General features: G+C 41.6%; 3 protein-coding genes across 4 annotated transcripts in view; 2 read left to right on the top strand and 1 right to left on the bottom strand.

The window, feature by feature from the left end:
- Nucleotides 1–38140: 38140 nt before the first annotated feature.
- On the top strand, nt 38141–53952 carry LOC142138921 (acidic mammalian chitinase-like). Its single transcript, XM_075196035.1, has 9 exons — nt 38141–38261; nt 38746–38802; nt 40218–40383; nt 41204–41328; nt 41550–41673; nt 42186–42371; nt 44340–44456; nt 52558–52687; nt 53657–53952. The coding sequence occupies exons 1-9, from the start codon at nt 38185–38187 to the stop codon at nt 53950–53952; spliced, it is 1278 nt and encodes a 425-aa protein (XP_075052136.1). The 5' UTR covers nt 38141–38184.
- A 30984-nt stretch (nt 53953–84936) lies between these two features.
- Nucleotides 84937–97986, top strand: LOC142140362 (acidic mammalian chitinase-like). The gene is given in 10 exon segments (XM_075198138.1): nt 84937–85028; nt 87115–87171; nt 87256–87421; nt 88789–88913; nt 89116–89239; nt 89704–89889; nt 92777–92871; nt 92873–92897; nt 96298–96421; nt 97733–97986. Coding segments are annotated over 10 exon segments (1233 nt in total). The 5' UTR covers nt 84937–84951.
- Nucleotides 97987–134294: 36308 nt separating this feature from the next.
- LOC142140363 (ciliary microtubule-associated protein 3-like) overlaps nt 134295–144179 on the bottom strand; it is a 14829-nt gene continuing 4944 nt past the window's right edge. For both annotated transcript variants that reach the window (XM_075198141.1, XM_075198140.1), the window contains 4 exons: nt 139522–139620; nt 137901–138037; nt 136651–136768; nt 134295–134381 (listed from right to left, as the gene is read on the bottom strand). In XM_075198141.1, coding sequence (XP_075054242.1) covers nt 134313–134381; nt 136651–136768; nt 137901–138037; nt 139522–139620 — 423 coding nt within the window. In that variant the 3' untranslated portion in view covers nt 134295–134312. The remainder of the gene's footprint in view (nt 134382–136650; nt 136769–137900; nt 138038–139521; nt 139621–144179) is intronic.

The following is a 144179-nucleotide window of genomic DNA, read 5'->3' on the forward strand; positions in this document are numbered from 1 at the left end:
CTAGACTTTCCAAATTTCATGTACCTATCCCTTTTTCCCAAACAGGACCCAAACACTCCAGGATACACAAAAGCAGCAACTGAGCGTAAGACATGAGCAGCAGCAGCAGATAGCAAAACCTGCAAGAACAGGTAGGAGAGAACAGGACATTCTACAACTGTCCTTATTCTGGTGATGCAGTCCCAATTTTGGTTGACTGTCCTGCTCAGTCAGGACTTTTTCCCCCCTGCAGGGACAGTTGGGAGGTATGTCCCACTTCACACGGCTCTGCTTATGAAGGGGGGGGGGGGGGCTGCATGCACATAACAGTAGTGAACACAGCATTGCCGTGTATTTGAAGGGGATTGGAAGAGTAGGAGAGAAGCCTAGCGTGTCTAAAATTATAGCCACACCCCCATGCATGCTGGTCACGCCCACTGGCGATGTGGCGTTCAAACCCCCCTCCTCAAATCCTGCGTTTGCCCCTGGTACTAGCCATATTCCTTCTGCATTAACTCGCATAGCTGCAGCTATAGAGCAATCCAATGTCAGCATGATTCAAATGACTGGTGCTGTGGAGGCCTTACACACCACAGTAAAGGAGGTCAATGCCAACGTGAATCGTATGGCTGTTCAAATTCACCAGGACATAACGGTATGGTTACCTTTGCCAGTCTCCTCTACTGAAACCAGTTTGGCTAGTACGCCAGTACGCTCCATGCAAAATGCACCGCCAAGGAGAGGTGCTCGCACCAAAGGGGGTGAGGAAGAGGAGAGAGTGTCACCCGAACCTCTGATGTACCTGTCAAAAGCGTAGGTAGCCTAATGTGTGTGGTTTTACCCAACAACCTGTAAAATATTTGGTTCTGATTTTTGTAAATGTTCTTATTTTCTCAGTTCTGAAAAATGTTGCACTATTTACAGTTTATTATGCTTCTGTTATGTGTATCCTGCGCACATCAGAAATTGAGAGTGTACATTGTGGGGCATGTTTATGCAAAATTCATTGAGCTTAGGTACCACAATAAATGTTGTTTAATTTAAATCCAAAAAATCTGTCTGTCCTACCTGTAAAACACTATTATACTGCTACCTGTAAAACAATATTATACTGCGTGCAAAAAAGTTAGCACATTTGGTACTTACGCATTGCCACTTGTCTGACACTTAACACTAAATATTAAAGGTTGCACATGAGCAGAACTCACTACCCTGTGCTCAGAAAAAGCAAATAAATATGGATTAATTTTACACATTACACCTAAACCAGAATTTGTAAAAAAACCCTTTTCAAATAAAAAAAAAAACCTTTAACTTATGTTCACACTGGCAAAATAGCAGAAACTGTATGCCAGTGGATTCCAAACTTTTTCAGTCTAAGGCACTCTTAGGGTCTCCAAAATTTTTTCAAGGCACCACTAAGCCAAAATAATTACCAAGTAGTCCCCTGCCTTGCTTACCACTGGCCCTGGCTGATGCAACCCATGTGAGATCTCCAAGGCACCCCAGGGAGCTTAGGTGCACAGTTTGGGAACCACTGTTAGGTCAATCTCGCCATTCACAACCACCTCTTTTATTTTGGTCGTTTGAATGGCGTTTTTCCAGCGGTTTGTCAAACCTCTCCGTAGTAAATCCGGCTGTTTGTATGTTCAACATTGATAAAATCGGGATTTCGGATTGTAAAGTGGTGGTTTTGTAAAATGTCTTTTCTGGCCGTTTTGAAGGCGGTTTGGGCTTCAAAACCACCAGCAAACTAGCCGAAAAGCGGCAAGTTGACCAAACCTACTAATTCTACCCACTGTACACTTAACCACAGATGTGGACACGCGGAACTGGGCAAACTAAAGATTATATGATTGTGACAGCCCACTGGGTTGGTGATTCGCTTTCACCAGCAGGGACAGCAGCAGCATGTACCAATAAACATCATATTTTTCAGAGGCAGGCTACTCTGTGTATCATCTGCTTCACTAAGAGGCATATTATTATTATTATTATTATTATTATTATTATTATTATTATTATTATTATTATCGTAGATTTGTAAGGCACCACAGTGCTCCACAGCGCCGTACAGTAGGGAACACAAGGGCATACGTAAAGCAAGAACAGACAAGGCAGACAAAATGAATGGAGACATGAAAACATATGGTATACAGGAACGTGCTCATTAGAGCGCTTACATTCTAAAGGGAATAGGGCACAGCTGATAGTTGTGAGGGTGCATTAGTGTGAATAGTGTTATCGAGGATAAGGTCACCTCTAAAAAAGGGATGGGTTTTCAAAGAGCATCTAAAGGTTTGAAGAATGTGGGAAAGTCTGATTGAGCGTGGTAGGGAATTCCATAAGTGGGGAGCAGCACGAGAGAAGTCTTGAAGGCGGGAGTGAGAAGGTGGTTATCAGAGACGAGACAAGGCACAGGTCAGAGGTAATACCGCTGACAACCTGTTTGAAAAACTAAGGTATGTCATTGCAGCATGGCTTATCCTGCTTGGACTCTCCTGAGGATATGTGATTTCAGATAATGCCACCAATATTGTTAGAGCATTACAGCGGGGGGAATTCCATCACATTCTCTGTTTTGCTCACACAATCAACTTGGTGGTACAGAATTTTTTAAATAATGACAATGACATGCAGGAGATGCTGTCTGTGTCCCGAAATATTTAGGGTAATTTTTGGAATTCTGCAACAGGATGTAGGAAAATGCAACAGCTGCAAGAAGATTAGGATTTAGGTGGAATGTACTTTAGTCCAGCACAGTGGAGAATACTTTCCGTGTTGTGCAAGGTGGTGAAACCACTCGAAGTAATCACCTGTGAATAGAGTGCAGACACTGTTAGCTTGAGTCAAGTGATTCCCCTAATAAAACTTTTTGTAAAAGCAGCAAGACAAATTGAAGGAGGAAATGAAACAAAGCAATTCCACTAATTATGTTGGACTTGTAGATTAAGTACTTTTTCGCTTTGCCAGGATCCAAGAGTTATCAACAGCTTGAAATCGGATCATTACATTTTGGCAACTGTGCTTGATCCTAGGTTTTAAAGCTATGTCTTCTCTTTATTTCAAACTGACCCAGATGTGAAGAGATGCAATGAGCTCCTGGTCAGCAAACTGCCCGCTCAATTGGTACATGACACAATGACGTCTCCTCCTTCAGTTTCTCTGGAAATTGCTGCTAGGAAAAAACTTAGCTTTCCCAAGACACCCAGTGGTGATGCAGATGAGTCTGCACAACATTTAGACATTTGGGGCTAGATTTACTAAGCTGCAGGTTTGAAAAAGTGGGGATGTTGCCTATAGCAACCAATCAGATTCTAGCTTTCATTTATTTAGTACCTTCTACATAATGAAAGCTAGAATCTGATTGGTTGCTATAGGCAACATCCCCACTTTTCCAAACCCGCAGCTTAGTAAATCTAGCCCCTGGTGTGGTCTAAAAAAATTACCCAAAAATCATGACAGCTCTTCTATAAAATGAACTACAAATTCCATGAAGAAGGCCATTACCAGCAATTACATTAAAGTACACAGACTTCTGTGTTTGTGTATTCCAGCGGGGATGAATTAGTATTGTTTGACGATGATGTACACACTGATGAGGGTGAATATGATGACAGTGTAGATTGCAGGTGCTGAGATCTAGCTGAGAGAAAGGAGCTTGCTGATACTTCTGTGCTTGGTAATATTTTAGGTAGAATGGCATGTTGGCAATTTTATGTTTTTCTAAAGTAAATTTTCACCTTTATTAGAGAGGTGTTTTTCTTTAAAAAAGTACAAACGCTCTCCTCTTTGTGTGTTACCTATATAACACAGTACAATGTGACTGCAGATTTAGAAGACCAAGCCTGCCAGCTCTATTATTTCTATTTCAGCAATGACAATTAGCAATGGAGCAATGGAGCTCTCCTGAATGTCACTGGAGACTTTGAAGAACACTGCTGCCCCTCTTCTTTCTTTTCTACCTATGACGCCACCCAACTGCACTAGAGACTACCCCTTCTGTGTCCCTCTGTGAAATGGCTCTGTATCGCCGTGGAGGGCGGTACTTATAGAATCCAAGACTCGCGAGATCCGACGACGTAACAATGCCGGTTTGCCTCTTTTTGAATTCTGAGGGCTCGCAAAAGTACCGAGCCACTTGGTACCCAGATCTGCTAAGTTCGGGTGTTCCGAGCCTGAGCATCTCTAGTTTTACTATTTAGAACTACCTTTGCTATTCCAAATTGATTCGATTTTCTTTCCATTCATATTATTTGCACTTAGTGTTAAAGTAATAGGAAAACACTAATTTAAGCAACAAAGTGTAACTGTGATGCCACCTAAAAGACAAATGTCTGCTGCGGGAGTAACTGCACAGCATGAAACAGCAAAAGGAGGAAGGGCGGAGCGGGATAAATCCCAACGACAAACTATGACTGATGACCAAACAGAACGCGAACGTGATCGTCATTGCTATGCAAATATGACTCCTCAGCAAATTGCCCATCACAGAGAAAATAATCGAAGAGTGAACAGGACAGATGTAATATCACGTCAATGCCTACAAAGTCAGCGAACAAGATGCCTCGCCATTCTTGATGTCGCTAACTCTGATTAAACAAATATTAATTCTTATAACTGGGTTCGCATAAACAGTATTTGTGAATTTGCCAAGCTACGCATTTTGCGGCTGAGCAGCCATCTGACAAACTATTCAATATATGCTCCCACAAGGGTAAAGGAAATTGGATGCAATAAGGCTTTAGAATTTGCGTCTATGGGGGCCAGTTGTTGATTCCATATTCATGGGATAAATGATAAGAGAAATTTAACCATTACCAAAAAACGGTCCAACATGATCTTATTCTTATTTTTTTCCAACATTTTGACAGGCTTTTAACTAGTTACTGTATAAAAACCCTATTATTACTAAGAGGGATAATGCAGAGTTAGAAATATAGAGTGTTCAGGGCTGGTTTTACACTAAGGAATTTTTTTTGACAACATAAGATCAATTAATAGGGCTTTAGAATTTGCGTCTATGGGTGCTGGTAGTTGATTCCACATTTGTGGGATAAATGATGCACAGAATTTAACTGTTACCAAAAAGGGTCCAACATGATCTTACTCTTATTTTTTTCCAGCATTTTGACGGGCTTTTAACTAGTTACTATATAAAAACACTATTATTGCTGAGAGGGTTAGAAATATAGGGCTGATTCATTAAGGAAAATAAAGCAAAGAAAATTAGTAACTTTGCATCTTGGCAAAACCATGTTGTATTGGAGGGGTATGTACATTTAAAATGTAATGGCAGATTTATAGTTGGGGTAGGTGTGGTTTATGGTATAAATTTATTTAAAGGAAATAGCTCAGGGTGCTTATTTATATCATTGCAATGTACTGATTTTACTATATTGTGTGTCACTTTGTATAGACAATGCATTAATTTCTGAGGTATTGATTTCTGATGCAATAAGCATTTGTTGAGGAAGTCTGTTGTGTAGCTTCGAGAGGAAGTCCTCATTAAGGTTAATTAAGTCTACTCATGTGAGTAACCAACATGTCCTTTTTAGTCTAAATGCACCACAGGAGGTCGTTACTATTCTTCCTGAGTGAATTCCAGTCTGTTAAAACCTGTCTGAACATTGTAAACAGCATGTGAAGTAAGATATCACAGATAAGTGTACATTTTGTAAAGTGTAAATTGCATTTAAAATCTAAGTTTAAAGAACATCTCACATCCTGATTTTAATCTCTGAATGAAATATTTGAGACTTCTTGGAACCGTCAGATAGCGGCGTTACCCCCAGCTGACACGTGTGTCAGAATTTGTATAAAAATCTGTTTGAGCATGTAAGGTATCATTCCATCTGTACCTTTCTGGATATCACTAGTACCTTCAACTAGTGACTGTAACTGTCCTTATTAGGACACTTGAGCTAATAAACGTAATTTTGGTTCAAGAACCTGCTTTGATGACTACTTACCCTGCTCTAAATTCCTGTGACCTATAGATTAGACACAAATCTATTCCATTCTGCGGTTGTTCTGAGATGGACCCACTATTCCAGTACGAAAAATGTTTCCGCTACCTGCAGCTCTGACCAGTGGGATAGGCCAGGGGGGACTCATCCACAGCAACCCTGATCTGAAGGTAAGACGTCAGTTATACCAGCCCAGGTGTACAAGCAAGGGGGTACCCTAGAAGCGAGAGTTACCCAGAAGGAAGCGCTTATAGGTATCGGTGTAGGAGGTTTGTGTATTTGAGTGTATTTGGATAAAGAGATGGGATGGTGGCAAAGTAAGCTCAGCTTGTCCCCAGCAACAACAGACAGGATGGCATAGGCGAGCCTTCCTGTCATAGATTTCTGGTGGCAAGCGGTGGGATAATCCGAGGCGGCCTTTCGTGCACCAGCCAAGAGAGCTGAGTATTCAGGAGAGGAATAACTGCAGCCAGGGGAACGCATAGGATGTCTAAGTACAGTGCAATGTCCAAGACAGACCTCGAGATACTGTGCCAAGCAAAGAAGATAGAAATTCCTAACACAGCGACAAAGAGCGAAATTAAATGGTAGCTAAGGGCCTGGAGTGAGCAGCACAGGTCAGCAGATGAGGAAGATGACTGCGACAGTGACCAGGAGGAGACGTTAACTCCAAACCTAAAGGTACCTGCAGTAACATCCCAGAACACAGCAACTGTTCCCAACGACAGTCACCTCCCGCAGAGTGAGCCAGTGGCGCAAGTTCAACATCGTGATGAGGGTAACTTTTCTGTACTAATGCAGCAGCTGAAGTCCCTGGGAGACAAAGCAACTGAGGTGGAGCTGTTGCTTATTATGCAGTTGTGGGGCAATCAGTGGACACCGCCTCCTGCAGCGGCCCATGAACAGTCATCTGCTGCACCCAGATTAGGCTCTCTCCACTTTACCAAATTTGATGACAATGTTGGAGATATTGATGGATATTTGCAGGTGTTTGAAATGTTCTGTAGTCTCCATGACTTGCTCAATCAGGAGCAGGTAAAATATTTGGTTCCCACACTACAAGGTCGTGCAGTGGAAGGCTATTGCGACGTGGTCCCAGAGGACTGTGCAGACTGCGATGTTGTTAAAAGGCCCCCCCTTAAATGCTATGTTATTGTCCCAGACACCTACTGGCAGAAGATTCTGGACTTTGCTAAAAGCACTCACATCAACCATGAGGCATTTGCCAACCAGTTGCTGCAGTTAGCAATAAGATGGATAAATGGATCTGATGTCAAGTCCTGGGATGAATTGATGGGTTTAATTTGCAGAGAGCAGTTTCACGACAGATGCGCACTGGAGGTGAAGGAGTGGGTAGTGTACTGTAACTCAGCAACCCTGGAAAAAGCAGCCCAGTTGGCGGATCAGTATGTGGCAGTGAGACCGCACTGGCAGAAGCGCCAGGTTAACAGCCAAACCTAAAGGACTGTACAATCAGGGGGACATCCCTCTTTTACTCACCCCCAAAAGCAAGTACCTAACACTTTGTGTACCGTTCACCAGCCACTGCTCGACCCTGTCCCTGGGAGATATCAGAGACCATCGGAGACCAGGCTAGAGAAGAAGTGCTACATCTGTGGGAAAACTAGTCAAATAAGGATGGACTGTCCCACTGCTCCAGCACCCCAGACTCGTGCTACTAATCCGATTACTGGGGCCCGGCTAACTTGCTTAACTGGCAAAGATGTTTCCACCCCTGTCAGTCCAATGAAGTGTGGCGTGATTGAAGGTGACTTGGAGAGTCATCTGTGTGTCCAAATGACCACCCAAGAAACATGTGGAGGAATCTGCAGCCGGTCTAAGTGGGACCCCTGCAGGTGAAGGACTGAGAGATTCAGGGGCCTCAATTACTGTTGTGAGTCCCCATCTTATTGATTCTGCTGCAGTATTGCAGTGTCACACTGCCAAGGTTGCGACGGCAGATGGGCTGGAGACGGAAGTGCCTGTAGCAAGGGTGCATCTGGACTATGGAGATGGCCGGGAGTTGCGAGATGTTGCCATTATGGATGGCCTCCCAACCAATGTGATCTTGGGCAACAGTGTTGGGGGAGGAATTTTGACCACATTTCTCAACTCTATTACCCAGAGCCAAGCTGCCAGACTACAGTCTTCAGGATCTATACCTGCACAACCCAGGATAGAGGAAAAGACTCCACCTGCTATTTTTTCTGGAACCAGCCAGCCAATTGCCCTATTAAAAGGCTATATGCCCTAGCAATGCAGAGGATGTTTTTCCCCTGCCAACCTAATCTTGTGGGGGTGCCCGGTGATGCTCCTGTCCCTGGCAGTATGCCAGCTCCGGCGGTGAGTATAGCTGACCACAGTGACCTCCCTTTGACTGACCCACTTTGACTGACCCAAGTAACCCCAACAGAGACCCCCCTGCAGAGTGTACTGGTTTAGATGATAGTGAGGGCCGCAGGGAAGAGTTCAGGGCAGCTCAGTTCTCGGAACCCTCGCTGGAAGGCATGAGGTGCCAGACTGGCAACGGCCTTCCAGGGATGGAGCTGGGGAGTGTAACCTGTTGTAAAGGGTTATTGTACCATGTAGCTAGGAAGGTAGATGACGATAGACCAGTTCAGGAACAAGTTCAACTGGTGGTCCCACAGAGTTTTCGCGCGCAACTGATGTGTCACGGGCACTAGGAGTCTTGCCCATGATTTCACCAGTTGACTATGCTTACCAGAGAGGCGGAGTTTGCACAGCGGTCCTCTGGCAGCAGGGTGAATAGTGGAACGTATATAACAGCAGATGGAGAGAGGATGCCAATGGAAATGATGATAGTCAGTGACTTGCAGCTATACTGGTAAATGAGTCAGTGACTTGCAGCCATATTGGTAGATGAGTCAGCGACTTGCATCTATAGTGGAAAGGCAGGTTTGAACCACGGAGACCAGGTTGGACGTGAGCAGGTGAAGGAAGGTAACAGGAGAGTCAGTGGTCTGCGTACAGCAAGTTGTACCACTGCTATGGTCAGAAGACTTGTCCAGGTGCAGGTAGGTAGCGGGGAAGTCAGTGGTCTGCGTACAGCAAGTTGTACCACTGCTATGGTGAGAAGACTTGTCCAGGTGCAGGTAGGTAGCGGGGAAGTCAGTGGTCTGCGTACAGCAAGTTGTACCACTGCTATGGTGAGAAGACTTGTCCAGGTGCGGGTAGGTAGCGGGGAAGTCAGTGGTCTGCGTACAGCAAGTTGTACCACTGCTAGTAAGTGAGGAGTAGTTCAGGTGCGGATGAGTGGAAGCATGCAAAGAGTCAATAACGGTATGAAGACACTGAGAGCACAGAGGAACTTGTTCCAAACAGATATGCAGCGTTTACAGTTAATAGTCTATAACGGTATGTATACCGCTGCTGAGTAGAGAGGCTTGCACAGAGCGGATATGCGGAATAATAACTGATAGTCAATCACAAGTATGCATATCACTGCTGAGTAGAGAAGCTTGTTCCAAACAGATATGCAGCGTAACAACAAATAGTCTATAGCGGGTATGGATACCGCTGCTGAGTAAAGAGGCTTGTCCTAAGCGGATATGCAAGGTAACAGTTGATAGTCAATAACAAGTAAGCATACCGCTGATGAGTAGAGAAGCTTGTTCACGAGAATATGCAGGCACAGCAGGGACGCTGTAGCGGGTATGGGAACCACAGGTGAGCAGAGCAGGGAATCAGAAGCCAGCTGAGGACATGAGCAGGAGACAGGAGTCTGTAGCGGGTATGAGAACCGCTGATGAGCGGAGCAGGTAATCCAGAAGCCAGCTGAGGACACGAGCAGGATACAGGAATCAGTAGCGGGTATGGAAACCACCGATGAGTAGCACAGGTAATCAGCAGGGAGCTGAAGACACTAGCAGGACACAGGAGATACCTTCAGAGACTCACAGGGAATGAGACTCAAGATCAGGCAACGAGGTAATGAGCACAGGTGCCTTAAATAGGGAGAGGTGCCTGATCCACCAATGAGATTAAAAGCAAAGGTCATAAGTTCTTGGATGCTGCGCATGCGCAGTGCATCAAGATGGCGGACGGCCGCGGTTCAGGACAGGCTCCGGCAGGAAGGCTAGGGAACCACGCACCAGCGCAGAGGCACTCACGGTCCGGTGAGTGACATGATGTCAGTTGCCCATGAAATCACTATGGCTTGATGTCAGCGAAGAGACCGAACACTGAAGCGCCTGACACAGTACTTTTTCTGGTCTGGAATATCGGATGACGTCTGGGCATACAGTAAGTCTTGCAATGTGTGTCAGTGGCTTGGGCACCCTAGTGCTCGTGCTCTCCTCAGGTCCTTGCCAATAGTTGGGGGACCTTTCTAGCGAGTGGCTGTGGACATTGTAAGTCCGCTGCCTGTGCCCAGTAGATCAGGGAAGAGGTACATCCTCACCGTGGTGGACAACACTACACGGTATCCAGAGGCTGCTACCTTTTCTGCTATCACTGCAAAAAAGGTAGCAGATGTGTTTTTAGGAGTAACTGATCACGGGACACAGTTCATGAGTGAACTGGTCCAGTGTCTCTGGGCAAAGTGCAGAGTGAGGCAACTCCGTACTGCCCCCTATCATACCCAGACCAATGGACTGTGCAAGCTGTTCAATGGCACTCTGAAGCACATGCTATGGGCATTTCTAACTTCGGAGGGGGAGACTGGGAATGCTACCTGCCACACCTCCAGTTTGCTTATTGGGAAGTACCGCAGGAGTCTGCTGGTTTCTCTCCCTTTGGCTGCAGATTCCGTGGACCTGTTGACCTAATCCAGGAGTCTTGGGAAGGGGAGCTACCCACCCACGATGTCTCTGTGGTGGAGTATGTGTTAAGCTCAGAGATTGGTTAGAGAATCTCATGGGGCTTGGTCAGGCTAACTTAGCGGAAGTGCAGACCAAGCACAAGATGTGGTATAAACAGGGCGCACATGCCAGAGTATTTGAGGTAGGGCAGAAGGTACTTGTTTTGATGCCCGCCTGTATTCCCTAGGTCGATTGAGTCCACACAAAAAAATAATGTGCCCGGGTGTACCCAGTCCCATTTTGATAGCACAAGGCCTATTCCCACACGACTGGCCACTAGGTGTGAGGTAAAAATAATTACTTTATAGTAGTAAAGCCCCAGCATGCCCAGGCAGCCTTTACATGGTAGACATGCTGGTGCTTGTGGTACTATGAATACCAACATACCCATGGCTGCCAGAGCATGTTCTTGCGGAACCCCAAGTACTAGCATGCCCTGGCACCCAGGCCCGCTGGGACTGGTAGTGCACAAAGAAAAAATGTTAAACTGCATAGTGTTCATGTCCCTCTTTTCATGCACCCAACCTCCTTCTAATGTTTATCTTATCACTTTATTCATATTATAAATACCCACACAGACACCAGTTTAAATTTGGCAACAGATCACCGTTTTATTTTGGTATTAAATGTATATATAAAAAAGGTGGCGACAAGAGCAGGGCAGTCATCAAAAGTATTTGCAAAGCCAAACAGTGGAAGGTCAGACCATTACACCACTTGTACCAGGATATAATCCTTTACGATTGGGTTGGGTTCCTTATTCTGATGACAAAAAGGCCAACATAGGATCCCCCGACAGGATGACACCAAAGGTGTAATGGACGACAGAGTGGTAATACTGACAGCTTGAAAAACAGACTTCCAAGAATTCAGATGAATGAAGATTTTGACAGCCTCCAATGGTGTCACTTTCGAGGACCACAGACTGATTTGCGATGCTAAGCTACGAATTTAAGGAGGCGCTGGCTGTACAATGTGCTTTACAAAGCCTAGAACATTGCACAACCAGCACCTCCTTAAATTAGCAGCTTAACATCGCAAATCAGTCTGTAGCCCTTGAAAGTGACATCATTGGAGGCTTTCAGGATCTTCGTTCGTCTGAATTCTTGGATGTCTGTTTTTCAAGCCGTCATTATTACCACTCTGTCATCCATTACACCTTCGGTGTCATCCTGTTGGGTATCTGCTGTCTGCGTTTTCGTTCCCGGGATCATGACCACCACCGTTACGATTGGCCAGTGTTAATTCTGGCTACAGAGTGACTACACTCCATCTGGTCTTGACAATGACATGCCCACACAAAGCAGGTCAAGGGGTCCTCCATACAAAAGAACCAAGAGTCAGTTTACTTCAAAGGGGGCAGTGAGCTCTGGCCAATCAGTGGTAGCATGATATTCTTACTAGAGGCTCACTGCGATGGTCTCCTAGCAACCACTGTGATCCTTAAAAGGACTCACAACCCGTCACCAAGTGACCTCACTACATCCCCCACTCTCCAATAAATCTGTTCTGTGAAGAACCATAGCCCTTCGTCCGTCATTTGAACACCATCTGGCATAAACAGGTGTACCTGCTCCACCGTTATTTAAGAGTGGTCAATGACTATACCCCTTAGTGTTCAGTTGACTTTCCCCAAGGTTCTGTTGATCTTCCTGAGCAGGGTACGCATAATGGGGGAAAGTATGACAGGTCTCCATGAGAGTCAGGGACTAATGTTGGACTAGCACAATTTACCTGCTGGTCACCATGTCTGAATGGTCCGTAAAACCTCCCTAATGGAGATCAGTAATTCTAATGACTTGCCCTTGCCTATGTCCTTAATTCCAAGGTGTAAAACTATTATGTTTGGGGAACTATTGACAGCCACCTCCCATGACAAGAAAGGCATAAGGGATGACATCCTAACCCCTCCTCCCCACCCACCGGATTTCCATGAGTTATGAGAAAGAGGACCAATATTGGGCTAACAAGTGCCTGGACACCCAGTACAAATACGAGGGGTCCATTACCCAAGTCCGGATCTTCTTGCCGGGGTAACCTAGGATGAAGCACATAATGTCCCGTTAGGAAATATCTCTCCATTAAAAGCAACTGCTACCACACTTTATGCCACACAATAAGTAGACCCCAACACAGCAGTGGGCCTCATACCGTAAATAATCAGGACTCTGCCAGAGCAGTGGGCCGCACCATATAAACAGGAACCCACAGATCGGTGGGTTGTACACCAATAAGCAGGCCCCTACCGGAGCAGTGAGCTTCACACATCACAAGCAGGCCCCTGCCATAGCAGTTGTCAGACTTCAAAAGATAACGCTGTCAGACTCTGGGATATATCAGAATCACCAACTGATATTAGTGCTACTGAACAAGGAGGTGCAGAGTCTATCGTATCCCTGGTGTTCACGAGGGACCCCGCAAAGGAGGTTTGGACTTGGCTGCAAGGGATACACAGGTCGCGGTCCTCCAAGAAAGCTACCAGTGTGGTGGCAGAGAAGAGTCAGACGATCCGGGTCAAGCCAATCAGGAGGAGACGTACCAAGGAGAACCCAAAGAGAAGTCAGACAAGCCGAGGTCACCACTAATAAACGGAATATCATAATAAAGGAGAATGGTCAGAGGAAGCTGAGGTCGCAACAATAGGAAGAATATCACAATCCAAATTGAGATTGAAGGCAACTCGTTACAAGGAATAAAGTGAGCCATTTTGGAGAACCTATCTACCACGACTTAAATGGTGTTGAAGCTATGACTTCGGGGTAGCACGGTGATAAAATCAATGGTAACACTGGATCAGGGAGAATCAGGAGTAGGAAGAGGAAGGAGAAGAGAAGGTGGTAATAGTTTTCAAATCCGATGAACCACTGGGTAGCTTTAAGACCACACGGTTGAGGCCAGTTGAGAATGGATTCCACCTTCTTAGGGTCCATGTGAAGAGCGGTTCCAAGGTAGCAAAGAAAGGGTACTTTATGACGATCAAAAAGACATTTGTCTAGTTTGCAATATAAAGCGTGGGAACGGAGATGAGAAAGGACCAATCTAACATGATTGCGATGAGAGAGAAGGTCAGGGGGAAAAAATTAGGATATCGTTGAGATAGATAATCACTGATTTATAAAGTAGATCTCAGAAGATTTAATTTACAAATTCTTGGAACATAGCAGGAGCATTACAAAGTCCGAAGGTCATCACTAAGTACTCTTAGTGTCCATCACGAGTATTAAAAGCGGTTTTCTACTCTTCGCCTTTACGAATCTGCACCAAGTTGTAGACTCCTCTGAGATCCAATTTGGTAAAAATTCGAACTCCACGGATGCAATCAAACAACTCCAAGATGAGAGGAGGAGGGTAGTGGTTTCTATCCATTATAGCATTCAGGCGGCGGTAGTCAATGCAAGGTCTTGAGAAGCTATCCTTCTTTCTAACAAAGAAGAAATGAGCCCCCGCAAGGGAAGAAGATTTTCGAATAAATCCCCTCTGAAGGTTCTCAGAGGTGTACTGGGACATAGCTTGCATCTCTGGTAGTGTCAAGGGGTAGACTCTGCCCTTGGGTATAGTTTTTCCAGGAACTAGTTCAATAGGGCAGTCCCAGGGTCAATGTGGAGGAAGTTTCTCATAAGCAGATGTACTGAATACATCAAAAAAATCCAGGTATGGTTCAGTAAGAGCCACTTGAGAGGAGAGAGAGATAGACAGGACAATTGAGCCACAGGACAAGGAATTTTCGGGAGACAATGTTGAAAGAAAGAGGTACCCCAAATAATAACCTGAGCCCAGTGCCAATCAAATTGAGGAGAATGCGTCCTTAGCCATGGTAGCCCCAGAATGATGGAATTCACAGATTGCGGAATAATCAGGAACTTGATCCACTCTATCACACCTGAGGATCTGTCTGCACTTGGATTGAGTTGTTTCTCTGGAGTTGGACTGGTGACTATGTGGAAAAAGCTGATAATGTCCCTCTGCATGTAGTAAAAGGACTGCTGCCGATGATGATTACACTAGCTGAGGAGATCAAACAGGAACTGGATTGCTGGAGCCGGGCTGCAAACAGAATGCTGTAACCAGAATGCTAAAAGAGGATTGCTGTAACCGGACTGGAACCGGAATGCTGTGACTGGATATCTGTAACCGGAATGATGGAAGAGGATAGCTGTAACTGGAATGCTGTAGCCAGAATGCTGGAAGAGGATTGCTGTGATCGGAATGAAACCAGAATGCTGGAATGGAACCAGAGTGGATGGAATCAGAGTGCTGGAATCGACTGAAGCCAGAATGCAGACTGTATTGTCAGAGCTGGATTAGTAGCAAGACTGTAGCAAGATAGATAGCAAGACTGCAAACTACTGGGAACCAGGTTGGCGTCTGAAATACAAGGTTGCACTGGCAACAGGTAAGGGCTCCAGGAAGTTCTTTTATAGTTGTTGCTGATTCCTGATTAGAGACTGCAGTCAGCTGGGCAAAAGCAGCACTCTGAGTTGCTGAGATGGGTCAGGTGACTATTTCCAAGATGGCAGCTGGTTTTGGAGGAAATCTGAAATCTGAAATAGAGGCTGTTATTACCTGATTGGCTGAGATGAATCCTGTGACCGAATCCACGATGGCCACACCCATTCTCTGATTCTGAAGGGATCTCTGGAGTGGAGACAGACTGGACAGCATCTTACAGAGAGGACTGAAACCAGGAGAGCCTGAGGACCGCAGGGTCAACTTGGAAAGGCAGCGAAGAGGTAAGTGACAGAACCTGAGAGCCTGGTGTGTGACACACTCATAGTGAAGAGCTCCTACCTGCAACCGGACCGGGCTAGTGATACAGGAGATGGAACCGTTGGTGATGCAATTACCATACACTGCAGTTAGTACCAGGGGTTGCAGCAAAGAATGGAACGATAACTGGAGTTTAAACACAAGAGTGGCTGATATGAAGTTCCCTACAGATCTAGAATCCACAAAGGCAGAACATGCATAGGGACCATCCAAAGAGTGGAGCGTTATTAGCATCAGAAAATGGGAAATTCTATTAGAGCAGGGGGTGTGGGAACTGGATCCTAGGACGATCCCCCTTTCTTCTCCTAGCAGGTGGTGTTTCCCAACCTTTTGGTGCAAGGAGACAGCAGGTTGCCGGCCTCCCCACAGTAAAGACAAAGGTGATTCTTTATGCGGCACTCACGTTTATCCCGGAAAAGATGGGAGCGTCCAATCTGTATAGGTTTTTCAACTGAAGAAGCAGGAGACTGAAAGCAGGGAGCCAGGCGGGAGGGAAAACGTCAAGCTTGGTCCTTCTCCAAAGAACGTTCCATATGGCGAATATCCACCTTGATGCTAAGCGAGATGAGGTCATCCAGATTGGATGGTAGGTCTTGAGAGGCTAAATCATCCTTAATTTGATCAGATAGTCCTTGCCAGAAGGTACCTTGCATATGATATGACTTTTTGTTCTAGAAAAGTATATAGAATTTCATTCATAACCAACATTTCCTTCAATATTCTCAGCTGAGAAAATAGTCCTTTGGTAGCTTTTCAGCTCCAGCTTGTATCCCTTTCTGATAATCTCTAGAACCCATTAATCCATAGTGGTGTTTCCCCAGGTTCTGATCTATTTTGTTAGCGTGCCTTCTACATTTATGTCTTCCGAGTGTCAGACATATTTGCCATTATGTAAAAGGTCTGAAAGACCATATAAAGTTTTTATGTACTATGGGTCTGATTCATTAAGGAACGTAACTACTGATACGCCATATTTTGGATAAAATCATCCTGTACATGCTTCCTCAGCAACCCAGATACTCATTCAAACCCGAGGGACTGCTATGAAACATACGGTGCCCTTTTCCTCAGCGACTGGGATTCTCCTACTCACCTGTCTTCGGTCGTCCAGGTCCGCTGGCACTCTGTCGCTACGCAGGCCTCCGCCCGCGGCCCGAGCCCTGGCTGTAAAGTCGACCCTGTCCTGGGGCTCAGGACTTTAGGTGCCTTTCCGGACGGATGGAGGGGTTCTGTACTCCCCTGGAGTACTGGAGTAGAGTAGTGTCCCCTACACTACTCCGGGACCTAGCGTCCTATTAGCCCTGGGCTGAACGCCCACTACCTACTATAAGGGCCTACTGCCCCGCTAACCATCAGGGACCTTCTGTCCCTCTAACCACGAGGACCCAATGTCCTTGTACACTACAGGGCAGCCGCCCTGCTACGCTCCCCTCACCCAGAGGCCTGTGCCTCTCTACACTGAAGGACCTTGTGCCATGTTACGCTCAAAGGGCCTTGTGCCCTCCTAACTTTCAGGGCCTTGCGCCCTCCTTTGTATCCAGGGCCTTGCGCCCTCCAAAGTCTCTAGGGCCTTGTGCCCTCCTAAGTCTCCAGGGCCTTGTGCCCTACTACTACTGACTACGGGGCCTTGTGCCCCCTAGGCCTCTACCTATGGGGCCTAGTACCACTCCTAACTAACTATGGGGTCTTGTTCCCCCTCTAAACTAACTATGGGGTCTTGTTTCCAACAAACACCTACAGTGGCCACCCCTAACTGTGCCACAGGCCTAGTGTCTGATAGGTTCCCTGGCTTGACCTAAGTGAGGACAATATACTTACCTGCTCCACGCAGGAAACTCTGCTTGCCACACCATTTTTGGGTTTTCCAGACCCTCCAGCCGCCCGCGCCTCTTCTCTTTGGCGCTCTCCCTGCAGTCTTCATGGTAGGGGCACTCTTAGCCCTTACAAGGGCTCCCCGCCGATGTTCACCGCGCCAATGCTCTCTCCAGCATCTTTGCATGGTAGGGTAGCTCACAGCCCTTACAAGGGCTCCCTGCCACTTCCAACGGCGTCTGCAGTTCTGGACGTCCCTTGGCATCCTCTTCTGTCTCCTCCGTCGGCGAACTCCCAAGATGGTGGCACCTGGCGACTTATAAAGCCGCGGGCTCGCCGACGTCATTGCCCATCTCCGCAAGCTCTGTTTGGCTCATGGCAGCGCCAAAAGTTTAAATGGCCGGAGGTGAGACAGGATTGGGAGCTCCAGGAAACAAACGAGAATACTCACTGCTGGAACGCCGGCCGGATGAGTAGTTTCCTCCTTCTTCTTTCTTTGCCCTCTTCTCAGGCACAGCCATTGCTGCGCCACTCTTCACAAGACCTCACAGCACTGAACATGACAGCTGCTTACAACAACGGCTTGTGTGCCCGCAGCTGAATTATCACAGGGCCCTTATTTTTTTTTTACTGATGAGGCTGCTCTGTGCTCAGGGTGCTGGATTTCTGCACAGCAGAGTCCACGTGATGCACTGATTTGCTGCTCTGATACCTGCTTTGACCTCCATATAGGCAGCATCTCCTTTGCCAATTTCCTGACATACGAGTGAGTACCCGCCATCTTGCCTTCTTCCTCTCATCCCACTATATAAGGCAACAGGTACTGAAATATATCTGCACAATGGATGTTCTTAAGCTCATATTCGGAGACCGAACCCTACACACTCACATATATTGTACTGACTGTATATATGGTTAACCAGATATATTCATATTAGAATGGCTGCAAAGCCAATGATGGCTGCTTAGTTAGTGTGTATAGCTAAGTGTGTATAGATACAAGTGTGAAACAAAAAATTTATACAGCATAATTCGGAGTTATACCGGAGTTGCACAGGAGGAAACAGGAGAAGAACATTATGCCTATTAACTCAGCTGCACAAGGACAACTGTCAGTATTCACCTGAAACTCCATATTCTACCTCTGATGTTTTCAACTCTCCCTGGCTACAAGCTACATGCAACATGAGGACTGTTTTGGACTCTGATCTCATTTTCCTCTCATCTCATGAAAGTTTGTTTTATTTATCAGTTTGTTTTTAATGCAAAATCCACTCTGTTTAATCAGACTGCTGTACTACTTGCTCAACCACTCCCTACCCATGCTACAGTTATTTCAGTCCCCTATCTCACCACTGTACTTCAATTCTATTTAAGCTTTGTCTCCCATCACAAGTAGGAAGAAATTATACTGTCTTACAACGACTCTCCCCTCTCATGACTCTGCAAAATCACAGCTATTCAATTACCTGCTTTTTATTACTCTCCATTCAACACTTCCACCCACTTACCCACATGGCTCCCCACATCATTATTTTATACTATCCAGACATCCAGGAATACACTACATTTGCTGCAGCATAGCTCTGCACTACTTATTTGATTACACTGGACATTGCAATTAGGCAATTCCTTTAATTCCTCATTTTTGCTATTTGACTAATAGTCCCAATGCTTGCCAAAATATTTTTCTTTATCTCTTTTCATGGCATTATCTTTAGGACTATATCATCCCTCACCCATCCTGCAACACACACCTCTGTCCACATTGCCCCTTCATTACTTCACTCACTTCTAGTGAACACTCATGAACTCTTTTGCTATTTAAATTCGATAACTTTAACAGCCTCACCCTGCCTCCAGAAACTAAAAGGACACACATCTTACAATCATCTTTCCTACCTTTCTTCTTCCCTGCTTCTGTTAGCTGGTGATATATCACCTAATCCAGGTCCCCCTCACTTCTCCCACACATATATATCAGAACACTACAGAAATCTGGCAAACCTCAAACATATAACCTGTCTCCCTCTCTTCCAAAGTCCTTTAAATGTGCCTTTTGGAATGCACGCTCTGTTTGTAACAAACTTACCTCCGTACATGATCTCTTCCTCTCATACAACCTCAACCTTCTAGAAATAACAGAAACATGGCTTACGCATTCAGACACTGCCTCACCTGCAGCCCTTTCACATGGTGGTCTCCATTTCACCCACACCCCCAGATCAGGTGGCAGACAAGGAGTTGGACTACTTCTCTCCCCACAGTGCACATTCACAGTTCTACCAAGTGTCCCATCACTCACATTCACATCTTTTGAAGTACATGCTGTTAGGATTTTTAACCCATTCTCTATGCGTGTTGCTGTCATCTATCGCCCCCCCTGGTCCACATCAACAATTTCTTGAACACTTCTCTGCATGGCTCCCTCACTTCTTATCTACTGATATCCCCACCATCATCATGGGTGATTTCAACATCCCTATTTCTAATCCACGTTCCAATGCTGCTTCCAAACTACTCTCTCTAACCTCCTCACTTGACCTCTCCCAGTGGATTGAATCCTCTACTCATCAGGATGGCCACTGTCTTGATCTTGTTTTCTCTAGACTATGCTCAGTTTCTGATTTCCTTAACACTCCTTTCCCCCTCTCAGATCATCACCTTATTAGCTACTCACTCACCCCCAGTTCTTTACCCTCCCTAGTGTCAAACTCTTCCAAGCCTCCTCATACCCGCAGGAATATCAACACTATTGATTTTCAACAGTTTTCCACCTCTCTCCAACACCTTCTCTCCCCAATTTCTACATTCTCCTCCCCTGATCGGGCAGTACCCCATTTTCATTAAACCCTAGCAACTGCCCTGGATCAAGTGGCTCCAACGACACTACATACCTCGAGTAGAATTCGTTGCCAACCGTGGCACACTAAAGTAACACGAACTATAGAAAAACTTTCTCGTAAAGCAGAACGTCACTGGCGTAAATCTTGTGCCTTTAATGATTTCATCACATATACTGATATCTACCACTCCTACAGAAATGCTCTGGACACTGCTAAACAATCATACTACCAATCTCTCATGTATGCTCAGGCTTCTAACCCCAAACGCCTCTTTAACACATTTAACTCTCTTCTGAATCCTCCTGCCCCAAATCCTCCTACTAACATCAGTGCCCAGGATCTTGCTTCCTATTTCAAGGACAAAATTGATAATATCAGGCTTGAAATGGTATCTCCCTTGACAAGCAATCTGCTCAATTCCTTTGTAGCACCCTCTGAAACTCTCTCTTCATTTGATCCCACAAATGAAGAGGAAGTTTCTACTCCCTTCTCATCTTCCTACTCTACCTCCTGTTCTCTTGATCCCATTCCCTCACAAATTGGTATGTCCCTGTCTCCTGTGCTCATTCCCCCTCTAACTAAAATCTGTAATCTATCTCTTTCTACTGGTATTTTTCCATCACTATTCAAGCATGCAGTGATTACTCCTATTTTAAAAAAAAACAGAATTCTGACCCTAACTCTCTCATAAATTACCGTCCCATCTCCCAGCTCCCATGCCCCTCCAAGCTTCTCAAGAGAATTGCCTACACAAGCCTCATACACTTTCTTACAGCAAACAACCTATTGGATCCTCTTCAGTCAGGCTTTCGCTCTCAACACTCCACAGAGACTGCGCTGACCAAAGTTGTCAATGATTTGATCACAGCAAAAAATAATAACCAATACTCTCTTCTAATTCTCCTGGATCTCTCTGCTGCATTTGACACTGTTGACCACTCTCTCCTCATACAAACGCTACAATCCCTAGGTCTTGAAGGCACTGTCCTATCCTGGTTCTCATCCTACCTATCTAATCGCTCTTTTAGTGTTAATTTCTCTGGATCCACCTCTGCTCCGCTTCCTTTTTCAGTTGGAGTTCCACAAGGCTCAGTCCTAGGTCCTCTGCTATTCTCTATCTACACCACTTCTCTTGGAAAACTAATAAGCTCCTTTGGATTTCAGTATCATCTCTATGCGGATGATACACAAATGTATCTATCCTCTCCTGATCTTTCACCATCTGTGTTGTCTCGCGTTACTGACTGTCTTTCTGCCATTTCATCTTGGATGTCTTCTCGCCAACTCAAACTCAATCTTTCAAAAACTGAATTAATAATATTCCCACCCAAAAACAGAAACTTCCTGCCTGACATTTCTATTTCTGTCGATAACATGACCATAAATCCCACCCCGCAAGCTCGTTGCCTAGGTGTAATCCTTGATTCACAACTGTCGTTTATTCCCCACATCAACTCTATATCTAAATCATGTTACATACACCTAAAGAATATTTCCAGAATACGCACATATCTGACACAAGACACCGCAAAAACATTAATTCATGCACTCATCATCTCCCGCATCGACTATTGCAATTCCCTCCTTACTGGTCTTCCCAAAGTCAGACTTGAGCCCCTACAATCTATTTTGCACGCAGCGGCTAGACTGATTTTCCTTACAAACCATTATTCCTCTGCTGAGCCACTTTGTCAGTCTCTACATTGGCTGCCTGTATTTCAACGAATCCAATATAAAATTCTTCTACTAACATACAAGGCCATCAACAAAAATGCACCGACATACATTTCCTCACTTGTCTCGAAATTTCTCCCTACTCGACACCTTTGTTCTGCACAAGATCTACGTCTCTCCTCCACTCTCATCACATCCTCCCATTCTCGGTTACTGGATTTTTCCTGGGCTGCACCTACTTTGTGGAATTCCCTCCCACGCACAGTAAGACTTTCCTCTAGTCTTCAAACCTTCAAGCGTTCACTGAAAACCCACCTCTTCAGACAAGGTTATGATATTCCTCAAGCATCATCTGAATTTCCCTAGATTACCCTATTGCCATCCTCTACACTGCTAACGCAAGACAACAACCTTCTGACCAACATTGCAACACACACAGCCCACTCAGTACTTTTACCTTTGCAGTCTGGCTGGTCCATTGTGCAATATGAGGTAGCACATGCCGTTGTGTTTCTAACTCCCATTGTCCTATAGATTGTAAGCTTTCGAGCAGGGTTCTCTTACCTCTCTGTCTGTATGTATTACCCAGTATTATCTTATTAATGTTTGTTCCCAATTGTAAAGCGCTACGGAATTTGCTGGCGCTATATAAATAAATGTTGATGTTGATGATGAACTTTAATACAGGGTTTACTCTGCAAAACTTATCTGACAACTTATATCTACAAACGGACAGACTTTCTGTTGTATTCCTAAATGGTGGGCTTTGCGTATATTAAACTTTCTCAGTGACATTTATCCCAGTCATTCGGGACAGTTTTTTCAAATTTTCTCATAATCTAACTCTGCAATCACCTTCATTTCTATTTTTAGCTCATTTTGAGGTGATATTAGTGATGTTGCTGCCACATAGTGTAATCTCTGATTATTGCAACAGAAAAATGTTTTTTGCTTTGTAATCAAACATGTCTTTTACTAACGCATACTTTCTAATGTTGCCCCTCTAAGAAAAACACGCTAATTACAGAAGTTCCTTGATGCTCAGAATTCAATCTGATATGACATCACCCACGTTGATCTTTTTGACTTATCGGAACATTGTCTTCCAATATATATAAGTAATCTTTATGACAATATAAGGATTCAAGCTTTGTATAGTGCCATTGATGTTCTTTGTTGATATTCTGACATGCCATAAATGACAACAAATATGGAGAAATTTATCAATTCCCAACCGCCTGGCAATAAACAATTTGTAAAGGGAGACCGAACGAAAAGAGATATGTCTGTTGTTACCATTGAGAAACCTCATCCTGATGAACAAGTGGATCGCACCCAATCAATTGGTGCCTCAGTGTCTTCTATTTTGTACCAAGACGTGGTCAAAGCCATAAAGGAAACAACAGAACCTATGTTCCAGGAACAGGCTTTTAAATTTATTGTAGCAATTCAAGATTTGAAAAATCAGTTATTACAAACCTCTCATCAAGTACATTTGAATGAACAAAGGGTCAGTGAAAATTTACAGGAAATTGTGCAGTTCAAACAGTATTCAGGGATGTCAGACAAAACGCAAAAACAGTTTTAGAATAGGTTTGACAACATAGAAAACAGGTCAAACCAGAACAAGCCTCAAAAACGGTAAAAGGTTAATCTCTCAACCATTTTTTTTAACACCATTCCAAATCTACTGCAAATGCCAACTGATAGCACAGCAATTATTATTGAACAAACACACAGGCTGGGCCCGTCTTGGGCTACTTACTCAGAAACCTAGAACTGTGATATTCAGATGCCTGAATTATGCTCAAAAATTTGATTTTTGGACAGCCTCCAAGAAAACTGACAGTGTTATTTGGGAATCACACCGTTTACGTCTATTTCAAGACTATTCGGCTGAGGTAACGAAAGCCCTATGTGATTTCTCTCTGATTTGCACTGAATTAGTCAAGGCAAAATAATTTTTTTTACTTTATCCAGCTCGGTTAAGGCTCTTCCACGATACTGACTTCAAGGACTTTCTATTGGCCGAGGATGCATCTAAATACCTGAGGGAGAAGGAGGCAGCGAGACTAAATATACCTTTACAAGTTGCACTGTGGCTTAGTGGTTAGCACTTCTGCCTCACAGCACTGGGGTTAAGAGTACAATTCCCAACCATGGCCTTATCTGAGTGGAGTTTGTATGTTCTCCATATGTTTGCATGGGTTTCCTCCGGGTGCTCCAGTTTCCTCCTGCACTCCAAAACATACTGGTAGGTTATTTGACTTCTATTAAATTGCCCTTAGTTTCTCTCGGTTTGTGTGAGTGTATGTTAGGGGATTTAGATTGTAAGTTCCAATGGGGCAGGGACTGATGTGAATAAGTTCTCTGTACAGCGCTGCGGAATTAGTGGCGCTATATAAATAAATAGGTGATGATGAAGATTGAACGCCAAGACCTATGGTCCTCTGGAGTGGGAGTGAAGATTAATGATATTTTTCTCAGTAGACTACATGCAGGAGACGCAGTTTACCCACTCTACATGAACTGTTATCTATTGTATTTTGCCATGACCGTCTATTGTCTCCTTTTCCTTGCTTTCTTCTTTCCTCCCATTCTATCTACTCATACTCCGCCCCTACTACCCTCTCTTCCCATCTCTTCCCCTCTCCCTTTTCTTAAAGCACATTGACCAGCTTCTTCTTCAAGATGGATACCCCCACCAGCGAGCCAGATGGAAGATTTGTACACCAACACCTAGGCTTGAGGAGTCAGGTCTAATTCTTATTGTGTTATTGTTCGCAATATTAGCTCAATATGGTGCCACCAGAGTTTAAGTAAACCTTAAGGGCAATAGAATTGACAATAGGCACTAACATTTTATATTTAATTTAGATTACATGTTTTATATAACATTCCTACAGACCCCTGTGACAAAAATCAATGTGTTTGTCATTTTTCCAGGGGACCTCACCAGACTTTGTGTATTGTAACCCACACTGTAGTGTTGTTAGACAGTCCGGAATTTTTCTTGACTGACCATGTTTATGACCATGGTGCTCCTGGTTGGAAATGTTTGCAAGTTTTTTCTGTGTTTATTGTTTACCTGAGACAAGATTGAAATATTGCTTGAAACCAACAGTTAAATGGCACTTCCTGAATTTGGATAATTTGGCGAGGGGGAGGGGTAAACTTTTAGGCCCAAACATGGGGTTACAATCCCTTGCACACGCCATCTTGTTTGTTGGATACCAATGTATTTTTTAAACCTCTCATCGTGGAATGTAGGGGGTATTAAGTCCTGTCACTCACCGGACTGTGAGTGCTTCTTCCCGTACATTTAGGAACCGTGGCCGTCCTCCATCCTGAGGGTCTGCGCATGCGCAGCCCTTTCAAACCCTTCAGTACCTGTCCCTTTAACTTAATTGGCAGATCAGGCAACACTCCCTATATTAAGCACCTGTGGTCAATACCACGTTGCCTGATCTTGGAGTCTCATTCCCCATGAGCCTCTGAAGGTGTTCCTGTGTTTCCTCGTGTATTCAGCGCTGCTGATTCCTGTGGTTTCCAAACCACTTCTACCCCTGTGGTTTCCAGACCACTTCTACTCCTGTGGTTTCCTAACCACTTCAACCCTCCTGTGTATCATCGTGACTGTTAGCTGATTCCTATCCGCTGCCTCCGTGCACTACAGTCTTCAAGCCACTTCAACTCTGCTATGTATCATCGTGACTGTTAGCTGATTCCTATCCGCTGCCTCCGTGCACTACAGTCTTCAATCTACTTCAACTCACCTGTGTGCCATCATGACTGTTAGCTGATTCCTATCCGCTGCCTCCGTGCACTACAGTCTTCAATCTACTTCAACTCGCCTGTGTTTCATCGTGACTGTTTGGCTGATTCCTATCCGCTGCCTCCGTGCGCTTTAGTCTTCAGCTCATCTCATCTCTCCCGTGTTTCCTCGAGACTGCTACAACTGATTCCTATCCGCTACTCTCCGTGCTCAACAGTTCCAGCTCAGCTCTGCTCTCCCGTGTTTCATCGTTGCTGCACCTGCTGGTTGCTATCCGCTACCTCCGTGTATCTGCAGAGTCCTGCTGCTGCTACTCCTCAGTTCTACTCGTCCTACAACAGCTGACCCGCTCTCCGTGCTTCTCCGTGTTCCCGCTGGTCTCTACTCGCCAGTCTGCATCGGATCTGCGCCTCACTGTTTTCATCTCATCTAGATCATCGCTACTCTTCAGGGTCCTCCAGGAGTCCAGTTCTACATACTACTGCTTCCTGAGTATTTGTTCCCCTGCTGGTCTACCTACCTGTGCGCTGCACCTACTTGATTACCGCTTCACCCCTCCAGGGACTTCGGTCCTGCCGGCCTCCAGCCGTTCAGGTATCTCTGCACTCCTGTCTGACAGCCTGCTTCTGAACCACGGTATGCATACTTCTCATTGACTGTGCTGGTGTATTGCATATCTTGCTGGACTGAGTTTGTTCTCCTCTGGAGTTTACTATCCGCTGAGACTATTGCCATCATTGACTGTGTTATCTTGTGCCGGATTACCTCATGTGACTTTCTATTATTGCAGTGCTGTTCAGTCATTAATATATTGTGCATGCTATTGTGGATCAAGTTTAAGGTGCCCGTGTATCCCCTGTATTGCAGTCTCTCCCCGTGCTCCTCCTCACATACATATTCAGTGGTACAACTTGCTAGAGGCAGACCACTGATCCCTGTTTCCTGTGTCACCTGTTCCAGTATCCTCTCACATAGCAGTGGTACAACTTGCTAACGCAGACCACTGACTCCCCGGATACCTCCACTTGGATTCCATTCCTTCACTCAGACAGCGGTACAACTTGCTATCCGCAGACCGCTGACTCTCATCACCTCCTCGTTTCTGTTGGACATTCCTCCTCACTATAGCAGTGGTACAACTTGCTACCGCAGACCACTGACTACCTTCACGTGTCCTTTGTCCATACAGTTCCTCGTGTATTTCTACATCCATATTACCAGTGCTGCTAGTCATAGACTTTCCTGAGCATCTCCATCATCTGTGATTTCCTGTTCCGTGATCACCCTGCTACCAGAGTACCATATTACCATCTATACTGCTCTGGTAAGCCTATCACCTGGTGATCCCTGGGTAAAGACTCCTAGTGCCCGTGACAAGTCCCCTGTTAAGAGCAAAAAAATTCACACTTATCTGACTAGGATAAAGGCCTACAGGTTATGGGTTATGCCTCTTATAACTCAAAATCTTGGGGAGTAGCTGTGCTGATAAAGAAAAATCATCAGGTTTCTATTTACTCACAGGTTAAAGACCCTGAGGGTAGATTTCTTATTTTGGATGTTTTGGTCAATGACCATAGACTGGTGCAATTTATATGTTCCCAATGTCTATAACAAGAGGTTTTTTTTAGAATATAATTAATCATTCATATGCAAGCAGAGACTTGCATATAAGTGGTAATTTTAATATAGTTGTTTCACTAATTTTGGAAAGGGGGGGAACATCGGCGCAGGTGGGAAGCTGCACCAAACAAGGCATACAATATATAACAGATCATCTTCATTTGCTAGATATTTGGAGGACCAGAAATCTCACAACATAAGAATACACTTATCTTTCAGCAGCACATGGTACACTCTCAAGCCTTGCTTATTTCCTTATCTCCTCTTCCATGCTCCTAAAATAGATTCTGTAGGTATTGAGCTAATGAGCCTATCGGATCACTCACAGATCTGGTTCAAGCTTAGAAATCAAATTGTAACAGGAAAACATATACAATGACAATTTCCTACCAGACTTGCCAATTCACTGAAATTCAGTAACATGCTAATTGCAGCCTGACATGAGTTCTAAGTCAAAAACCAGCAGAACCAGGATGCTCCCCAACTGTTTTGGCAGAGAGCCTAAGTCTACTTCAGGGACATATTATCTCCTACACTCAAAAACATAATAAAGACTAATCTTAATCTTACTTAACTGCACATACCCAACTGATGTCTGCATTCCAAGAGTTGAAAACCAATCCCTCTCCTATAACCAGAAAACTTTATAGAGAGCAGAAAATTAATTTTGACAATATTGTGGCCCTTACACTCGCAATTCTAAGTACAAGTTTTATAAATTTGCCAACAAATCAGAATACCTACTCTCTAATTTGCTGCAGGGAGATAGAGCTCTGAATGTTATCCCAGCTCTGCGAGATGGAAGTGGATCACTTGTATTTGATGGTAAAGGGAATACTGAACTTCTATGGTCATTCTATACTGATCTTTATGCCCAAGACACCCCACACCCTCCCAATAAACAAAAAATTTGGGGATTTCAGAACAACAGGCTGCCTCACTTATGTCCCCCTTTACACTAGTGGAAGTAAAGCAAGTAATCAAATGTTTAAACCCCATGAAAGCTCCCGGCCCAGAGGGAATATCTGGTGAATTCTATAAGATCTTGTAGGATGTGATCTGTGAATGTCTGAGAAAAAAATTTCAATGACACACTAACAAAGAATCTTTTCCCACTACATTTTAACTCAGCATTGATTAAATTACTACCTAAACCAGGACGAGATATAGAAAAACCATCTTCTTTTCGTCCTATATCATTGCTAAATGTAGATTATAAAATCATCACGAAATTGTTAGCGGAGCGCTTAAAAACACTGTTGCCACATATTATTCACCCTTATCTAACAGGATTCATCTGAGGCAGACATTCAGTGACAAACGTTTGCAAGGTTCTGGCAGTGATACATCATCTACGGTCCTCGTGAAACTCAGATTCGGCTATTCATTTATCGTTAGACGCTGAAAAAGCTTTTGACTTAGACACCTGGGACCACCTATTTGAATCGTTGTGCTGGTTTGGGTTCTCTGATGATTTTGTATGTACATTGCAAACACTGTACAAACAATCACAACCACAAATTGTAACTAATGGCTATCTCTCTGATAAGTTTAGTATACATAGGGGGGGACACCAGGACTGTCCTTTGTCACCATTATTATTTCCCATTGTTTTAGAACCCCTGGTGATTGCACTAAGGTCGAACTCTACCTACCGGAGAATTAACATTAACAACATAGAAAGTAAAGTAACTTTATTTGCAGATGATATGGTGCTACTAATCTCGGACCCTGAATGATCCATAGCTTCTATATTAGATATGATTACATCATTTGGATCTTTTGCAAGATACAAAATCAATGTAGACAAATCAGAGGCCTTGCTTCTTACGGACTGTACGCCTTCTCCCAGACTCCACAGCATACTATCCCAATTTAAGGTAATAAAAGATAAACTCAAATATCTGGGTATCTTTTGTACCCACCAAACTACAAAATTTATATAAATTTAACTATACAACTATAATTGATGCTATATCATCCAAAATAAATATCTGTAAGGACCTTAATCTTCCCATGCTTGGCAGAAATGCAGTTATCAATCAAATCTGTAATGTTTCCAAAGCTTACCTACCCACTCCCTCTCAGTCACTCAAAAGCCGACATTGCTAGATGTGTCAAGATGTTTACTAAGTTTCTCTGGAATAAATGTATATCTCGAATTGCAAAATCAATGTTACACCTAGATCGGAAGAGGGGAGGCATAGGCTTCCCTGATGTTGCAGCTTTTGCACACTCTATTTTGCTATGCTTCAGGCTGGTTACTACAACAGACCCACTATGTTATCTTCGATTTGGACCATACCCCCCGGCCTCTCTGTTGCATATGCCTCCCCACCTGAGCTAGACAACAATATCCTATTTCACGATACATTTTATGCATGGCACACAATTAATAAAACAATGAAACGATCCTCTATGGTCACCATGTATACTACTATATAGGGTAACCCTCTCTTCGAACATGGATTGTCTAATACCCACTATCGGGAGTGGAAATGTAAGGGAATCTCTTCTATTAGAGACGTAGTTGACCCTGGCGTGTCTTTACAATCTTTTCAACAACTCTCTCAAACTCTCTCAAGCACATTCCTTAGATAATAAACAATTTTATATTTATCTACAGGTTAGACATTTTGCCAATATATGATACATAACAAATCTAAATGGCCGGAGCCAGACACTATGGATAGTTTACTGTATTTCCTGAAAAATAATAAGTTCAGAATCAGATACCTATATCAAGACCTCCTATACTCGAATAATGATATGCTCTGAGGTCATACGCTTAACTACTGGTGTCATGACATTCCTTCGATTTCCAATCTTGGGGTCTGATTCATTAAGGTTCTTAAATGAAGAGGATTCTCATTTCAGTCTCCTGGACAAAACCATGTTACAGTGGAAGGGGTGCAAATAAGTGTTCTGTTTTACACATAAGTTAACTACTGACTGTTTTTTCATGTAACACACAAATATCAACTTTAAATTTCAGTGTACAAATAAGCTATCGAATATTTGTGTGTTACATGAAAAAACAGGCAGTATTTAACTTATGTGTAAAACAGAACACTTATTTGCACCCCTTCCATTGTAACATGGTTTTGTCCAGGAGACTGAAATGAGTATCCTCTTCATTTGAGATCCTTAATGAATCAGGCCCCTGGTGTCTTACTAACCTATCATGATAAAATATTAAAATGTCTGACCTCAGCAAATTTACAAGAAGTACACATCAAAATGATTAACCGTGCCCATATTTCACAAGTACAAACTGAACATTTTGTATGTAATAAACAGGTTACTTGACTAAAATATTGACATTCCTCAGCCACCTTGTACCATAACTTTTGGGAATGCCGGAAAATTACACTATTCTGGAATAAGATTTTGGCCTTTCTGAACTCAATATTTGGGACCGCTCTGTGTGGGGACCCCACTCTAATTCTGTTATGTAACTATGATGTCTGGAAGGATAAATTTCCTTCTACTAATATCATTCCAATTTTAACAGTGATACTCACTGTTGCTAAGAAGGTAATATTATGTAAGTGGATCTCTTTCCCCCTCCCTTCTTTACAGAAGTGAAGGCAGAATTGTTGCAGCTCCTTTTCTTTGATAGATGGGTGGCATTTCCAGATGTCGAGAAGGGAGTTCAAAAACTTTACCCCAAATGGGGTCCCTAAATAGTCTTTACTATGTTACTATAAACAAGCACGCAATCTATAAATTAAATGGGACAAATTTAGTGGAATCTAATGTAACCCCCTGCCACTGTGTGTAGTGTTGAGGTGCACAGATTAGGCAGTGCACCTCCTTCACAGCCCTGGCTAAGCTCCTGGCATGGAAGTAGATGACCAGGGGTCCCCACACATGCAGATTATTTTTACACAGTCTCTGTGAAGATGTTCGGACACAGGTGATGTAACTGGGTGGTACAGTGCAATCAGATATCTCAATAATTCGGGCGCCAGACCATCTCTATATTGCGAAATAAACTTGGTATTTACTCTCCTTCTTCACTCTAGCACATTCTTAAACAGTTGCAGTGATAAATATGTAAAGTTCCTACATACACCTCTTTTCTCCTCCTGCACAGTTCTTAAGGGCTACATGGACAGAATATTAATGGGACAGTCACATCCAAAATGGTGACTCTCTAGCTCACCCTCATCTCTCTCTCACAGCAGTGTTCACTCACCCTTCCTCTATGGTGGTAATATCTCTCTCCGTGTTCTGCCGGAACTTGATGTTGCTAAGCAACATTCCCAGTGTGTCTCCTCTGGGTCTTAGTGCTAGTCCACCCACTCAGTCACTTGGTGGTGTGAGCAACAACACCAGATGGGGTGTTAGAATAAAATGGAAAAGGATTTGGGAGTTCTTGTAGACAGTAGACCTAGCTATAGTGCGCACTGTCAAGCAGCAGCTGTAAGTTCCAATAAAGTATAGGCATGCATAAAAAGGCATAAATGCAAAGGATGAAGTATAATTTTGCTACTATATAAATCATTCTACCTCATCTTGAATATGGAGTACAGTTCTGGGCACCACTCCATGAAAAAGATATTTTGGAACTAGAAAGGGTTCAGAAATGGGCGACAAAATTGATAAAGGGTATGGAGTCATTAAGTTCTGAAAATGGTTAGCCAGTTTAGGCATGTTTACTTTAGAAAAAAAGGTGTCTAAGAGGGGATATGATTACTATGTACAAATACATTAAGGGCCAATGCAGAGAACTTTCATGGGAACTATTTACGCCAAGGACTGTACATAGGACACCCAGTCACCCCCAAAGGTTAGAAGAGAGGAGGTTTCATAACAGCAAATTCTTTACAGTTCTTTACAGTAAGGGCGGTCAAGATATGGATTCACTGAATTCACAGCCATGCAAGGTTGTGATGGCAGATTCAATTTATATGTTTAAGAAAGGGTTAGACAAATTTTTACCTGAAAACAGTATCAAGGGTTATGCCCGTTAATTAAAATGAAGGAGAGTAGTGGATTCAGGGAGAAATAGGACTACAATATTGGGTCAGGGGGGATTTTTCCCGAATGAACCAGATTGGTGGTTGCTTTATCTGAATCAATTTCAAATATAAGAGAGGGATTGCAGAAGATCCAAATAGGTTGAACTTGATGGACTGATGTCTTTTTTCCACCTCATGAACTTTGTTACTATGTTACCAGAAACTCAGCAAATGATATTCTCAGTGTTTGTAGAAAACTGGGGGCGGATGTTTGATACACGTTATGACTCAAGCACTTTCATTATAATAGGTTGTGTACCCCGCATGAGTTGCAGTAAGTGGAACACCCTCCCCCCCTCAAAAAACGCACAATACATTTGTTTTGCGTGCCTTAATGAATCAGGCCCTTTGTGTCTGCCATTCATGGACATAGCTATAACACTCTCGCCACTGCTACAGCTGAGGCCATAGACCTTGCAGAAAAAAATCGAATTGCATCCATAAATGCTTCACAATAAACTCAGAAGCTATTGTATATGCCGAACTATTTTAATTAGTTCGCTTTTCTTGATTCCATCTTGAATGCATTTTTGCAATTCATTGCCCCAAACTCTTAAAGCTCTAAATGTCACAGCTGTGGCTACTGCTGGTCTTAACGCTGCACCTGCCACCATATGCACTCTTCTTGCTCCCAGCTCTATTCACCTATCCAGACCATCCCTGAATGTATTTGTATCTACTAAATGTATGGTTGACTGTTTTGATATTCTGACTACTGCCACATGTGTCTTAAATAAAAAGTTTTGTCTCCTCTATTTGAAAAGAGTACATGCAGCTCACTTTTGTGTTATTCGAAATTCTTTTGTTAAGTTGAGTCCATTCCTCCATAATTACTCCCGACACTATTTTGTTTAGAGGGAAAACTATGACTTTCCTTCTTGATTCTTGAAAAACTAAATCTTGAGGGTGTTCTCTCTCTTTCACATGCTCAATATCCAATACTTTATAGATAGACTTTATATACCTTACAGATAGACTTTAATTACATTATATATTATCTGACTGAATTAAAATTACACTCATCGGTTACAGACTCTGCCTCCTGATCAGAAGCTTCTGGGACTTTTGTTTGCAGTATAGGATTCTCTCCTGATTCAGAACCTCACTAAATACAGATTTTGTTTCTTTTGGTATAATTTGTTTTAAATCATCTTTTGTGACAAATGTGTCAGCTAGAGCAACTTTCATGCATTTTAATAGCTCTGCCATATGAGCAGGAGACTGTTGTTGCTCACTCTTAATACAATTAGAGCAGCATTTAGCAGTGTATCCCTCAGGTATTACTTTATCCCATATATGGCCATTTAAAACTTTTGTATTTAGTATTTCAGTATAAGTAATAAAATGAATCTGACTAAATAGAAATAAAATATAATAAGTTGCCCCAGGGCTTACCTTTCCTTCATTTATGTGGCTATCAATGCGCTTTATGCGAAATAGTAGTCTCTGAAATTATGACCATTTCTTTACCTCAGAGGAGCTTTCCTGGGTTAAGAGCGTTTGTTATTATGTGTGACATCACGCGTGTGCGCTCTCACAATCTGTATAGTACAGTGTAGTACTGTAATGGCTGCAAGAGCCCGCAATATCATTAGCGCTGCTCTTTTGGTGAGGTCGGCCTGTACTCCCTAAGGTACAGCCACTGGGGACCTCAGGAGAGTTAATGTCTCTTCTGACACCTCCTGGTACGTAAAAAAAATTCAGGGAAGCCCAGGAGTCTATAAACTCTTTGACTCTACACCAAAAGGGTAGGAAAGAAGACACAAGAAGAGGGACACACCTTCCTGATATACCTTACATGGGGGTCCTATTTTTACAGGGGCTCCTTGAAAGTGTTTATGACGTCATGAGTTACTATTATTATTAATATTATTATTATTATTATTATTATTTATGCTTTACTTTTAGGTAAAAGTGTCGTACAGAATACAAACAGTAGACCATACAGGATAAAACAGTACAGAACAATAAGTGAATATTGCCAAGCCTCCAAGAGCTCCAAGTACAGCTAGTACAGTGGGGTTGGAGCAGAAGGATAGGTATAGATACAGGAGGGAGGAGGGCCCTGCTCGTAAGAGCTTACATCCTAAAGGGAGGGCAAACAGACAGCAGGCACAATTGGGACTCAGTGGAGGAGATCTAGCGCAAGAGGAGCGAGAAAGGGGACTGGGAAAGAGAGAGGGGAGGAGGTCAAACATGGAGAGATGGTTAGGTAGGTGGCTGGTAGGCTTTGAGGAACAGATTCATTTTAAGTGCACTTTTCAAGGTGCACAGATCAGAGGACAGTTGGATAGTAAGTGGTAGGTCGTTCCAATGGACGGGGGCAGCCCGGGAGAAATCTTGATTCTGGAGTGGGATGAAGTGATCAGAGTGGAGGAGAGAAGCGACTGTCATTGGCCAATCACAGGGAAAGAGAGGGAGTGTGAATTGAGAGGAGGTTGGAGGTATATGGCGCAGTGGAGTGGGAGAGGGCCTTGTAGGTGAGGGTGAGGAGCTTGAAATGGATTCTGTAGGGGAAGGGGAGCCAGTGTAAGGCAAGGCAGAGAGGAGAGGCAGAAGAAGAGTGGTGTGAAAGCAGCCACGTTGAGTAGAGAAAGAAGGGGGAGGGGGCGGGGTGAGTGCGGTGGAGGCTGGTGAGAAGGTTACAGTAATCAAGATGGGAAATGATGAGTGTATGGATAGTTGTTTTGGTGGCATCCTGGAATAGGAAGTGTCAGAAGTTGAATGTCATCAGCGCAAAGGTGATACTGGAGACCGAAGGAAGTGATGAGATCACCCTTGGAGGTAGTGTACAGCAAAAATAATAGAGGGTAAAGAACATAGCCCTGAGGGACTCCTACAGTCATGGTGCCTGACACAGGGTGGCTTAATGCTCTTCACCAGCTGTTAATTAAATGTATTTGATTAACCTTTCATGGTGTATTTGGCTCCTTTATTTTCTACTGTAACAAAATTGTTCTTGTTCCCCTGGTAAAAGTCCATTGACACTGAAACGTTCTTTTGGAAATAGATGTAGCAATTATCACTTTCTGTATTAAAATCATACATATCTAAGATGCTGGTGCTGGTCTGTTCTTCAGTCAAGATATAGGTGAGCCTGCATACGTTTTATTTTTGAACTCTGCACAGAGCTGGTTTTATGTTTTGGTGCTACCTATCTTGGATGTGTATGTGTGTGTCTGTGTATATATATATACATATATATATATATATATATATATGTACATATATATATATATATATATATATATATATATTTATGTATATATATATATATATATATATATATATACACATATATATATATATATATATATATATATATATATATATATATATATATATATATTGGTCGAAGTGGAAATTTGGAAGTGATGGTATGGTGTAAGTGAATGGAATTTGATAGTTTTACAAGTTGGAGGAGTATACAGTATCTATAAATGGATATATTATGAATTTGATGTTTGCCTATAATGTTGTTAAGGGGAGTGGGCTTATTGGTTGGCCCTAGGAAAAGGTGGGACTGTATAGTTATATTTGGGATCTGGCCTCTACAGTGGTCCTGAAGGATTCCTGTCCCATGGAGCGGATTATTATACCCTGATTATCGTTGTCACCAAGAGAGTTGCAGATGGCCAGTTAGTTGGTCACAACATACATGCCATTTGGTATTTGGTCATCAGGCAGGGGATCTTTGGCTTTTGGTTGCCTGGTGTGCATGCCCCTTAATATTAAGGTGTTGGAAATGTAAATAAAGACTATGGCCGTTTATTCTCCACCTCTTGGTGTGTCATTTATTATAAGTTAACATATTATTGATAATTTTTGGGACAGAGAGGCAGATCCCTGTCTAAGGTCATAACAACCCAACAGTTTATATAACATCAGATGATTTTCCTTATTTTATAATTTAATATTTATTGAAAGAAGGAAGAATAAAAACTTGACTGCCTTGTAATTCATGTGCCAAAAGCTAAATCCCGAAAATCTCAAATACTCACTAAATTATTGTAAAATAAAACACATATATTTGAATAGTTCTCATAACAATTCCCTCTTTTTATCATGCAACAATGTCTTTATATTACAAAAAAATTCTATGCACACTGCAAACGTTAGGCTGGTCTTCTTTCTCACTTGCATCTATTAACTTTACTTGCATCTATCATTTATAATATTCACGTTGAGGTGCATGTTCATTTTCTGCAGTGACAGACCTGGGGGTAAATGTATGAACCTCCGGATTCTTCAACTCCGGCGAGTTCAGCGTCTTCAGCGCTTAAATTTAAAGCGGCGCTGCCTTGTAAAGGGAAGTCTCCCTTTACAAGGCAGCGCCGCTTTAAATTTAAGCGCTGAAGACACTGAACTCGCGGAGTTGAAGAATCCTGAGGTTCATACATTTACCCCCTGATGTGTTTTATCCTGGTGTCAGTCCAGTATATTATGTAGCATGTAGAATTACGTTTTGGTGTGCTCGTATATCCTCCTGCCATGGCCTTTACAATGTCAGTCACAGCTATCAGCCATCACAGTACCTGAATCTTGGTCAGTAATCCCAGGCTCCCAGCTGCTTTTGTTTTTCTGCTGAGTTTCCATATGGCTGTGTTTCCATATATTTAAAATCTGTGAGTAAAGGTTTACCTGCTGCTCTCACCTGTGAAGCTCCCACACTGATACCAGCCATTTCTTCTCTATATAAAGGTAGCATTGATCAGCTATCAGTGCTGAGACAGACAGAGTCATGAGGAAGATGCTGCTTTGGGCGGGTAAGAGACACAAATATTATTATATGGTTTTTTTTTGGTGTTTCCATATTTTCAAACTGTTTTTGTTGCTACATGGACTATGCTTGTACTTTATGTACAGGATGTACAATAAAATGTCTTACTATTTTATGTGTTGTTTTTTTTAATCTTCTTGCGATTTCTCTCTCACACAGGTCTATTCCTGCTGCTTAATGTACAGCTGGGTAAGGACATGACCTAATTAATATGTACTATATGTCTGCTAAGGAGATGAAAAACAAATTATAGGTAGAAAGAAAACATGTGCTAAAAAAAAGAAACAAAATAATTTGGAAAATGTAAGGAGGTGTTACGGGATAGAATCAGGAATGTGGAGGAGCAGGCAGGAGAATTATAAAGCAGATGTAATAACAAATGTTGTAGTTGTTGCTTGTATAAGGTGATGCTAAAATATACACATCATTTGCGTTTACTTTTTGCTATTCAGTCCATCATAAAACGTTTTTCAAAATCAGTGAAGTGACATGAAGCAGACATGTTTTTATAGTGAATAGATATAAATTGACAAAGACAGGGGTGCTTAATATTATGGAATATATATCATTTTGGGGCACCATAGTTATGCTAGTGATATAAACTATCTGTAATTACCAACTGCCCAGAACTAGGAACTAGCACTGTGTTTGTAGTTTTTGATGACCTTGAGCCAACAGCTACTAGAGTGCCTGTATCCACCAACTGCCTAATGTCATGAATAGCATTATAGTTGTAGTCATTAAATGCCTGGAACCAGCAACTAGCAAAGTGACTGCATACATGAACATGTATCCCCACCAACAGATATGATTGCTATTCTGCTACTTAATGTATCAAAATTATCCCACACCTTTTACAGCGTATTTTAATTTAGAAAGGGTCACCTTTACCTTCTGTTTCATTGTATGTAATTTGTTTGTGTCATGTTAGGGGCTGCAAAATATGTTGATGTCGTATAAATAAACATAATAATATTCTGCTTTCTTCAGGTTCTACCTACAAGCTGGTTTGTTACTACACAAACTGGTCCCAGTACCGGCCCGAGCCTGCAAAGTACATCCCAGGGAATATTGACCCGCAGCTCTGCACACATCTTATATATTCCTTCGCCACCATGAATGAGCACAAGATTGCACCTTATGAGTGGAACGATGATGTCCTCTATAAGCAGTTTAATGATCTTAAGCAAAGGTTAGTATAACAAACTTGTCCAGAGCATTTCTAGTGTCATACTCACAACTTGTTAGTTTTACTGAATCAACATTGATTGTTTGTGAGATCTGTGTGCATAGATAAAACAGATATTTAATTGAATAAGCCCTTATTTTCTACATTTCTATGTGCCATCAATGCAGCATATAGATAATATTATCTATGTGCTGCATTTGTTTGAATCCTACATTGCATTCTACTTGATTTGCTGGTTCTATTTATGTGTTATAGCTGCTCTAGTCATCTCACAGTGAATGATTCTCATTTCTATATTATGCGGCTTTATCGATCTCCATTATGTTACCTGTGCCGCAAGTCATGACTATTGTGGCTATGTACAAGGCTATGACTGTATGATTTGCTATGTTAGTTTCACCTAATGTACTTTCACCTAATTTATTATCCCTTTTACGTCACAAAAACAGGTTGTTTTTTTACTAGTCCTGTCTTGTTCTATGTTTAGGAATTCAAGGTTGGTGACATTATTGGCACTCGGTGGTTGGAACTTTGGGACACAGAAGTAAGTATCATTATATATATGCATCAGGGGCAAGTACAATATTTGTAGAGAGGGGATTCTATATCACACCGCCAGTATGAACAGCAGGCATGAGGGCGTAGCTATAATTTTAGACAGTGCTTGGCTGCTCCGAAACTCTTCCTATCCCCATCATATACACGAGCAATGCTGCATGCATTGTTAGGTGCACGCAGCTCACCCTTTTCAATCAGAGCCGTGTGAAGCAGGACATACCTCCCAACTGTCTCTACAGTCAGGACAAAGTCCTGACTGAGTGTGTCAGTACAGTTGGCAGACTGTCCTGTTCTCTTCTTCCTGTTCTTGCTGCTTTCAATACTTTTTGCCGGTGGTCGTGCCCTTCACTCAGTTACTGCTAGTTTGGATACTGGAATGTTGGGTCCCTGTTTGGAAAAAGGACAGGTACATGATATATAAATACCCTCCCCCAAAGCAGCCCAATATTAAATCAAAAGCACCCACGTTTTATAATTAGGCATCCCAGCAACCAACCCGGACAGTAAATTAATGTCATTCACCTTTAATAAAAAGATCCATTTCCCCCCAAACAACCTCAACATTAAATTAATAGCATTTTACATTTAATAAATAAACCTATTTTCATCAAAACATTAAATAATTAGCATTCACTTTTAAGAAATAGCTTTCCTTCTCCCCAAATTCAGCCACATATATAATTAATAGCACCCAAACCACCCCAACATGAAATTAATTATACCATCAATCCTACCCTTAATAGGTCTGCCATAACCCCACTATTAAATTAAATATCCCCAACCTTCACCACACCAATAATAAAAAGCTTCCACTCTCAACATAGTATGAAATTAATATTTCACACCCCATCCACATCGCATAAATTATCCCCCCTACACTTACATTAAAATCCCTTTTCCTCCCTCCCCCACATTTATATTAAAATCTACTCCAATCCTATGTTTACAAAGGAACTATTGTACTTATACATTAAATCCTCCCACTTACATTAAAAGCGCATGAGAAGCCAAGCCACACACAGACACACACATACACACACACACACACACAAACACACACACACAGACACACATACACGCGCACTTACCCTCTTCATCTAGTGCTGTGCCTCGTGTCCTCCTGCTGCAAACATGAGACATGCAGGCAGTGGGAGAGAAAGGGACGGGGACACACAGCAGGAGAGAGAGGGCTGTGAACAGTGCAGACAGAAAGGATCTGCACACAAGCTGCAAAGTACCTGTTCTTAGTGGTAGGGTCCAGCCACCTCAAGCATACAGTACCCCAGGCTGGAAGCGGGGTTTCCAGGCACTAGAAACCCCCCCCCCCTGGTTTCCCTGTGTACAAAAGTGTAAATAAGTAAACTGTTATTTCGCTGAGACCCTCTATTTTCTTATCTTTAGGTTCACAGCTATGGTTGCCACTGCTGCTAACCGTAACATTTTCATTACATCTGTGATTGCACATCTCCGTCAATATAACTTTGATGGCATTGACCTCGACATTGAGTACCCAGGATCTCGAGGTAGCCCCCCTGAGGACAAGCAAAGGTTTACCATACTAATAGAGGTGGGCTGCTATATTCTATTACTAGAACTCTACAAGATCTGCTGGCTCATAAGAAGTCATTATTTTCCTCAGGGATAGCATATGGGAGCATCTGATATACAGAACCATGTAGAGTAACACAGGTCTATCTTATCTAATGCCAGTTACTGCAGTATGTACATGAGAGGGAGGACTTGGACTCAGCTGGATTAGTAAAGTGGTGTAGTATAACAACACTTCTCACCGTAATACAAGATATTTAGGGAAAGTGTTTCATGTAGAACAGGCTGAGCCTCTCACCATTCTCCACTGATTCTCTATGCTCAACATCTCTCTGTGTCCATTACTGTTTTCTAATAGAAGGCACCATGCAAATGTGTCTTGTGGAGGAATATATATTAAAACATGTTAACAGCATGTTATTAAAAAATCTGAATATATATTCAACTCTAATTATATATAAAATAGATGGGCAGCACGGTGGCTCAGTGGTTAGCACTTCTGCGTCACAGCACTGGGGTCATGAGATGGATGCTCATTGTGGCTTTCTGTGATTTAAAATGTTGCAAAATTGCAACTGCACTGACAAAAACAGGTATCAATTGTTTAACGTGTTTATAATATTTACGTTTCAAAGCTTGTTTGGGTATAATATACTGACGCTGCAGCCCTATGAGGGAGTTATGTGTTCTCATTACCACTTTTAATAATGTAATATTATAAGCAAAACAGGAATAGTTATTTTGTCAGTAACCTGTCTGTAAACATGTGAGTTCTGCATAGGCTAATATAAGCCTAGTTCATTGTGTGTAACCTATTCCTTTAATCTTGTTTCTCTCAGGAAATGCTTGATGCATTTAATAGAGAAGCATCATCCACGGGTCGTCCACGGCTCCTGATCACAGCAGCAGTGTCTGCAGGAAAAGGAACCATTGATGCTGGATATGAGGTAGCGAAGATCGGAAGGTGAGTTAGAGAGAGGAAATCATTGGGGAGAACATTAAGCTTAATACAGAGTTACTTACAATCAACAAGTATTACAAATCTGTGTTTGGAAATGTGCATTGTCAGTGACTGTCCTGTCATGTGTCATTTCTGTGGTTTTCATTATGTTACAGGATCATAAGACAAGTCTATCTATTCTTGATTTAAAATTTAAAGTTCTGTCTCACCATGTTTCTCCATAGACTCCTGGATTTTATCAGTGTGATGACTTATGATTTCCATGGTGGGTGGGACGCTCTGTCTGGACACAACAGCCCCCTGTGCCGAGGTTCCACCGACGTGGGAGATTTAATATACTTTAACACTGTAAGCAAACCAGACCACTTTCGTTAAGATTATTCTGTTATTACATCAAATCATAATGATACAACATTTGTTTGGAATTCAATAAAGTAGAAAAAATTACTTTATTAATACACAATACAAGTGTAAAGTGATATACGGATACTCTGCTACAGCTTTTTTACCTACTTCATCAAGGCAAGCCCCCTTGGATTACCTATTATCACATGAACATCATTATTCTATATTTAGATGTCTGTCTTTATCTTTCTGGCATTGTGTATTGTTTACTTATATTGATAAAATGACCAAGTCTGAATGAAAAACCATAGTAACCAATCAGATATTTGCTTTTATTGTCTAACTTGCACTAGACAAATAAAAGCTCATTGTAATGATTTAAGTGCCTATTTACATGAGTTATGTTAGTAAATATCTCTCACTCTCCCTAAAGAACTAATGCATAGGTCACTGAACTCGGGAGCGCTGAGGTTTCCGATACTCTTTTCATCATTGCTATGTCCTCTTCACCCCAGGTGTTTGCTATGAATTACTGGAGAGATAATGGAACACCTGCAGATAAGCTCATTGTTGGATTCCCAACCTACGGCCGAACATTCAGGAACCCTAATCCTAACAACTGCAATGTGGGGACCCCTATGTCTGGAGCAGGATCAGCTGGGCAATACACCCGGGAGGCTGGCTTCTGGGCCTACTATGAGGTGATATTTGATATGAAATGTTATACACAATAACATGTTGATTGTCAATGTATAAAGAATCTGTAGAAAATAGATGCTAGGTACTCCAACCATTAACCCATTTAATCACCCACTTATCTACCCAATGAAGAAATGTTAAGATCTGTTTACTATAATATTATTATATTTATTATAATTGAGCCGATAACCCACAACCATAGATCATCAAACTCACCCACATTGAGCGATTACCTGTCTAAATCAGAAAAGGTAAGGTGATGGAATGATGTACTGTAAAACAGATTTTCATTGTCATTTAAATTTCTGCTTCCAGTATATAGACTTTGGATTCATATTGCTGCTAATCTACTGGCCAGCTGTAGATAGAACATTGTTTCTACATTAATTACTTGAGGATGCTGCTCATCACTAAGTTGGTTTATACTAACCTGCATATGTGACAGCCTGTAAACAGTTTGGAAAGGCTTCTGGCCCAATGTTTTTATATGAACTCTCCCTAACCCAATTCCCACCATCCCTGACTCAGTGTCACTGTATGCAGATTGTCTGCAGCATAATCATCCTAATGTACAGTTCTGAATGAAACGACAGTGATAATGATAACACCCAGCTTTGTATGTTTTCACCAAATACATTATAAAATTGCATTTTATAAAGATGTACACTGTCTCCTGAGACCTACTTAATTCATTGATCAAAAAATTTAACAAAACCCAGCACCCACCTCCCTTTTCTGTGATTCCATCCCTTACTGCTGTGGATGTGAAATACTATGGTAATATTGAAAAAAATGGGGTTAAAACCTTGAGTGCCTTTAAAAACGAGTGCATCCTCTTAAGTCTGTACATCTAAAAAAATCTCTTGTAACCAAATGTTTACAGTATATTGTGAAGTTATACTAAATATCTTTGAATATTCTTTTAAGATAGTTATTATTTTTATTATTATCATCATAAAACATTGCTTTATTAGATTTTGTAATAGATTTATGATTATCATCATTATTAGTAGCCACAAAGATTGCAGTGCCAAACTGTCAGATTCAAATAATGCAAATAAACAATAAAAAGAACAGATGAGGTTGATGAAGGAGGTACAGACATGAGACAAAGGCTAACAAGGGCCATGCTCGTGAGAGCATACAGTTACAAGGGTAAGGGCAATGCTCAGACAATCGGAGCTAGTGGGACATGGGATTGGAGCAGGTAGTGCGTGCAGAGGTAGTAGTATCTGGTGTAGGTAAGATAGCTATAGTGAAGAGGCGTGTTTGAGATCACACTTAAAAGATAGAAAGTTGGGGAGAGTGTGGTCAGATGAGATGCGGAGTTCTATAAGTGGGGGGACAGCGCGAGAGAAGTCTTGGAGGTGGGTGTTAGTAGTGGTTACCTGAGAGGAGAAGACAAGTAGGTCAGAGGTAGATTGAAGAGAAAGAGAAGGAGTATATTTTTTAGATTTGTGTGTCATCTGCATAGATGAGGTAGGGAAGTATAAAAAGGTGTATTAGTTCACAGAGAGAAGATGTATAAAGAGATAAAAAGCAGAGGAACGAGAACAGAGCAAAGAACAGAGCCTTAGCATTGTCGTTGTTTGATTATTCTGCATTATTAAATTATAGTGAGTTGTTAGAATAACTAGCTCATTAAGTGTGACTGGGTTTCATTTTAAAGATCAATGTGTTTCCATATTCTTATCAGTATTTATATTAGTAGTATACTGTTACACCTAGTAACCGTGCAACTCTGTAACTACACTGCTGTATTAGAAAGTATAACATATTCATGGTTCCTGTATGCAACACATACACTTTAGAGTTTTGCATGATTATAATGCAAATTAGATAGTTTAATATGTAAGAGTGAAAGTGTCATCATCCAAATGCATGGTGCAAAATATTTCTATTGTCTTTGCTAACAGTGCAATCATCTCCTATTTTTTTTAACACCATACCCTATACTATATTCTCCATAGATCTGTACTTGGCTTGCAGGAAGCACAGTGAAATGGATTACAGACCAGAGTGTGCCCTATGCTTGCAAGGCTAATGAATGGATTGGATTTGACAACAGAGACAGCTATAACTGCAAAGTAAGATGTTGTTCAGATGAGGGTTTGTATATTTACAAGGGAAAATTATATCCATCCTGAGTTAAACGATAATTTTACACCTTAGGGGTGGTGGCACATGGTAGCAAGTGAAAGCTATGATATTTAGTTTCAACATGTTTTCAAAGCTGAAGCACTTTCAGGTGTTGGAGAAGAGAGAATCCCTTTGACTATAAAGTTTCAGTACGAGAGCAATTCATAGCTTTGGTTCTAGATAAAAAAAGCAATAAATTGTGACCGTTCCATACCTCCCAATTGTCCTGATATTGGCAGGACAATCCCATTTGCATGCTGCAAACGGGACGGGGCTTAACAGAAAATGGGTGAAGTTTTACTCTAATGTGTCTAATTATGGGGGAGTTTTTGTGGAACTGGGACAGGGCTTATTTTGTCCCGCTTTCGGGATTCTAAATGTTGGGCAATATGTAACACCACATTTAAGGCTGCTTCACACAGGCTACTTAGTGATATTTTGTGACTATGATTCTGTACCTTTTATTTAGTCTGATACATATATATATATATATATATATATATATATATATATATATATTAGGGATGTGCACTGGCGACTTTTGAGGTCTCGTGTTTTGTGTTTTGGATCCGGATTTTCGTTATTTTTGAGGTTCGGATTTGTCTCGCAAAACACTTGACGAAAGGTCTCGGTTCGGATTTAAGGTATTGGATTCGGATTTTTTTTGAAAAAAACATAAAAAGTTTAAAAATCAAGTTTTTGGGCTTATTTTCACTCCTAGGCTATTATTAACCTCAATAACATTCAATAACAAGCATTTCCACTAATTTACAGTGTATTCTGAACACCTCACAATATAGTTATTAGTCCAAAACGTTGCAACAAGGTATCTTTCTGGACTGCGTAGAGGAGTGGGTCACCACAATATATATTAAAAACCCTGAACTTTTATGATTCGCACCAATAATTGTACCTGGACTGCGTAGAGGAGTGGGTCACCACAATATCTTAAAAACCCTGAACTTTTATGATTCGCACCAATAATTGTACCTGGACTGCGTAGAGGAGTGGGTCACCACAATATATTAAAAACCCTGAACTTTTATGATTCGCACCAATAATTGTACCTGGACTGCGTAGAGGAGTGGGTCACCACAATATCTTAAAAACCCTGAACTTTTATGATTCGCACCAATAATTGTACCTGGACTGCGTAGAGGAGTGGGTCACCACAATATATTAAAAACCCTGAACTTTTATGATTCGCACCAATAATTGTACCTGGACTGCGTAGAGGAGTGGGTCACCACAATATATATTAAAAACCCTGAACTTTTATGAATCGCACCAATAAATGTACCTGGACTGCGTAGAGGAGTGGGTCACCACAATATATTAAAAACCCTGAACTTTTATGATTCGCACCAATAATTGTACCTGGACTGCGTAGAGGAGTGGGTCACCACAATATATTAAAAACCCTGAACTTTTATGATTCGCACCAATAATTGTACCTGGACTGCGTAGAGGAGTGGGTCACCACAATATCTTAAAAACCCTGAACTTTTATGATTTGCACCAATAATTGTACCTGGACTGCGTAGAGGAGTGGGTCACCACAATATCTTAAAAACCCTGAACTTTTATGATTCGCACCAATAATTGTACCTGGACTGCGTAGAGGAGTGGGTCACCACAATATATTAAAAACCCTGAACTTTTATGATTCGCACCAATAATTGTACCTGGACTGCGTAGAGGAGTGGGTCACCACAATATCTTAAAAACCCTGAACTTTTATGATTCGCACCAATAATTGTACCTGGACTGCGTAGAGGAGTGGGTCACCACAATATATTAAAAACCCTGAACTTTTATGATTCGCACCAATAATTGTACCTGGACTGCGTAGAGGAGTGGGTCACCACAATATCTTAAAAACCCTGAACTTTTATGATTCGCACCAATAATTGTACCTGGACTGCGTAGAGGAGTGGGCACTGGGCACCACAATAAAATATATAAAAAACCTTCAACAGATCTGCATTACACTACACATACGGCTGCTCCTCCATCCTCTCCATCATATACATGTTGGAGTTTTAGCGTGTGACAACCTCTTGTTTTTGATAATGTCAGTGCATTTTGAATATTTTTCAATTTGCCCCACACCACTGAATGTACTTTATCTATGATACGCAATACGCATCTATCTATCTTGACTGCGTAGTGTGGTGGCCCCGGTACACAATTTGGTACCGAGGCCACAATATAATTAAAAAACCCTCCACGTGTCTGAATTCCACCAAACAAGTATCTGGATTGCATAGTGGGGTGGCCCCAGTACCCAATTTGATACCGGGGCCACAATACCTCCTCCAAACATGGTACAGACAATTCGTCATTGAGATCCCAGACAGACAGGGTCAAAGTGTTATTGTTTGACTTTGTAAACCCAAAAAACTGTCCCTGTTGCACATAGTCGTGCAATGAAGACTGACTTTTTCATTTAAAGGCACGATCTTTCAAGTGTAGTGTTTGTAAGTCTAAGTCATATTATACTTTTGGTAAAATTGGTTTATTTTGTTCCTCTTTATGGTAATTAATTAGTAATAGAATTAAAGTAGGAAATAGAATTAAAGTATGAAATAGAATTAAAGTATGAAATAGAGTGGTATAGAGTTGTAGTGTGGTATAGATAGAGTGGTCCACACAATATAATAATAAAACCCTCAACTGGTCTGAATTCCACCAAACAAGTATCTGGACTGCGTAGTGTGGTGGCCCCGGTACACAATTTGGTACCGAGGCCACAATATAATTAAAAAATTGGGCATCAACTGTCACCGTTGTTTAATATCTGATACACCTAAATATGGACTGCACAGTGGAGTGGCCCCGGTAGTAAATTTGGTGCCGGGGCCACAATACCTCCTCCAACTTCCAAGTGTAGTGTTTATAAAGACAGACAGCGTCGAAGTGTTATTAGTTGACTTTCTTAACCCTAAAATTGTCCCTGTTGCAAATATTCGTGCAATGGACAGTTACTTTTCTATTGAAAGACTCAAGCTTTCAAGTGTAGTGTTTATAAAATATAAACAACAATACAGTAGTTTTAGAGCACGTCAATACCTCTTGTTTTAAATTATGACACGGCATTTTACTTTTGGTTTAATTTCTTGAATTTTTTTACATTTGGTTTTACTTTTTGAACATGGCAAACGACTGTTGCTTGGTCATATAATGCAAAAAAAAAAGTTCCAAGATGGAATTGTCCTTGGGCCCTCACACCCACCCTTATGTTGTTGAAATAGGACATGCACACTTTAACAAACCAATCATTTCAGCGACAGGGCCTACCAAACAACTTTGGCTGAAATGATTGGTTTGTTTGGGCCCCCACACCAAAAAAGCTATTCATCTCTCCCTGTACAGACTAAACAGGCTCTACTGAGGCAAGATGTCGTCCTCATCCTCAACCTCTGATTCCTCTCCCCCTACAGTGTGTACTTCCTCCTCATCACACATTATCAATTCGTCCCCGCTGGACTCCACAACCACAGGTCCCTCTGTAGTATCTGGAGGGCAGTGCTGTACTTCATTGAGGAATTGATTATTCATTTTTATAAACATCATTTTTTCAACGTTGTGAGGAAGCAACCTCCTTCGCCGCTCACTGACCAGGTTCCCCGCTGCACTAAAAACTCTTTCCGAGTACACACTGGAGGGGGGACAACTCAGGTAAAATAGAGCCAGTTTGTACAGGGGCTTCCAAACTGCCTTTTTTTCCTGCCAGTAACAATATGGACTGTCTGACATGTCTACTTGGATGGTGTCAGCAAAGTAATCATCCACAATTTTTTCTATTGTGACAGCATCCAATGCAGCGAGAGTAGACATGTCTGCAATGGTTGGCAGGTCCTTCAGTCCGGACCAGATGTTATCAGCATCCCCGCCAGTGCCTCTTTTGGGAAAACTGAGCTTTTTCCTCGCAGCCATAGATGTGGAAGAAAATGAGGGTGGAGCTGTTGGCATGTCACGGTCCTCTTCAGAGGACAATCTCCTGACCAGCAGGTCTTTGCACCGCTGTAGACTTGTGTCCGCCGGAAACAGAGACACAACATACGCTTTAAACCGAGGATCGAGCACGGTGGCCAGAATGTATTCCTCTGACTTTAAAAGAGTGACCACCCTCGGATCCTGGCAAAGCGTACGAAGGGCTACATCCACAAGAGCTACATGCTTGGTGTAATCGCAATGGCTTACCAGCTCCTCCCTCACTTTCTCCAGCTGCTTCTGCAACAGCCTGATCAGGGGAATGACCTGACTCAAGCTGGCAGTGTCGGAACTGACTTCTCGTGTGGCAAGTTCAAATGGCTGCAGAACCTTGCACAACACGGAAATCAGTCTCCACTGCGCTTGACTGAGGCGCATCCCCACTCCTTTGCCTATGTCGTAGGTGGCTGTGTAGGCCTGAATGGCCTTTTGCTGCTCCTCCATCCTCTGCAGCATATAGAGGGTGGAGTTCCAGCGCGTCACAACCTCATGTTTGAGGTGATGGCAGGGCAGGTTCAAGCTTTTTTGATGTGCCTCTAGTCTGCGGTAGGCACTGGCTGAATGCCGAAAGTGTCCAGCAATTTTGCGGGCCACCGCAAGCATCTCCTGCACACCCCTGTCACTCTTGAGGTAATGCTGCACCACCAAATTAATGGTGTGGGCAAAACATGGGACGTGCTGGAAATTGCCCATATTTAATGCCCGCACAATGTTACTGGCATTGTCTGACACCACAAATCCCCATGAGAGTCTAAGTGGGGTAAGCCACTGGGAGATAATTTCCCTCATTTTCTCTAATATGTTGTCAGCGTTGTGCCTCTTATTAAAGCCTGTAATGCACAATGTTGCCTGCCTTTGCATGAGCAGCCATTTTGTAGATGCTGCTACTGATGCAGCTGTTGCTGTTGCTGCGGAAGGGGATGCATCTACCCAGTGGGCTGTCACAGTCATATAGTCCTTCGTTTGCCCAGAACCACTTGTCCACATGTCCGTGGTTAAGTGGACAGTGGGTACAACCGCATTTTTAAGAGCACTGAGGACACTTGATCGTACTTCTCTGTACATTTTTGGTATCGCCTGCCTAGTGAAGTGGAATCTCGAGGGGATTTGGTACCGGGGACACAATACCTCCATCAACCCTCTAAATCCCACTCCACTGATGGCGGACACCGGGCGCACGTCTAACACCAACATTGCAGTTACAGCCGCAGTTATACGCTTTGCAATAGGGTGACTACTATCGTATTTGGTGGTCATGGCAAACGACTGTTGGACGGTCAATTGTTTTGTGAAAGACTTAGCGGTCTTACGACTTCCCCTCTGGGAAGATGACCGACTAACAGCAGCAACAGCAGCAGTGGCAGTAGTAGGCGTACCGCTGCAGGATTCCTCGGATGAATCCCGTATTGAGGAGGACTCAGTCTGGCTGCTGACTTGGGCTGCAGGACTGAATCTGATGGAGATTGTGGAGGAAGTTGACGAGGAGGGTGTTGCTGGTGTGTATCCAACTGGACCACGGGATTTAGGTGTCCCTGTACCGATGAGGGTCCTAGCCCCAGTTCCTGAACTAACCACTGAACTATGAAGGTTATTCAGGTGACGTATAAGGGAGGATGTTCCTAGGTGGGCAAGATCCTTACCCCTGCTTATTTGAGCTTTACATAAGCTACATATGGCCATACATTGGTTGTCTGGATTTGGATAAAAATAACTCCAGACCGAAGAGGTGCATTTTTTGGTCTTCTGACCAGGCATGACGATGGGCTTTTTCATCCCATGGACATCAGCTGTTTCCCCCCCTGGTGCCTCATTTACAATAACCACATCACCATCCTCATCATCAAGTTCCTCCACAGCGCCAGCTACATCATCAATAGCCTCCTCCCGAGCCACCTCTTCCCGTACAGTGATGGGAAGGTCAGGCTTGACAACCACCAACACCCTTGGACTCGCCTTGGGGATTTGTGATAATTTCTCTTTAGAAGGCAGAGTTGTTTGCTGTTTTGTTGCTGACAGCATAACTCTCTTCAATTTTTTGTAGGGGGGGGGGAGGAGGAGGAGGGCTAAGATCCGTGGGTGAAGCTGAACCACTAGTCATGAACACGGGCCAGGGCCTAAGCCGTTCCTTGCCACTCCGTGTCGTAAATGGCATATTGGCAACTTTACGTTTCTCCTCAGATGATTTTAAGTTTCTCTTTTTGCTACTTTTTCTTAACTTGGGCTTTTTGGATTTTACATGCCCGGTACTACGAGATTGGGCATCGGGCTTGGAAGACGACGTTGATGGCATTTCATCGTCTATGTCATGACTAGTGGCAGCAGCTTCAGCATTAGGAGGAAGTGGGTCTTGATCTTTCCCTACTTTATCCTCCAAATTTTTGGTCTCCATTATATGTAGCACAAGATACTGCAGAATGTGTGAACTTGGTAATATTGCAGTACCAATGGACTTATACTGCTGGATTGGTTTTGCAAATTTGGTTATAATTATTATATATTTTTTTTTTAAAAAATTTTTTATTTTTTTTTACTTTTTTTTTATTTTTAAAAAACTTGGGAATAGTGGGGAAATAACTATGCCCTTAGAAGCACAGAGCACAGGACACAGCACCACTGGACTGAACAGGACACGGCACAGGACCCAGCAGCACTACGGAACTCAGCAGGACAGAGCACAGGACACAGCACCACTGGACTGATACTGCAGAATGTGTGAACTTGGTAATATTGCAGTACCAATGGACTTATACTGCTGGATTGGTTTTGCAAATTTGGTTATAATTATTATATATTTTTTTTTTTTTTAATTTTTTATTTTTTTTTACTTTTAAAAAACTTGGGAATAGTGGGGAAATAACTATGCCCTTAGAAGCACAGAGCACAGGACACAGCACCACTGGACTGAACAGGACACGGCACAGGACCCAGCAGCACTACGGAACTCAGCAGGACAGAGCACAGGACACAGCACCACTGGACTTTTACTGCTGAATGTGTGAACTTGGTAATATTGCAGTACCAATGGGCTTATACTGCAGGATTGGTTGTGTAAATTTTGTGGTAATTAAAAAAAATTAAAGTAGTTTTTGGTATTTTTTAAAAAAACTTTTTTTTATTTTTTTAAACACAGGGGAATATTGGGGAAATAACTATGCCCTTAGAAGCACAGAGCACAGGACACAGCACCACTGGACTGAACAGGACACAGCACAGGACCCAGCAGCACCACTGACCTCAGAAGGACAGAGCACAGCACACAGCACCACTGGACTGATACTGCAGAACACAGCACAGCACAGCACAGCACAGCACAGCACAGCACTAAACAGCACAGCACTAAACAGCACAGAACTAAACAGCACAGAACTAAACAGCACAGAACTAAACAGCACAGAACTAAACAGCACAGAACTAAACAGCACAGAACTAAACAGCACAGAGGACCACCTAACACACCCTCCCTCTACCCTGATCAATGCCCGAGTGAAGATGGCGGCGACTAGCGGGGAATTTATAGGATCCGAGTATCGCGAGATCCGCCAACGGGATTATGAGTCAGAGCCTCAGTTTCACTTTTGAATTTGGCGCCAATACCCGGATCTGTCTCGGATCCGACTCGGATCCGCAACGTTCGGGTGGGCTCGGATTTCATAAATCCGAGTGCGCTCATCCCTAATATATATATACATATATGTGTTTTTACAGGAGTAGAGTATTGAGTTTGGTATGAGGTAGCCAAGGAAAAGTAGAGGAAGTCCAGCTTTTCTGTATTGATCCCTGTTTGCCTACATAGCAGTAGGGTTGCCAATATTCCATCTCCACTGTATTCCATAATTAAAATATAACATACAACACTGCAAACTGCACACAATATAGGTCTCCCAGAATCTATATTATTTTGGGAAATTAATGTTATTCACAACCTACTAAATGCTTTCACTAATTTATTATACGGAAAGGTTTGCTCACAATTCAGGGCTCTTTCTCATTGCTTGAAAAAATGGCGGAAACATTATAACTTCATTATGTAATATTATCTTCATTATACGCTAGGTGAGGTTTTTGAAGGAAAGTGGTTTTGGCGGTGCTATGGTTTGGGCCATTGATTTAGATGACTTCCTGGGAACGTTCTGCGGTGAAGGGAAATATCCGTTGATCAGCTATCTGAAGTCCTTGCTGGAAGGTATGAGACTGTTTTAAAGAGAATAAATATTTATAACCATGGTTCAGATTGTACATGAGTTTTCTATGGATGCCAAGAAATGCACATGGGCATAAGCTGTTTTGCATGATAACTCTTACTCCATATATGTGCATTTATTAGGAGGAGGAAGTGTCATTGTAGACAGCAACATAACAACTCATTAGCACACATGATATTACCAGCAATAATTTTTGAATGTCACATACATGTCTCCTGACTCCTTAAGCAAATAGAAAGGATCGCCTGTGACAGATTACAGTAGTAGCTATGGCTTTTGAACTGTGTGCATTATGGGTACATTAGTTTTAATTGGCCAAACTGTTATCAACAGGTACAAGCTACAAAAATACAGCACTGCAGAGGCACACACAGCTATGAATACGTTTCCCTTTCAAATCTCATTTGATTGATGGATTGTAGAACATACTGCATGCTCTCACATTAAATGAGCAAATGTTCAAACTTTGTTCAGGACAACCAGATTCCTGCTGTTCACTGTAAATGCACCCACTGACACATTACCTGCATCCATCAGTCAGCATGTTGTATACAGTGAGAGAAAACACATGTAATGAGCACAGCTGCATCATTCCCATGGGGAATTTGGTCAATGTTGGTAATCTTGCTTTCCAGATATCTTTTTCATTTGTAATATTTTTTTTTTTACAGGTCAGTGTAATCTAGTACCAGAACTGTGATTTATTGCTGATAATTATTGATTAATTTAATTAGTTTGAAGCCATTTTAATAGCCACACACATTTCTTATCAATATTTTTGGGATAAAGTTTGAAACATGGTTTAGTTATGTCTGTCATAAGGACACTGGTTTCATAATAAATATATCTGATGTATTTAGAATGCAGTAATTGCTGCTTACTTATTAATTGCATTTCATTTTATTGCAAATAAGTATATTTATGAGAAACACTTTCATTTTGCTACGCAGGTTCAACCAATAACTGCCCTGGGGAGTTATGTGCATCAACCCCGCCTCCTACAACAGTTCCTACAACTGCAGGTACAACTGGAGGCAGTACAGCTGGGCCTCCTGTCACCTCTCCTCCTAATCCTCCATCCACTGAAGATGACCCCAACTTCTGTGAGGGTAGAGCTGATGGCCATTATGTGAACCCATTTAATTCCAATAAATTCTACCAGTGTGTATCAGGCCGGACCTATGCCATGAAGTGCGGAGATGGTTTAGTGTTTGATACAGGCTGCACCTGCTGTAACTGGCCATGAATATCCATCACTTCCCTCTTGTCTGAGTACAGCCCATTCTAGGACCCCCTAATAAAGCTGCAACTCTATATTTTAGTCTGCTTAATGTGCTTTTTTTGTACTCACTTTAAACACAAGCAAATTCAATCTATTATCTCAATAACCTTATTATAATATATGATGTATCAATTGAGCAAAGAGACATGTCCTGCATCAGTTGAAGAACGTGACATTTAGAGCCAGAGCTACCATTAGGCTTACCTACACTCTTAAGATACTGACTTTTTGATATAATATCAATCATTCAGTGTTCTTATATTCCGAATATTCTCTTTTAATAACACTCCCGTCAAAAATTGTTACTATATAGAGGAAAAATATTTTACATTGGCATCATTAGTATCATAAGAAGCACCAGAAAATATACCAGAAAGTTAAAAATGCTGGAAGTTTATATTAGGTGTGGGTGGCATAAGAATTATTACTATATAAAAACACTATTATTACGGAGAGGAAGTTAGAAGCCCTATGATTAAAATGTAGAGGGCCTGAGTTATTAAGGAAAATAAGGCAAAAAAGGAGTAAATGTTGTCCAGGACAAACCATGTTACAATACAAGGAGTGCAAATTAGTTTATTATTTGATGTGAGCGAGTTCTCTGTACAGCGCTACGGAATAAGTGGCGCTATATAAATAAATGGTAATAATAATAATATTTTGCACATAAGTTAAATATTGGCTGTTTTTCTTCTAGCACACAAATACTTAATAGCTTTATTTCACACTGAAATTAAACGTTTCCCCACCCCAACTATAAATCTGTCCCCACATTTTAAATTTACCTCCCACTCCAATGCAATATGGTTTTGCCCAGGTGCAAAGTTACTCAGTTTTTTTGCTTTGCTCTCCTTAATGACGCAGTAAGCAGTGTAAGCAAGGTGGTTGGGGAGGGGGGGTGGACGCCGTGCCAGGGAGGCACTTCCCTGCTTGCCTTACCTGCTGTCCACCGACCCAGCAAAACGGAGAAATCACTGGTTGCAACACCCGGCGCCCTCCTCTGTGCTTCCTCCTCACTGACAGTGTTGGTCGTGAAATCATTCTGTCTCGACACTTGTCGATGCGGAGCTGCACTGAGAGGGGCATCAAAGAAAAGAAGACAGAAGATGAAAAAGAGAAGGTAATAGAAAAGTAAGGAATGGAGGGCAGGAAGGAAAGAATGGAGGGGACAGTGTGATAGTGAAGGGGGTATTAGAGTAATTCTATCGTTTTAAAATAAGCATTGCCCAATCAATTGTATGTGCATTCAAAGCACATGGTGGTTTATTTTAGCAGATGTAAATAATCAACAATTCAATACATTATTATATTATGATACAGTACAGTACAGCACAGCCAATACCAAAAGATAAGTACATACCAATGCTATCGCATGCGCTCGCTGCGCACCCACGGGACCCGGTGGACAGTATATCTGTTAGAATACTGTGTCAGAGTTGACTGAGGGTCAGGGTGTGTGCAGCAATGATTATATACAGTACAGTGTTACACTTGAACAATAGAGATGACGTAGATTGTTTCTATAGGTCCAGACATTGGGTGGGTCCAGGGTAAACAGATCATAGGTTGATTCAATCTAAGGAATCCAAAGGTCAGAATCCAAATAGCCAGCATCATACAAAGGATTATTCCCTAATATCAATAACTAAAGTATGCAATGTGCGATCTCTTCGCCGACTGCACCGGACAGCTGCTGATGATTAGGGCATCAAAATGATATCAGGCATGACACCTTTCCTATAACCTAAACCTTTAATAACACTACAATGTTCATATAATCACTATATATATATATATATATATATATATATATATATATATATATAGACTAATAATAAACCAAATACTATCTGCTCCTAAATTACAGTGTAACGGAACCAATATAAAATTATATAAATAACTAAATGTTGTAATGCGAGTGTGTGCGTATTTTACCGTGCGAACGCTCCACGCCACGAAAAACATGGCGTACGCTTCGCGATACACACGGCAAACCAGTATTAAACCAATATACTTTCGTTCATCCAATTATACGACTTCGACAGGGGCATAGTTTGATAATGAAAGAGGGCACAGTTTGAAAATGAAGCAGACACAGTTTGATAGTGATAGGGGCACAGTGTGATAGTGAAAGGAACATAATTGGATAATAAAAGAGGACACAGTGTGATAGTGAAGGGGGACACAGTGTGATGATGAAGAGGCACAGTATGATGAAGGAGCCCACTGTGGTGATGAAGGGAGCACAGTGTGATGATGAAGGGGCACAGTGTTGAAGGAGGGCACAGTGTGATAAAGGGGAATACAATGTGATAAAGGGGCAAAAGTGTTATGAAAGAGAGGGCACAATATGATGGTGGAAGGGGAACAGTGTGATGATGGAGGAGGGCACAGTGTGATGAAGGGGGATACAGTGTGATGATGAAGGGGCACACTGTAATGAAGGGGTAAAAGTGTGATGAAAGAGGGGGCACATTATGATGAAGGAGGGCAATGTGCAATGAAGAGTGGGATGAAGAAGGGGGAATCTTTTTCTCTTCTATACTTCTCACCAAATTCATTTGCTAAAAAAAAATTTCTTTTGCAAAGAATACATATTCATCATTTATATTATTCATATAACAATAAATGATCGCTGTATATTTATTTGTATTACTATTTTTATTAAAGGTTTTTATGATTTGTATTTAAAGAAGAAAAGTATTATTGAATGAACAAATAGTTTATAAAAGAGGAGGGTGCAAAATTTATATTTTACAGGGGGGCGCCAGACATGCTAGCACCGGCCCTTTCAGGCCTAGAATGTTCAGTGCTGGTTTAACACCAAAAGGAACTGTGTCACCACCACATAAAATAGTTTTTTAAACTTTCAAATGAGGATTGTTTTCTCTTCTCTCTCAGCTTCTCAGCCAAAGCAGTCTGATAAAAGATATAGCATAATATATGTTGCTTGCACACTGATTATTAACAAGCAGAATGAAAAAACTTGCCTCTAAAATATGTACATAATATAGAAACAGCTTCCAGAATACAAATATTATAAAAGTTATGGAATGATGAATGCATACTTGCCAACTCTCCCGCATTGTCCGGGAGACTCCCGCATTTTGCGAGAGTCTCCCGGACGAGTGTGGCAATCTCCCTGATAGGAAGGGGGAAAAATTTAGTTTAAACGCCGCGATTCACCCGGAATCGCGGCGTTTAGCCCCGCCCCCACTGTAAAATGACGCGATTTGCGTCATTCCGTCACGGGGGCGGGGCCAAAATGACGCGATTTCGCAGCCCCGCCCCCTGCACGCCCACGTCCCAGCCGGCATCTCCCGGAAGAAAAAAAAAAAATGTTGGCAAGTATGGATGAATGATGATAAGATTTTCTCATATCGTGCACTTCGGAAATCAGGGTTGTCCATAGAAATTATGGGCCTTCTGACAAAGTTTGATCCTTGGTCTACTTCTAATTTTTTATGAAGTTGCTTTACTGTCTCTTTCTAAGACACCCAGGCCCTAAACTACGATAAAGCTCAACTAAGAAAATGTAATAGTACTGTATGTGTGTATTCCAGTGAACACACAAATCTGTGAATTAGCAGATCCACCATTTTGTGAATGACAGCAATCTCACTACATGAGTGCTGAATCTGCAGCTAACCGCAGGATGTGATGGCATCCCATGTCTGTATTGCTCAAGGAACACATCCATTAAGGCTTCTGCCTTAATCGTCGTAATTTCATTGCTTTTTGGAGTTTGAATGGAAGAGTTTCAATAGTTTTCTTACAGTTTAGATGGTGTGTAAGGAACCTTAATAAGACATGTTAAACCGTAAGGTTTTTTGTCTATGGAATATATATATATATATATATATATATATATATATATATATATATGTACCTACACATACACACACACACAGATACCCGGCAGAAATCAGTCACCAAGACCATCTTGCTGAGTAGACGGTGCTTTTATTTTTCATGTCATAGATAAACAGCATACACTTCTCTTGGGATGACATCTGGCTACCTGACTCTGGCTACCCAGCTCTGGCTAGTACATAGTCCTCATTGGTCACCCCACCCACAAGAACAGACATACCTATCCCTCTGCAGGAGAGGTGTGACAAGTTAGCCTCTTTGTTACATACCCCTCACTTTAGTGTTGCCAACCTCAGTGATGTGGACACCGCAAAGAATGCATCATTACCATTTTAAATGTTCTTTAAATGTTCTTTCAACCACACCCACCAGAACACGAACGGGGACAATGTCTTGCCGCCACTCGATAACACTGTTCTGAAACAGCCTGTTCTCTCTCTCTCTCTCTCTCTCTCCACTCATGGCTTTCCACCTCTGCAAAAGGATGCCTATGAGCCCTTTCCAACTGTGTCTGTACTGTGACAGTGGGATGGGTTTAAGGACATAAAGAACAAGCCCTACAGAATCTTTTTATGGCTAAGTAGACTCCAGGCCAGTAAAACCTGTGTAGATCTTGTTCCCTAGTTCTACCTTTCAATAAGTGTCCGCCATCCACCTGCATGTGTGCAACCACCAAATGTTCCACATCCCTTTTTCCCAGAAAATTGACACAACACATTATTTTTTAACAACAAATGATGGCATACAGCCTGCCATGTTGACAGTCTTTCAATATCACCAACATTGCTAGCCAATTTAAAAAAAATGTAAAGTCACATAATTTCCCTGGTCACGTGCATAGTTTGGCAGATGTAGCAATTCTGGAAAATCGGATCAATCTATGCCTTCACCCGAAGGCAAGGTAAGCCCCTCTGTTTGGTCACCAGTAATTGCGACTATTGGCTGTACCGGTCTCATAAACCAACAACACATCCAAATGGCTTGACCTTTTTCCCCCATCCTTTTAGATGGAAAATAATAATATTTCTCCTCTCCTTTTTCCTTAAGCTTGTCCTTCAAGGCTGGATCTTCAGTGGCTTTCAAAGCAAGTTTTGCCTTGAAAGCCATTGCCGTTTTATATTGCCCCATGAAAGTTGCAGAATATGGGCGACTTGCAGAATCCACTGGTTAAAAAATTTAGCCCCGATGTGTTTTTATCCTTCTGTCGGTCCAAGTAATTCATGTAGCGCAGGTCATGTGAGATTAATATGATCTATGCATTGCCCAAGAATTGTTTTCTTAAATATCATTTATAGACTGTAGAGTTCCTCAAGACCAATAAACTTCTGCAGTGATTCTGTATACTATCCTTATAAATAGAGATGAGCGGGCTCGGATATCTGAAATCCGAGCCCACCCGAACATTGCCGATCCGAGTCGGATCCGAGACAGATCCGGGTATTGGCGCCAAATTCAAATGTGAAACTGAGGCTCTGACTCATAATCCCGTTGTCGGATCTCGCGATACTCGGATCCTATAAATTCCCCGCTAGTCGCCGCCATCTTCACTCGGGCATTGATCAGGGTAGAGGGAGGGTGTGTTAGGTGGTCCTCTGTCCTGGTAGATCTCGTGCTGTGCTGTTTAGTTCTGTGCTGTGCTGTTTAGTTCTGTGCTGTGCTGTGCTGTGCTGTGCTGTGCTCTGCAGTATCAGTCCAGTGGTGCTGTGTGCTGTGCTCTGTCCTTCTGAGGTCAGTGGTGCTGCTGGGTCCAGTGCTGTGTCCTGTTCAGTCCAGTGGTGCTGTGTCCTGTGCTCTGTGCTTCTAAGGGCATAGTTATTTCCCCAATATTCCCCTGTGTTTAAAAAATAAAAAAAAAGTTATTTAAAAAAATACCAAAAACTAATTTAATTTTTTTTAATTACCACAAAATTTGCACAACCAATCCTGCAGTATAAGCCCATTGGTACTGCAATATTACCAAGTTCACACATTCAGCAGTAAAAGTCCAGTGGTACTGCAATATTACAAAGTTTACACATTCTGCAGTATCAGTCCAGTGGTGCTGTGTGCTGTGCTCTGTCCTTCTGAGGTCAGTGGTGCTGCTGGGTCCTGTGCCGTGTCCTGTTCAGTCCAGTGGTGCTGTGTCCTGTGCTCTGTGCTTCTAAGGGCATAGTTATTTCCCCATTATTCCCAAGTTTTTAAAAAATAAAAAAAAAGTAAAAAAAAAAAAAAAATATATAATAATTATAACCAAATTTGCAAAACCAATCCAGCAGTATAAGTCCATTGGTACTGCAATATTACAAAGTTCACACATTCTGCAGTATCAGTCCAGTGGTGCTGTGTCCTGTGCTCTGTCCTGCTGAGTTCCGTAGTGCTGCTGGGTCCTGTGCCGTGTCCTGTTCAGTCCAGTGGTGCTGTGTCCTGTGCTCTGTGCTTCTAAGGGCATAGTTATTTCCCCATTATTCCCAAGTTTTTAAAAAATAAAAAAAAAGTAAAAAAAAATAAAAAATTTAAAAAAAAAAAAATATATAATAATTATTATAACCAAATTTGCAAAACCAATCCAGCAGTATAAGTCCATTGGTGCTGCAATATTACCAAGTTCACACATTCTGCAGTATCTTGTGCTACATATAATGGAGACCAAAAATTTGGAGGATAAAGTAGGGAAAGATCAAGACCCACTTCCTCCTAATGCTGAAGCTGCTGCCACTAGTCATGACATAGACGATGAAATGCCATCAACGTCGTCTTCCAAGCCCGATGCCCAATCTCGTAGTACCGGGCATGTAAAATCCAAAAAGCCCAAGTTAAGAAAAAGTAGCAAAAAGAGAAACTTAAAATCATCTGAGGAGAAACGTAAAGTTGCCAATATGCCATTTACGACACGGAGTGGCAAGGAACGGCTTAGGCCCTGGCCCGTGTTCATGACTAGTGGTTCAGCTTCACCCACGGATCTTAGCCCTCCTCCTCCTCCCCCCCCCTACAAAAAATTGAAGAGAGTTATGCTGTCAGCAACAAAACAGCAAACAACTCTGCCTTCTAAAGAGAAATTATCACAAATCCACAAGGCGAGTCCAAGGGTGTTGGTGGTTGTCAAGCCTGACCTTCCCATCACTGTACGGGAAGAGGTGGCTCGGGAGGAGCCTATTGATGATGTAGCTGGCGCTGTGGAGGAACTTGATGATGAGGATGGTGATGTGGTTATTGTAAATGAGGCACCAGGGGGGGAAACAGCTGATGTCCATGGGATGAAAAAGCCCATCGTCATGCCTGGTCAGAAGACCAAAAAATGCACCTCTTCGGTGTGGAGTTATTTTTATCCAAATCCAGACAACCAATGTATGGCCATATGTAGCTTATGTAAAGCTCAAATAAGCAGGGGTAAGGATCTTGCCCACCTAGGAACATCCTCCCTTATACGTCACCTGAATAACCTTCATAGTTCAGTGGTTAGTTCAGGAACTGGGGCTAGGACCCTCATCGGTACAGGGACACCTAAATCCCGTGGTCCAGTTGGATACACACCAGCAACACCCTCCTCGTCAACTTCCTCCACAATCTCCATCAGAGGTATTGTGTCCCCGGTACCAAATCCCGTCGAGATTCCACTTCACTAGGCAGGCGATACCAAAAATGTACAGAGAAGTACGATCAAGTGTCCTCAGTGCTCTAAAAAATGCGGTTGTACCCACTGTCCACTTAACCACGGACATGTGGACAAGTGGTTCTGGGCAAACGAAGGACTATATGACTGTGACAGCCCACTGGGTAGATGCATCCCCTTCCGCAGCAAAAGCAACAGCTGCATCAGTAGCAGCAACTACAAAATGGCGGCTCGTGCAAAGGCAGGCAACATTGTGTATTACAGGCTTTAATAAGAGGCACAACGCTGACAACATATTAGAGAAAATGAGGGAAATTATCTCCCAGTGGCTTACCCCACTTAGACTCTCATGGGGATTTGTGGTGTCAGACAATGCCAGTAACATTGTGCGGGCATTAAATATGGGCAATTTCCAGCACGTCCCATGTTTTGCCCACACCATTAATTTGGTGGTGCAGCATTACCTCAAGAGTGACAGGGGTGTGCAGGAGATGCTTGCGGTGGCGCGCAAAATTGTTGGACACTTTCGGCATTCAGCCAGTGCCTACCGCAGACTAGAGGCACATCAAAAAAGCATGAACCTGCCCTGCCATCACCTCAAACAAGAGGTTGTGACGCGCTGGAACTCCACCCTCTATATGCTGCAGAGGATGGAGGAGCAGCAAAAGGCCATTCAGGCCTACACAGCCACCTACGACATAGGCAAAGGAGTGGGGATGCGCCTCAGTCAAGCGCAGTGGAGACTGATTTCCGTGTTGTGCAAGGTTCTGCAGCCATTTGAACTTGCCACACGAGAAGTCAGTTCCGACACTGCCAGCTTGAGTCAGGTCATTCCCCTGATCAGGCTGTTGCAGAAGCAGCTGGAGAAAGTGAGGGAGGAGCTGGTAAGCCATTGCGATTACACCAAGCATGTAGCTCTTGTGGATGTAGCCCTTCGTACGCTTTGCCAGGATCCGAGGGTGGTCACTCTTTTAAAGTCAGAGGAATACATTCTGGCCACCGTGCTCGATCCTCGGTTTAAAGCGTATGTTGTGTCTCTGTTTCCGGCAGACACAAGTCTACAGCGGTGCAAAGACCTGCTGGTCAGGAGATTGTCCTCTGAAGAGGACCGTGACATGCCAACAGCTCCACCCTCATTTTCTTCCACATCTATGGCTGCGAGGAAAAAGCTCAGTTTTCCCAAAAGAGGCGCTGGCGGGGATGCTGATAACATCTGGTCCGGACTGAAGGACCTGCCAACCATTGCAGACATGTCTACTGTCGCTGCATTGGATGCTGTCACAATAGAAAAAATTGTGGATGATTACTTTGCTGACACCATCCAAGTAGACATGTCAGACAGTCCATATTGTTACTGGCAGGAAAAAAAGGCAGTTTGGAAGCCCCTGTACAAACTGGCTCTATTTTACCTGAGTTGTCCCCCCTCCAGTGTGTACTCGGAAAGAGTTTTTAGTGCAGCGGGGAACCTGGTCAGTGAGCGGCGAAGGAGGTTGCTTCCTCAGAACGTTGAAAAAATGATGTTTATAAAAATGAATAATCAATTCCTCAATGAAGTACAGCACTGCCCTCCAGACAGTACAGAGGGACCTGTGGTTGTATAGTCCAGCGGGGACGAATTGATAATGTGTGATGAGGAGGAAGTACACACTGTAGGGGGAGAGGAATCAGAGGTTGAGGATGAGGACGACATCTTGCCTCAGTAGAGCCTGTTTAGTCTGTACAGGGAGAGATGAATAGCTTTTTTGGTGTGGGGGCCCAAACAAACCAATCATTTCAGCCAAAGTTGTTTGGTAGGCCCTGTCGCTGAAATGATTGGTTTGTTAAAGTGTGCATGTCCTATTTCAACAACATAAGGGTGGGTGTGAGGGCCCAAGGACAATTCCATCTTGGACGTTTTTTTTTTGCATTATATGACCAATCAACAGTCGTTTGCCATGTTCAAAAAGTAAAACCAAATTTAAAAAAATACAAGAAATTAAACCAAAAGTAAAATGCCGTGTCATAATTTAAAACAACAGGTATTGACGTGCTCTAAAACTACTGTATTGTTGTTTATATTTTATAAACACTACACTTGAAAGCTTGAGTCTTTCAATAAAAAAGTAACTGTCCATTGCACGAATATTTGCAACAGGGACAATTTTAGGGTTAAGAAAGTCAACTAATAACACTTCGACGCTGTCTGTCTTTATAAACACTACACTTGGAAGTTGGAGGAGGTATTGTGGCCCCGGCACCAAATTTACTACCGGGGCCACTCCCCTGTGCAGTCCATATTTAGGTGTATCAGATATTAAACAACGGTGACAGTTGATGCCCAATTTTTTAATTATATTGTGGCCTCGGTACCAAATTGTGTACCGGGGCCACCACACTACGCAGTCCAGATACTTGTTTGGTGGAATTCAGACCAGTTGAGGGTTTTATTATTATTATATTGTGTGGACCACTCTATCTATACCACACTACAACTCTATATACCACTCTATTTCATACTTTAATTCTATTTCATACTTTAATTCTATATAATACTGTAATTCTATTTCATACTTTAATTCTATTTCATACTTTAATTCTATTACTAATTACCATAAAGAGGAACAAAATAAACCAATTTTACCAAAAGTATAATATGACTTAGACTTACAAACACTACACTTGAAAGATCGTGCCTTTAAATGAAAAAGTCAGTCTTCATTGCACGACTATGTGCAACAGGGACAGTTTTTTGGGTTTACAAAGTCAAACAATAACACTTCGACCCTGTCTGTCTGGGATCTCAATGACGAATTGTCTGTACCATGTTTGGAGGAGGTATTGTGGCCCCGGTATCAAATTGGGTACCGGGGCCACCCCACTATGCAGTCCAGATACTTGTTTGGTGGAATTCAGACCAGTTGAGGGTTTTATTATTATTATATTGTGTGGACCACTCTATCTATACCACACTACAACTCTATATACCACTCTATTTCATACTTTAATTCTATTTCATACTTTAATTCTATTTAATACTTTAATTCTATTTCATACTTTAATTCTATTTCATACTTTAATTCTATTACTAATTACCATAAAGAGGAACAAAATAAACCAATTTTACCAAAAGTATAATATGACTTAGACTTACAAACACTACACTTGAAAGATCGTGCCTTTAAATGAAAAAGTCAGTCTTCATTGCACGACTATGTGCAACAGGGACAGTTTTTTGGGTTTACAAAGTCAAACAATAACACTTCGACCCTGTCTGTCTGGGATCTCAATGACGAATTGTCTGTACCATGTTTGGAGGAGGTATTGTGGCCCCGGTATCTTTTGAGGTCTCGTGTTTTGTGTTTTGGATCCGGATTTTCATTATTTTTGGGGTTCGGATTTGTCTCGCAAAACACTTGACGAAAGGTCTCGGTTCGGATTTAAGGTTTTGGATTCGGATTTTTTTTGAAAAAAACATAAAAAGTTTAAAAATCAAGTTTTTGGGCTTATTTTCACTCCTACGCTATTATTAACCTCAATAACATTCAATAACAAGCATTTCCACTAATTTACAGTGTATTCTGAACACCTCACAATATAGTTATTAGTCCAAAACGTTGCAACGAGGTATCTTTCTGGACTGCGTAGAGGAGTGGGTCACCACAGTATATATAATAAGAAAACCATCAACTTGTATGATTCGCACCAATAAATGTACCTGGACTGCGTAGAGGAGTGGGTCACCACAATCTATATTAAAAACCCTAAACTTGTATGATTCGCACCAATAAATGTACCTGGACTGCGTAGAGGAGTGGGTCACCACAATATATATTAAAAACCCTGAACTTGTATGATTCGCCCTAATAAATGTACCTGGACTGCGTAGAGGAGTGGGTCACCACAATATATATTAAAAACCCTGAACTTGCATGATTCGCACCAATAAATGTATCTGGACTGCGTAGAGGAGTGGGTCACCACAATATATATAATAAGAAAACCATCAACTTGTATGATTCGCACCAATAAATGTACCTGGACTGCGTAGAGGAGTGGGTCACCACAATATATATAATAAGAAAACCATCAACTTGTATGATTCGCACCAATAAATGTACCTGGACTGCGTAGAGTAGTGGGCACTGGGCACCACAATAAAAAATATATAGAAAACCTTCAACAGGTCAGAATTACACCCAAAAATAGTATCTGGACTGCGTAGAGTAGTGGGCACTGGGCACCACAATAAAAAATATATAGAAAACCTTCAACAGGTCAGAATTACACCCAAAAATAGTATCTGGACTGCATAGAGGACTGGCCACTGGCCACCACAATATAATATATAGAAAACCTTCAACAGGTCAGAATTACACCCAAAAATAGTATCTGGACTGCGTAGAGTAGTGGGCACTGGGCACCACAATATAATATATAGAAAACCTTCAACAGGTCAGAATTACACCCAAAAATAGTATCTGGACTGCGTAGAGTAGTGGGCACTGGGCACCACAATAAAAAATATATAGAAAACCTTCAACAGGTCAGAATTACACCCAAAAATAGTATCTGGACTGCATAGAGGACTGGCCACTGGCCACCACAATATAATATATAGAAAACCTTCAACAGGTCAGAATTACACCCAAAAATAGTATCTGGACAGCGTAGAGTAGTGGGCACTGGGCACCACAATAAAATATATAAAAAACCTTCAACAGGTCTGCATTACACTGCACATACGGCTGCTCCTCCATCCTCTCCATCATATACATGTTGGAGTTTCAGCGTGTGAAAACCTCTTGTTTTTGATAATGTCAGTGCATTTTGAATATTTTTCAATTTGCCCCACACCACTGAATGTACTTTATCTATGATACGCATCTATCTATCTTGACTGCGTAGTGTGGTGGCCCCGGTACACAATTTGGTACCGAGGCCACAATATAATTAAAAAATTGGGCATCAACTGTCACCGTTGTTTAATATCTGATACACCTAAATATGGACTGCACAGTGGAGTGGCCCCGGTAGTAAATTTGGTGCCGGGGCCACAATACCTCCTCCAACTTCCAAGTGTAGTGTTTATAAAGACAGACAGCGTCGAAGTGTTATTAGTTGACTTTCTTAACCCTAAAATTGTCCCTGTTGCAAATATTCGTGCAATGGACAGTTACTTTTTTATTGAAAGACTCAAGCTTTCAAGTGTAGTGTTTATAAAATATAAACAACAATACAGTAGTTTTAGAGCACGTCAATACCTCTTGTTTTAAATTATGACAGGGCATTTTACTTTTGGTTTAATTTCTTGAATTTGTTTAAATTTGGTTTTACTTTTTGAACATGGCAAACGACTGTTGATTGGTCATATAATGCAAAAAAAAAAGTTCCAAGATGGAATTGTCCTTGGGCCCTCACACCCACCCTTATGTTGTTGAAATAGGACATGCACACTTTAACAAACCAATCATTTCAGCGACAGGGCCTACCAAACAACTTTGGCTGAAATGATTGGTTTGTTTGGGCCCCCACACCAAAAAAGCTATTCATCTCTCCCTGTACAGACTAAACAGGCTCTACTGAGGCAAGATGTCGTCCTCATCCTCAACCTCTGATTCCTCTCCCCCTACAGTGTGTACTTCCTCCTCATCACACATTATCAATTCGTCCCCGCTGGACTCCACAACCACAGGTCCCTCTGTAGTATCTGGAGGGCAGTGCTGTACTTCATTGAGGAATTGATTATTCATTTTTATAAACATCATTTTTTCAACGTTGTGAGGAAGCAACCTCCTTCGCCGCTCACTGACCAGGTTCCCCGCTGCACTAAAAACTCTTTCCGAGTACACACTGGAGGGGGGACAACTCAGTTAAAAAATAGAGCCAGTTTGTACAGGGGCTTCCAAACTGCCTTTTGGAGTTCTACCACGTCACTACCTCTAGTTAATTTAGATTGCAAGGCTTGTAAATATAAATACTTTGAAGATAAAAAAAGCAGGCTGCACAGACTGTGGAGCTAGAAAGTGAAATTAAATGGACCACGTTACTTTGGTGGCTATCTATGCCCCTCCCGCCCTACACTTGTAGTTGAATATAAATAAAGCAGCCTGCATAGACTGTAGAACTAGAAATTCAAATATACAAAGAAATGGACAAAGGCAGTTTGGTATCTGTCTGCATCAGATCCCCTCTCCACTAGGAGTAAAACAGAAAACTTTTCAGCCGTTATATAATCTAGAATATAAATAGAAATTGAGAAAGGCAATTTGGTATCTGTCTGCATCATAATCATCAACATCCTTCTCAGCGCCAGCTACATCAATATCCTCCTCCCAGTGTACAACATTCACACCTTCATTAGCCAAATCTGTAACTGGACTGTGGGTGATCCTTCCAGCATATGCAGAGGGCGTGCTGCAAATGCTGGATGGAGTCACTTCTTCCCGTACAGTGATGGGAAGGTCAGGGTTCACAACCAACAACACCCTTGGACTCGCCTTGGGGATTTGTGATGTCATCTGTTTAGAAGGCAGAGTTCTTTGCTGTTTTGTTGTTGCTGACAGCATAACTCTCTTAAATTTTTTGTAGGGGGGGGAGGGCTTAGATCCTTGGGTGAAGCTGGACCACTAGTCATGAACACGGGCCAGGGCCTAAGCCGTTCCTTGCTACTACGTGTCGTAAATGGCATATTGCCAACTTTACGTTTCTCCTCAGATGATTTTAAGTTTCTCTTTTTGCTATTTTTTGAGAACTTGGGCTTTTTAGATTTTACATGCCCTGTACTAGGAGATTGGGCATCGGGCTTGCCAGACGACGTTGATGGCATTTCATCGTCTATGTCATGACTAGTGGCAGCAGCTTCAGCATTAGGAGGAAGTGGGCCTTGATCTTTCCCTACTTTATCCTCCAAATTTTGGTTTTCCATTATATGTAGCAAAAGAGAGCGTACCCCTAAGCCACACACACTCGGCAAAGGCTTTAAAAATTATATGCGGCACAGGAGAGTAGCACTGAACTTATACTGCTGAATCAGTGAACTTTGTAATAGCAGTACCACTGGACTTATACACTGCTGAATTAGTGAACCTTGTAATAGCAGTACCACTGGACTTTTACTGCTGAATGTGTGAACTTGGTAATATTGCAGTACCAATGGGCTTATATACTGCTGGATTGGCTTTGCAAATTTGGTTATAATTATTTTTTTTTTTCATTTTTAATTTTATTTTTTTTTATAACTTTTTTTTATTTTTTAAAAACTTGGGAATAATGGGGAAATAACTATGCCCTTAGAAGCACAGAGCACAGGACACAGCACCACTAGACTGAACAGGACACAGTGCAGGACCCAGCAGCACTACTGAACTCAGCAGGACAGAGCACAGGACACAGCACCACTGGACTGATACTGCAGAATGTGTGAACTTTGTAATATTGCAGAACCACTGGACTTTTACTGCTGAATGTGTGAACTTGGTAATATTGCAGTACCAATGGGCTTATACTGCACGATTGGTTGTGCAAATTTTGTTGTAATTAAAAAAAAATGTAATTAGTTTTTTGTATTTTTTTTAAATAACTTTTTTTTATTTTTTTAAACACTTTGGAATATTGGGGAAATAACTATGCCCTTAGAAGCACAGAGCACAGGACACAGCACCACTGGACTGAACAGGACACAGCACAGGACCCAGCAGCACCACTGACCTCAGAAGGACAGAGCACAGGACACAGCACCACTGGACTGAGCACAGCACAGCACAGCACAGAACTTAACTGAACAGCACAGAACTTAACTGAACAGCACGAGATATAGCAGGACAGAGGACCACCTAACACACCCTCCCTCTACCCTGATCAATGCCCGAGTGAAGATGGCGGCACTAGCGGGGAATTTATAGGATCCGAGTATCGCGAGGTCCGACAACAGGATTATGAGTCAGAGCCTCAGTTTCAGATTTGAATTTGGCGCCAATACCCGGATCTGTCTCGGATCCGACTCGGATCGGCAACGTTCGGGTGGGCTCGGATTTCATAAATCCGAGTGCGCTCATCTCTAATATATATATATATATATATATATATATATATATATATAAATATATACATATATATATATATATATATATATATATATATGTACAGTGGTTGAAGTGGAAATTTGGAAGTGGTGGAATGAAAAATGTAAGTGAATGGCAATCAATACTTTAACAATGAAGGCATTAGGAGAAGTTGGGATACGGCGTGCCAGCATATACTAGCCCACTCCAACCACTGCATATATATATATTATACATATATATATATATATATATATATATATATATATATATATATATATACATATATATGGAGATATTATAAATTTGATGCTTGTCGCAGTCTTTTTTGCGGTTAAGTGGAGTGGGCTTATTTGTTATCCCTGGAAAAGGGTGGGACTGTATAGATATATTTGGGGGAATCTTAGGAACTGGTCTCTATAGTGGTCCTGAAGGAGTTCTGTCCCTTTGAGTGGATTATTACATTAATATCAATGAAGTAATTCATGTAGCCACACAGGTCACATCAGGCTAATACAATCTATGTTCACTTCATGAATTATTTTCTTGATTGAACTGTTGAGATCCTCCTGGCCCAGAAACATCTGCAGTGATTCTGTATATTATCCTCATGAACAAACAATAGTTTCAAGTATCAAGTATCTTAAATATTCACCAGCTACTAGACATTTTTAATGTTTAAGTTGTAGTTTAGTGTTATTGGTTCTTTAAATACCTTCAATTTTGTATATTATTTAGCATATAGAGCTACATTTTGGTGTGCTCCTACATTCTCTTGCCATGGCCTTTACAATGTCAGCCACAGCTATCAACCACCATAGTACCTGAATCTTAGCCAGTGTTCCCAGTCTCCCAGTCGCTTCTGTTTGACTGTGTTTCCATATTTTATGATCCTCAAAATCTGCGAGTAAAGGTTTATTCGCTGCTCTCACCTGTGGAGCTCCCACACTGATACCAGCCATTTCTTCTCAATAAAAAGGTAACATCGACCTGCCATCAGTGCTGAGACAAACGGTCATGGGAAAGATGCTGCTTTGGGGTGGGTAAGACGCGCAAGTGATATTAAATGGATCTGTGTTGTTGTTGTTGTTTCTATATTTTCAAGACTGCTCAAAACTGTTTTTGTTACTACATGGACTATGCTTGGTTATACTTTATGTGCATAAAATAAATAAAATGTCTTACTATTGTATGTGGGTTTTTTTAATTCTTTTTGTGATTTCTCCCTCACACAGGTCTATTCCTGCTGTTTAACAGTGAGCTGGGTAAGGACGTGACTTATTTAATATTAAAGATGAACTTTTTGGATTCGGAGAAATCTGACAGATCTGAATTGTGGGGTACCAAGTCATGACTTGGTTTCTTGTGCTAAATTTGAATCTGAAAACAAAGCAAAACATTTTTTTTCCGGTAAAATGTTGAATCTTGCGATTTTTGGATTGATATCTTTTATATATATATCCCTCCCTCCTGTAGAGGATAGTTCAGGGTGAAAGATGCAATTTATATAGCAATACCTGTGATTTTTCTGCTAAAATTGAGTATTGATCAATTGGGAGTCATAATATAAATAGTATAAACATCTGAACTATTTAGTGGGGAAAAAAAAGGGTACTGTATGGCTCTCAGCTACACACTCCAAAAAGCAAATAGATTAAAATGCTTAACGACTGATATCTTTACTTCCTTTAAACTCTTAACCTTATTTTAACCATTCTTGAATAATTGACACACCTAGTGTGGCAAAATTAACGGAGTTAAAGAAACAGTCAGTTTGACATCTGCCAGGCAAACCAGGATGCCTCAGCATTAACCACTGGACACCCACAGATGGGGGAACAACCAAACATACCCCGGGCGCACATATCTACCTTATATGGGGCATTCGGCCCGGCAGTGCAGAACCCACAACTCTTCTAAGCTAACGGAATGCAACGTCAAAAACAGACCCGCACAGGCAGTACTTGGACTTAGACTATAGCCGACTCCATCGAAGAGAGGCGGGTTAAGGGTGCCCGCTACCGTAATGTGCGCCCTATCCACTGGCCGTCGACTGCACTGCATTTTCCGGCAACTTCAGCATCCTTGACAACCACCAACACCAGCCGTACCAGAACCGGCTGCATCCCTATAGAAGCAGCCTGCATCCCCCAGCAGGCCCTAATGTCATCCAACCAGGGAGGGTGGGAGGGCCACATCCAGAAGCTAAGAGACTGCTTAACTCTCCACCCATCTAACTAATGTGCTATGCCCGGTCCTCCCATATGACATCAGATGTGCGTACTCTCTATAGTTAAACTATTAACCCAAGAGTACTAACTATAGTTTAATGATCTAGCCATAGCTTTTAAAATCATTTCAGCTTAATTCAGCCCTCATTTCTCATTAAATACTTAACGGCTGATATCTTTACTTCCTTTAACCTCTTAACCTTATTTTAACCATTCTTGAATAATTGACACAACATCTTAGTGTGGTAAAATTAACAGAGTTTATTTTGAAGGTATGGTGGTGGAGAAAAGAGCAGTCAGTTTGACATCCGCCAGGCAAACCAGGATGCCCCAGCATTAACCATGGGACACCCACAGATGAGAGGACAACCAAACACACCCAGCGTGCACATATCTACCTTATATGGGGCATTCTCCCCGGGCACTACAGAATCTGCAACCCTTCTGGGCTAACGGAATACAACCACACACCGACCCGCACGAGAGGTACTTGGACTTAGACTATAGCCGACACTATCGAAGAGAGACAGATTAAGGATGCCCGCTACCGTAATCTGCGCCCTAACCACTGGCCGCCAACTGCACTGCTTTTTTCGGCCACGCCCGGATCCCTAGGACCCGAGGCCTGCCACCAACCTACCCTATCGATGCTAAACTCCTGTAAACATTCCTTATAAACCGGACCATGCCCTCATCCCTCATATGAACACCATCCTGCCTATAAAGAGGTTCTGAAATAAAATGAGCGGGTACTCAAACTGCAAGCCACTTAGAGAGCGAGTGAACCGGACTACCACAGAATTACCTTTCTTCCTGATTTGAACTATCCAATTAACCTCTACCGACCTCAAAATAAAGATGTGACCCTTGCTGCCAAATGCAACGCAGCCCAATGAATGTATGAGTGACCTAGCACCCAAATATGTCACGGGGTCCAGTGGTCTGTAAAGGCAGAAAAGCACAACAAAAAATTAGCATCCATAAGCAATGGTAGTCAACTTTGCTAGTAATTGGAAATGAAAAGGAAAAAGAAAAGAACAAGAAAAGAAAGCATTAAGACTCGTTGAGACCACACATACTCCGCACCCACAGCAGCACATCCTACCAGAGGCACACATGCTCACAAAAGCTAAAGAGAGAAACAAAGATGGGAGCAGAAACAGAAGCGAAAGTAAAACCATAAAACTTTCTGGTGCCAACTGCCAATCAGGCCCACATTTTAGAGGAAAAATGGACAAATCCCTTCTCGTCCTGCCTCCAAAGGCAACAAGCAGCCGGAACCCTGTGTCACCGCAGCAGAGAATAAGCAAGGAGAAAAGGCAAGGAAGAAGAGAAGGCTGTACATAACACTTATAAACATTAGATTTTCACCTCCCAGCTCCTGACATAGCCGGCCTAGCCGCACCAGCAACCGCTGCAGATGTAGCAGCCCCGATTGGAAGGAATGGGTGTCGGAATGAAAACTATCCAGGCCTAGCGCAACCAGAATATGCTTGCATACCACCAAAACTGATACTTGGTGAGGAGAGAACCGTCACAGGACCCCAGCCATGGGACCCTGGAGTCAAGCAAAATCCCTCATTGTTGCCATTGACAAACAGTGCAACTATCCCTTGGGAACATAGTAAACCAGAACCCTCTACCAAGCTGGTCAGATTTGGATCACCTCACTCAACAGCATACCAAAGAGGAGGACACACCACCTGCTGTGCTAGCATACCTGACAAAACCTAGAAGAGGCATTTAGTTTCCTCACCCAGAAGGCACAAATATAACATGACACAAGCAGTGCAACATAATGCGATCTCATGCGCGTCCCACGCCCTTTGAAACTGCTTCCATTAATTTTACAAAAGAGAAATCACTAATGGGACTCCTTTGTTCAATGGGTACTGGGCGTTCCCTTGCCCAACATTTCAAAACCCTGTACATAACAAAACTTCTGGCGTAGTCATCCTTCCCGCCCAGCCTAACGAAGAATGCTATTCCCACCAGAGCTCCTGCCAGAGTTATTCAGGACTTACTGGATTGAAACCCCCCCAAACAAATGCTAGCCTCTGCCAGTACCCATCTTCATTAATGCCCTGTCCACGGCTCTGGAAAGCGCACCACTCCTACTAAAACCACATGCTACTTCTATCTTGTGGCAGGAGCACCGGATGATTTGTCCAGACCCTCTAGGTCGGCTCGACAATCTGCCTTACCTAAGTGGGACCAGGGGATCCCATTAGGGAGGCCCCTGCAGCCAGAGCTCTAAACCTATCCCCTTAGCCCTTGACCAACGTCCACCAGAGGATTCTCAACACCAGGAATGTGCCAAGCTTGGAAGCAGATATCCTACGACAAAACAGTGCAATATCAACCTGCGACACAGGGTAATAATCAAAGGCGAAGTAGTCCATAACCGATTAATGGTCTGCACTACTCCGATGTTATCACTCCGGAAAACTACTGGTTATCCAACAAACACATCCACCCAAAGCTAACCAGGCACCACTGTTTGGCAGATAGCTAGGAGTCTCAAGTTAGCTGTCCAGCTAGACTTCACCCATTCGCCGGGCCAAGGTGCGGCGCACCAGTCCCCAGCAAATTAGTCCCTAAAACCTACCGCCCCGGCTGCATTCGTAAAGAGTTCCCAGCTGCCAGCTAAGCACAGGGGCACCAGTCATAAATGCACTTAATTACAATCCTGCTGGAACAGATCCCAGACTGCCAAATCCACTCGGATCTCGGTAGAAAGATGGATATGAAAGAGAGGTGCTTGCGCCCGTCCATCGCCCGCCCCTACTTACTGACAGAATAAATAGCTCATGGGAATCACTTAATTGAAAAAAAAAACAGTATGGATTGAGTATGCCTCAAAGTCACTCATGAGGTCTCAAGCACTTCAGCTATCCGGGTGCGCAGCTAACCCTGCCTTGTCTAATGGGAGCCGACAAAGGCCTGAGACTGCGCCTATATCTATGTACCGGAACCACAGTCCTGTTGTTTGATATTCTGTCTTCCCAAGCCCGACTGGTACACCCAGTGAATGGAAATAGAGCCTTCTACCGAAAACACGATTTCTTTGCATTGTGGATCTGAACTGGGCTCCATGACCAGAAATCGCCCCAGTATCAGAAACGCATGACGGCATGTGCCCCCACAAAAGCACCAGTGTAGGAAGGAAATGACACCCTCAGATAAAAATAATAAATAAATGCGCGGTAGACTGTGCATCCCATAGATAGGCACTTGGCCACCTAATAGCCATTGTCTATCCTGAATTCCATGAAGGGAAACAAGTCGGGATGGCGCCGTAGTGAACGAAAAACCGTCAAAATATCGACCATTCGCCAGCAATGCTCTGGATCAAACAACCCCTCCCCATGTCTAGCACAGTTTCCAAAAGACTGGCCTACAACCGAGCAGATTTTCTCAGGGACAGCATCATTCATTGATGCACTGTGAGTGAATTGACAGGTGTGAGATCAGCCTGAATTTTCCTATCGCCTTCCAGGAACCACCTCCACTGGGGAAACCACCAAGTCCCGGTAAAGGGGGATCTGAATAAAGAAGGGGGGAACACATATGCCACCAACGCAATCTCCTACCGAACCTTGTCCGCCAGCACCTCAGGGTAATAAACTGGCAGATATCAGGATTACTAACTCGGACGTCGTAACCAGACCCCCAATAGGTATCTGAACCCCGTACAAAAACCCAGCCCTTAGAAACACTCTGCTTCCCCCTTGAGTGAGTAGTGATCGAGCCATCGGCTCAGGCTAACACCAGTAATTGGTGATCCTGCCTACTGTAGGATCGGAGGAGGCTGGTTACCCGCCCCTCTCTCTCCTAACTGACTTATCACCAGACATTGCGGTGCGTCCCCCCACCCAATCTGAGCAAGTCTGGGAGGACCTGCACGCCGCTCCGTTTGGGCAACTAGTTTTGTCGAAGGGAAAACAGTGGCCCTAGGCTGGGAAACAGGCATCAAAATATGCATGCACCCTTACACGCGTTTTATCGAACTCACAGCGAGCTTCACCCCTGCAACCTCGCAAAGGCGCCTCTTAAACTGCCTTCTTAGCCTGCCTGAACACAACGAACATGTTTATGCCTCAGCCCCCAACAACCCTGTCCTGGACAAAACTCTAACCCCCTGAACTATGGCCGTGCAAGTGCAGCGCCCCATACCGGCCCTGGTCAGGTGGGAACCTCCCTAAAAACGCCACCTGCTCGACCTTGCTCGTTACAACATGCTTTCTCAAATTCTTGACAAGTTTCTGGGGGCAGTCCCCAGAGTCAGAGGATGCAATAATGAGTTATAACCATCAGACAACAAAGGCTGTAACCATGTAAATCATATGGCTCGATCTCACCAGAACCACCCCTAAGGCCGTCAAACTGGCCTTCCATTCCCGCATGTGCTGGGTATGTCCTCCACTGCTCACGGACCCGGCAAACCGGTCCACTACAGCGGATACAGCATCTGCTGGGGGAGACATGTTACTGACGGAAGCCTGAAACAGGGAGCCACAAGCTGCAGCCTCCGCCCTCTCCCGTACAATGTGAACCCTGTGCTGCTTGGGAAATCGGTCACCAGACTGCCTGTCCCTCTTAGTACGATTATACCCAAACCTGTTCCTGGACTGAGACCTAGCCCCAGCGTCAGTACTCCGCCTCTCACCTACAGAACCATTGTTGGAAAGGTGACTTACGCTGAGCGGTGGACATCACTCCTCACCGCCAGAAATTGAGTGCCCACCTGAGCCCTAAGGGAAACGTGAAAATCCTACCCTCCCCTCTTAAGCACGGGAAACCCCTCTTGCTGACAAAGGGGAGAACTGCGAACTGAGGCCTGTACATAATGCTGGAAAACCGTACCGATCAAAGCCATTGACCCCTTACAAAGTTATTATAGTCAGCAAAATGGTACGATATACCCATCGAATTATAAGGAGGGTGTACCCACCATTAGCTGTAACTCATAAAAGAACAAAGAAAGAAGTGCGCGTACCATGGGCACTCCATTGCGTCCCAGCATATACCGATGATACCATGCCTTAAGATTTCCCATTGCAAGTGGAATGATCACGTATTTATAACCCCAGTGTGCCCTAGCGGACTGCTTAGACTTAATACTGACTAAAGCTGTCCATACTGAGGGGCCCTACTAATACCTAAGAACTGATGACTGTGCTCAGCCCTGCTGGGCCTACCAATGGCGGAGGGGGGGAGGGAGCAAGGGGACAGCTACTCCCCCAAAGAAAAACATGGCCGTGGGACTTACCAACCCGAGTTGTGGGTCCACCCCCCTTTCGTCCTACTAGCCCCCTAGAACAATAAGCAGCATTGCCGCAGCCTACCTCCCCAGCGCTCCCCAAGCCTGTCATCACTCTGGGATGCACCGGAGTAATGACCACGGGACCGCAACTGACTTCCGTTTGGCGTTGTGAAAACCTTGGGTGAAGTACTAACCCTCCGCCGGGTCCCGCCGGTCTACAGGAGGTACGCCCACTCACCCTCCTGGAGGGAGCGGGGGGCACACGAGAATGGCAGGACAGGAAATTGGAACTGGCCAGGGGAGGGTGGGGAGGAAGAATGGGGGGAAACAAAAGCACAAAAGTCGCTGTAATAACAAAAGCACAGGGGAAAATATACAGGGAGAAAGACAGACATAGATAAAAAACAGAAAGGGAAAGAAAAGTGTAGAGAAAAACAATGAAGAAATGCAATAAGGGACAGGCAGAGAAAGCACAGTGATACTTATCCACCAACGTCCAGAAGCCAAGAGACTGCTTAACTCTCTGTCCATCTAACTTATGTGCTATGCCTGGTCCTCCCATATACTGTTAACCCCAGAGTACTAGCTACAGTTTAATGATCCAGCCTTAGCTTTAAAATCATTCAAGCTTAGTTCATCCCTTATTTGCAACCAGACGCAGAGCTTCCGGCCAGCCGGTCCGGGCCTCTACGCACGCACGTCCCATTGCTAGGCAATGGAACGCTATTCTGAAGCTCCCTCCTTTCCATTGGCTGCCCAGAATTTATAAGGCAGCTTCAGCCATTTTCCAGTGCCAGAGTATCGGGTCTTTTATCCTGCTCCAGCGTTCCAGTGACCATTAGGTTTGTTTTCTTCCCAGCTTTTCCTGTGCCCATTACTAACCGGATTGTTTCGACCACACTTTTGGGTTTCCCTAGTGCCTTATTGCTTGACTGTTACCAACCCAGCTTGTCTGGCTTCTCTTCTGGATATTCCCAGTGTACCTTGTTCGCCAGAGACACATATAGAAACCGTTGTATTTCCTACACTGTTTACCTGATTTAGATGTAAATACCCTCAAATTAAAGATGAAAGTCTGCAGTTAAAGCATATCTTGTTAGTTTCATTTCAAATCCATTGTGGTGATGTATAGAGCCCAAAATATTAGAATTGTGTCAATGTCCCAATATGTATGGATTTGACTGTATATACTGGAGAGCAGAAGTTTGCAGGTTAGTGATGCACTGAGGTCCCGATGAGATGATTAGCCCTGGAGCAGGATCAGAGAGGAGGCGCAACATTCTAGTGTGTCAACGGAGAAGGTAAGTTAGCAAACAGGAGCCAGAAGAGGAAATGTCCTAACAGGTAGGGAGACCTGAAGATCTGGCACCTTAGACTTGAAAGAGTTGCTTTATATAGATTATAGAGGAACCAGAGAAACCAGAGAACAGCCAATGTAAATCTAGCAAGAAATCATAAAAGCTGGGTCTGCGTTTGCAAGGCGGCGCACTGCCAGGGAGAGAGTGCCAAGGGGGACAGGCAGGTGTAGAGGACCACAAATGGGGTTAACTGGTGCAGTGTGTGAGACATGTTGCTTATAGTAATCATCATTTTTGTCGCTATAGCTAGAATCAGAATTATCTGCATTGGAGTAATGACTACCACCGCTGTCCAGTTCCTAAACTGTCCCAAGAAGCACTTCATCACTAGTTGTTAACACATTTTGAGCACTATAGAGTTGTGTAATTTGTAGCCATTCTGTTTAATTTATATATATTTTTTTTAAATCCAGTATTTTTATTGAAATTTTTTAAGATATAAACATACCAAACAACAAAAAGAAAAGAAAAACAATCGCATACATATCAGAACTACCGACACCACACCCAACCGAGACCACTCCCTGGCCCTCTTCACTGTATTCAACTTCTCAAATTTCTTTGCCCCCCAGATAGGAGTACATGGATCAATGTCAGTTTGTTTCATTATTTTATTACAGATTGTCCAAATCTTAACTGCCTGAATCAGGAGCGGAGGAGCCCGCATACCCAGCCGCCCTGCCAGCAGTGACTGTAAGGGAGTGTGATTAGAATTAAATTGGTGTACCAACACCCAATGTAGCTCATGGTAATCGGGGTCTGAAACCCATGCCCTAAGGTGGACCAACTGAGAGACAAAATAATATAGTTTCAAGTTAGAAAGTGCAAATCCACCAGAAGATCTGGATCTATACAGCGAGCTGAGCTTGACCTTAGCCCTTCCCCCTCCCCAAACCAATGAAATCAAATAGCTATCAATGCATCGACAAATGGAGGGTGGAATATATACAGGTGACTGCTGGAGTATATACAAAAACTTTGGCTGCACCATCATTAATTAAATTTATCTTATCAGAGACAAGAAGTGGGAGCTTCTTCCATACATGAGTTTTTTCTTTAATGTATTTGATCTGGGGCCGCAAATTAAGTTCTACATATTCAGCGGGGGTATTAGAGATCCATATTCCCAAGTATTTGAATTTCGATGCCCATTTTAACTGCAAGCCTTCTAGCATTGTCACGGGACACTCCCATCCCAGAGGGAACACGCTAGATTTATCCCAGTTAATTCTTAGGCCGGAAAAAAAGACAAATCCATCAACCACCCGCAGCAAATGTTTTAGGGAAGTGTCGTGATCTGAAAGGAACAGCAGCATATCATCTGCATATAATGCCACCTTATCCTCTCTGTGCTCTGATCTAAGTCCCACAATTTCTCTATCATGCCAGATCTTACAGGAAAGCGGCTCTATTGCTAATGCAAATAGGGCCGGAGACAACGGGCATCCCTGTCTAGTACCCCGCTGTAATTGAAATTGTTGAGAAAGATGCCCATTGACACAGACCCGCGCCACTGGATGTGAATACAAAAGTTTAACCCATTTTATAAGTTCCGGGCCCACTCCAAATCAGGACAGTACCTCCCACAGGTATGGCCACTCCACCGAGTCAAACGCCTTGGCTGCGTCCAAGGACACCACAACTTCGCTCTCAGAAGAGGGCGACCGCACCTGCAGGAGAGTATACATCCTTCTAAGATTGATAGACGTGGACTTGCCCGGCTTAAATCCCGTCTGATCCGGATGAATTAATTCCAGCACCACTCTATTTAACCTCAAAGCCAGTAATTTAGCCAGAATCTTAACATCATTTGACAAAAGTGAAATCGGACGGTAGGACTCAGGGTACAACAGATCTTTCCCTGACTTAGGCAGCACCACCACTATTGCCTCTGCCATTGAAGGGGAAAGAGCACCAGTCTCACCCAGCTCGCTGAATGTATCCAACAACTTAGACACAAAAAAGGGCCGGTGTTTTTTATATAATTCAATTGGGATTCCATCTACTCCAGGTGCTTTACCATTGGGGAATGACATAATAGCTATATCAATCTCTTCAAGAGTAAAGGGTGAGTCTAATTTATATTTTTAAGGAAATATTTTAAATGTATGTTTAATACAAAACAAAAAATGAAAAAAAATACTTCTGGGTGCAGCCCACCTGTGTTCTCCCACTATGTTTCATTGGGATTGTAGCATGCTTTTCACACAAAACTTGGTTGTTGTTCATCATCATTATCCTCATCCTTTCAGCATAGTAGAGCTAGTACACAATGCCTGGTCATTCACAGGCAAGCTACTCTTTGTATTGCTTGTTTCACAAAGAAATATACTGGTGACAATCTGTTCGAAAAACTTAGGAATGTAACAGCAAAATGCCTCACCCCACTAAGACTCTCCTCAGGATTCCTCATTGCTGATAATGGAGCGAACATTGTTTGTGCATTAAGACTCTGTGAATTTTAACATGTACCATGCTTTGCACACACAATACATTTGGTGGTTCAGAATTTCTTAAAAAATAAGAGGTCAGTGCAGGAGATGCTGTCTGGGCATTTTCGTTATCCAGCAACTGTATGTAGATTATTGCACTTCAGATTAGCCAAATGGACAAATTGCTATTGACATTTTAATCTCAAACCGCATGTAGATCATTTACACACACTGCTGTGCCACTAGGGATTGAACCTTTTAAAAACTGCCATGTATTCGTGCCACTGCTCTGTCACTAATTTTAGCCAGACAGCGCACTGCAGCCTTTTGTCAAAATTTGGTGAACATTTTGACAGTTGTGAAAAGATAATTACAAAATAGACTGTATAAGGGGGGTATTCAATTGTTCCTCTGGGCGCCGCCGGAAGGAGCGCGTTAAAACTATTACCGTTTATACGGTAATATTGCGCGTAATTACTGTTCATACGGTAATTTACTCGCTCAATTTCAGCTGGCTGTTCAGGGAGCTGCCAGCTGAAATTGAGCGAGTAATTACCGTATAAACGGTAATAGTTTTAACGCGCTCGTTCCGGCGGCGCCCGAAGGAACAATTGAATACCCCCCAAATGACTAAAATTAATTTTAACGCTATAAGTAGTAATGTAGGAGCAAACACAGCTCAAAATCACTTGATTTTGATATTTTTTCATATTTTTGATTAATTCCAGATCCAAATCCAAAATCAAAACACAAGGATTTTTGTCCAAAACCAAAACTCAAAGATGGTTTTAGAACCAAAATCAAAATACAGAGGTCTGCAAACATCTCTATTTAATATGTACTGTGTGTCTGCCAAGGAGAGCAAATGACAAACAAAGTATAGGTAGAAAGAAAACATATGCTAAAAGAAGGAAACAAAATATATTGGAAAATGTAAGGAGGTGTTATGGGATGTAATCAGGAATGTGGAGAAGAAGGCAGTAGAATTATAAAGCAGATGTAGTAGCAGATGTTTGTAGCTGTTGCTTGTATTGTATGAGGTTATGCTGAAATTTACATATCATTTGTCTTATTGTTATGCAGTCCATCATAAAACATTTTCAGAATGAGTAAAGTGACCACTCAAGATGACTGGGGCTGACTGGCAGAATTTTAGCCCGGGGGTGAAACTCGGCTCAGCAGCTTAATAGAAACATTTTAAAGGAACAAAAATTGCAGGTAGCCCTGTGATCCAGACCAAGGTAGCCCACTATGGGTAAGGTATGTGGGGCAGATGCCCCCTTGCCTGCCAGCGGAAGTAGACATGCTTTTATATTGAATAAATGTGCAAAGGCAAGGGTGCTTAATACCTAAAATGAATTTGAATTAGAATACACCATACGCTTAGACAGAAAAATAAATAAATAAATAAGAACATTTATTGAGCAAGTTGTATAAGGAATGTATTACATTTTGGGGCATTGTAGTTGTGCTAGTAATGTAAACTCTGATCTATAATTACCAGCTGCCCAAAACTAGAAACTATCACTGTGACTGTAGTTGTTGATCACCTTGAGCCAGCATCTAGTAGAGTATCTGTATCCACCAACTGCCTAGTGTCATGAATAGAATTATACCTTTAATTATTAAATGCCCGGAGCCAGCAACTAGCAAAGTGGCTGCATACATGAACATATAACCCCACAAACAGCTACAATTGCTATTCTGCTACCTAATGTATCAAGATTAACCCACACCTCTTACAGCGTAATCTCATTTAGACTAAGGATGAGCGCACTCGGATTCCTGTGGTGCATCAGTCCAGTGCTCTGTCCTTGCTGAGTCCAGTGGTGCATCAGTCCAGTGCTCTGTCCTTGCTGAGTCCAGTGGTGCATCAGTCCAGTGCTCTGTCCTTGCTGAGTCCAGTGGTGCATCAGTCCAGTGCTCTGTCCTTGCTGAGTCCAGTGGTGCATCAGTCCAGTGCTCTGTCCTTGCTGAGTCCAGCGGTGCTTTTGTCCTGTGCTTTGTTGTGCTAAGTCCATACAAATTTTATAATTATTAAAATCTCTTAAAAATTACTAAAAAAAAATTATTTTAAAAATTATACAAAATTAATAAAAAATAATAATATTTAAGCAGTTCTAAACAATAGGTACTGCAATTTATATTACATTTACTACCTTCAATTTTTAAGCAGTTCCAGAGAATAGGTTCTGCAATCTATATTACATTTACTACGTCCATTCTTTAAGCAGTTCCAGAGAATAGGTACTGCAATCTATATTACATTTAATACGTTCAATTTTTAAGCAGTGCAAGAGAATAGGTACTGCAATCTATATTATATTTACTGCGTTCACTTTTTAAGCAGTGCAAGAGAATAGGTACTGCAATCTATATTACATTTACTACGTTCATTCTTTAAGCAGTTCCAGAGAATAGGTACTGCAATCTATATTACATTTAATACTTTCAATTTTTAAGCAGTGCCAACAGCTCCACCTTCATATTCTTCCACACCTGTGGCTGCGAGGAAAAAACTCAGTTTTCCTAAAAGACCCGCTAGCGGGGATGCAGACAACATCTGGTCCGGACTGAAGGACCTGCCAACCATTGCAGACATGTCTACTGTCGCTGCATTGGATGCTGTCACAATAGAAAAAATGGTGGAGGATTATTTTGCTGACACCATCCAAATAGACATGTCAGACAGTCCATATTGTTACTGGCAGGAAAAAAAGGCAGTTTGGAAGCCCCTGTACAAACTGGCTCTATTTTACCTGAGTTGTCCCCCCTCCAGTGTGTACTCGGAAAGAGTTTTTAGTGCAGCGGGGAACCTGGTCAGTGAGCGGCGAAGGAGGTTGCTTCCGCAGAACGTTGAAAAAATGATGTTCATAAAAATGAATTATCAATTCCTCAATCAAGTACAGCACTGGCCTCCAGATACTACAGAGGGACCTGTGGTTGTGGAGTCCAGCGGGAACGAATTGATAATGTGTGAGGATGAGGAAGTACACACTGAAGGGGGAGAGGAATCAGAGGATGAGGATGAGGATGACATCTTGCCTCAGTAGAGCCTGTTTAGTTTGTACAGGGAGAGATGAATAGCTTTTTTGGTGTGGGGGCCCAAACAAACCAATCATTTCAGCCACAGTTGTTTGGTAGGCCCTGTCGCTAAAATGATTGGTTTGTTAAAGTGCGCATGTCCTATTTCAACAACATCAGGGTGGGTGGAAGGGCCCAAGGACAATTCCATCTTGCAACTCTTTTTTTGGCATTATGTGACCGTTCAGCAGTCGTTTGCCATGAGCACAAAGTAAAACAAAATTAAAACAAATTAAACAAATTAAACCAAAAGTATAATATAACTTGTAAACACTACACTTGAAAGCTTGAGCCTTTAAATGAAAAAGTCACTCTTCATTGCACGAAGATTTGCAACAGGGACAATTTTTTTGTTCACAAAGTCAACAAATAACACTTCGACCCTGTCTGTCTTTTACATCCTTGATGGGATGTCAATGATGAATGCTCTGTACCATGGTTGGAGGAGGTATTGTGGCCCCAATACCAAATTGGGTACCGGGCCCACTCCACTACGCAGTCCAGAAAGCTACCTTGGTGCAACGTTTTTGACTAAAAACAATATTGTGAGGTGTGATGTGTTCAGAATAGACTGGAAATTAGTGGAAATGATTGATATTGAATGTTATTGAGGTTAATAATAGCATAGGAGTGGAAAAAAACCAAAATACTGGATTTTAGTGCTTTTTATGCTTTTTTAAATATAAATCAGAACCCAAAACCCGAAATCAGAACCAAAACCTTTCGTCAGGTGTTTTGGCAAAACAAATCAGAACCCAAAACCTCAAGCTAATCAGAACCCAAAACCCAAAACCCAAAACACTAAAAGTGCCCGGTGCACACCCTTAATTTAGACAGGGTCACCTTTACCTTCTGTTTAATTTTATGAAATTTGATTGTGTAATGATGCCATCCATGTTCGGCACTGCATTATATGTTAGGACCTTATAAATAAAGCATACAAATAATAATCTACTTTCTTCAGGTTCTACCTACAGGCTGCTTTGTTACTTCACAAACTGGTCCCAATACCGACCCAAGCCTGCAACGTATATATGCCAGGGAATATTGACCCGCAGCTCTGCACACATCTCACGTATGCCTTCGCCACCATGAGTGAGAACAAGATTGCAGCTGTCGAGTGGAACGATGATGTCCTCTATATGCAGTTTAATGACCTTAAGCTAAAGTTAGTATTATAACATATGTCCTCAGCATTTCTAGGGTCAGACTCACATCTTGTTAGTATAAGATAATACAGATACTTTATTGAATAAGCCCTTATTTCCTACATTTCTATGTACCATCAACACAGCATATAGATAATATTATCTATGTGTTGCACTCTTTTGAGGTTTACATTGCATTTTACTTGATTTGCTAGTTCAAGTTATGTGTTATAGCTACTCTAGTCATCTCATAGGGCAGTGGTTCCCAAACTTTTGCAGTTTGCGGCACCCTTAGAGTCTTCAAATTTTTTCAAGGCATCCCTCCAAAATAATTACTGAGCAGTCCTGTTTTAGAAGTAGTTGGGTCAAAAAATTGTAATAAGTATTTAGATCACGACAGAAATACTTATTTAGTTGTATGCAAAAATGCCCCTCTGCAACCAGGCACACTGCCCCCTCTGCAACCAGGCACACTGACCCCTCTGCAACCAGGCACACTGCCCTCTCTCACGTTGCCCCCTCTGCCCTCTGTCCCCTCCTCTGCCCTCTCTCACGCTGACCCCCTCCTCTGCTCTCTGTCCTCCTCCTCTGCTCTCTGTCACCCTCCTCTGCCATCTGACCCCCTCCTCTGCCATCTGACCCCCTCCTCTGCCATCTGACCCCCTCCTCTGCTCTCTGTCACCCTCCTCTGCCATCTGACCCCCTCCTCTGCCATCTGCCCCCCTCCTCTGCTCTCTGTCCTCCCCCTCCTCTGCCATCTGACCACCTCCTCTGCCATCTGACAACTCCTCTGCCATCTGACCCCCTCCTCTGCCATCTGTCCCACTACTCTGCTCTCTGTCCCCCTCCTCTGCTCTCTGTCACCCTCCTCTGCCATCTGACCCCCTCCTCTGCCATCTGACCCCCTCCTCTGCCCTCTGTCACGCTGTCATCCTCTTTTGCCCTCTCTCACGCTGTCACCCTCCTCTGCCCTCTCTTACGCTGTCACCCTCCTCTGCCCTCTCTCACGCTGCCCCCCTCCTCTGCTCTCTGTCCTCCTCCTCTCCTCTCTGTCACCCTCCTCTGCCATCTGACCCCTCCTCTGCAATCTGACCCCCTCCTCTGCCCTCTGTCACGCTGTCACCCTCCTCTGCCCTCTGTCACGCTGTCACCCTCCTCTGCCCTCTCTCACGCTGTCACCCTCCTCTGCCCTCTGACCCCCTCCTCTGCCATCTGACCCCCTCCTCTGCCCTCTGTCACGCTGTCACCCTCCTCTGCCCTCTCTCACGCTGTCACCCTCCTCTGCCCTCTCTCATGCTGTCACCCTCCTCTGCCCTCTCTCACGCTGTCACCCTCCTCTGCCCTCTATCACGCTGCCCTCCTCCTCTGCTCTCTGTCCTCCTCCTCTGCTCTCTGTCACCCTACTCTGCCATCTGACCCCCTCCTCTGCCATCTGCCCCCCTCCTCTGCTCTCTGTCCCCCTCCTCTGCACTCTGTCCCCCTCCTCTGCTCTCTGTCCCCCTCCTCTGCCATCTGCCCCCCTCCTCTGCTCTGTCCCCCTCCTCTGCCATCTGACCCCCTCCTCTGCTCTCTGTCCCCCTCCTCTGCCATCTGACCCCCTCCTCTGCCATCTGCCCTCCTCCTCTGCTCTCTGCCCTCCTCCCCTGCCCCGCGCCAGGCGCCAGCTATAGAAAATAAGAAAGCAAACAGAAACTTACCAATCCGCGCGGCGCTAGGACCCAGCAGTCTCCTCTTTCCCACAGCTGTCACTGACGTCGATATTCAGTGACAGCTGAGGGAGTGAGGAGGCTGCTGGGTCCTAGCGCTGCGCGGATTGGTAAGTTTCTGTTTGCTTTCTTTTTTCTAGGTCTGGCCCGCGGCACCCCAGTGAGCCGCGGCGCACAGTTTGGGAACCGCCATCATAGAGAATGATTCTCATGTCTATATTATGCAGCCATATCAATCTACAGTATGTCACCTGTGCCGCAAGTCATGGCTATTGTGGCTATGTACAAGGCTATGACTGCATTATCTGCTGTGTTAATTTTTACTCACCTAATGTATTTATCCCATTTGGGTCACAAAGAGTTTTTTTTTTTACTAGTCCTGTCTTTTTCTGTGTTTTAGGAATCCAAAGCTGGTGACATTATTGGCAATCGGTGGTGGGAACTTTGGGACACAGAAGTAAGCATCATTATATATATATATGCAGAAATGTAAATAAGTAAACTGTTATTTCCCTGGGTCCCTCTATTTTGTTATCTTTAGGTTCACAGATATGGTTGCCACAGCAGCTAACCGTAACATTTTCATTACATCTGTAATTGCACATCTCTGTAAATATAAATTTGATGGCATTGATCTCGACTTTGAGTTCCCAGGATCTAATGGAAGCCCCCCTGAGGACAAGCAAAGATTTACTATACTGATACAAGTGGGCTACTAAATTCTATTTCTACATCTCTACAATTGCTGACTCATAAGACGTCATTATTTTCCTCCGGGATAACATGTTGGACCATCTCATATACAGTACCATGTACAATAACAGAGGCCCATCTTATCTATTACTAATTACTGCAGTATGTACATGAGAGGGAGGACATGGACTCAACTGGATTAATAATTTGGTGTAGCATAACAACTGTCTCCTATCACTGTGCTTTTGGGGAGAAGATAGAAAAAATAACTTTAACAGTTCCTTTCTGTTTTTGCGACAAATCCTATTTATTAAGGATGACTGTCTGACATACCTTTTATATATGCCATTGATTTATTTGTTTTAGCATGTTCATCTTATATTGTCACATTTCACTAAAACTTCTTTCAACTTGGAATTGTGCCTTACCCTCTTAGGTTATACAAGTTTTCCAACAGGTTATTGGATCAGCTAAATGACATCATGCTATTTTTATTCATTCTACCCTTTGCCTTATGTTTTGTCAGTGTGGTGTACATATAAACTGGAGAAGCCCTCACCTTTATTTTCTGATTTAAGTCATCAAAATGAAGCAATCATTTTTTGTATCAGTTGATCTGAAAAATAAATGTATATCTAAAGGGAGCGTCTGAATAGTGGCATATTTAGTTCCAGTATAAAAAAGTATCTACAATTGGCAAACTTTTCTATTAATTTCTAGTTTTATATTGGCCCAAGCAGCTATAGGAAATGAGCCTGGAATTGCTAAGTAACTGAGTTTATGTAATTTTCCCTAAAAATATCAAGTGTCTTAAAAAGGGTAAAAAAATATATACTTAAAGGTTATTTATCACCTTACTAAAACTATTTTAGAGAAAGTGTTTCATGTAGAACAAATGGAGCCTCTCACCATTCTCCTCTGAATCTCTATGCTCAAAGTCCTTCTGTGTCTATTAGTGTAAACTTGTCTAATGCAAATGTGTCTTGTAGAGGAATATATATTAAACATATTAACAGCATGGTATTGACAAAATCTGGATAGATATTCAATTCTAATTATATACAAAATAGATGGTTGCTGGTTGTGGCTTTCTGTGATTTAAAATGTTGTAAATTTGCAACTGTGTACTGAAAAAAACAGCTATCCATTGTTTAACGAGTTTAATATTTTTATGTTTCAATTGTTGTTTGGGTATAATATACTGACGCTGCAGCCCTGTGAGGGAGTCATGTGTGCCCAATACCACTTTTATTAATGTAATATTATGAACAAAACAGGAATAGTTATTTTGTCAGTGTCCTGTCTGTAGCCATATGAGTCCTGCATAGGCTAATATAATCCTAGTTCATGTAACCTATTCCTTTAATCTTGTCTCTCTCAGGAAATGCTTGATGCATTTAATAAAGAAGCAACAGCCACGGGTCGTCCACGGCTCCTGATCACAGCAGCAGTGGCTGCAGGAAAAGGAACCATTGATGCTGGATATGAGATAGCGAAGATCGGAAAGTGGGTTAGAGAGAGGAAATCGTTGGGGAGAACATTAAGCATAATATAGAGTTATTTACAATCAACACGTTTACATGACAGGACAGTGACTGTCCTGTCATGTGTCATTTCTGTGGTTTTCATTGTGTTACAATGTGGTAAGACAAGTCTATCTATTCTTGTTTTTAAATGTAAAGTTCCATTTCTCCATGTTTCTCCATAGACTCCTGGATTTTATCAGTGTGATGACATATGATTTCCATGGCCGGTGGGAAACTGTGTCTGGACACAACAGCCCCCTCCGCCAAGGTTCCGCGGACAAGGGAGATTCTATATACTTTAACATTGTAAGCAAACCAGACTGTTTTCCATATAATTATACCGTAATCACATCAAATCATAATGATACAACATTTGATTGGAATTCAATAAAGTAGAAAAAATGGCTTTATGAATACAATACACAAATCAGGTGAATATAGACAGACAGCTTTTTTACCTACTTCATAATGGCAAATGCCCTGGAATACCTATAATTACATGAAGCTCATTCTTTTATATCTAGTTGTCTGCTTTTATCTTTCTGGCATTGTGGATTGTTTACTAATATTGAACAAAGGTCCAAGTCATTTGCATTCATTGTCATTAGACAGATAAAAATTCATTGTTATGGTGCACATTTACATCTTTGAGCTATGTTAATAAATCCTCATTCTCCATAATGATCTATTGCATAGACTTATTACTGAACAGGGTAATGCTGAGCTTTTCCTATACTTTTCTATCATTGATATGTTCTCTTCACCCGCAGGTGTTTGCTATGAATTACTGGAGAGATAATGGAACACCTGCAGAAAAGCTCCTTATTGGATTTCCAACATACGGCCGATCATTCAGGAACCCTAATCCTAACAACTGCAATGTGGGGATCCCTGTGTCTGGAGCAGGATCAGCTGGGCCATACACCCGGGAGGCTGGCTTCTGGGCCTACTATGAGGTGATATTTAATATATAATACTATATACAATAACATGTTGATTATCAATGTATAAATAATCTGTGGAAAATAGAATATTACTAGATACTTCATTCATAGACTCACTTAATTACCCACTAATTTACCCAATGAATAAATATTTAAATCGGTTTATTTTAATATTTATTATAAGTGAGCCAATAATCCACAACTGTAGATCATCAAACTCACATTGAGGAATTCTCTAAGTCAGAGAAGGTAAGGTGATGGAGTGATGTACTGTAAAACAGCTTTTTGTTGTCATTTAAATTGTATAAATACATATCTGCTTGCAGTTTATAGACTGTGGATTCATATTATTGCTAATCAACTGACCAGCTGTAGATAGAACAAGGTTTCTACATTGATTACTTGTGGATGCTGCTCATCACTAAGTTGGTTTATACTAACCTGCATATGTGACAGCCTGTAATCATTTTGGAAAGAGTTCTCACACAATTTTTCAGATGAACTCTGCCTAAGATTAAGCATTCCGCCATAAATGACTCTGTGTCACTGTATGTAGATTGTCTGCAGCATATTCACCTGCATGTACAGCTCTAATTAAGATGACAGTGACTTAGAAATAAACTATACTCATAATGATGACACCTAGTTATATATATATATACCAAATACACTATAAAATTACACTAATAATTGTACATTATCACCTGAGACCTACTACATTACTTGGTCAAACTATTCAACAAACCCCATCATGCACCTCCCTTTTCTGTGATAGCAACCCTTTGGAGCTGAGATCCTATGGTAAAATATAAAAAAATGGGATTAACATTTTGGGGGCCTTTAAAAACTTGTATATTCCTTTAAGTCTATATGTGACCCATCTCGAAAATGTCCTGTAACAAAATTTTGACTAAAAAATAAAACAAAGATGTCTCTCTGCGCAGTCTATCCACAAAGCTGCCTCTTCACTTATGGTACACAATCCCCAATGTGTACTAGGACAATATTCTGAACAGCAGAGATAAGAGAAGTTGGCGCTACAGGACACCACATTCAAATGTCAGGATGAATAATTCTACAAAATATTAGGCCAGTCTGTGCAATCTAACCAATGTTCGCCTCTCTTCTCACAGTACACAATCCCCAAAAAGTACCTAACACACATGCAATTCAAACAAATGAGAGAGAAGATGGCGCTATAGGTGAAACACTCCAGATAGCGATAAACACATAAAGAAATGTCCATACAATTTAAATGTTGAGTGTATTCATTCTTCTCTGTTACATCGGATTCCCTTGTCAGATGGATGTACATGATAGAAAAAAATATAAAACAAACATAGTGCAACCTGTATATATAATGCAATAATTGAGGAACAAGACTATCCTCTTAAACCCGTGTTGGAAATGATGCTAATATGAACACCACGTGAGGAGAGAATATTCTAAACCCCTTAAGGGTGTACACTTATTAGAACCAACTTAAAATATAGCATATAAGAAGACACATTATCCTTATGTGCCCTTATGATAGAAAAATAGTGTACAAACACCTCGTGCAGAAAAAATCTTCTTTTACCCCTTATTTGTGTACACTCACAAGAACCAGCTGTAAATCAAGCGTATCACTGAGTATATATCTTCTTATCCAAGTTTAATTCTGAACATCGGATTCAGCTCCATCGTTATAGAAATATGAGAAAAAACAATGCTCCATGGTGTAAAATCTTTTTTGCAATTTATTCCAAACATATAAAAATGTAAAAATGAAGCCATCATATACAGTATGCATGAAGTTTTCTGTATATGACGGCTTCATTTTTACATTTTTATATGTTTGGAATAAATTGCAAAAAAGATTTTGCAATTGCGAGCCACTTTAAATTAACATTAATGTACGGCACATTGATTTGAAAGTGAAGTGCCGGATAGCTGCCTCATCGGAATGACTGCCTGTCTGCATTCACTGTCATCGGAAAGCTGGATCTTCGTTTTTCAGGTAAGTCTCTTTATATTCAATTTGTTTTTTGCTGCAAACCCCATAAGTAGGGGGCAGCATGGGAGAAGTCTTGGAGGTGGGAGTTAGAGGTGGTTACCAGAGAGGAGCAGAGGCATAGGTCAGAGGAAGATTGAAAAGGGAGAAAAGGAGTGTATTTTGTGACGAGGTCAGAGACGGATGAAGGGGAGGAGTTGTTGAGGACTTTGAAGATAAGGGTATTAATTCTGGAGCAAATGGGGAGCCCGTATAGATATTTGCAGAGTGGATCAGTGGATGTGAAGTGGTGAGAAAGGAAGAGCATTCTCGCTGTGGCATTTAAGATGGACTGTAGAGAGGAAATACATGAAAGGGAATAGCCAGATAGTTGGACACTGCAATGGGCAAGATAGGAGATAAGAGGATGGAGAAGGGTTTGGTAACATTCTGAGTTAGAAAGGAGCTTATTCTAGCAATGCTTAGAAGGAACAGGCTACAGGACAGTGCAAAGGACTGGATGTTTGGAGCCTTATCATTATCATTGTTTGATTGTTCTGCATTATTAAATTATAGTCAATTGTTAGAATAACAAGCTCATTAAGTGTGACTTGATTTCATTTTGCATATCATTGTGTTAACATATTCTTTTCAGTATATTTATTAGTAGTATATTGTTACACCTAGTAACCATGCAACTCTTTAACTACACTGCTGTATTAGAAAGTATAACATATTCATGGTTCCTGTATGCAACACATACACTTTAGAGATTTGCATGATTATAATGTAAATGAGATATTTTACTATGTAAGTGTGAAAGTGACGTCATCCAAATGCATGGAGTAACATATTTGTATTGTCTTTGCTAATAGTGCAATCATCTCCTATTTTTAAACACTGTATTCTATGCTGTATTCTTCATAGATCTGTACTTGGCTTAAAGGAGCCACAGTGAAATGGATTACAGACCAGAGTGTGCCCTATGCTTGCAAGGATAATGAATGGGTTGGATTTGACAACAGACAGTTATAACTGTAAGGTAAGGGTGTTCAGATGAAGGTTTGTATAAATTTCAAGGAAAAATTATATCCAAACCGAGTTAAAAGGTAATTTTACACCTTAAGTGTAGTGTTAGAGGGTAGTAAGTGAAAGTTATAAATCTTGAATTAAATGGGCCTAATTCATCAAGTATTTTGTGCATATAATCTGCATGCACAAAGCCGGACCATACATCAGTGAACGCCACAAACTTTAATTAATCTTCGAGCACAAAGGACACTTACTACAGCCTATGATTTCAGGGAGGGAACAGTGCGGGGAAGGGGTGTATGCCCATAATCTATGCACAGTATGGGGGTGCCAATCTCAAGCACAAGTAGCAATGTGCAAAGCATTTTTTGGAAAACAGCTGATTAATATTCAAAGACATTTATTTCTCTGCTGAAAATATTAAATAATAAACGGTATTTTGATGTCTTCAGTGATCACTCTTCTCCATAGACTTTAGCGTAGCCCATCATCAATGGACCACATAGTTGCATTAATGTATTAGCAATGTTATCACAAAAAAAGAATAGATAGTGAGAACCATAATTTACTATCCATACATAACTGGAGTTTGACAAAGTATCACTCAGGAGGAACTAATAAAGAAACTGACAATAACCAAATAAATTGCCTCCATATGCATTAGATCTCGATTTATTATATTGCAGAAGATAATACAGTTTTGATAACCTGTTACTAACCATCAGATTCACAGTTACAACCTTTGAACTCCTCTCATTTCACCAACGTGCACAATGTGTCTTATGTGCTAAAATTACATTTATCTTGTAGAATATATATATATATATATATATATATATATATATATATATATATATTGTATTGATTCAAACTTGTACATAATTCTATAGATGTCTAAGTAAGAATAGAGATATTAGAATAATAATAACTGAGTATTGCAATTATTGAAGGTTTTAGAGTAACAAAAAGTGCATTGGTAATAAACTGCTTAAGAGAAGAATATTAATAATAATATTAATAGTCAGTGTTAGAATATAAAACAGTAGATTAGCGAGTTTAGTATTTGCACTAAGAATAGGTAATTCATAGTATATTAATTGTAAACCTAAGTTTGATTAATGCATTTCGGATCACAAGTATTATCATAATAGGTTATTGTTTAGAAATAGTTGTGCATTGAAATTGGAGTAATTATTCTTAAATGTCTGTGGATAAGCCTCCTTACCTCTCTGGTGCATAGAAAATCCAAAGTATTGAAAATGGGAAAAGAATTATCTTATATTGGTAAGGTGCAACTTGAACTAGTTACATTAAACAAAATCACGTGGGGTATCACAATTACATCACCTTATATAACATATACAGTAAGATTTAAATAGTTCTACAAGTAAAGGGGTTTTGGTCCTTTAAAATTGTCTGTAAACAATGTTCCACAAAGGTGTAAAGTTGATATATAAAATATCACCATTTCAATATCAGCCAATACCTGGGCCAAAAACTCAATACTTTAAATACATATATATATATATATATATATATATATATATATATATATATATTTAACACACAGCAGATATATAAACAGCGCTAATAACCTCAACGTAACAACCAGTATAGATAACTGGTAGATGGATATACCAAGATATACACAATCAGTCCCGATAAAAACACATAGCTCGTTTAAGAGCGGCAGCCTTGAATCACTTGGGTCCAGATGGTTAATCCGGAGGGCTGTAGTAACTGCGGATAGATAAACAAGTATGGCGCTCCAATGTGTAGTATTGATAGTAATATGGGAAGATGTAATAAAATGCGTACCATATAGATGAAATCAATGATCGTATGGTAGAAACGGAATTCCTCTTCTGAGGTAATGTCTCCCCCTCTCCAACAATAGCGATAATGTGGGTCAAAAAATAGAGAAACACAAATAGTGTAATAGAGTTTATATAATGTATCACCACATGTGATAGACCTCCACCAGGATCAAATGTTAGCCCGGCACCAAATGGGTTAATCTTATGAGTACACCTCCAAAAACACCAACAGCTTATACTGCGTACCAGATGATGCAGAGTGAACTACTAATAAAGGACTCCAAGCAAAAGTTCTACTCCAAGTAGAACTACAAGTCCCAGCAGTTGATCAGTATATATATATATGGAGCATTGTTTTTTCTCATATTTCTATAACGGTGGAGCTGAATCCGGTGTTCCGAATTCAACTTGGATAAGAAGATATATACTCAGTGATACGCTTGATTTACAGCTGGTTCTTGTAAGTGTACACCCATAAGGGGTAAAAAAAGATTTTTTCTGCACGAGGTGTTTGTACACTAGATTTTTTCTCATATTTCTATAACGGTGGAGCTGAATCCGGTGTTACGAATTAAACTTGGATAAGAATATATATACTCAGTGATACGCTTGATTTACAGCTGGTTCTTGTGAGTGTACACAAATAAGGGGTAAAAGAAGATTTTTTCTGCACGAGGTGTTTGTACACTAGATTGTGAATAACATTAATTTTCCCAAAATAACAGTATAAATTCTGAGCGAACTCTGTTGTGTGCAGTTTGCAGTGTAGGATGTCATATTTTAATTATGTAATACAGTGGAGATGGAGTATTGGCAATTATACAGGTGTGTAGGCAAATGGGGATCCATATAGAAAAGCTGGACCCCTTCCTTTACTTTTCCATGGCAACTTCATACCATACTCAATTATCTACTCCTGTAAAAAAATAAAAAATAAAATAAAAAATTATATATATATATATATATATATATATATATATAAAATATCACCATTTCAATATCAGCCAATACCTGGGCCAAAAACTCAATACTTTAAATACATATACATATATATATATATATATATATATATATATATATATATATATACATATATACATATATATATATATATATATATATATATATGTATATATATATATATATATATATATATATATATATATTTAAAGTATTGAGTTTTTGGCCCAGGTATTGGCTGATATTGAAATGGTGATATTTTATATATACATAATTTTTTATTTTATTTTTTATTTTTTTACAGGAGTAGATAATTGAGTATGGTATGAAGTTGCCATGGAAAAGTAAAGGAAGGGGTCCAGCTTTTCTGTATGGATCCCCATTTGCCTACACACCTTTATAATTGCCAATACTCCATCTCCACTGTATTACATAATTAAAATATGACATCCTACGCTGCAAACTGCACACAACAGAGTTCGCTCAGAATTTATACTGTTTTTTTGGGAAAATTAATGTTATTCACAATCTATTAAACACTGTTACCAATTTATTATTATAAAAGGTTCTATTTCACTTCTTCGTTATGTAATATTATCTCCATTATGTAATATTAGCTCCCTTATACTCTAGGTGAAGTTTTTGAAGGAAGGTGGTTTTGGCGGTGCTATGGTTTGGAACATTGATTTAGATGACTTCCTGGAAACGTTCTGCAATGAAGGGAAATATCCATTGATCGGCCACCTGAAATCCTTGCTGGAAGGTATGCGACTGTTTAAAGAGAATACATATTTATTCTATTTTATTGTTCTATAAATACCCAGAAATAATATGGTTCATATTCTTAATAATATTTCTATAGCTATACTGAAATGCACATGGACATAAGCTGTTTTGCATGATAACTCTTACTCCATATATGTGCATTTATTAGGAGGAGAAAGTATCATTGCAGACATCAACTCACTTATACATATGACATCACCAGCAATACTTTTTGAATGACACATGCATATCTCCTGACTCCTTAAGCAAATACAAAGGATCGCAGTTGCAGCTCTGGCTTTTGCACTATGTGCACTATGGGTATATTGGGTTTATATATAAAGCTGTTACTAACAGGTACAAGATATACGGTATATATACAGCACTGCAGATGCACACAGTTTTGAATACAATGTGTTTTTTTCTCATTTAAATGATGGATTTTAGAACATACTGCATGTTCTCGTATTAAATGTGCAAAAGCTCAAACATTGTTTAGGACAAACAGATTACTATTGTTCATTGTAAATGCACCCACTGACACATTACCTGCCCTCACCAATCAGCATGTTGTGTACAGTGAGAGAAAACACATGTAACGAGTGCAGTTGCTTCATTCCCATGGGAAGTTGGGTCAATGATGGTAATATTGTCATCATCATCATCAACATTTATTTATATAGCGCTAACAAATTGAGAACAAACAGTAATAAAACAATACTGAGTAATACAGACAAACAGAGAGGCAAGAGGGCCCTGCTTGCAAGCTTACAATTTATGTTAATATTGCTTTCCAGATATGTAATTTTTCTTGCTACATAACTGTAGCAACATAACTGTTATTTATTGCTGATCGTTGTTGATTCAGTTTAATTTGTTAATACCCACTCACATTTATTATCAATATTTTTTGGCTTCTGTTTTCTTTTGTTTTTGACTGTTTTCCTATAAATATTGAAACATGGTAAGTTAAATTTTCAAAATAAAAACATCTAGGGGTAAATGTATTAATGTCCGGATTCTTCAACTCCGGCGTGTTTAGCGTCTTCGGCGATTAAATTTAAAGCGGCGCTGCATTGTAAAGGGAAGTTTCCCTTTACAATGCAGCGCCGCTTTAAATTTAATCGCCAAAGACACTGAACACGCCGGAGTTGAAGAATCCGGACATTAATACATTTACCGCCTACTGTGGTTATAATGTATTCATTGCTACTTACTTATTAATGATATTTAACTTTATTGCAAATATGTAGATTAGTATTTGTCAATGCCTTACAGGTTAAGTATATTTTTTTATCTTACTATGTAGGTTCAACCATTAACTGCCCTACAACTACAGGTACAAATGGAGGCAATATACCAAAGCCTCCTGTCATTCCTCCTCCTAAACCCCCATCTACTGAAGATGACCCCAACTTCTGTAATGGTAAAGCTGATGTCCTTTACGTGTATCCGTTTAACTCCAATAAATACTACAGTTGTGCATCTGGAAGGACCTACGTCATGAAGTGCCCAGATGGTTTAGTGTTTGATACAAGCTGCAAGTGCTGCAACTTGCCATGAAAATTTCTCTACTCTGAGAATGCCCCACCCCATTCTAACATTGTCTAATAAATCTTCAACTCTATATGTTAATGTGTTAAATGTGCATTTTGTTAACACACAATAAACACAAGCAAATCCAATTACCTCAATGACCTTATTGTAATACATGATGTATCAACTGAGCAAAGAGACATTGTTCTCGATAAGCTAAAGACAGTAGCATTCAGGGCCAGCGCTACCACTAGGCGATTCTACACTTGTAAAGCATGGAACAGGGGACATAATGTCACTCATTCGGGGCCTGGTTCGTCTTCCAGTGAACACAATTGCATGCAGTTCATGTCTGAACGCAAATTATATTTCTGACTGCCTACGACTTGAAGGACAGAACAAGGGAGAGAAGGGGTGGACACACAAAGGCAATGTATAGTTAGGAACAAATAGCAGTGGATCAAATGTGCTCCCTAAAAGTTGCAGCCACACAGGAGAAGGTTGGGGAAAGTTATTCCTTTTTCCCAATAGGTAAACAAATAAATATACTCCCTAGGATCAAATATTGCAAAAATCTTGTGTTTATACCAATATGTATGCAAACCAAACTTTTTTTTAAAAAAAGCACAAAACGATGTTTTATTGCCAATGTATATTCAAAAGTTCTGGCAAGAACAAATAAACATTAAAATGCATGCATTCAACAGTGTTAGCAAATTAATAATGCAATAGGTTGACTTTAATGAAGGCAATTATAGGATAAATATGCCAGAATGCCAAAATCGCTTCTCTAAGCGGTTCTTAAAACAAGTCAGAATGCATTCTTAATCAGATGGTAATTCCATATATATTGAATGTTCCTTTCTGACTGAGGTCTATAGACATTGTGGTAGTCAATCATGGTACATATATCAATTGTTCAAAGTTATAAATTTTCAGAAAGAATTTCCAAAGAAACCTGGTACTCAGGCCATACACAAATGAATGAGAGTCCAATGTGTCTGAATTAGAAATGTCCAACTTACATATAAGATGTTGCCACAGATGATACCTTTAGATCTCTCCCGGATTCAACCCACTACCTACTAGAAATGCTCGGGCTCAGTTCTCAGAGAACCGAGCCCATCCGTACTTCACTCATCTGAGTACCGAACCGAGCCAGCTCGGTACTTTTGTGCGCCCTCGGAAGTGAAAACAACGCAAAACATCATTGTTGTGTCATTGGATCTTGCGAGTTTTGGATACTATAAGTACCACCCTCCATGGTGATCCAGCACCTTGGAGAGCGGTACTTATAGAATCCAAAACTCGAGAGATCCAACAACAGAGAGATACAGAAGGGTAGCACGGTTCTTAACAGTCTCTAGTGCAGTTGGGCAGCATCATATCTACAACAGAAAGAGGTGGGGTAGCAGTTTTCTTAAAAGTCTCCAGTGACATTCTACTGAGTTATAGCTCACACAGAAACAGGAGAGGTCTACTGCTCTATTGCTAATTGCCATTGCTGAAATAGAAATAACGGGACTGTCAGTGTTTTTCAAAATCTGCAGTCACATTGTACTGTGTTATTGTAGCTCACACAGAAAGAAACAGGAGAGGTCCCAGTGTTGTTGCCAGTCTACAGTCTAGGTGGCATTGCTCCATTGCTAATTGTTGTTGCTGAAATAGAAATAATAGGGCTGTTAGTGTTCTTCAAAATCTGCAGTCACATAGCTCACACAGAAACAGAAGTGGTACCAGTATTGTTGCCAGTCTACAGTCTATGTGGCATTGCTCCATTACTAACTATGATTGCTGAAATAGAAATAATATGGCTGTCAGTGTTCTTCAAAATCTGCAGTGTTATTATAGCTCACACAGAAAGAAACAGGAGAGGTCCCAGTGTTGTTGTCAGGCTACAGTCTATGTGGAATTGCTCCATTGCTTATTGTCATTGCTGAGATAGAAATAATAGGTCTGTTAGTGTTCATCAAATAATGCAGTCACATTGTATTGTGCCATAGCTCACTCAGAAATAGGAGAGGTGTCAGTGTTTAGTGCTGAAACAGAAATTCAAATAATAGGCAGTGTTTTTTTAAAGTCTCTAGTGACATTCTACTGTGCCATAGCTCATACAGAAACAGGAGGGGTAGCAGTGTCCTTGTCACTCTCCAGTTTCAGTGCTGTTTGTCACACAGAAAGAGGGGTAACAGTGTTCTTGTCACTATCCAGTTTTCAGTCACAATGTTCTTGTCACTCTCCAGTCTCAATCATGATGACATTAATCAATCTACGTCATTTGCTAAAGCCTATGTTCAAGAGCATAGTGGTTTTAAGTCAGGGAAACAAAAATGTAAAAAAAATAGCTTGTACCGTTCTAAAGAAAAAAACACCTCTCTAATAAAGGTGAAAGTTTACTGTAGAAAAACATAAAATTACCAACATGCTATTCTACCCAAAATATTAACAAGCATACCAGCATCAGCTAGCTCCCTTTTCTCAGGTAGATCCAAGCACCTGCAACTGTCATCATCCTCACCCTCATCAATGTGTACATCATCCTCACACAATACTAATTCATCCCCACTGAAATCCATCATTGCAGAAGTCTCTGTCCTTTGATGTAATTGTCAGCAATGGCCTTCCTTGTGAAATTCTGTCACGATTATTGGGCAATTCTTTTACACCAGACCAAATGTCAAAATGTTTTGCTGAGTCAACTGCATCAACAGTAGGGGGTAAATGTATCAAAGTGCGATTTTGCAACTCCAGCGATTTTCTCTGGAGAGTTGAATCTCGCCGATGTATGAACCTGAGATTTCATGCAAAATCGCCAGAGTTGTGCTTCTGTCAAAATCACTATTTGCAAAATCGCCGACTGTTTGCCACTGCAGCTATACAAGTCTCCAATGTATGAAGCTGCGAGTAAGCAAACTCAGGAGAGTTTGCTTCAAAACACGCCAGACACAACACGCTGCTTGATAGCAGCGTGTTGTACAAACACATCACTGTTACACTGCCCAGTGTTAAAATGTTAAAGAATAGATAAAAGTTGAAAAAAAAAAAGCGTAAGGTCCCCCCGCTATTCATGCTTAACCCTAGTGCTGCCTGACTAGTGCTGGCCCCGTGAAAATCGGGGAAAAATTTTGCGTCGGGTCCCCCCGATTTTCACTTTACCAGCACTACGCAAACCAGCCAGGGTTGGCGGCACTATAGCAGTGGGACACACGGCAGGGGTCCCCCTGTCATAATGACTAACCAACCCTAGACTGTTCAGCGCTGGGCTGGATTCCCTAGGGAGTGGGGTCCGCCGAAAAAAACTAGCGGGCCCCCCCCCTAGAAAGAACCAGCCCAGTGCTGATAGCACTAGGGCTCTTCCTACTACCCCTGGGCTGTGGGTAGTAGGGTAATAACGGCGAAAGTGGGTAAAAATAATTAACGGACGCCATTTTGTTTTGTGGAACTACAAGTCCCAGCCAGCTAGGTTGCCAAAAATAGTGTGGCCATGCTGTGCTTGTATAACTACAAGCACCAGCATACCCACAGCAGCCAGGGCATGTTGGCACTTGGAGAACCACAAGTGCCAACATGCCCTGACATGCCTGGCTTGCTGGGACCTGTAGTTCCACCAAAAAAAATGTTAAATAAATAACAACACCCTTGTAAACACCACACATATTTATTAAAAATAAAAAACCCACAATAAACACACTAACCACCCTCAGATTCACCACATCTATTTAATAAAAATAAAAACACCCCAAATACTCACCGAATATGTCTTCTTTCTTCTCCAAAGTCTGCTTGCCCCAGTCCTATATTAATTATATCTTCCAATAGTCTGTGCTTGCCCCAGTCCCAGCAAAATTATACTTCCAAAAGTGATGGCTTGCCCAATATCTTCTGTACTTCGCCCAGAAGGGGCCCTTTGTTGATTGAAGTCTTCTTTGCTTCGGCCAGGAGGGTCACATATTTGTAAGATCCACGACACTTTCATCTTGATTGAAGAAAAATAAAAAAACTGTGGAGCCGCCGCTAACACCTCCTACCTAGTAAGTTCATTGCGCAAGCTCTAACTACTGTATTATGTGATTTTCCCACGCTAGTTGGGGAATCACCTAATACTGTAAATAGAGCTTACGCAAGTAACGTAGCTCATTGCGCATGCGCTACGCTACTTACGTAAGCTGTATTTACTGTATTACTGTTAATAATTAATTAATAATTAATAATAATTAATAATTAATGTTAATAACTCTCGGATCCTGGCAAAGCGAATAAAGCACTTGATCTACAAGTCCTACATAGCGGAATTGCTAAGCTCCATCTCCTCCTTCAATTTCTCAAGCTGCTTTTCCAAAAGTCTAATTAGGAGAATCACTTGACTCAAGCTTACAGTGTTTGAACTCACTTCACAGGTGACTAGTTAGAGTGGTTTCTGCACCTTGCACAACACAGAAAGTATTCTCCACTGCGCTGGACTAAAGCACATTCCCCCTCAAATTCGATTCTTCTTGCAGCTGCTGCAATCTCCTACATGCTATTGCTGAATGCCGAAAATGAACCAAATTATTTCTGGACATACACAGTATCTCCTGCATGTCACTGTCATTTTTTAAAAAGCTTGGTACCACCAAATTGATTGTGTGAGCCAAACAGATAATGTGATGGAATGCTCCCTGCTGTAATGCTCTCACAATATTGGTGGTGTTATCAAACATGACATATCCTCAGGATAGTCTAAGCTAAATAAGCCAGGTTGCAATGACATCCCTTAGTTTTTCAAACAGGTTGTCAGCGGTATGCCTCTTAATGTAGCCAGTGATACACAAAGGTAGGATACCACTTTGTATTTGCAACAGGATGAAAGGCTATTTGTGCAGCTGACGACGGCGCTAATGAGGATGTTGATGAGGATGAAGTTGATTGTGTAAGTCCTACACCAGTGGAAGCAGTTCTTGCCAGTGATAAGAAGAAGGCCATTGTCATGCCTGGACATAAGATAATATGTGTGCAATTATTTTTACCCAATCCTGACAACAGTTGTCTAGCAATTTGTAGAGTTTTTAAACCCACAACAACAACAACACCTTCCTCATCCATATCCTGAAGAGTGATCGGAATTAGTCCTGCATCCAAGTTGCTAAGGCTAGATGACTTCTTCCCTATCCAGAATTACTCTGAAAAATTCTTGAGCGCTAGTCCCTGCTGCTGCTGATGGGGGTGGATCTTCAACCCAGAAGTAGACCAAGAAGAAGACCACTAGTAGTTTACAACATTGACTGTTAAACAATCCTTTGCAAGAGGAAGCAAGTATGAAAGCTGTCACCCAGGTGCAAAGCGGATCACAGACGCCAAGGTGACTATGCTAGTATTAGATCTGTGTCCAATATCCCCAATTCAGATGGTTTTAGACAGTTTATTGAGGTCCTGGGTCCCCGTTACCAAATTCCATCACTACACCATTTTACTAGAAAAGCAATTCCTCACCTCTACCAGAAGGTTCCATAAAATGTAATTATTGGGCTACCAAATGCCATTTTACCCACTGTACACTTACCCACAGATATGTGAACAAGCGGAACTGGGCAAACTAAAGATTATATGACTGTGACAGCCCACTGGGTTGGTGAATTGCCTTCAGCAGCAGGAACAGCAGCAGCATGTACCCAACAACACCGGATTATTCTGAGATAGGCTACTCTGTGTATCATCTGCTTCACTAAGAGGCATACCGATGACAGCCTGTTTAAAAAACGAATGTATGTCATTGCAACATGGCTTATTCCGCTTGAACTTTTCTGAGGATATGTCATTTGTGATAACGCCACCAATATTGTGATAGCATTGCAGCGGGGAGAATTCCATCACAATCCCTGCTTTGCTCACACAATCAACTTGGTGGTACTGAGCTTTTTAAAAAATAACAGTGACATGCAGAAGCTACTGTCTGTGTCAGAAATTATTTGGGTCATTTTCGGCTTTCTTCAATAGCATGTAGGAGATTGCAGCAGATGCAAGAACAATTTATTTTGCCCTGCCACCAACTGATGCAAGAGGTGGTAACAAGGTGAAATTCCACACTATATATACTTGTGAGGATGGAGGAACAGCAAAAAGCTATCCACGCTTACTCCACAAGCCATGACAATGGGAAAGGAGGGGGAATGTATTCTATTCCAGCGCAGTGGAGAATACTTTCCGTGTTGTGCAAGGTGCTGAAACGATTCAAAGTAGTCGCCTGAGTTCAGACACTGATAGCTTGAGCAAAGTGATTGCCTTAATTAGACTTTTGCAAAAGCACCTTGAAAAATTGAAGGAGGAGATGAAACAAAGAAATTATGCTAAGTATGTTGGACTTGTAGATGAAGTACTTTAAGCGCTTTGTATCACTACATTTTGGCAACTATGCTTGATTCTAGGTTTATGAGCTATGTCTTCTCTTTATTTCTAACTGTCCCAGATCACAAGAGATGCAATGAGCTCCTGCTGAGCAAGTTGACAGCTGAAGTGTTGTCTGACATGATGACGTCCCCTCCTTCAGTTTCTCAAGCTACTGCTGCTTGGAAAAAACTAAGCTTTTTTAAGAGACCCAAGCATGATGCAGATGAATCAGCAGAACATTTTGACATTTGGTCTGGTCTAAAAGAATTGACCAAAAATCATGACAGCTCTGTCATAAAATGAACTACAAATTCCACAAGGAAGGCTTTTCCTGGCATTTAGATCAAAGTACAGAGACTTCTGTATTGGTGAATTCCAGCTGGGATTAATTAGTATTGAGGGGTGATGTACCCACTGATGAGGGTAAGGATGATGGCAATGTATATTGCAGGTGCTAGGATCTAGTGGAGACAGGGGAGGGCTGGCAAAGTTTGGCCCGTGGAGCAAGATTCGTTTCAGCAGCCTATTATAAAGGAAAAAAAATGCAGGTGGCCCAGTAACCCAGCTTTGGGACCAGCCCGGGGAGTAGATACCCCCCTGCCCCTCAGCCCAACCTGCCCCTGAGCTGAGAGAAGGAAGTTAGCTAATGCTGGAATGCTTATTAATATTTGGGTAGCATGACATATTGGCAATTTTATGTTTTTTTACAGTTAAATTTCACCTTTATTAAAGATGTGTTTTCTTCTTTAAAAACGTACAAACTCTTTTTTTTACATTTTTGTTTTTGACATTTATGTTAGAGAGACCTCTGTAATGGTGGTTTCCTGCGGGGTTCAATTAATATTGTGTTAGGATGATGTACACACTGATGAGGATAAGGCTAAAGATGATGACAACAACATCTTGTCACTGTTGAGTTCATTGACAGCACTGTTACCTTAGCTGCCTTAAGCTCATTGCTGCCTTGTTTTGTTGGAGGCCCAAACAAACCAAGCACTTCAGCCATAAAAGTGGTACTCCTTGTCGCTGAAGTGCTTGGTTTGTTAAAGTGTGCATGTCCTTTTTAAGATCCATTATAAGGGTGGATGGGAGGGTCCCAAGGACAATTCCATCTTGCACCACTTTTCCTTTCAGCTACATATTCTCTGTGTGCCAATGTTACCTACATGTGCTATAAGTGCTGAAGTTTGTTTTCAATCATCCTTTCAATTGCTTCTCTCTCGTACGTGTGACCACATACTTTGTTTTTCACTGTGTTCACCATCTCCAACTGTTTTATGGGAGCGCTCTGGGTGACGGTGATCTCCTCATCTTCATTTTCCAAATCTTCGACTGCAGGGGCCGGTGACACACCCATTTGTTTTCTCAGGTCTCTTAGCTGTTCTTTAACCTGGAAATATTTACCATCCTGCCTCAGGGCCTCCTCTGTATTATTCTTCTGAAGCGCAGTGTATCTCTCGTGTGCAAGTGCTCTTAAATCCGAGATCTCATCCGGTGGGTCGTGTTTTAATTTAAGTACGGTCTCCTCAACTGCATCTATATATTGGTTTAAATCTCTGTTCAGTGCAGCGTATTCCAAGATGACGGATTCCATGCTGCCCATATGTTCCGTGTCGCAGTCTATCTCAAGCAGATGTAATGCCTCTCCAGTTGTAATATCCAATCCTATGTCTACATAATTTTGGCAGTTATTCAGGGATGAGAGGGAGGTATCCAGAGAGGAGAAGGAGATTAAAGATGCAGCATGAGCAGACATGGTTTAATAATGTAGAGTTTATTGACAGCCCTTTTGGGCTTAAGGCAGCTAAGCTATTGGTAGCTTGTTTTGTGGGGCCAAAACAAACCAAGCACTTCAGCCACAAAAGTGATACTCCTTGTCGCTGGAGTGCTTGTTTTATTAAAATATACATGTCCTTTCCAATATCTTACATAAGGGTGGATGGAAGGGTCCAAGGACAATTCTAGATTGCACCACTTTTCTTTTCTACCACTGCTGTGTGGAAATGTTATTTAGATGTGCTATGAATTGCCATGTGTTTGTGTCGTTGCTCTGTCGCTTAGTATCCAGCCAGGTCCCTGCAGTCTTTGTCCAAAAGTGTATGAAAATAATATTGTGACCTGTAAGGTGGACAAAATTGACTGGAAATGACTCGAAATTAGTGTTATTGAGGTTAATAACAATGTAAAAAAAAGAGCAAGATTATGTGTTTTTAGCATATCTTAGTCATTTTTCTAAAAAAATACAGATCCAAAACCAAAACCAAAACACGCATGGGCGGTTTTGCCAAAACCAAAACACGAACTGAACCCATATTCAAAACCTAAACACAAGGGTCGGTGATCATCTCTACTACCTACCGTTAAAAGTGGAGGACTCCGAGTGCGGTTGCCGGAAAGTCCTTGGGAATGTTCGGAGCTTGTCGGACAATGCTGCGCATTCTCACTGAAGATTCTCTTGTTTAGACGGCTACATGCTGCTGGCTGATGCCGGACTGCTCTGCACTGTAGATAACTGTTGTTGTTTGCGATACACTTGTAAATAAGAACTGTTCTTGTCAAAGGATGTTTGTAGAGTATGAATATATCAACGCATTTCGCCCCAGAATAATGCAGGACTTCCTCAGGCACTACACTGATGTGGCTTTTATAATTGAAGCCATTCTTGCAAGCAGAACTGATTGGTGGATGCAATTATGATACATCCAATAGTCCAGTTTGTGATTGGGTGCATCTTTAATTATGGACTAGTGACAGCCCATTGTTTCTTATCTTTTTAAACCCTAATTAGTATTTGGAACACTTAAACATGTATATGTAACAAGAAATAAATAAACATATTGTAAAAAAGTCCCTTTTTTAGTTACAATCTAAAAGGAGATACAATTTCTCTAGTTGCTGCAAATATCCCTAAGGGACAATTATGCATATCCTTTTAGTAGTTTTCTTATTTCTTGTTTCAAGCATATTCTACATTTCTTGTTGCCTGTTTGCTTGTCAATCGTTAGTTCTACTTAGCCTTATCTGAAAACGGCTATGTTCCAAAACCCCTCGTATCACTCTACTGGGAAACGGATACACCCCACTGCTATCACCTATTCAGACTTTAATTATCCCTTTGCTTATAATGTTGAATTATCCATCAGTATGGCGCAACCTTGAAGTGAACACTCTTTAATAACATAAAGGGTAAGTGACTCTGACTGATAAGCCTACAATATTGTACTTTTCTCTTACATTTGGACTCTCCCATTACTTTACTCAGAGGTGAGATGATTGCACATATTCCCTGCTATCTTGGAGCTTTAATATATTATTTCATACTTGCTATTGTGACTGGCCTGTGATGCTTTCTTAGGCAAAGAGGTGCTGGAGCTCGTGATTGGACATCTCCGCTATCTTTCTTGCTAGTACATCAAAAGATGCAGAATAATCCTGCATTGGTAAGCCAGTAATTGTAGGTGGCTGAGACTGACTGACAAGTCGGCACTGCATATTGCACATTCCACCAGTCTCTTATACAGAGATAATGGCTACTACAAATCAGGGGTTAAGATTGCCTCATTTGGAACACCAATATATATTTTAATGCCGGCAAACTACCTCGATTGATCCTTCAACATACAGACATAAGGTTATTTTAGTAATCTTGTGGTAGATTCTAGGATCAAGAACTTTCATGTAATTAACGTAATTATAGACAAATTTTCCACTGTCCTAGCTGAAATACAAATTGCTGTTTGACAAAGCTTCTCTTAGCTTGATGGGATAACATTGCCACCTGGTGGATGACTGTGAGATTACAATAGACAGAAGTCTGGGTTCCAAAATAATAGGAGACTGCCATGTAATTTTTTTTAAGCTACCACAGATGCTTTCACCTTCTTCTTACTTTTGGGGATGAGACTACTGCCTTCAGCAAGAACTCATCTAAATTGGTCCTCTTATTAACCTGGGGTAAAGTCAGATGGAAGTGACCGTTTGAAGTTGTAACACTTAATTGTTTTTTATTTGTATCACTCTTCTTGACAGTCAATACTCTTAAATGTTTCTGTTATAATATATTATCTGGGCTTTGTGATTTTCCCCAATCTTCCTCTTCCCCTAGCACTTTTGCATTTTAAATGTATTTTAATAAGTAACTCTGCAATGACTTTGGGGATGTAAATTTAGGTAATTATTTTACTTATGTAACAACCCAAGTATACTAACTGTCTAAAATGGTTAAATTAAAGTAATCTGCTAACAAGTTAGGTACTCCCCCATCACCCCTTCAGAAAGCTCCATCTGATCAATCTGAATGTTTAGCGCACCGCACAGATTCACAGCAAAATCCAACTACATCAATCACCCCAAATTGATAAAATGTTTGAGGCTGTAAAAACATCTATTGAAAATGCCCTTTCCAGAATGTCGGCTAACATGAAACATATTAGTGCTGTAGAAGACAAAATAGATTTTTATAACCGTTTAATATATTTATTATCTATTTACATAGATTAATATAATTAATAATAGCAGACGAGAAAGATTTTGATGAACATATAAAAAGAGAACTAAACTTAAGGAACAACAGCTGGAACCCATTAAAAATAATGAGTACATTAAAGCAAATGAGATAGTTCTGTTAGGTAAGGTTGTTACCACTTGCAGTTTATTCAGGGTAGAAAAATGAATGTGCATCACCCCTGCGATCTAAAGGTTATATACACCTTACTAAATCAACTGGATATATGGTCAGATCTTCATGTGAAGCAAAGGTAAAATCATAGTCGCACAGTAAGTGTCTCTGCCATAGCACAATTTAAGAAGGCAATAGCTGTAGGTGATCCCCAGACTGTCCTTCCTTTAAGTTTATTATATCATTATATATATTCATGGGGGAGTACTACCACTTAATGCCTGCAGAATAAAAGATGCATATTATACAGTGTGTCAGCAAATGTATCACAGTTGTGTAAAGTGTAGTGGGTAAAAGATTAGACTCTGGAATGGTTACTTTGTTATATTACCGTCTAAAATAGTGTTATCCTATGTCCTCTCCTTAGAGCCTAGTGTAGGTAACAAGCGATATATTTATGGTGAACAAACATAAAAGCGCCTGAAAGATGCTATCTAAATCGATTGAAATCACAAGGTCTTCCGCCCAGTAAGCCATGTACGTGTTGCATCCCCATGAAGCTAGTGTGTCAGCTAAATTAATAAAAAGTGTCAAGTGTAGTGAGTTAAGACTGTACTTGGGCATGATCACGTTGTAATGACTTTTTCTAAACAGTACGGAGTAATATCCCCCCGAAACAGCAATGAGTGTAGGGTGCTTATGGCTGAAATAAGACCTTCAGTATTTACTGAATAAAGAGCTGTCAGACATGCTCTGAATCACAAAATTATTGGAACCGTGAGTTGTTAAATTGGTTGACACAAGTTTAAATTGCTGGACAAGCTAGGTAAAATTAGACTGGGCCAACGGTGAACATGAAATATAGAGCTCAAAAAGGGAGCTATATATTGTGCTCACTAGTTTTTAGAGTTAGTGATAAATTTGAGTCTACTTGTAATAGCACCCAGAATAGCCTCAGTCTAGTTGACTAGGTATGCCCTATAAGAGGCGAGACACTGAGTGGAGGGCAGTCATGATAAACCAGCCATTCTTTACATATTATGTCATATAGGAACACAACATTAACATTGTGTAACTCCAGCAGGATATACACTTACAATGATATATACACCGCAAAGGTACCATGTATGAGCATTTGGATGGGGAAGATCAGGGGGTAAATGTATCAAGGTCCGGTTTTTAAATCATTTTAAAACCGCTGCAAATCGTGGGTGATAACCTGCAATTTTATTTCCAAACTTGCCAGATAATTTAAACTGCGATTTTTACTCTGATCTTAAAAATCGCTGATCATCTCTGGCTATTTGCTGCGATGTCATACACTCCCGTCTTTAGCTAACTTTCCTGTGTTTCCTGCGTGATTACTAAACACATCAATGTTACACTGCACTGCCTATATAGCCGGAGGTCGGGCAACTGTCAAATGTGTAAAAATATATAAAAGTTTTATAAAAAAAAGCATGGGGTCCCCCCGGTCGGCCACTATTAACCCTATTGCTGCCAGCCTACTGCTGGTTACGTGATAATCGGGGGAAATATTTGCACGGGGTCCCCCCAATTTTCACATAACCAGCACTAGACAAACCAGCCGGGATGAGTGGCACTATAGCAGGGGGACACGCGGAAGGGGTCCCCTTGCCATAATGACAAACCAACCCCAAGCTGTTCAGCGCTGGGCTGGATTCCCTAGGCAGTGGGGTCCGCCGAAAAAAATGAGCGGCCCCCCCTCTAGGGACACCAAGCCCACTAGGGCTCTTCCTACACCCCTGGGCGGTGGGTGTAGGGTAATAACAGCTAAAGTTAATGTAAAAAAATAAACAAAAGCCATTTTATTTTGTGGAACTACAAGTCCCAGCCAGCCCAGGCTGCCATAAACAGTGTGGGCATACTGATACTTGTATAACTACAAGCACCAGCATACCCATGGCAGCCAGGGAATGCTGGCACTTGGAAAACCACGAGTGCCAACACGCCCTGACACCCATGGCTGGTTGAGACCTGTAGTTTCACAAAAAAGGTTAAAAAAACGACCACTCCCTGTTTTAAACCACCAAATTTTAATAAAAATAATAAAACCCCAATAAAAACAATTCACACTCTCATTCATACCACATAAATTTATTAAAAATAAGAAAACCCCAAAATACTCACCAATAAGATTTCCTTCTTGAAAACCATGTCCCAAATAAATTTTTAATTCCAAAGTCCAGGCTTGAACTATGTCCCAAATAAATTGTAATTCCAAAGGTCCCTGCTTGTAAATATCTTCTGTTCATCTTGGTCAAAAAGGCCCCCTTGTTGCTTGCAGTTTTCTTTTCTTCAGCCCAGGAGGGGCCCCATATTTGTAATCCAAATCCAGAACATGCTTGAAAATAATAATAATCCCAGTTTACAGACGACGCAACTTCTGCTTGTACACAGACAGACGTTAATGAATAAAATTCATCCGCGAGGTCTATTTATACTCTATGGGGATTCCCCATAGAGTATAAATAGACCTCACGGCTGGATTCTATTCAGTAGCGTCAGTCTGCTTGTACACGGTACAAGCAGAAGTTGTATTTTTTTACATTATCGTTCGCCATTATTACCCTACACCCACCACCCAGGGGTGTAGGAAGAACCCTAGTGCTTTCATCACTGGGCTGGGTGTCCCGAGAGGGGGGGCCCGCTCGTTTTTTCGGCAGGCTCCACTCCCTAGGGAATCCAGACCAGTGCTGTACAGCCTGGGGTTAGTTTGTCATTATGGCAGTGCAGTGTAACAGGGATGTGTTTACTAAGGGCGCTGCCAGGATGCAGCATGTTGTATCTGGCGATTTTTAAAGCAAACTCAGGAGAGTTTGCTTAATCGCAGCTTCATACATTTGAGACTTATATAACTAGAGTGGCAAACAGTCAGGACTTTGATCTCTATCAATTTTGAAAATAGCGATTATGACAGAAACACATCTCTGGCGATTTTACATGAAATCTCAGCTTCATATATCAGCAAGTTTAAACTCTCCCGAGAAAATCGCTGGATTTGCAAAATCGCACCTTGATACATTTATCCCCAGATCTCCAAGAAGTACAAAGGAAGATCCTAACTGTCCTTCACGGGCCGCATCCGCGTCTTAAACCCAAATTGGAATTGTAAAAACATCTATTGAAAACGCCCTTTCCAGAATGTTGGCTAACATGAAATATATTAGTGCTGTGGAAGACAAAATAGATTTTTATAACTGTTTAATATATTTATTAATCAACAGAATACTGGGTTGTATAGAAAAAGATACTACTAGCAGGAAGAGTGAGGTTATATTGCCAAGTTATAGGTCACTGGTAAGATAACACATCAGGTTCTGTGTACTGTTCTACAGGCTCTGTATCCAAATATATTAAAATATAAAATAAATCTAAGAAGTGTTACTAAAATGGTGCATAGGCAGCATAACAAAATTTACCAGGAAGGACATCAAGAGCTGAAAATGTGTCACACGCCGGACCTTCAGTTTCTACAACTGTGGTCTAACACACTCACCTGCTTCCCGGTGACTTCAGCGCTCCGGCCGTGGGCATCCTCTTCTCGAGTCTGCGCATGCGCAGACTCGATCTTCTTATGCTCTCTGCTTGTCTCCCATTAGACACTCAATCTCGGCTCCAAACTTTAAAAGACACTTCCCCCTGCAGCTCAGTGCCTGTTTATCGTGTTACATGACTGGTATCAGACGTGGCTCCATTTCTCCGCTGTACTGCTTGTCTACAGAGCATACGCTCCACCACTCCGCTGTACCGCTTGTCCACAGAGCTTACGCTCCACCACTCCGCTGTACCGCTTGTCTACACAGCTTAGGCTCCACCATTCCACTGTACCGCTTGTCTACAGAGCTCACGCTCCACCACTCCGCTGTACCAATTGTCTACAGAGCTTGCTCTTCACCACTCCTGATTTACCAATTGTCTACAGAGCTTGCGCTCCACCACTCCTACTATACCACTTGTCTACAGAGTTTACGCTCCATCTCGCCTGCCATCACCTGCTGTCTGCTGAGTTACTTCCTTCAACATTCCCCTAAAAGGTCTTGCCTGATACTCCGAGTAAGGGCCACGACCTGCGGGTGGACGCAGCTAAAATCTTGCGGCGGTCCCTGAGAATACCATCCATTCGTTAGGCTCCGCGCCTTACTAGTAATAGTGCTAAATTGGGCAGATCTAGTATCTGATCCTCAGACCCATGACAAAATGTACATTTTAGAGGACTAGGGACAAATGTGATATGATAGTAACATTGAATTATATCAAAAGTATTAATAGAGTTCAGTAAGGAGTGTGTCACTCACCGGACCGTGAGTGCCTCTTCCCGGACATTTAGGAACCGTGGCCGTCCACCATCCTGAGGGTCTGCGCATGCGCAGCCCTTTTCTATACTTCAGTGTATACCCCTTTAACTCAATTGGCAGATCAGGCAACACTCCCTATATTAAGCACCTGTGGTCAACACCACGTTGCCTGATCTTGGAGTCTCATTCCTCATGAGTCTCTGAAGGTGTTCCTGTATTCCTCGTGTATTCAGCGCTGCTGATTCCTGTGGTTTCCAAACCACTTCTATTCCTGTGGTTTCCAAACCACTTCTACTACTGTGGTTCCCATACCACTTCTACCATCAACTGTATCATCGTGACTGTTTGCTGATTCCTATCCGCTGCCTCCGTGCACTACAGTCTTCTATACCACTTCATCGCTATTGTATATCTTTGGGACTGTTGCTGATTCCTATCCGCTGCCTCCGTGCACTACAGTCTTCTAAACCACTTCAACGTTATTTTATATCAATGTGACTGTTTGCTCATTGCTATCCGCTGCCTCCGTGCACTCCAGCTTTTACTTCACTCACCTGCTTCTCATCAAGTCTGTTTGCTGATTCCTATCCGCGGCCTCCGTGCACTACAGTCTCCTGCTTGCAACTCGCCTGTGTTCATCATCGTGACTGCCAGCTGACTACTATCCGCTGCCTCCGTGCACTACAGTCTCCTGCTTGCAACTCGCCTGTGTTCATCATCGTGACTGCCAGCTGACTACTATCCGCTGCCTCCGTGCACTACAGTCTCCTGCTTGCAACTCGCCTGTGTTCATCATCGTGACTGCCAGCTGATTACTATCCGCTGCCTCCGTGCACTACAGTCTCATCTCATCTTTGCTGTGGCTTCCTCGAGACTGCCGCTTTCATTACCATCTGCTACACTTCGTGATCAACAGCTCCTGCCCTGCGCTGCACTCCTGTTTCCCATCGCTGTTGGTTCCTGTGGTTGCTACTGGTTACCTCCGTGTGCCGCTGAGTCCTGCTGCTGTGGTCAGCGCTATCGTCCATCTCCTGCTGATCCACTCTCCACGCCTTCACGTGTTTCACTGGTCTCTACCCTCCTGTCAGCATTGGATTTGTATCTCATCTACTACCCTCTGCTGGATCATCTCCATTCTCCTGGGTCCCCTATGAGTCCAGTTCCACGTGTTGCTGACTCCTGTGGATTCGTGTCCCTGTTGGTCTACTCACCTGTGCGCTGCACCTGCTAGACCGCTGCCTCACCTATCCAGGGACTTCCTATCCAGTCGGCCTCCAGCCGCTCAGGTACCGCTGCAATCCCATCTGACTGCTACTGCTGAACCACGGTATGCATACTTCTCATTGACTGTGCTGTGTATTGCATATCTTGCTGGACTGTGTTTGGTTCTCTCTGGAGTCTGCTATCCGCTGAGTCTATTGCCATCATTGACTGTATTATCATTGTGCTGGACTACTTCAAGAGACTTTCTAGATTGCAGACCTGCTCAGTCATTTATATATATATATATCTATATTGTGCATATTACTGTGGATCGTGTATAAGGTGCCTGTGTATATCCTGTGTTGCAGTCTTCCCCCGTGCACCTCCTCACATATATATTCAGTGGTACAACTTGTTGATGTCAGACCACTGATCCCTGTTTCCGGTATCACCTGTTCCATTATCCTCTCACATAGCAGTGGTACAACTTGCTACCGCAGACCACTGACTACCTGGATACCTCCACTTGGATTCCATTCCTTCACTCAGACAGCGGTACAACTTGCTACCCGCAGACCGCTGACTCTCATTACCTCCTTGTTTCTGTTGGACATTCCTCCTCACTATAGCAGTGGTACAACTTGCTATCGCAGACCACTGACTACCTTCACGTGTCCTTGTCCATACAGTTCCTTGTGTATTATTACCTCATTATTACCAGTGTTGCTAGTCATAGACTTTCCTGAGCATCTCATCGGCCATCATTTCATGTTCCGTGATCACCTAGCTACCAGAGTACCCTATTACCATCTACATTGCTCTGGTAAGCCTACCATCTGGTGATCCCTGGGTAAAGACTCCTAGTGCCCGTGACAGTAAGATCAGGCCATGACAGACCCAGATGCGGAACCTACCGCCAAAGAGATGCTGCAACATCTGGTTAGCCGTGTGGAGCAACAGGATGCCCGCCAACAGCTGTTACTTCAGTGTTATCAGTCATTAACCTCCCAAGGAACATCTGGACAGACTGTGACAGCTACTACTGAAGCTCCTGTGCTTTCCTCCGTTTCCCCATTGCCATCCCAGGTGTCTACAGCTTCCACGCTTCACCTGCCTACTCCGTCAAAGTACGATGGAGACCCCAAAACTTGTAGGGGTTTCCTTAACCAATGTTCAGTCCATTTTGAGCTCCAACCTCAAAATTTTTCTACCCATCGTTCCAGAGTGGCCTATCTTATCTCTTTGTTTTCAGGACAAGCCCTGGCTTGGGCCTCCCCTCTGTGGGAGAGGAACGATCCAATATTACAAGATAGTGCCAAATTCATTTCTACATTCCGAAGTGTGTTCAATGAACCAGGTCGTGTGACCTCCGCTGCTTCCAGCATCCTCCGTCTGCGACAAGGATCTCATACTGTAGGCCAGTACGTCATTCAATTTAGGATCTTAGCCTCTGAACTTCAGTGGAACACTGAAGCCCTAGTTGCCGCCTTCTGGCAGGGGCTTTCCGATAAAATTAAAGATGCACTGACTACTCAAGAGCTTCCTTCGTCACTTGAAGATTTGATCTCTCTATGCCATCGTGTTGATATGAGATTTTGTGAAAGAGAGGCTGAGAAAACGACTTCTGCTAAAGCACCTCTTCGCTCTAACCCTCAATTTCGTCCAGTGTCACCCGCTGTGATTCCCATGGAGATAGGACGTTCCAAGTTATCTTCTGAGGAGAGGAAACGAAGAGTCAAGAATAGACTCTGTATCTATTGTGCTGATTCCACTCATGTCCTCAGCTCCTGCCCTAAGAGATCGGGAAATGCCAGGCCCTAACTAGTTCTGGAGAGGTGAAGTTAGGGTCCCTGGAGTCCTCTCCATCGTCTATGAAATCTAAAGTCTGCGCTTTTGATGTGACTATTTCCTTTGCTACCAAAACCTTTGAGTCACAGGCATTGATTGATTCCGGAGCAGCAGGAAATTTTATTTCCAAATCGTTAGTAAATCAATGGTCTCTACCAGTGATTACCTTAAAAACTCCCATTACTGTGACGGCTATCGATGGATCACGTCTCATCAACGGTCTCATCACCCAGAGTACGTCTCCAGTAACCCTTCAGATTGGTGCTCTGCATCATGAAGAGATATCGTTTTTAATTCTTTCTGTTACGACAAGTCCGATTGTCCTAGGCCTTCCATGGCTTCAGTGTCACTCTCCCCAGATTGACTGGCGCACCCCTCAAGTCACGTCTTGGGGGTCTGAATGTCACCATCATTGCCTTTCCCAAGTCATTCCTCTCAAGGTACAGCAAGCTTCCATCTCAGCTATTTCACCGGGACTCCCTCCTCAATATGCTTCATTTACCGATGTTTTTGATAAAGCTCAGTCTGAACGTCTTCCTCCTCATCGTTCTTGGGATTGTCCGATTGACCTTCTTCCTGGCAAGACTCCTCCCAGGGGCCGGGTCTATCCACTCTCGTTACCTGAAACTCAAGCTACATCTGAATATATACGGGAGAACCTCCAGCGTGGGTTCATTCGACCTTCCACCTCGCCCGCTGGAGCTGGGTTCTTCTTTGTCAAAAAGAAGGATGGATCATTACGCCCTTGTATAGATTTTCGTGGACTCAATGCCATTACTATCAAGAATCGGTATCCCATTCCGTTGATCACTGAGCTATTTGACCGCATCAAGGGAGCCCGTATTTTTACTAAGTTGGATCTTCGTGGTGCCTACAATTTAATCAGAATCCGTTCCGGTGACGAATGGAAGACAGCGTTTAACACCAGAGACGGGCATTACGAATATCTGGTAATGCCTTTCGGGCTATGTAATGCCCCCGCTGTTTTTCAGGGCTTCATCAATGAGATTTTTCGGGACTTATTATATGTATGTGTCGTCGTCTACCTGGACGACATATTGATTTTTTCACAGGACCTGCCTTCTCACCACCAACATGTGGAAGAGGTCCTCTCCAGGCTACGGAAAAATTCATTGTTCTGTAAATTAGAAAAATGTTCATTCGAATTACCCCAGATTCCATTCTTGGGGTATATAGTTTCCGGAGTTGGCCTGAAGATGGATCCTGACAAAGTAAATGCTGTACTACATTGGCCCCAGCCAACTACTCTTCGTGCGATCCAGCGTTTTTTAGGTTTTGCCAATTACTATAGACGCTTCATTCAAGACTTTTCTTCCATTGCATCTCCTATTGTGGCCCTGACTCGAAAAGGGGCTAATCCTAAGCAATGGTCAACTGAGGCTATTCAAGCCTTTCAAACATTAAAAGAGTCCTTCTCTTCGGCTCCAATCCTTCGACAGCCTGATGTGACACTCCCCTTCTTCCTAGAAGTAGATGCCTCTAATGTGGGCTTAGGAGCTATTCTCTCCCAACGCTCTGAACAGCAAAAATTCCACCCTTGTGCCTTCTATTCTCGGGGTCTCCTACCCGCAGAGAAGAATTATACCATCGGGGACAAGGAATTACTGGCTATCAAAGCCGCATTAGAGGAATGGAGATACTTGTTGGAGGGAGCTCGCCATCCGGTGACGATCTTCACGGATCATAAGAACTTGTCATATCTCCAGTCTGCCCAATGCTTGAACCCTCGTCAAGCAAGATGGTCTCTTTTCTTTTCCCGTTTTGAATTAATAATTACCTTCAAACCAGCTGCCAAGAACAAAAAAGCTGATGCCTTATCTAGAGCCTTTGTTACGTCCTCTGATATAGAAGAGGTTTCCAACCATACCATTCTAGACCCCAAATGTATCTCACTGGCTGCTTCATCCACCAGAACGCTACCATTTGGGAAGACCCTTGTGCCTCCTATACTAAGGAGGAAAATCCTTTCGTGGTTCCATGCCTCTCGTTTTTCTGGACACGCCGGTGAACACAAGACTTTTGAGATCCTCTCTCGAAGTTACTGGTGGCCTTCAATGAGGAGAGACGTCAAAGAGTTCATTGCTTCCTGTGAATTATGTTCGCAATTCAAATCCTCCCGCAGAACCCCAGCAGGGTTGCTGCGACCACTACCGATTCCGTCCAAACCATGGACCCATATTAGTATGGATTTCGTTACTGACTTACCACCTAGTAAGAACCATAACACTATTTGGGTGGTAGTGGACAGATTTTCGAAGATGGCTCATTTCATCCCTCTGTCTGGTTTGCCTTCCTCGTCTATCCTGGCTGAACATTTCATTAAAGAGATCTTCCGTATCCATGGATGTCCATCTGAGATTGTGTCTGATAGAGGAGTACAATTCGTGTCCAGATTCTGGCGAGCCCTTTGTAAAACCTTGGGCATACGATTAGCACTCTCATCTTCTTACCATCCGCAATCCAATGGACAAACCGAACGTGTCAATCAAGATCTTGAGACTTTTATAAGGATATTTTCATCAGCCAATCAAGACAACTGGGTAGAGTTACTCCCTTGGGCTGAGTTCGCCCATAACAACATGTACCATGAGTCATCATCCAAAACTCCATTTTTTGTGGTCTACGGTCACCATCCGTCTTTTCCGGAATTTCCTGCCCTCCCGCCCACCCAAGATCCTGCGGTGGAAACTGTTTGTCAGACCTTTAAAAATATCTGGTCTCAGGTCAGAACCTGTTTAAAGAAGACATCTGTCAAATATAAATCTTTCGCTGATAAGAAGAGGCGGGCTATTCCACCACTAAAAATTGGAGATCGTGTCTGGTTATCCACAAAAAATATTCGTTTGAAGGTTCCATCCATGAAATTCGCCCCTCGTTTTATTGGTCCATATAGGATCATTCAAGTTATCAATCCAGTATGTGTGAAACTCCTTCTTCCTAAGAGTCTTCGGATTTCTAATGCCTTCCATGTATCCTTGCTCAAACCTCTTATTATCAACCGTTTCTCAACTCCTCCCTCAGCTCCGCAGCCAGTTCAAGTTCATCAGGAGGAGGATTTTGAGATTACCGAGGTACTAGATGCAAAAATTTCGCGAGGAGTCCTCCACTTCCTCGTTCATTGGAAGGGCTTTGGTCCTGAGGAGCGTTCTTGGATCAAAGCTGAAGATCTTAATGCTCCTGCCCTTTTGAAGAAGTTTTACTCCAAAAATCCGGACAAGCCCGGTTCCAGGCGTTCTGTGCCCACCTTTAAAAGGGGGGGTACTGTCACTCACCGGACCGTGAGTGCCTCTTCCCGGACATTTAGGAACCGTGGCCGTCCACCATCCTGAGGGTCTGCGCATGCGCAGCCCTTTTCTATACTTCAGTGTATACCCCTTTAACTCAATTGGCAGATCAGGCAACACTCCCTATATTAAGCACCTGTGGTCAACACCACGTTGCCTGATCTTGGAGTCTCATTCCTCATGAGTCTCTGAAGGTGTTCCTGTATTCCTCGTGTATTCAGCGCTGCTGATTCCTGTGGTTTCCAAACCACTTCTATTCCTGTGGTTTCCAAACCACTTCTACTACTGTGGTTCCCATACCACTTCTACCATCAACTGTATCATCGTGACTGTTTGCTGATTCCTATCCGCTGCCTCCGTGCACTACAGTCTTCTATACCACTTCATCGCTATTGTATATCTTTGGGACTGTTGCTGATTCCTATCCGCTGCCTCCGTGCACTACAGTCTTCTAAACCACTTCAACGTTATTTTATATCAATGTGACTGTTTGCTCATTGCTATCCGCTGCCTCCGTGCACTCCAGCTTTTACTTCACTCACCTGCTTCTCATCAAGTCTGTTTGCTGATTCCTATCCGCGGCCTCCGTGCACTACAGTCTCCTGCTTGCAACTCGCCTGTGTTCATCATCGTGACTGCCAGCTGACTACTATCCGCTGCCTCCGTGCACTACAGTCTCCTGCTTGCAACTCGCCTGTGTTCATCATCGTGACTGCCAGCTGACTACTATCCGCTGCCTCCGTGCACTACAGTCTCCTGCTTGCAACTCGCCTGTGTTCATCATCGTGACTGCCAGCTGATTACTATCCGCTGCCTCCGTGCACTACAGTCTCATCTCATCTTTGCTGTGGCTTCCTCGAGACTGCCGCTTTCATTACCATCTGCTACACTTCGTGATCAACAGCTCCTGCCCTGCGCTGCACTCCTGTTTCCCATCGCTGTTGGTTCCTGTGGTTGCTACTGGTTACCTCCGTGTGCCGCTGAGTCCTGCTGCTGTGGTCAGCGCTATCGTCCATCTCCTGCTGATCCACTCTCCACGCCTTCACGTGTTCCACTGGTCTCTACCCTCCTGTCAGCATTGGATTTGTATCTCATCTACTACCCTCTGCTGGATCATCTCCATTCTCTTGGGTCCCCTATGAGTCCAGTTCCACGTGTTGCTGACTCCTGTGGATTCGTGTCCCTGTTGGTCTACTCACCTGTGCGCTGCACCTGCTAGACCGCTGCCTCACCTATCCAGGGACTTCCTATCCAGTCGGCCTCCAGCCGCTCAGGTACCGCTGCAATCCCATCTGACTGCTACTGCTGAACCACGGTATGCATACTTCTCATTGACTGTGCTGTGTATTGCATATCTTGCTGGACTGTGTTTGGTTCTCTCTGGAGTCTGCTATCCGCTGAGTCTATTGCCATCATTGACTGTATTATCATTGTGCTGGACTACTTCAAGAGACTTTCTAGATTGCAGACCTGCTCAGTCATTTATATATATATATATATATCTATATTGTGCATATTACTGTGGATCGTGTATAAGGTGCCTGTGTATATCCTGTGTTGCAGTCTTCCCCCGTGCACCTCCTCACATATATATTCAGTGGTACAACTTGCTGATGTCAGACCACTGATCCCTGTTTCCGGTATCACCTGTTCCATTATCCTCTCACATAGCAGTGGTACAACTTGCTACCGCAGACCACTGACTACCTGGATACCTCCACTTGGATTCCATTCCTTCACTCAGACAGCGGTACAACTTGCTACCCGCAGACCGCTGACTCTCATTACCTCCTTGTTTCTGTTGGACATTCCTCCTCACTATAGCAGTGGTACAACTTGCTATCGCAGACCACTGACTACCTTCACGTGTCCTTGTCCATACAGTTCCTTGTGTATTATTACCTCATTATTACCAGTGTTGCTAGTCATAGACTTTCCTGAGCATCTCATCGGCCATCATTTCATGTTCCGTGATCACCTAGCTACCAGAGTACCCTATTACCATCTACATTGCTCTGGTAAGCCTACCATCTGGTGATCCCTGGGTAAAGACTCCTAGTGCCCGTGACAGAGTGATTTTAAAAATAATGGGGTTTCTAGAACAAGGGCGCACACACTAAAATTTGAGGGAGGAAGACTGATAGACAACATAAGAAAGAACTTTATTACAGAAAGAATGATAGATCTATGGAATAGTATCCCAGCATTTATGGTAGGAACTCATGTTGTAGAAGAATTCAAGTATGCATGAGGCAAACCAATAGTATTGAGACTTAGATGTAAAGTATTTAAAAATAGAGAAACATACATAAATAAAAAGAAATGAATGAAAAACACACAAAAAAAGTGCAGACCAAATTGACCAGTCAAATTCTATGTAGAGCTGCACTAAGCTTTATAAGAATACAGTCTTGCTATAAATCTACAATGGGTGAGCATCAACATTAGAGATGCTCACTGACCCCGTGAAGTGGTTTTGGATCTGGATTAGCTTCGTGTGTTGGTTTTGGTTTTGGCAAAACCACCCTCGTGTTTTGGTTTTGGTTTTGGTTTTGGATCTGTATTTTTTTAGACAAATTGCTAAAATATGCTAAAATCACATAATTTTGCACTTTTTTTTATCCTACATTATTATTAACCTCACTAACACTAATTTAAATTCATTTGCAGTCAATTTTGACCACCTCCAGGTCACAATATTATTTTCATACAAACTTTCAAACAAAGATTGCAGCACTTCTTGCCAGTGATAAGAAAAAGGCCATTGTCATGCCTGGGCATAAGACCAAAAATCCACCTCTTATGTGTGCAATTATTTTTACACAAATCCTGACAACAGTTTTCTAGCATTTGTAAAGCCACACTCAGTAGAGATAGGGACCTTAACCATCTATGATCCTCATCCATGTTACTGCATTTGAAGTGAGTTCATGGAAAGCTGTTGGGAAAATCAGAAACTTATGTTAAAAAAATAACAACAAGCAGTCCAGCATCATCTACCTGCCTTCTTTCACCTAGATCCCAGCACCTGCAATCTACACCCCCAACACCTTCATCATCAATATCCTGACAAGTGATCAGAGTTAGTCCTGCATCCAAGTTGCTAATGCTAGAGGACTCCTCCACTAACCATGATACTTTTGAAGAATTATTGAGCGTTAGTCCTGCTGCTGCTGGGTGCTGGGGGTGGATCTTCAACCCAGAAGAATACTACTAGTAGTTTACAACAATTGACTGTTAAACAATCCTTTGCTATAGGAAGAAAGTAAGAAGGCTGTCACCCAGTTGCAAAGTGGATCATAGACGCCATGGGGACTATGCTAGTATTAGATCTGCGTCCAATATCCACTCTTAATGCAGCTGGACAGTTACTTGAGGTCGTGTGTCCCTATTACCAAATTCCATCACAACACCATTTTACTAGAAAAGCTATTCCTCACCTCTACCAGAAAGTTCATAAAAATTAAATTATTGGGCTTCAAAATGCCATTCTACCCACTGTACACTTAACCACACATATGGGGACAAGCAGAACTGAGCAAACTAAAGATTATATGACTGTGACAGCCCACTGGATTGATGATTCGCCTTCACCAGCAGGAAACGCAGCAGCATGCAACCAAGTGCGTCACATTTTTCAGAAGTAGGCTACTCTGTATCAGCGGCTTCACTAAGAGGCATACATATGAGAATCTGTTATGAAAAGTAAGGGATGTCATTGCAACATGGCTAATCCTGCTCGGACTGTGAATGTGATTTCTGATAACGCCTTCAAAATTGTTATAGCATTACAGCGGGGGGAATTCCATCACATTTCCAGTTTTGCTCACACAATCAACTTGGTGTTACATAACTTTTTAAAAAATGACTTAATTCGCTTCGCCAGGATCCAAGAGCTATCAACATCTGTAATGACGTCTCCTCCTTCAGTTTCTCTGGCAACTGCTTCTCGGAAAAAACTTAGCTTTCCCAAAACACCCAGTGGTGATGCAGATGAGTCAGCACAACATTTTGACATTTGCTCTGCTCTAAAAGAATTGCCCAAAAATCGTGACAGCTCTGTCGTCCACTTAATTCATTAATACTTTAAGTCCTCAAAACTTGATTGACTTGTTCCACCTTAAATAAAGCCAGATAAAGAAAATTTCAAAATTGACAAATAATCTGGAATTGTCTTCACCTGAAATTTAAGGCCGAACAAGTCAATCCTGAAAGGATATAAGGGTCACAGTTGAATAAATACACTTCTCGCAGGGTTTTGTGCCTACTGCAAGACCACAAACATGGGCTCATATGAGCAGCTGACTAGGGAATAGAAAATAAGGATAAATGAAAGTTACAAAGCAGGTACATGCTAAAAACTATATCTACATGCCTCTAGCTTTCAATTCTAACTGTTAGATGTATCATAAAAAATAGAAAATTGAACTGGAACCTTTGAAGTTAAAGCAAAACCTGGAGAAGCCAGAAAAGTCTGATACCCATAACCGACTTATCACTAGAAAGGACCTGCAGGAGTCTTTAGAAGACACAGAAGTAGTGCTCCACAGTATAACATTACCTACACAAAAATAATTGCCATTGTAGTGTTGTCAGAAGGAATCCATTTTTACAATTTAATTGCAAAAGTCAACACAAGTATGCAGAACAAAACTTACATAAGCTAGACACATTTTGGAATAAAGTGCTATAGGCTGATTAAACAAATAAAGTTTGGCCTGTCAAGCTCTGTGAAATTTGTCCAGTTTCCACCTTTTTGTGATATTATATTCTGATATCTATATTCATTTTCTAATATAATGTAATATCACAAACACAAGAAAAGGGTCAAGCGCTGGTAGGAGATATAAATGATTACTCCTATGCAGGATATAGTAATATGCTATCAGTATACCTGCAGCTATCTAAACAAACAAGTACTGGGCTTGTAAACAGAAACTAATTTATAAAAACAAAATAGTAGCGCTGATATAACTATAGATACACATGTTTTTTTTAAATGGTATTATTTATATATCACTTATTGCAACTAGCATCTAAAACAATTCACAAAGAAATGTTAAAACAACAAAGATTAATGTTATTCAATTCTTATTCTCTGTATCTTGAAAAAATCATAATTTTAATATATTACCCTACACAATTGTCTGTCCTAATCATATGGATGCCTGTGGCACAATCCTATTGGTCATACAGACATAAATATGACATTACGTCACCCAATAAGATAAAAATAAACATAATAAAAAGGACACAAGTAGGCAGCTGGATGCAGAAATACATCATACAGGAGTATAGTGATCTGTATTCTTACCTCTACCACGTCATACAGCAGAAACCGTGAATGTCCCAGCCATATACACAGACTATAAATTCGGCAAAATGCAATATAAAAAAAAAACAGTACAGAGGCAAACACAGAACTGGACGACTGTATGATCGTTACTTTGCTCATATGGAACATGGCCTGTTTGGTTGCAAAACGTGATTCTTGTGAAACTTCTCAGCAATTTCATTGATTTCTACAACCAACAATAACCCAGTATCTCTCTTTTTATTTCTTAATCTCAGAATTATAACGTCTCTCATTCTTTCTCTAAGTGCAGATATAAACACAGAAAAGAATAAAATATATTTCTTTTATTTTTTAATAAACAATTATTAAATTGTCCCCATATTATATACAATTAGAAAGCAAGGATTGTGGCATTTCTTGGCTACGGCATGATGAAAAATATGCTTTACTAGACCAGAGCTTAACAGATTCCTACTTTTCTAGCTTTATTAATAACTGCTGAACTGCTTACTTGCAACTTAAGTACAAACGATTATCAAGTTACGTCTGTATTTTATTCTACGTTACTTCAGATTACTGTACTGATATTTATTGTACATCAGTCAACAAATATTTAAATATCACTGTTACTGTGTTAAACGTTTTCATCACCACTGCTTGGAAGGACACATAATAGTTTAGAAAATATGCTTTATAAGTTTATATATTTATATTTCAACCATTCAAACAATACAGGAAGACATTCATGAGAATACGGGGGTGACAGAATTTCTTGGGTTGCATTATGCAAGATGAGAGGTAGGTGAGAGACAGGGTTCTGGTGTTTTTGAAATGAAACCCTGCTGTAAGAAGCCCTGTCACCTCAGGGTTGTTGTTAATACAACAACCCCAAAGTGTTCCTTTGGGGTAAATTAGATCTGCCAGTTTCCAATCTCATTGTGCTGTCATCATTCCCCAGTGTGAAACAACAATTTTTCTGGTGTTGAAAGTTGTCACGGCTATGGATATTTTATGGATCCCTTTTGCCACTACTTAGATGTTATTAGCAGTGGATGGTGGAGGATAAACGCACACAACTTGAATAACGGAACTGGCTACTAGCTTGGCAATATATTCTTAACAACAGTCCAGCAACTAATAATCAGCAGAGTAATAATAATAGCCGTGCCAAACATAGAACCACAGATGACAAGGTAACTTGATTGTAGTTCAGTAGAGCATACAGGAAGCCGAGTAGAGAGGTAGTTGAGCCAATCAATATGAGTGCAGGTGTAATAGGCAACTCACGAGACAGTTCAGTGTGCAGATGTAGAAGTCCAGTACACAGGTAACAGCCGTAGGAGATTTAGTAAGCAGTGTGGAACTACAAGTACCAGGTATGGTGGTAGTGGATGTAGAAGTCCAGCACACAGGTAGCAGCAGTAGGAGATTCAGTAAGCAGTGTGGAACTACAAGTACCAGGTATGGTGGTTGTAGATGTAGAAGTCCAGCACACAGGTAACAGCAGTAGGAGATTTAGCCTAGAGCAAGGTAGACTGAGTAACACGAAGATCAGGAAATAAGCCCATAACCTTGGGAGGTTAATATAGTGCTCCAAGACCAATAAGGTTTAGGGAGTGGTCCAGATCACAGTAGCTGGGAACACCTGTGAAAGTAAGGTCTGAAGGAGTAGCAAGCAGAATCATGGTTCTTAAAGGGAAAGTCACAGAGCCGGGACCTGATTAAGGGAGCTGCGTGTGACAAAAGTCTTATCTAGCAGCACTATCTATTTAATATTTTGCACTACAAGTGCTTTGGGGTGTCCCATATTCCCCAGTGTGAAACCACAATTTTCCTGGTGTTGAAAGTCTAATCTAGCAGCACTATCTATGTATTATTTTGCACTAGAAGTGCTTTGGGCTCATTAAAATGGATTCACAGCAGTCCACAGATGAGCAGGATCAGCAAGCAGGTGCTGGCACCAGTCCTGATGGTAGTCTTCCCTGTACGTCATCTGGTAAAGCCTATGTAAAAGTACATAGTCTTTTTAAATCAGGAAAAAAAGCACACCTCAAAAAAATGCTACCGTGTTGAAGTGAAAAAGAACTGTAATTGATCAAAAGTTAACTGCCGATAAAAAAAATATTGCCAAAATGCCATTCTACACATGCAGTGGCAAAGAAAGAATGAGGCCTTCAGCTTTCCCTATTAGTGGCAGATCGAAAACTGTTACTGAGCCTTCTTCTTGTACAGTCACTCGTGACCAAGCAAGACCAAGTAATTTGGAGTCCAAAAGTAGTGCACAACTACTATTACGTGTGAAAGCCGAGCTGCAAGATAACAGTAAGACATTAGAGGAAAATATATGCTCAGAATCAGAAATGACACCAATCCCTGTGGAGAGTCCATTCACCAGTGATATGTGTAATCATGAGCATTCTGATAGTGTACCCATAAAGAAGGGCCCTTTCAGCTTTTCTGCTGATGTGTGCCTGAACAGTCCGAGTGTAGCCGGTGATACACCAATTGAGGATGCCACTTTGGAATTAGAAGAGGACGAGGGGGAGATTTGTGTAGGCGATGAGGGCGCTAATGAGGATGTTGATGAGGATGAGGTTGTTTGTGTCTGCACCAGTGGCAGCAGTTCTGGCACGTGGCAATAATAGGGCCATTGTCATGCCTGGGCACAAAACAAAAAAACCCACTTCTTATGTGTGGAATTATTGCTACCCAAATCCTGACAACAGTTGTATAGCCATTTGTAGTGTATGTCAAGCCACAGTCAGTCGAGGGAGGGACCTTAACCATCTTGGAACCTCATCCATGTTACGCCATTTGACGAGAGTTCATGGCAAGGTGTTGGGAAAAGCTGAAAGTTCTTCAAAAAAAATTAGAAGCACTCCATCATCAGCTAGGACCCTTTGGTCACCGACATCCCGACAGCTACAAAATACACCCACAACACCATCCTCATCAATATCCTCAGTAGCGCTCGGAGTTAGCCCTGCATCCCACTTAGTAAGGCTGGATGACTCCTGCACTATAATTGATTCCTCTGAAGAAAACGTTCTGCTGCTGCTGATGCTGGAGGTGAATCTTCATCCCTGAAGAAGGCCAAGAAAAAGAGCAGTCCTACATTGCAACAATTAACTATGAAACAATCATTTGCTAGGGGAAGCAAATATGACAGCAGTCACCCGGTTGCCAAGCGAATCACAGACACCATGGCTACTATGTTAGTGTTAGATCTGCATCTAATATCCACAATAAACGCAGCTGGTTTTTCACAGTTGAGGTTTTGTGTCCGCGTTACAAAATTCCATCGCGACACCATTTTTCCCGTAAAACTATTCCACTACCATACCAAAAAGTGTGTAAAAATGTAGAGATTGCGCTGAAAAATGCCATTCTGCCCAATGTCCACTTAACCACAGATATGTGGACAAGTGGAAGTGGTCAAACCAAAGACTATATGATTGTGACAGCCCACTGAGTTGGTCATTCGCCCTAACCAGCAGGAACAGCAGCAGCATGTACACCACTACGTAACATTTGTCACAGGCAGGTCACTCTTTGTATCACCGGCTTCACTAACAGGCATACTGCTGATAATTTGTTACGAAAATTAAGAGATGTGATTGATACGTGGCTTATACCACTTGGACTCTCCCCAGGATATGTCATTTCTGAAAACGCCAATAATATAGTGCGAGCATTACAGCTGGTTGAATTCCATCATACTCCATGTTTTGCTCACACCATAAACTTGGTGGTGCAGAGCTTGCTAAGAAATAACTGTGAGGTGCAGGAGATGCTTTCGGTGGCCCGTAGAATTTCGGGGCATTTCAGGCATTCTGCCACAGCATGTAGGAGATTGCAGCAGCTCCAAGAACAGTTTAACTTGCCCTGCCACCAAGTTAAGCAAGAGGTGTTAACTAGGTGGAATTCCACCCTGTACATGCTTCAGAGGATGGAGGAACAGCGCAAAGCCATACAAGCGTATTGCACAAGCCATGACATTGGGAAAGGAAGGGGAATATATTTCACTCTTGCACAGTGGGGAATCCTTTCTGAGCTGTGCAAGGTGCTGAAACCCTTTGAAGTTGTGACGTGTGAAGTGAGTGCAGACTCTGCTAGCTTGAGCCAAGTAATTCTCTTAATTCGACTATTGGAAAAGCAGCTTGAGAAACTGAAGGAGGAGATGAAAGAAAGCAATTCCGCAAAGTATGTTGGCCTTGTAGATCAAGTACTTAATTCACTTCGCAATGATCCAAGAGTAATTAAAATCTTGAACTCGGATCACTACGTTTTGGCGATTGTGCTTGATCGAAGGTTTAAGACATACATTGATTCTTTGCTTCAAAATGAGCAAGATGTTAACCTTTGCAAGGAGCTATTGGTCAGCAAGTAGTCCGCTGAACTGGGCCTTGGCTTGTCGACAGGCAGTCTTCTTTTCTATTTAACTACAAGTGGACGGGGGGGGCTGATACAGACAGTCACCAAATTACCTTTGTGCATTTCTATTTTTATTGTACAGTCTATGCAGGCCGTCTTCTTTTCTATTTAACTACAAGTGGACGGGGGAGGAGGGGCTGATACAGACAGTCACCAAACTACCTTTGTCCATTTCTATTTTTATTGTACAGTCTATGCTGGCCATCTTCTTTTCTATTTAACTACAAGTGGAGGAGGGGGGGGGGCTATACAGACTGACACCAAACTACCTTTGTCAATTTCTGTTTTTATTGTACAGTCTATACCGGCTGTTTTTTTTCTATTTAACTGCAAGTGGAGGTGGGGCTGATGCAGACAGAAACTAAACTGCCTTTGTCCATTTATTTTTATATTTAACTATAAGTGTAGGGTGTAATATACACCCAAAGACGATGGCTGCATTGCCAATAGGCTTGTAACAATCCTGTCCAGGTTTGCTACTTTCCCTGTCTGCTCTGTTCTCCTGTGGATCACATGATTCACTTTTAGGGTGGGTCATTCACACCTGCTCTATTTAAACTCAGCACTGACACCTGCTCATTGTCAGTGCAACTTGTTTGCTAGCCTGACTCCATGGACTCCTGTGTATTCTCTGACCCTTGTGCATTCCTGAACTCTCCTGTTGGATTCCCTGTGGGTGAACCTGCTTCATCAACCTTTGGGACTCTCCTGTTTGCAAGTATCTTTACGCATCATTTTACAAGACTTTGTTTATTATGCCAAGTGTGCAGATTCTCATCATTGTGATATACTGAACTGCCATCTCGTCTATACTACGGTCAAGAACTTATTTGATACCTTCTGGACTGTTCCACTGATGCTGCTATTTCTACACTCTGCGGTGATCAGACTCTTACCTTGCATATATGTTGTAGTGCTAATCTCTACTAATTACTGGACCCCTGTGGTATCCTGAAACATCGTTACTCACCATCTCTGTGTACAGAACTTTGCTGGTCTCTTTCCTTGTCATGTCTTGTCACAGCTAATCAACATATATGCTGCATAATGACTACTGCCAAATACAAAACCATTGCCACGCCCTGCCGTGACTAACTTACATATTCTGACGTGCACAGAACCCTGCTAGTAGTCAGCCGTGGACTCCTTCTGTGTTCAGTGGAAGCAATACATATTCTATGTGTTTTATTGCTACTTGCATTTATGTCCTATATATATATATATATATATATATATATATATATATATATATAATCCTTGTGATTTGCAGTACTGCCGTGTTTAATGCTTAACCATTGTATTGTTATATATAACAATCTGCTTATCTCTAACATTTCATTACTATTTGCTGCATTGTTTATTGTGTTGATATGTACTACGCTCATATTCATTGAAGTACTTTAAGCAGACCCATTGCCTTGTGTTCTTATTCTCTAAGCATCATATGATCCTGACTCGGCTAAGTCACGTGCCCAGGCCTTCGTGGGAACCGCCCACTAGGCCTGATATTATTCCAGTCCATAACAAGGCTAAGATGGAGAGGAAGACAATCAGGATTGTGTGTAGAATTAAGGACGGCCTACCAGGAATTAAACTGTTTTTTTGATAATTTATTAGCTTTAGAATTACCTTACTTATCCAAGAAACAGGTGGAGCACTAAATTAGGTTTTTTTAGCCCCCAAAAAATTGATTTTTAAACAAAATTGCAAAACCAAAACATGCAAGGGCGGTTTTGCCAAAACCAAAACACGAAGGTAATCTAGATCCAAAACCAAAACCAAAACACGGGGGTCAGTGACCATCTCTAATAGAAATACAACCTTTCGATCACAATTCACCCACACAGTTGTCAACATTCAGTTTTTAGACATTTTAACTGGGTTTGGGATTGATGGAAAAGGGAGTAAATCAGGGGAGGAGATAGACACATATGGGAATAAGGGAGGGAAGGGGGTGATTTGGGGAGACAGGAAGTTCAAGATGTTGAGTTTTCAAATGGTTCCTGGGAGAGTAGTGTTATGAAATTGGCACCAAAGGCTCTGAAAGGCAGCTAACCAATCAAATAAGTCATTAAATAAGCTATTTAAATATTCCATAGAGGAAAAATACCATCTGTGATTATCAAAGACTCTACTGGGAGGGGGGAGGGGACCGCTTTTTCTATTCTCTGGCGATTAATATATTAGCTGCATTACTTATATGAGTGATGAGTCTGTCCCCATGTTTAGTATGTGAAGAAATTATTTATTTAAGAGTAGAAAGGCAGGGTCAGCAGGTATCTGGAAATCTGGTATTTCATAGATTAAATTGATAACCATCTCTCAGAATTGGGCTATCTGAGGGCATTTTCACCAGATGTCAAACAAAAATGCTGATATTCCCAAAACCTCAACAGCAAAGGTCAGAGGACAGGGGATACATCTTCCGCAATCTACTTGGAACAAAGTACCATCCGGTATATATTTTATATGCATTTTCTTTCAGAGCTACATTAATAGAGGATTTAGCCATCCTGTGTTTGATTGCATCCCAGTCCTTTACCTCTAAAGTGGTGTTCAGATCTCTTTCCCATTTGGGTGAGTTTCCAAATTTTGTGCGTCCTGGTGAAGTACAGAGAATGAAAATGAAACCATTGAGATTTACAGTATAAATACAGGTGCACTCAATTTGAGCTTATTCTGTTAGTTTATGTGATCTTATCTGCATCTGAATAAAAATATAATTTGTATGTATTGGAAATACGCTGATTGCGCTAAATCATATGTCTCACATTAATCTGTAAAGTGGGGGGGGTGCAAAATCTTTTAAGATATGAAGAAACCGGTTACTACCTGAAACGGGGTGCTACTGGACTAAGAACTTTTTATTCAACACCCATTTCTCACAGTTTAATGTACTTGTTAATCCTTGGCCCAGTCTAAGTATATCCACCAGAGCATCGGTGTCTTATTATTTCATGTTATTAGGTACATTTTGCCCTTGCTATTACCTGCAATATTGTATATATTAGAAATAGAAAGAATATTGCTCTAATGTGTGAAAATAACAGGACAGCAGAAGTCATTTTGCTTGTATTAGCTAAGGTAATTACCATTTGTCTCAGAACAATGTCTGAGTGACTTGACATAGCTAGCTGGCAGCCCACATTAATTAGATAGCTCAACAGGTAATCTGAGAGGTAATTAGGTTAGAACTTCTAGATGATATGCAGTGGGCCTCCACAGTATTACACTGGCTGAAATAACATTGGGAAATGTATTAACATGTATCAATATAAATGTTATTGTATCAAAATGTATCACAGACTCAGATTGTGTAATGTTGCAGATACAATATGTCAAATTTAATGTTGTTTCACGCAAGCGTGAAGCGTTTAATGTGTCCAGCTAAATGGCTAATTGAGTCAAGCCATTCCATTGTATAATCAAGGTAACAGACACTGTATGTCTAAGTTTTAAAATGTCCACTGAGAGACCCCTGTTGTAAGGGGGAGGACTGAGACAGTTGACCCTACTCCCTGTGTATACAGCAAAGAATATAAGGAGAGCAGAATGCCAAGAGAGCTATTCTAGCTTGGAAGATCCTGGTGTACAAAACATCAGCAAAAAGGACTCTGGGCAGGCATTGAAGTGCTGCTGGAGGAAACCCTACCAGGACAGGGTCTGTGTGAGACAGCAACCCAAGCTGTGTGACATGGTAACTGTCTAGCTAAACGGAAGGTGGTCACACTGCAAGAGGCTGCTGGAGGGCACATGCTATCATTTACCCTGTACCTTGTGAACATCTTGTGCTGTCGTAATAAAGCCTTATTTTGTATATACTCTGGTCTACCCAAGTGAGTTGAATCCCACAGAGTAACTGCCATCCCAGCTAAGGGAGTTATCCTCCCACCTGCTTTAAGCCATTGGTGTATAAAGCTTATGGCCTTACATGGGGGAAACATTGGGTGGTGCCAGATTGAGGTAAGTGGTAAAGGGTATGGTGAGAGCTTCTAGTGAGAATTAGATTTGTCCCAGACAGTCAGTGTTAATTTAGTTGTCGGATTGTCGTTAGCCGAGATCGGTCAGAGATTTCTAGTGAGTCAAGGGAGGTAGCAGAGAAACATTGGAAGAAGGTACAGCAGTCGATGTAGGACATTAATTTTTATGGCATTAATTCTGACTCCGAGAGATCAACATAGGGTGCCAGGTTTTCAAATCTCTTTCAATCGAGTCAATCAGTGGAAGATAATTTGAGTGGAATAGTTGATTAAAATGTTTAGTTATAGAGATGCTTAGGTACTGGATTGCATTAGGCCTTCAGAGAACACAAAAAGTGATCTCTAATTGTTTTTTAGTCTGGGTAGATAGGTGAAATGCCAAAACTTCTTATTTGCTATTGTTGACCTAGTAACTGGAGAGAGTGCCAAAAATGTGTGAGGGAAGTATGTGGACTGGTAAAAGAAAGCATTACATTGTCTGTGAAAAGCGGGACTTTGTAATTGTGGTGGCCTATTTGAATCCCTTTGATATCTGGGTTGGCACGTATTCTAGCTACTAAAAGCTCAATACAGAAGGCCTATATCAGTAGGGAAATGGGACATACCTGTCTTGTGCCATTTTTTATATTAAATTTTGGGGAGATTAGACTGTTGGAAGAGAACTAGGAGGAAGGATTATAATATAGTGCCTGTATAGCGTGTAGGAAAATTCCATGAAGGACAAATGTTGTTAAGGTCTGATGTATGAAAGGCCAAGATAGACTGTTGAATGCCTTGTTGGTAGGTCTAATATTGTTTTAAGTGTACATTGTCCTAACCAAAGCGAGAGGGACACCATGTAATTTCCTGCTTTAGGCATCTCGGTGACAGGAAATGTAACAATGAAATCTTCAATCATCAAACGTTGGAAAGAGGATGTGTTGAGCTGCAGACACAGGCAAGTATATAATAACTATTAACATTTATTGACTTTTAGCCACAATCTGGTTAGTCCTCATAAAGTTTCAGATATGCCACTTTCTCTCTGTTCTTCCTTAGTAGCTTGTCTGTTATCAGCTGGAAAGGAGAATGAGAAAAACAAAGTGAAAAACTTTTAACCAAGAAACAGTGTAACCAGTGTAAATTCATTGTTATAGACAACATTATTTCATTATTCACTGCCAAGCACTAGTGAACACTCCATGCTTATTATGTTTAAACACCTAAGCACACCTAAACTCTCTGGGTCACGGATGTCACACCAATGCCATAACCGGAACAGAGGAGGATGGCAACAGAAAGTGGGTACCACATCACAACATGGTTACCAAGTAAGTGACCGCACAACACCAGTACCAGAGGGGTTTCACATTAATACAGTTAAACAGCAATATAATCAAGCAGTGGGAATAGTCAATAGAATACTGGGTTGCATAGAAAAAGATACTACTAGCAGGAAGAGTGAGGTTATATTGACAGGTTATAGGTCACTGGTAAGATATCACATCAGGTACTGTTTCCTGTTCTACAGGCTCTGTATGCAAATATAATAAAATATAAAATAAATCTAAGAAGTGTTACTAAAATGGTGCATTGGCAGCATAACAAAATTTACCAGGAAGGATATCAAGAGCTTAAAATGTGCATTTTAGAGGACTAGGGACAAATGTGATATGATAGTAACATTGAATTATATCAAAAGTACAAGTTAACCCGTGCATGATACTCATGCATTCTAGTCAAATCAAGCTACTTAAGGTCTTAAAAAGGTTCTTGTCATGCATTAGGGCCTAGCCCAAGCCTCCTCAGGGGAAGAGCGTTACTTCCTGACGCAAGCGCCCTTTTTAATGTGTGTTCATGAGGTAAAATTACCTCACGAAAATGAGTTTAACCCCTCAACTCGTAAATTTAGCCTTCACTACCCCTTCCACGGGGGGAAGGGGGGATGATGGAAGTTAATTGACTTCACTATTCTAATTTTTTTGTCAAATAATGTCAGTATACCAAATTTCATGGTCAATTGGATGAGCCCTTTCTGAGAAAATAGTTTTTTCCACTCACACACTAACACACACCGCTAGGCTTTTACTTTTATAATATTAGATAATGCTAAGAATTTAGTAGGTCAGTGTATAACTCCGCCCAGCAGGTGGCGCTGCAGCTTGTTTTTGGTTTTTTTCACCCACAGACTAACACACGCCACTAAGCTTATATATAGTAGATTAATAGAGTTCAGTAAGGTGTGATTTGAAAAATAATGGGGTTTCTAGAACAAGGGCGCACACACTAAATTTTGAGGGAGGAAGACTGATAGACAACATAAGAAAGAACTTTATTACAGAAAGGATGATAGATCTATGGAATAGTATGCCAGCATTTGTGGTAGGAACTCATGTAGTAGAAGAATTCAAGTATGCATGAGGCAAACCAATAGTATTAAGATTTAGATCTAAATTATTTAAAAATAAAGAAACATACATAAATAAAAAGAAATTAATGAAAAACACACAACAAAGGTGCAGACCAAATTCTGTTTCTATGTACAGCTGCACTCAGCTTTATACCACAAGAATAAAGTCTTGCTATGAATCTACAATGGGTGAGCGTTAACATTAATTGATATCACATTGGGGCAGCCATGTTTGAAACATGTCTACTTTTATATCCTCTCATAAGCTTACAAGTCTGAACATATATTAATAATTGATTAATAGGCAACTAAACTGTGTGAAACAAATGGCAGTAGGGTACTAGTTATTAGAATGTATCCACAATTTATCAACAAAATATCGGTGGAGCAGTTGAGCGATACTCAGCTACCTGCGTGATTCTGGCCTGGAGCTGCAAAGATCAATTTACCTGTTCGCCAGGTGAGTCTGAGGGAATATGTACATTTGTGACCTGGCTGGTAGGTTCAAACATGCGCAGTGGAACGGAAAGCCTGCACCGTGTCTTTCAGTTCCACACAAGAAATTCATTGAAAAATAATAGAATGACATATGTAATATGGCAATAACAGGTAATATGGAAGAACATGTACTGCTGTGATGTTTGTTAAAAAAGCTTTACTGTGTTGTTGCATTGGGAAGCATAACTCCAGTGAAATCCGGCGGATTTTATCACCGGTGGTGACCCCTTGATATAGGGCGAAGTCCTATGGGCGATGAAAACATTGCCATAGGGCTTTCTGCCTTATTATAAATGTGCCCCATAATCTCAGGGCCAGTGAACCTTGATGTGTTTGTAGAGAAGTTCTTGTACAAATTAGCTGAGTATAGTTATGAAACATATTGCTGCAGTGTCAACTTATTTTATACTGGAGAAAATAGTGAATTATAATTCTTACCTCTACCCTTACAGTCCTCTTGTTAGGAGTTGCCACTGCTGCCCAGTCAGGGGATCCGAACCTCCCCGGCCAAGTTACCCTCCTACCCTGTTCTGCGTTCAGATTGTATGGTCCAGGGCTATGGAGATGTAAATTAGTATTTGTTAAAATAATATTTGGATAAAAATGTTCTATTGGATATTATAAGGATATTAGGACACATTAAAGAGTTTTGTAATGAGGATGCAGTTACAGCAATTTTACAAAACACTGAGATAAAATGGTATATTATTGTTTGTCAGAACTAAAGACAGCCTTATAACAGTGTTCCTAATACTGAAAATATTTGTGACATTTGTCTTTACGCTCATTATAATTTTTGACATCACTAATAGCCACACAGTTGTACAATAAATACAATTTATTGTACATTCTACTCATGTATAATAAATGTATGTAAGACTGGTTTGTAATAATGACAAATATACAATAAAACTTTGCTAAATTCAATTTGTAACTGATTCTCTTTTGTAAAAAAGATACTTTTCCTTAGAATAATGTTGTTGCTTTTTTACTGATGCCCAAGAAAATATTTCTTGTTTGGGTCGTAATAGAGAGCTATGACCTAAATGTAATAACTGAGACAGCCACAGTCTATTGAGTATGTCAGTGGTAAAAAAATACACTCACTAAGGAGTAATGCAGTAATACAATATGATAATAATTTATAATAGCCAATGGGGGTATACTTAGCGACAAAATGCAGAAGTGCAGTATCCTATAGTTACCAATCAACAATGGGTTTTTGAATGATCTATTGCACAATAAGATCAAATGTCTCAATTTGCACATTTGCATTTTGCCAAATGATCCTGATTATATTACAAGTTACTCAGCAGTTGTGGACGAGTGACACACAGCTGCATGATGTTTTCTAGTTTATTCTACATATATGTTTATAGGGGCATATTCAATTGTTGGCGAAAACGCCAAAAGTCTCGCGTGCGCCCACTATTACCGTCAATTACCGTCATTACGGTAATAGTGCGCGTAAATACCATTATTACAGTAGTTTTCACGTTGGATTTCAGCTCGCAGCTTCCTGAGCCTCGAGCTGAAATCCAGCTTACTATTACCGTAATAACGGTAATAGTTTTAATGCCGCGGGGATTCAAAAGAATTGAATATGCCCCATATAATGCTGTAAAATATATTTTAACACCTTAATAAAACTGATCACCTTAGTCTGTACTAACCGAGACAGATATTACCTGGGAGGTAGTACTGACAGCTCATTGATCTTCCGTGAGAAGCGCACAGTACTGGTGTTAAATGGAGCAATACTGGGTAATACTGTGCGCTTTTTATTACAGTCAGACTGATAATCCGCTGGACCAGCAGTAACCATCTGGAAAACACAAGTTTCACAGATAATCTGAATAAGTACAAGCATGAAATATCCGGTTGTATGCAAAAGTATTAACACCCCTGGTCAAACTGCATGTTTCACTGAATCTGTAAGTGAAAACAAGTAAACATAATCTCTGTATGGTAAAACCTCACACATGACATATTTCTACACATTAATGCAGTTTATTATTTATTTGCTAAATTTAGCAGATTGAAAAACTAATGCAATGAATGTGGAATGTGAAAAAGTGGCGACATCCTTCCAGTTGATTCATTAATACTCTAAGGGGCATATTCAATTGACGGCGGGATCGCCGAAAATACCGCGCTCCAAAAATATTACTGTTAATACGGTAATCCTGTGCGTAAAAACCATTAATTCGGTAATTTACTCGCTGGATTTCAGCTCGCAGCTCAGGGAGCTGTTGAATAAATACACTTCTGTCAGGGCTTTGTGCCTACTACAAGAACACAAACATGCGCTCATATGCGCAGCTGACTAGGGAACGGAAAATAAGGATAAATGACTGTTACAAAGCAGGGAAATGCTAAAAACTATATCTACATGCATCTAGCTTCCAATTCTAACTGTTAGGTTTATCATACAAAATAGAAAATTGAACTGGAACCTTTGAAGTTAAGGCAAAACCTGGAGAACCCAGAAAAGTCTGATACCCATAACCGACTTATCACTAGAAAGGACCTGCAGAAGTCTTTAGAAGGCACAGAAGTAGTGCTCCACAGTATAACGTTTTACAATTTAATTGCAAAAGTCAACACTGAAGTATGCAGAACAACACTTACATAAGCTAGACACATTTTGGAATAAAGTGCTATAGGCTGATTAAACAAATACAGTTTAGCCTGTCAAGCTCTGTCAAAATTGTCCGGTTTCCACCTGTTTGTGATATTATATTCTGATATCTATATTCATCTTCTAATATAATATAATATCATATACTATAAAACACACAGTGTCAAGGGGTGTGGATTAGGGGCTCTTACCAAAGATGAAGAATTGGCAGATGAGTTATTCCATATGCTTTATTCACCCAAAGCAAGCAATTTGGCTGATACATTACAACACACAAGTTATCAGAAATACGAAAAAAACAACAACCAAGAAGTATACAAGATACCATAATGCCTAATGGTATATGTGTGGCATATCTTTAATAAGCGTAACATGTTTGATAATGTCCAGGTTTATATGTGGATGCCTTTGTAAACAAATAAATGAGGTTACTTCCTCTGACTCACTGCTTAGCTTGGGGTTATCTTCCTTGTGTGTCATATAAAATAATATTTTAGAGACTGTCACCTTGTGGCTATATTGATATAATCTGGGACTGTTCAATAATTAGTTGAAAGTAAAACAATGTTTTGGATGTGTGGATAATTTATAGTGAAAGTAACCACATAGCTCAGAGCTACTTACAGTGACAGCTATATTGGATATATACACTACCACAGAAGTATTACCTTACTATCTGGGGGGAAGCGGGGTGCAGTCCTGGCTCCCAAACAGTACCCCTTCTTACTCAGCGGTTTCCTCTGCTGAAGGTGCTTCAGGTTGGTAAACTGGTAACACAACAAATTAATAGTTCAGTCAAGGAAGAAAAAAACCCATATTACACTGGTCTCTAAGTCATCTGGTATATTAAAAAGCACCTGAAATATATAAGATGAAGGTAAAACTGTTTTGTGAATACATACACATGTTGTTTTTTTTTAAATGGTATTATTTAAATATCACTTAGTGCAACTACTATCTAAAACAATTCAAAAGAAATGTTAAAACAACAAAGATTAATGTTATTCCATTCTTATGCTCTGTATCTTAAAAAAAGCATCATTGTAATACAAGCTTTATATATGAGGGTGCACCTTCTACAGTGATTGAGTGATTGAATATTTATTGTACTAATAATCTACTTTAGACTCTATAATAATACCACTGGCCTTTTTGGGTTTACCCAGTGCGGTACACAATTATCTAGTACCCTACACAATTGTCTGTCCTAATTATGTGGATGCCTGTGGCACAATCTTATTGGTCATACAGAAATAAATATGACATTACGTCACCCAATAAGATAAAAATAAACAGAATAAAAAGGACACAAGTAGACAGCTGGATGCATAAGTACATTATAGTGGAGCAGGGGCGCACGCAGGGTTCTTAAGTGTGGGTCCCCCCCCCCCCCCCAAAAAAAAAAACCGTAAAAAGTGCAGCAGCTCCGTTTCGGCAGCTCTGTACTATCCAGCAGCCGCGGCGCTGTCAAAGAAACGTCCGCGGCGGTGCTGTTTACAATACAGCACCGCAGCGGACGCTTCTTTGACTGCGCCGCGGCTGCTGTATAGTACAGGGGCACTTCTTTAGCGGAGAGGAAGGGTTTCTGGAGACCCAAACCCCCCCCCCTGTGTGCGCCACTGGGGAGTATAGTGATCTGCAAGAAGGTTCCTGTCAGTTAAAATTGCTACTCTACTCTATTATCCCAATAGTTTAGATTGACAGAAGATAGATTACAATATGTATTTTCCTGCTAATGCCTCATTTAGGTGTTTTTATGTTTCTATGTGACTTTCTGACAGTGTTTTTTATTTTCTCCAAGATCCAGGTATTATTGCCATCCAAATGAATCCAGTATGATGTTCTAGATATTGGTAAGTATTGATGTAATTAAAATGTACTATTTCACTGATTTTAGAACTACATGTTCCAAATTCTCCAAGTCATTACTGTTTTTGAATATAATTTTTTTAAGTAGCAGAACCCAATAGCAGATACTTGTGTAATATTCTGTACTGCATAGACTGGTGTAGTAAGTGTATTATACTGCAATCCAACCACCGGTGGGAGAGCAAACTGTTCTGATAGTCGCCTCATTCTGCATTTGAACACAATTTTTGTATGTTTCTGCGGTGGAATTTGGGCTTAAGTGTTCCCGTTCTTACCTTTACCAAGTAATACAGCAGAAACCGTCTTCCCAGCCCTACATACAGACTATAAATTCAGCAAAATGCAATATAAAAAAAACAGTACAGAGGCAAACACAAAACTGGAAGACTGTATAGTCGTTACTTTGCACATAGGAACATGGCCTGTTTGGTTGCAAAACGTGATTCTTGTGAAACTTCTCAATAATTTCATTGATTTCTAGACCAGAGGTTAACAGATTCCTACTTTTCTAGCTTTATTAATAACTGCTGAACTGCTTACTTGCACCTTAGGTACAAACGATTATCTAGTTACGTCTGTATTTTGTTCTACGTTACTTCAGATTACTGTACTGATATTTATTGTACATCAGTCATCAAATATTTTATTTATCACTGTTACTGTGTTAAACGTTTTCATCACCACTGCTTGGAAGGACACTTAATAGTTTAGAAAATATGCTTAATAACTTCATACATTTATATTTCAACTAGAGATGGTCACTGACCCCCGTGTTTTGGTTTTGGATTCGGTTTTGGATCTGGATTACCGTCGTGTTTTGGTTTTGGTTTTGGTTTTGCAAAACCGCCATTGCGTGTTTTGGTTTTGGTTTTGGTTTTGTTTTGCTATTTTGTTGGAAAATACATGTTTTTGTGCCTAAAATAACCCAATTTAGTGCTCCAACTGTTTTAGAGATAAGTAATCTAATTGTTGAGGTAATAAATCATCCAAAAAAACTGTTTAATTCTTCGTTGGTAGGCCTTCATTTATTCTACACACAAAACAGATTGTCTTCCTCTCCATCTATGCATATTGGCAATGCAGCCATCGTCTTTGAATCTATATTACACCCTACACTTATACTTAAATATGTAAAGAAATGGAAAAAGACAGTTTGCTTTCTGTCTCTCTAGGCCCCCTCCACTTTTTTAAAAAAACAAAAAATTCAGCCATTATAGACTGTACAATATTAATTGACATGGAGAAAGCCAGTTTGGTTTCTGTCTCTCTAGGCCCCCCTCCACTTGTATAAAATACTAATAAATTCAGCCGTTATATACTGTACAATATAAATTGAAATGGACAAAGGCAGTTTGGTATCTGTCTGCATCAGATCCTCTCTCCACTAGGAGTAAAATAGAAAACTATTCAGCCGTTATATAATCTAGAATATAAATAGAAATTGAGAGAGGCAATTTGGTATCTGTCTGCATCATAATCATCAACATCATCATTAGCGCCCTCGTCGCCTACACAAATCTCCCCCTCATCCTCTTCTAATTCCAAAGTGGCATCCTCAATTTGGGTAACACCGGCTACACTCGGGCTATTAAGGCACACATCAGCAGAATGCTCACCATTAGACATCCCACTGTTGGATGGACTCTCCACAGGGATTGTTGTCATTTGTGAATCAGAGCAAATATTCTCCTGTAATGCCTCACTGTTATCTTGCAGCTCGGCTTTGACGCGTAACAGTAGTTGTGCACCAATTGTAGGCTGGGTAACTTTTTGGGATCTGCCACTAATAGCCAAAGGTGAAGACCTCATTCTCTCTTTGCCACTGCGTGTGTAGAATGGCATGCTTGCAATTTTTTTTTTATCGTCACTTAACTTTTGCTCAGTTACACTTCTTTTTCGCTTCAATACAGTAAATTTTTTTTTGGTTTTTGTTTTTTGCACTAATTTGAAAACACTCTGTTGTTTGACATCGCCTTGGCCAGATGACGTACTGGGAACACTAACATCAGGACTGGTGACAGAACCTGGTTGCTCATTTAGATCATATGTGGACTGCTTTGAATCCATTCTGAGCGCAAACCACTGGGGAGTGCTAAAAATTATTTAGTAGATACTGCTGACAGATATGACTTTTGACAGCCAGAAATATTAATGCACAATTAGGGAGGACACCCCAAAAACACTGAGGAGTGCTAAAAATTATTTAGTAGATACTGCTGACAGTTATGACTTTTGACAGCCAGAAATATTAATGCACAATTAGGGAGGACACCCCAAAAACACTGAGGAGTGCTAAAAATTATTGAGTAGATACTGCTGACAGATATGACTTTTGACAGCCAGAAATATTAATGCACAATTAGGGAGGACACCCCAAAAACACTGAGGAGTGCTAAAAATTATTGAGTAGATACTGCTGACAGATATGACTTTTGACAGCCAGAAATATTAATGCACAATTAGGAAGGACACCCCAAAAACACTGAGGTGTGCTACAAATTATTGAGTAGATACTGCTGACAGATATGACTTTTGACAGCCAGAAATATTAATGCACAATTAGGGAGGACACCCCAAAAACACTGAGGAGTGCTAAAAATTATTGAGTAGATACTGCTGACAGATATGACTTTTGACAGCCAGAAATATTAATGCACAATTAGGAAGGACACCCCAAAAACACTGAGGTGTGCTACAAATTATTGAGTAGATACTGCTGACAGATATGACTTTTGACAGCCAGAAATATTAATGCACAATTAGGGAGGACACCCCAAAAACACTGAGGAGTGCTAAAAATTATTGAGTAGATACTGCTGACAGATATGACTTTTGACAGCCAGAAATATTAATGCACAATTAGGGAGGACACCCCAAAAACACTGAGGAGTGCTAAAAATTATTGAGTAGATACTGCTGACAGATATGACTTTTGACAGCCAGAAATATTAATGCACAATTAGGAAGGACACCCCAAAAACACTGAGGTGTGCTACAAATTATTGAGTAGATACTGCTGACAGATATGACTTTTGACAGCCAGAAATATTAATGCACAATTAGGGAGGACACCCCAAAAACACTGAGGAGTGCTAAAAATTATTGAGTAGATACTGCTGACAGATATGACTTTTGACAGCCAGAAATATTAATGCACAATTAGGGAGGACACCCCAAAAACACTGAGGAGTGCTAAAAATTATTGAGTAGATACTGCTGACAGATATGACTTTTGACAGCCAGAAATATTAATGCACAATTAGGGAGGACACCCCAAAAACACTGAGGAGTGCTAAAAATTATTGAGTAGATACTGCTGACAGATATGACTTTTGACAGCCAGAAATATTAATGCACAATTAGGGAGGACACCCCAAAAACACTGAGGAGTGCTAAAAATTATTGAGTAGATACTGCTGACAGATATGACTTTTGACAGCCAGAAATATTAATGCAC

The sequence above is a fragment of the Mixophyes fleayi genome, chromosome 2 (assembly GCF_038048845.1).
Source record: "Mixophyes fleayi isolate aMixFle1 chromosome 2, aMixFle1.hap1, whole genome shotgun sequence".
In the NCBI taxonomy this organism is placed as follows: domain Eukaryota; kingdom Metazoa; phylum Chordata; class Amphibia; order Anura; family Limnodynastidae; genus Mixophyes; species Mixophyes fleayi.

Bases quoted from the DNA above. Each gene is read 5' to 3' on its own strand.
- LOC142138921 (XM_075196035.1), top strand. From the start codon at position 38,185: ATGAATGAGCACAAGATTGCACCTTATGAGTGGAACGATGATGTCCTC. The intron at 38,803-40,217 runs GTAAGTATCATT...TCTTATCTTTAG, and splicing joins TGGAACTTTGGGACACAGAA to GTTCACAGCTATGGTTGCCA. The intron at 41,329-41,549 runs GTGAGTTAGAGA...GTTTCTCCATAG, and splicing joins GAGGTAGCGAAGATCGGAAG to ACTCCTGGATTTTATCAGTG.